The sequence below is a fragment of the Polyodon spathula genome, chromosome 2 (genome assembly GCF_017654505.1).
Source record: "Polyodon spathula isolate WHYD16114869_AA chromosome 2, ASM1765450v1, whole genome shotgun sequence".
NCBI classification, from domain to species: domain Eukaryota; kingdom Metazoa; phylum Chordata; class Actinopteri; order Acipenseriformes; family Polyodontidae; genus Polyodon; species Polyodon spathula.
This window is the reverse complement of record NC_054535.1, coordinates 67,348,275-67,492,453: the sequence shown is the minus strand read 5'-3', so window position 1 is coordinate 67,492,453 and position 144,179 is coordinate 67,348,275. Positions and strand designations below refer to the sequence as shown.

Here is a 144,179-nt window from a genome sequence, read left to right as displayed (position 1 = left end):
TATGATCTGTTATTTGCTCAAAATGATGTGGTGCTGTGTTTGTTAAAACATTTTAACATATACAATTAAATAAATAAATAAATGAGTTGTTTAGCTGATGGTAAATAGAACTTTGCTTAAAACACAAACATGTACCACAGGTTATTATTTAAGAGCAGAGATGAGTTGTTTATTTTCTTCAGTAGGGATTGGGAAGCTTGTCAGGAAACATGGGAGAATGGATGATGCAAAGTACAGGCGAATCTTTGAGGAAAACCTTTTTGAGTCAACCAACTGGGGAGGAAATTTACATTTCAGCAAACACTGGAGTGGTTGAACAAGAGAATTAATGTTCTTGAGTGGCCCAGTCAAAGTGTTGACTTGAATCCAACTGAAATTTATGGCGAGACTTGAAGATTGCAGTCCATCAACGTTCCCAGCAAACTTATCACAACTGGAGCAATTTTCCCATGAAGAATGGGCAAAAATGTCGCCATCTTACTGTGCAAAGCTGGTAGAGACCTATCCAAAAGGACTCATAGCAGTAATTGCTGCAAAATGTACTTCTATCAAGTATTGGCTTAAGGGGCTGAATACTTATGCAACCAGTAAAATTCACATTGTACATTTTCTTTGCAAGTTTTACTGATATTTAACCTCCTCCTCATGTAACAGTGCTTAGGTTCACCACTACAGCTTTGAATAAAAAAAGTTTGTTTGAAAAATTATGCTCATATTATTTCTAATTCAACAAAATGTGAAAACTTTGCAGGGGGGTGAATACTTCTGCAAACCACTGTGTGTATATATAGTGCCGTGAAAAAGTATTTGCCCCCTATCTGATTTCCTGCATTTTTGCATATTTCTGACACTGAATGTTATCAGATCTTCAATCAAAATCTAATATTACATAAAAGGGACCCTGAGTTAACAAATAACACCAAATTTTGGTACTTATTTAATTTATTTATTAAAGAAAGTTATGCAACACCCAATGCCGTCGTGTGAAAAAGTAATCACCCCCTTAGACTCAATAACTGGTTATGCCAACTTTAGCAGCAAGAACTGCTTCAACTCAGTGACATTTGTGGGTTTTCAAGCATAAACTGCTCGTTTCAGGTCCTGCCACAACATCTCAATGGGGTTTAGGTCTGGACTTTGACTAGACCATTCCAAAACTTTAAATTTCTTGTTCTTCAACCATTCTAATGTAGACTTGTTTGTTTGTTTTGGATCATTGTCTTGCTGTATGACCCAGCTGCGCTTCAGCTTCAGCTCACGAATGGATGGCCATAGAACATTGTTCCAGAACTCCAAACCAGGTAGTTTTTGGCAAACTTGAGACGGGCAATCATGTTCTTCTTAGTGAGGAGTAGTTTCCACCTTGCTACTCTTCCATGAATCCCATTTTTGTCTAGTGTCTTTCTGATGGTGGAGTCATGAACACTGACCTTAATTGAGGTGAGAGAGGCCTGCAGATCCCTGGATGTTGTTCTAGGGTTTTTTGTGACTTCCTGGACGATTTTACACCTTGCTCTTGGACAGATTTTGGCAGGATGGCCACACCTGGGAAGATTCACAAATGTGCCAAACTTTCTCCATTTGGACAATATGGCTCTAACTGTGGTTTGGTGGAGCCCCAGAGCCTTAGAAATGGCTTTGTGACCCTTTCCAGACTGATAGGCATCAACAACTTTTTTCCGGAGGTCTTCAGGAATTTCTTTTAATCATGGCATGATGTACCTCTAGAACCTGTGTGCTTACAACTTCACTCTGATGGTAAGGGCCAAAGTTAGTCAGATTTATATTGGGCAGGGCTGGCCCAAATCAGGCCTCATTGTTAACCAAAGTATTCAAACAGCTGACCCTAATTATCCTTTTAATTGGGTTGAGTTAACTAGGTAAATACGTGGTAAATACGTGCAGGTGAGTGCAGTACAGGACAGATAAATGACACAGATAATGATTTACAGGTGCAAAGGTGTTTATTAAATGATTGTAATGTCCAGTGCCTTATAGCAAACCTGTAAATAATAATAATGTTGGAAGTGGTTCAGCGGCGTGTATCACTTCTGATTTATAATCCCACGGGTTTGACCCCCAACCCAAAGTCTGATTCCTTCACCCACTCAAAACACGAAACATAGACACAATATGGACAGTGCATGATTTTAATGCTAGTGGTGCAAAAGACAGTTCCTGTAGGGGGAAGGTGAGTGGTGATATCCGGGTTTTTCGCTGGCCTGCGGCTGCAGCTCCGGATTATGCTCAATATTCTTAGTGAGAAAACGGCACACAAGACAAACAGTGTTATTATACAAACACTTACGGTTTTCGATACACAATACACGTTCCTTCTTGGTTATTTAGCTTAACCATTTGGAAAGGGACAGATCACTGAAGCTATGCCCCCCTATTTATACCCTCGCCCATGACCCCTAGGTTAACGAGGGCATCTGCTCCTTCAATCCTCAGATGCCACGCCTTCTACCGTCCGGGTCAGTGAGCTTGGGTGCCATAGTTCCGCCCCTTTCCTAAATGGCCAACTTCCACCTACCCTACGGAATAAATTGTCTTGCCATTTGCTTAAGGTTCCTCTGTTCCTTCTTTCTAGTGCCCTCACAGGTCGGGAAGGAGATCTAACACCAAGCGTCATTCGATCTCTGTCACACGGGGGCAATAACTTTTTCACACCTGAAGATTGCATGTTTCATTACCTTGCACACCAAACAAATGAAAGAAGCACCAAACTTTGGTGCCATTTTTTCTGTCAGACTCCCTCTATATACTACTACAACCCACAAAAAGATCGGACCAAATTCAATGTGCAAAAAATGCAGATAATCAGACAGGGGGGGCAAATACTTTTTCACAGCATTGTATAGTGAGACTTGAGCTCTGTTTAGGCTTTAAATAGGGTGAGAGACGGGACAGGAGGCAGGAGTTAATCTCAGAAAGGTTCACAATTTATTTACGGGGCTCAGATTCAAAGAACATAATCACTCTGCAAAAAATTTAAATAAAAACCTAGCCCACTCATCGTGGCCCTATGCTCACTTCTTCGGGGCCCTTACTAAGGAGTTTGAGCGGGGCTAATCCCAGCTCAAACTGTAATACTTTAGTCCATCCTCTCGGGTATGCTTTTCAAGGTCTCCTGCAGTGCTGCAAGGTCGCCATGTTTCCCCACCATAACCACTGGGAAACCTCAGGTAAGTACCTCTTCTCAGAGGCTTGTCAAATGTTATATTCCTGTTATTGGGTTTGTAATCCTTCTCTTTCTTTCCACAGGTTGACCAGGTAAGTATGGTTGCCCCCTTCAGGTAAGTTGCAGGACTGTCGGAGTGGTGCAAGACCAATACAGTGCAAAGTAAAAACAGGTTTGTCTACCAGCATCCTTTGCTGGTGCAATTAAATAATTTTGTGTCTTGACAACAACTAAAAATAGTGTTGAAAACAGACACCTTTTTGTCTTTTATTTATAACAGTCCCACTTATTTTTATAATTAACACGAGTCGTTCTTTGCAAATTGACCACATAGTCTGTGTTTTGCTGCACAGACTCTCAGTGAATTTTGAGCACAATTACTTTATGCTTGTTTCATTTTTTTAAAAGCTTTTTAAAAACAGAAGCAAGGTCTCCGATGTTTTGTAATGCACTGGCGAAGAAACCACACAGTCTCTGGGCATTTATCCGACTCACATGGACTAACCAGGGCTTGTTACATTACCACAAGGATTGTTTCCAGTTTCCACACAGCCTTGCTCCGTAAGTAAAAAAAAATGTCCAACTACCTTTTCCTTCATAGCAATGTTCCTCTGTCTATAAGTTGAAATGCTTGTTTCCGGACTGCGCTGTTGTTTTCTTTCAGTTCTCTCTTTGCATGTGTACCCACACACAAACACACAGTTGCAACAAAAAGTTTGTAGGTTGTACTGAACACAACTCAGATTATTTCAGTCTCCAGTTTTGATTTTCAGATACACACATTTTTCTGTTCTCGTCAGCTCAGTAATACTGGTGTCAACCATTAACTACACTCTATGTAGTGATTCTGTGCTTCCATCCCATACTCTGTGACTCACTTTGCTTGTCAGTACTAAACACCACCACTACCTTCTCTCTCTGCACCCACCTTTTTTATGTTGAATGTATGCACAACTGTACACATTTGTCACTATATATATATAATATATATATATATTATATATATATATATATATATATATATATATATATATATATAAATGTGTGTGTGTGCATATATATATATAAAATGTGTGTGTGTGTGCGCATGTAAGCAGCGTTCAGGAAAATGGCAACAAAAAAAAATAAATTTAAATCTGCTTATTCAGTTCAGTTCAATATAAACCTAGGGGCAGAGGCATTCACACTAGAACCGCTAAGCGAGCCAATTTGATCCATTTTGGATTTAAAATGTTAATTGCTCTTCCATTGTAAATCGTATGTGTATGTCTGTTTTTGACTTTTCCTAAATATTTGAATTAAACATCATGATGTCGTTTATAGCCAGAATCGCAAGAATGATAAAGTTATAGACAGTTCTACCAGAACCGCCACGTGGGTCAATTTAACCCATGCATTAAAATACATGGTTTTTTTTAATATAACGTAAGATATTCTATTTTTTTTGGAAATGCAGCAAACAAGACATGCCTCCTCCTCCTAGCACATGTGTTTTTTTATTTCAAGCCTTTCTTTGTTTGTAGACTGACTATGAGACAGAGATTGCCATTGCTGTGGATTTGTACAATTGCATCAAGATGCTAACTCAGTGAAAGCCTTATTTCTCAGTGCACCTGGGAAACATTGTTCGTTTTGTTACAGAAATGCAACTGGGAATATATCAGAAGGAAATATTTAATCTTGAAAGTAGTCATTTTGATTGGAATATGGCAGGCTGCACTCAGATTCACACAGGATAACAACTTATGTTCCTAATGTGAAACATATGTTACATATTCTTTTTTTTATATTACTTTTAGAAAAAAAAATATTTCGGTTTTACAGGTTTGTATGTACCAGTTTACACAACAGTGTTCAATGGAACTGCGTCTGTGTTTACAACACAGCTCCTGGATGCAGGCACAGTCAGCTGGCAGACGCGTACACACCTCAATAAAGCACAGTGCAGCCGTCATACCGGAAGTAGTGTTAAATTTTCTTTTCATGTAGTATTAGAAACAATGATTTCAGTTTTACAATTTTGTATGTACATATACCTGTTTATATCTGTAAACAAGTTTATGTATGTAACAGGGCGAGCACCCCTGTTCAGTTTGTTTCTTTTTAGAACGGGGTCTCCTCCTCCGCCCCGGTGTTATTTTGTCTATATATGACGGCGAAACTCTGTGTGTTTTGTTATTGTTTTGACGGCATAGTCGCGTTTTGTTTTGTTATTGTTTTGTTTTTATTTTGAAACGTGTTCTGGCAGAGGCGAAGGAGTAACTCGTCCTCTGCCAGGATTGATTAAAAACCTCATGCAGAAGGTGGCCATCTCCCGAATTAATTAAGTGATTAATTTGTTGCTAATCGGGAGATGGTCACCTGCATAAATACCTGCTGCTCTCTTCCCTCAAGGTGGGTGTATGGAGGTGCGTACGAGAGTGAGGAGTGGGAAAGGAATTTAAAAGATACAGGTTCAGTGATAGCAATCTGCCCAGCCTGTCCTGTGTGTGGTGTATTTTGTGCTTGAGGTTTGTTTTTGTTTACCTCTTTTATTTGTGCTCTGTGAGCAGTGTTTTTTGTTCAACCTTTTATTTTATTTTTGTATTCAAATAAACGGTGCGCTGCATCTTTTTCACTGCAGTACTACCTGACCTCTGTGTTTTTGTTCCTCCTTCTGGCCTGATGTCACCACTCAGCCATTTCCTGCTACATGTACATACCCATTTCTTTTGAAAATTTTTTCACTGTTTGCAGTCATGCTGTATATGTGCTCATTTTGAAAATAAAATCTTTTATATTTAATGTTCCATTTGAGTTGTATCCAATAGTATGTCTTTCATTTTCATAATGTACAGTTTAAAAATGTATAGGTCAAAATGATCCCTGTGGCGGTTCTAGTGTTAACGGGAAGTATGTCAGGTCCTCTCACAAAATGGTGGCCGCAGGAGGGACTACAGTTCACAAAATGGCCACCCGCAGACAATAAGATGCCCATAATCCCATGCAGGTACACAGGGTTTGGAAAAGCACATCTCCACGGAGATCACGGGTGTGGCCAGCCAAGATATAAGTAGGGTGGGCGGCGCTCTGCTCTCACCAGTCTGCCTATGGAGAGCTCTGCTCACAGCACTAAGAGCTACTTGTCAACTTTGCCGTTTGCAACTCACTGTAGAACTGAATAGGAATCAGTAAAGTACAATTTGTCTGCATGTTTTATAATGTTAAATACTCCTTTCAAATTTAATATGACTCACAATACACATACTCAAACGCAATCTTTCAAGTCAGCTCTCAATTTTGATTCATATTTGCATACTCAATAAGAAGACTTTCAGTCTGTGTGCGCCATTCATTGTGGGTCATTTAGAAATGTGAAAAAAAAACAACTTTTCTTAGTCACTCAGACATTTTTTTTTTTATCTAAACAAATCAGGGCCATCGTAGATTTAAATGATTTGTTGTTTTAGGTGTCAGTATCATTGTCATTAAATATTTCGGGTCATGTATTTTTTAAATATGATAGATAGTCTCGCTGACAGCTACTGGCATCACATGATATAGGCAGCGAACTCGAAGCACACCAATGAGCGCCTTTGACAGCAGCAGCACAGTGACCATGAATACAAGAACCACAACCGGGAATGGTAAGGGGAAGCTTGAAGTGCGTAGCTGTACAAAATTAGGAATATATTTAGTAATTTATTCCACTAGAAACAGAAATAATAAATTACATCTAAATAGTTTGACAAACGCCGCAATCTATACATTTGCCAGTCAAAAAGATGAACAGCTGAAATATGTGCTTTTTGAGATTTTAAATCATAACTTTAACATTAATTTAAAAAAAACCTAGAAGACAAACTTAATTTGAAACAAGTAATTGTACAGGAAGGGAAGCTTTTGACAAGCAACCTTTCTCTATGTCATCACTACCGCAAGAGAAAAATGCAGACAGGCAATGAGTAACAGGTGCAAGTGCATCGACTTCAGAAAGTGAAAGTGCAAGCACTAGCTTCGGCCGCAGCAGTGTTGAACTTGAATTGGGTCATTTTAAAATGTGGTACTGCATTTGTTGGTGGAATAGATAAACAATTAAAAACTTTAAGTGATCTAAATTCAGAATACAGCCACTTATCTGTAGAAAGACAAATTTAGATAGATTCGAATTATATGAGAACCAGGTTGAAATTAACAAAATAAAAAAAAACAGCTCACAAAAGCATGCGAAAAGCTAAGTGTTACAAATGCTAGGAACGTCACTAAAAGGACTGAGCGCAGGGATGACACAATTGAACACCTTAAAGTAAAAGTAAATTAAACTAAAAATGAATTAATTGAAATCAGCAAACAGAAAAATGAGTTTGAAGTTGAAAATAACAGACTAGAGTAATGTTTAGATGAACTGAATCAAAAATTTAAAGTGCTTAAATACAGCATAAAAAAAGGAAAGTAGAAAAGTAAAGTACTTTAAAAGAAAATGTGAAACTACAGGACATATGAAGGTAGAAGGTAAGTGAATTTTTAACACTTACAATGTATTTTTAAAAAATTGATACTGTATATATTTTTTAAATTAATAATATAATTTATTCTCTTTTATAAAAGCCATTAATTGTTTGGTTTCGATATATTTATTTAAGAGATCACGTGACTTTAAAAATGACCAAGCTACATTTTTGTTTTTGCATTGAGTACAGCCGCATCGGTGCCACCCCTCAGTACCCTCTCACCATATTAGGAGAGCTGTGTTTAAGATGACAGCATAAATGTATAAAACATCAACACCCCAGTTTAATACAGTTGTTTAACTAGGATTATATTTGTTTTTATTTAAATGCTATTATTTCTGTACAAATGCTTTACAAATTTTAATAAAGAAAGCTTGAAGTAGGCAGGGCTTTAAAAAAAAATCCAAGATGACTGCTATTTGGAAGGTAAAAAAACCCATTTTATATGTTTAAAAATATTTTTGGTATGTTTTTATTTCATACAGTGCCTTACAAAAGTATTCAGACCCCTGACCAATTCTCTCATATTACTGAATTACAAATGGTACATTGAAATTTCGTTCTGTTTGATATTTTATTTTAAAACACTTAAACTCAAAATCAATTATTGTAAGGTGACATTGGTTTTATGTTGGGAAATATTTTTAAGAAAAATAAAAAACTGAAATATCTTGCTTGCATAAGTATTCAACCCCCACGCATTAATATTTGGTAGAACCACCTTTCGCTGCAATAACAGCTTTAAGTTTTTTGGGATAAGTATGTACCAGCTTTGCATACAGTGTCGGAGTGATTTTGGCCCATTCTTCATGGCAGATTTGCTCCAGATTGTTCAGGTTGGTTGGACGACGCTTGTGGACTGCAATTTTCAAATAGTGCCACAGATTCTCAATGGGATTGAGATCAGGACTTTGACTGGGCCACTGTAGGACATTCACCTTTTTGTTCTTGAGCAACTCCAATGTAGCTTTGGCCTAGGATCATTGTCCTGCTGAAAGGTGAATTTCCTCCCAAGCTTCAGTTTTTTAGCGGACTAAAGCAGATTCTCTTGCAGTATTTTCCTGTATTTTGCTCCATCCTTTCTTCCTTCAATTGTAACAAGATGCCCAGTCCCTGCTGATGAGAAGCATCCTCACAGCATGATGCTGCCACCACCATACTTCACTGTAGGGATGGTGTGTCTTGAGGCATGGGCAGTGTTAGGTTTGTGCCACACATAGTCCTTTGAGTTTGGGCCAGAAAGCTCTATCTTGGGCTCATCTGACCACAAAACCTTTTCCCACATCGCAACTGGGTCACTCTCATTCTTTTTGGCAAACTCCAGACATGCTTTCAGATGGTACTTTTTGAGTAACGGCTTCTTTCTTGCCACCCTCCCATACAGGCCAGTGTTATGCAGAGCTCTTGGTATGGTTGACTGGTGCACCATTTCTCCACTCCCAGCCACTGAACTCTAACTCCTTCAAAGTGATTGTTGACTTCTCTGTGGCTTCTCTCACAAGTTTCCTTCTTGTTTGAGCACTGAGTTTTGAGGGACGGCCTTTTCTTGGCAGTGCCTGGGTGGTGTGATGCAGCTTCCACATCCTGATTATTGATCCAACTGTGCTCACTGGGATATCCAAATACTTGGATATTATTTTGTACCCTTTCCCTAATCTATGCATTTGTATTACTTTATCTCTAACTTCTGTAGAATGCTCTTTGGTCTTCATTTTCCTTCAGATTCACAGCCTTGCCAGTGATCCTTCAACAGTGGGGTTTTTATCCAGAAAATGTGACAGCAACTTTAATGGTTCACAGGTGAAGGCCAATGGTAAGGTAATTGTGTCCTCGTTAGGGCAATATCTTTCATTGGTGCAAACTGGGAGCTTCCACAGCACAGGGGTTGAATACTTATGCAAGCAAGATATTTCAGTTTTTTATTTTTCTTAAAAATATTTCCCAACATAAAACCAATGTCACCTTACAGTAATTGACTCTGAATTACAGTGTTTTAAAATAAAATATCAAACAGAACGAAATTTCAATGTACTGTTTGTAATTCGGTAATATGAAAGAATTGGTCAGGGGTCTGAATACTTTTGAAAGCCACTGTATATGATTAAGTTAAACTAATTACAAAAGTTTTTATTTTTTTATTTTATTTTTTTTTTATGTTGAAATCTAAAATTTTGTTTGACCACTCTAATATAAGGGGCAAGCTGACAAGAGCACAGTGATAGATGAGTAGAAGGAGGTAATGTTGTTGTGGTTGCTGAATTGCTAAATTTTGAATTACAGTGGCTTGCGAAAGTATTGACCCCCCTTGGCATTTTTCCTATTTTGTTGCCTTACAACCTGGAATTAAAATTGATTTTTATTTGGATTTCATGTAATAGACATACACAAAATGGTCCAGATTGGTGAAGTGAAATGAAAAATATCTTGTTTAAAAAAATTCTAAAAAATAAATAACAGAAAAGTGGTGCATGCTTATGTATTCACCCCCTTTGCTATTAAGCCTCTAAATAAGATCTGATGCAACCAATTACCTTCAGAAGTCAGATAATTAGTTAAATAAAGTCCACCTGTGTGCAATCTAAGTGTCACATGATCTGTCACATGATCTCAGTATATATACACCTGTTCTGAAAGGCCCCAGAGTCTGCAACACCACTAAGCAAGGGGCACTACCAAGCAAGCGGCACCATGAAGACCAAGGAGCTCTCCAAACAGGTCAGGGACAAAGTTGTGGAGAAGTACAGTTCAGGGATGGGTTATAAAAAAATATCCGAAACTTTGAACATCCCACAGAGCACCATTAAAGCCATTATTAAAAAATGGAAAGAATATGGCACCACAACAAACCTGGCAAGAGAGGGCCACCCACCAAAACTCATGGACCAGGCAAGGAGGGCACTAATCAGAGAGGCAACAAAGAGACCAAAAATAACCCTGAAGGAGCTGCAAAGCTCCACAGTGGAGATTGGAGTATCTGTCCATAGGACCACTTTAAGCCGTACTCTCCACAGAGCTGGGCTTTACGGAAGAGTGGCCAGAAAAAAGCCATTGCTTAAAGAAAAAAATAAGCAAACACGTTTCGTGTTCGCCAAAAGGCATGTGGGAGACTCCCCAAACATATGGAAGAAGTTACTCTGGTCAGATGAGACTAAAATTGAGCTTTTTGGCCATCAAGGAAAACGTTATGTCTGGCGCAAACCCAACACCTCTCATCATCCCGAGAACACCATCCCCACAGTGAAGCATGGTGGTGGCAGCATCATGCTGTGGGGATGTTTTTGGCAGGGACTGAGAAACTGGTCAGAATTGAGGGAATGATGGATGGCACTAAATAAAGGGAAATTCTTGAGGGAAACCTGTTTCAGTCTTCCAGAGATTTGAGACTGGGACAGAGGTTCACCTTCCAGCAGAACAATGACCCTAAGCATACTGCTAAAGCAACACTCGAGTAGTTTAAGGGGAAACATTTAAATGTCTTGGAATGGCCTAGTCAAAGCCCAGACCTCAATCCAATTGAGAATCTGTGGTATGACTTAAAGATTGCTGTACACCAGCGGAACCCATCCAACTTGAAGGAGCTGGAGCATTTTGCCTTGAAGAATGGGCAAAAATCCCAGTGGCTAGATGTGCCAAGCTTACAGATACATACCCCAAGAGACTTGCTTCTGTAATTGCTGCAAAAGGTGGCTCTACAAAGTATTGACTTTGGGGGGGTGAATACTTATGCACGCTCAAGTTTTCTGTTTTTTTGTCTTATTTCTCGTTTGTTTCACAATAAAAAATATTTTGCACCTTCAAAGTGGTAGGCATGTTGTGTAAATCAAATGATACAAACCCCCAAAAAATCAATTTTAATTCCAGGTTGTAAGGCAACAAAATAAGAAAAATGCCAAGGGGTGTCAATACTTTCGCAAGCCATTGTATATGAATTTATTTGTGTATGACCCTGAACTGGTCAGACTCCCCTGCTGGCTGTATAACCCTGGTTTGGATGAGTAAATGACTAATGTTTTGAACTTTGGACTGTCACGACAACACTGTATTGGATTCCCGACACACAATAAACATACAGGTGCCATCCTGTTCAAAAGAACTCACCGTCTGTTGTCCAGTGGGTTGTCTCCCACACCAATTTGTGATAAAATCATACTTATAAAGGTGAAGCTTTGTCACACAAGGTGGAGAATGTGGGCACTTGCCAGACAACACAAAAGGACCAGCGGAGGAAGAGATAATGGAGGCAGTCATACATGCACTGTTACAAGCCCTAATAGCGCAACAGGAGGCAACCAGGATCCAGCAGGTAGCTCATCAAGATGTGACGTGGATGCACCAAGCACTCCATGAACCAGTTGCTCCAAGAGCAACAAGGAAAGGTGACCAAAGAATTAAATGAAAGCATCCAAGAGCTCGCTTCCAAGATGGGAACTATGTACCAGGCAGCAACCCCACAGATATGCACAAGCCACTACCTGCAGAAAATGACTAAGCAGGATGATGTGGAAGCGTATCTAACCACATTTGAGAGATCGGCCAAAAGAGAAAAATGGCCAAAATAGGCAGGGCTCCTGGCAGCTTACCTAGCGGGAGAAATCCATAAAGCATACTTCAACCTGAAAGTAAACGATGCCTAGGATTACGACATTTTAAGATTATGCCTTTCAACCCAGACAACCACCCTGAACACAGATGTTTGACCTTATCCATCTAGTGAGGAAAGTTATACCCGGAGTCCAGCTCATCGGCAATGTCGTCGAGAGCATCATTCTCGATCATTATTAACGTTGTCTACCCAAAGATGTTTTGTGCTGGGTCGGTCAGAACCAGGCGATTCTGGCCAATAACCTCATTGCTCTTGTGGAGAGATTTTACACAGCAGAATCTGTTGAACAGTCACAGGAAGACAGACTCATATACATTTTCCAGTCCGGGTGGACCAACAAACACGGTAAGACTGTTCCTAAATACTTGGGGAAAGATGAACAATGAGGCACTGTGAAAAAAGATCTGGACTGAGAGTTTGAAAAGAAAGTACCGGCAAGAGCTGATAACACTATGTAACACAATTTTTGTTCCTGGGTAGTAAGTGTTATTTCCTAATTGCTTATGCCTCAAAAGTATAGAAAATGGCTATTATTCCCCACAAACTTTGCTTTTGTGACCAGGACAGTGATATTTCAAAATATCACTATTTCCAATGGGAAAATGGACAAATGTGTGTCTTTTCGTTCACATAAAGTTCACATAAAAAAACAACATATGAATCCAAATTAACATGTATTTATACTAAAGTAATACAAAGATGACTACAAAAGATTTAGAAGTGAGTAGTTTTTCGAGATTTACAATTATACTGTATTTACAAGAGCCAATGCAATACAATGTGTGTAATAAGAATGATGAAAACACAAACATATCTAAGCTTAAAATAGAAAAAAATTATTTAAACATGTAAAAATGCTTTTTTGTGCACCAAATCCTGCTACAGTTTCTTCCAGGCGGCCATCTTAGCTTTCCGAATTAAAAAAAAAACAAACAACAACAATAAAACACTTAAAAATTTTTGTTTATTTTGTATCAAAACATAACATATTATAGCATGTTTAAAAGTGTTTAAGTTTTGCAATATGTGTTATAGTATTTGTTTAGGGGTCAAAAGTCACCATAACAATATTTTACATGTTAGGAATTTGTAAAGAACATGATTGGCTAAGTGCATTTGCCACTGAAAAAGCAGGTAACGTGATTATTTATATATAATTTTATTTTTATTTTTTTTTTGCTTTTTAATTTATTAATATATTAATCTAATTTAAACTTGTGTAAATTGTTACACAAATACAGCTTTGTAATGATCTGTTTAACATAATATTTATAATTTGGTATCATGCTATCTTTTGCAGTTAAAAGAGTAGTTTAAAACAACAGTGGTTAAAATAAATAAAATAAATATTTAATTAAGTTTAGTTACATGTTAAAACTACCAAGTCTAAAAAGAAATATTCAACATACACAGGAAATATGAGCTCAAATGGCAATCTAATGACAAACAGACACACACACACACACACACACAAGTCATATCTATTGACTGTTTATTAACATATAACTAAACTTCAATGGTCAATTGCATATTAATTAAATACTTATTTATGACACTCAAAATAAAGCGTTCCCCATTATCTATACTTTTTAACTGTTTACCTATTCTACCAACTACTGTCCTAGCGTATTTTAAATGACCTAATTCTTGTTCATGTTCAGCATTGCTGGAGCTGAAGCTAGTGCCTGCACTTTCTAAGGAAGCACCTACACCTGAAAGGTCTGTCTGTACTGTTTTCCTGCCATGGTACAGCGAAAGGCAGATTGTCTAAGCTTCCTGCTTAATTTTACACATTTTATTCTATTTTCAATTAATTTCCTTACGTTCTGGACAATTCTTTGTTTAAAGTTAAGTTCTTATTGATTTATTTTTAACTAAGGATGAAGCTGTGATTTAAAATATCAGAAAACATATATTTCAGGGGTCTATCATTTGGTCTAGCAATGGCAAATACATATATTCCGTGCATAACTGGTCAAAATCTGTACATCTAATTTATCATTTACATTTTTAGTAGAATTAATAACTACTTCCTAATTCCGTACAATAACTACTGATCTGCTGCTGTCCCTTACTATTCTCTGTCAGAATGCTGGCATCTGACTTGAGTCTTTCTCTGCCACTCATCATTGCTGTATCACAGCTAACTGTTCAAAAATGACAAGTTTGTCACTTAGCGCGTATGATGTTAACGCCCTAATATCTAAAATGTCGGCCATGATTGGCTTTTGGTTTAAATGACGTTTTATTATAGACACCTTCAACAACCAATAATGTAAATCTTAGCTTGGCCCTTATTGGTTAAGGTTTTGAAATCTTTGAGTAAAGGAAATAAAATGAAAAATAAAACATCTTTCTGTATGTCACACATCTAAGGGCCTATGCTGACAGAAAGCTTATTCTGTCTACTTTTAATTTATTATACAAACATGAATCAAACTTAAGAAGGACTCATCAACTGTGAGTTTAAGAAAGTGTAAAAAAATAAAACTCAGTGCCGAGGACCTTTTTTGACATCAATATTGAAAAAACTACAAGCAAAAAGATATTACATTGCACATGATAGCTCTTCTTCAATTACTGTACTATACTTAAATGTGTGTTTTAGATTTTAATTTAATATTTTCTGGGTTTTTTTTACCAGTTTGAATATTCTTGAGGCAATGTTTTTTCTTCAGAAATGACAGTTTTTAAAGGGAGATAAAATAACAACTGTCAAAGTGTGAGTATTGCGATTGTTATTTATGTTTACCGGAGTATTTATACTTCTACAAAATAAGAAAGATAGTGCTTAACTCTTTTGTATTTAATTAAATGAAAACTCCAAAATTCATGAGTACCACACAGCGCTCTGAGCCGAATTCTCCATAGAGGCAGAATTGCCAGATGCCTGCTTCATCCAACCTAAAATTAAGAGGTCACCTGGGAATATAAAAAAAAACTAGGGCAAGAGTATTAAGGAGGTTTTGTTGGCCAGGGGTTTATGGAGAGGTTACCAAACATTGTATTGCTTGCCCCGAGTGCCAACAAGTCACTCCCAAACTGGTGTTTCTTAGCCCCCTTGTTCTCCTGCCCATAATAGAAACATTTTTTGATCTGATTTTAATGGACCTAGTAGGACCATTACCTAAATCCGCTAGAGGGCATCTGTATATTTTGGTAATACTATATTATGCCACTCGATACCCTGAAGCCATTCCCTTATGCACCATCGCTTCTAAAAACATTGAAAAAGAGCTTATGCTCATGTTTAGTTGAGTAGGCATCCCAAAAGAAAGCTTGATGGACCAGGGCATGCCTTTTATATCACGAGTTATGGCAGACCTGTGTTAACTCCTACAAATAAAACAGTTAAGAACCTTAGTATATCACCCTCACACATATGGCCTAGTAGAAAGATGTAATAGAACCCTGAAGTTAATGCTAAGACGGCAAGAATTGGAAATTTGTTTCCCTATCTAATGTACACTGTATGTGAGGTTCCCCAATCTTCACTAGGGATTTCACCATTTGAACTAGTGTATAGAAGGCACCCCCAGGGAATCTTAGATATAGCATGGGAATCTTGTGAACAAGAGTCCACCCTCTTTTGTAGCATTAACAAACAGATCATGGATATGCATGGTAGGAAAGCAACAGTCACCCCAATTGTGAGGGAGCACTTAAGGCAGGCACAAGATCACCAGCATTTTACCTACAACTGACAGGCCAATCTATGGATATTTCAGCCAGACGATTGGGTGTTGGTTTTAATTCCTACAGTGAAGTGCAAGCTACTAGTTACATGGAAGGGACTGTATGAGATGATTGAAAGGGTGAGTGGGGGGGGTTAATTATAGGGTCTTACAGCCAGGTCGTCGGCCACCGCAACAGGTATATCGCATAAACTGAAAAGCTTGGAAAGACCGAGAAGCATTGATGTCAATTATGACAACTCAACTACTAGCAACACCTGAGGTGAATATAGCATCTACTCTTTCCCCAGGGCAGACACACAAGGTGAGAAACTTTGTGGAGAAAATAAGGAAGTATTTTCAGTAATACCAGGTAGGACACAGGTGGCGGTGCATGATATCACAGCTCCAGGGAAAAAGGTATGCCAGAAGCAGGGGTGATAGAGGAATCTGCCAGTGAGTGGTCTAGCCCTATAGTTTTGGTTCCTAAACCTGACAGCTTGTGGAGATTCTGTAATGATTTCAGAAAAGTAAATGAGATTTCAGAATTTGTTGCCTACCCGATGCCCAGAGTAGATTAACTCGCAGAACGAATAAGAAAGGCCTGGTACATCTCCACCCTTGACTTTACCAAAGGATTTTGGCAGGTTCCCCTAACCCTGAGAGCTAGAGAAAACAGCCTTTGTGACCCCTGATGGGCTATTTCACTATACAGTGATGCCATTCTGTTTACAAGGTGCACCGGCCACCTTTCAGCACATGATGGATTAGATACTGCGATCCCATAGGGCGTACACAGCAGACTATCTGGACGATGTGGTAGTTCACAGTCCATGCTGAGATTTGCACTTACTTGCACTTACACTTGCTCAATGCCATTAAAGAGGCAGGGCTAACCCGTAACCCAGCAAAATGTAACCTGGCTTTAGAAGAAGCTAAATACATTGGTTATACAGTAGGGAGGAGAATAGTCAGACCCCAGGTATCCAAGGTAGAGGCCGTAAAGAGTTGGTCGAAACCCATTACTAAAAACAGGTAAGGGCATTCCTAGGCCTGACAGAGTACTACCGCAGGTTCATACTGAACTATGCCAAAATAGCCACCCCACTAATAGACATGACTAGGGCCAGTGGTTCTAGCGGTTAAATGGGCCCTAGAAAACCTGAAGTATTACTTAGCGGGCCGACACTTCACCTTGATCAGCTACCATGCCCCGTTCACCTGGATGCACAGGTCAAAGGACAAAATTGCCAAGGAGATCCAATGGTTCTTGTGCTTACAGCCATTTCATTTTATCCTCAAACATAGGTCTGGGAAAGCTAACGTGTGTACATGCCTTCTTTGCAGCTGTCACTTAACCCACGGAGTCGAATCTGGGGGGAGGATATGTAGTAAAGCTAGGAGCAATCATTAATGGGAAGTATGTGAGGGTGGAGGGTTTGCTGTGTCCTCTTGTGAAATGGCGGGTGCAGGATAGACTACAGTCCACAAAATGGCCGCCCGCAGAAACTAAGGTAACCAGAATCCCATGCAGGCAATATGCAAATATTTTGATACTTTTCTGTGACAAGGAGACCCTGTTGCTGGTTCTTGGGTGCATGTGTGCCTAAAGAAAGAAATAATTGAGTAGGTAGGCTCACATGGCCTGAGCTGATCAGGAGGTCAAAAAGGCTACTGCATAGCCATTGCCACATAGACATGCACTGAGAGAAAGAGTGCTGTGTTTTGTGTCATGTTGTGTTACAGACTAGTATCAACCAGGCATCTGAAGCAATGGAGCCAGCGTTAACCCCTGGAGCATCTACCCCTGCACACAACCACAACAATTAACTACTACAGGACCCCTCAACTGCAAGACAGTGCTCATGAAGGCATTAATCAGCTGAGGCCATGTGAAGAAGCAGGAGTCAATGTGAGATGGCCGGAACTCCGGGAGCCAAGAAGTAGGTTAGTTTAGGGAATGTTGATCCCAAATAGTGTATAGAGAGGGGTTTTTTTTTTAAGTAGAAGGTTCCTGCAATTGGACATTTTTTTATAGTGAGGCTAGCGCTCGCCTTGTGTGGCAAACTTTTTTTTTTACCTTTGTTTTCTTTTCTTTTCTTTATTAAATGTGACCGTTGCTGGCACCCTATTGTCAGCACTTGTGTTGTTGCTTGTGAGGCGTGTCAACACCAAATGCTCTGTGTCTGCTTCAGTGCAGTGATGACCCAAACACGTGACAGTACCCCCTGTTACACTTTTATACAACAGAAATATATACCATGCATAGATTTATCTAAATACATTTATTTATCAAAAATAATGACATTCAGAAGAAATCAAAAGCACAGGTCCAGAATGGCTTCATTTATTGCAGCTCAGAGACTGCATTTTTACCTATTTTACCTGGACAACTTGATTGTATTTCTGGAAGAAAAATCCACCCACTAATAAAAAAACTCTGTGTGGCTTTAATTCATGACGCTTCTTTTGTTTGGCCTCTCAGTCATGCGTGGCAAGGCCAAACAGGGAGATGGTCGTCTTTAGAGCCTAGAGGAAGGGCTACCCTCAGCCATTGATTCCCTAAGGTTTCTTCCTACCAGCAAGTAGGGTTTTTTTTCCTGACCTAAGTGCTGAGCAGTTCATATTTACTTTCTGCAGGGTGGTGGCAGGCTGGAGAGGCCAGGCTCTGCTTCAGTGCATTTCATGCTCTGGGGAGGGTTGGGCCCGTGTCTCAGCTGTTTACTTAACATTCATCCTTTTCCTATTTTTTGGGAGAAGATTGCATTGCTCCACTGCAGTTGTTGCGTTAACCATTTATCATACTCATTTTATCCAGTCATGGTTTGCAGCTTTGTCTTTTGGGGGGAGGTGGCCCTACACGCCGCTTCCTATATGCGGCATGAGACTAGAGAGGTAGAGCCATACTGAAAAAAGATCTGTGGGAAGTAGTTGTGGGGAGGGGGAGGCAGTGGAGGTAAGATGATACTGTGCCTTAAGAGGCAAGCTGATACAAACTCCTATGATCTGCAACTGGTCTAGTCTTGAATAATCAACTATACTTTAAGTTCTATACTTGTCATATTTAGTGCATATAGATAACTGCTGTGCTGTGCTTATGCAAAGAAATGAAACCCTGGCTAGAATCAGAACACTAAAATCTCTACTACCGACTCCTTACTAGGAGTGTAAATCTGAATGGAAAAAGACATACCAGACAATCTAATAGTGGCACCAGTAAATCTGTGTGGAAAAAGACACCTCACGCAATCAGCCAGTTTGAATTAAGTGTGTTGGTTTCTAGTCTCTGTCAGTGGGGAGTGGTATTAGGATGTCCTGCCTTGAGGTAGAGTATGAGGATGAGAAATGGATTAGCAAAGCTGATGAATGTAAAAGAATGCAGAAGTTAAACAGTAAAATAATCTATTAAGTACAGATGTCTTGCTAAGTAAATATTTAATATTGTTTGAAAGCAACACAAACAGTAATGTTGTAATTAATTAACATGAAAATACCTTTAATAACTCCTTCCCAGAAAAAAAAAAAAATTACCCCAAATGCTGCTTTAGAGTGGTTTGAGGGTAATTCAAATAGGTCAGATCAGCTTGTTTAATTACTCATCATACACAAAATTCAAGCCAAGTCATTACCGAGCTATCCAGCAAAGCAATAAAGAGCATTCACTGTGTTAATTATGTGTGCCATATGGTAGGTGTATATTTTTTTTACACATCAGACTGGTAGATCCAGCACACACACACTTTGGCATTTGAAATGGGAGCCCAGTAAGTAGACAGTGTGTCCACGTCCCCTGTGAAGGTCAAGCAAACCTAAATTGAGGTTGACAATGCAGTTCCTCCCAGGAACCTGTATTGACCATTGGAATTGGAATATGGTGTTAAGAGAACAAAAAGGCCCTAGTAGATCTAGAAGCTAGGAAGTATGCCCCTAATAATTACAACTGAAGTCAGATGATCAAGGGCACTGAGGTCTCTATTCTCACAGCTTCCAAGAGGGTTTTTAGCTTTTGGAAGGAGGGTTCGATTTTGTTTGGGAATCCACAAACATATTCACAAAGATGTCTTCACTTTTTACAGTCCTGCATTTGTCCCTTACAAAAAACTGTAGTAACTAGACCGTACTATTGCTCCAGTGCTTCTATTGTAGTCAGAATCCCTTTGCATCACTGCATTGCACAGACCTCCATTGTACAGTATCATTAAAGCAAGTTTTTTATTACAAATATGATGCTTTTCAACCTGCACAGCTCAATCACACACACATGTAGTCCAGTCCTGTTTGCAACAACGCTTCTGTGATAGGGGCTTATGGGTAATGCACTGATAGGCAAGTGCTGAGGATTTATTAGGCAGCAAATGAAATATAAGACAAGTATTCCAGCAATGACATATCACGGGTGATCATACATCCAGTGTACAAAAAGGGGAAAACAAAACGGCAAAACGAATTAACCATTTTAACCTGACTTACAAATATAATTGTTTTTAACTATTTTATTTGCTTATTTTTGTAATTTATGTATTAAATAATAATAATAATAATAATAATAATAATAATAATATTATTATGTAATTTTACTGTTTATTGATACTGCATTCTTCTTTACTGTTATTTGAGGTACTGTGGTATAAAAGGCGCTATATAAATGAAATAAATTAAAATTGAAATTGAAATTAAAATACAGACATTTTATCCAGATATCTGTGTTATTTATACACTTCCCCTTTGAAACATTTATTAAACATAATGTTACTTTTAGGTTTCTATCCTATTGAAGTAATAGTCTCAGTGATAATGTTTTTTGAATTCTTGCTTTATCTAGGATGGTATACAAGCATTTCCAGTTTGTAATAATGCAATAAAATCCACTACACTGGCAGACATGTTGTTTGATGAGGTGCATCAGCAATGCACTCATTAAAACGACAAACAGTCCATAGATCAACATGATTGTATAGAAAAAATAATCTGAGTGTTGTATCTGATTAGCTTTCACCCAGAAGACTTGGTCAGCACTCCCTTGAACCTCTCTATCAATCTGTTGGTTGGTGAAGTCAAATGCACATCTCGCCTTTGAAGCATTGCTCTCCCTATAATTAAATGGAAAATAGTTAGTTGCAGGACTCTTCGCAAATTACTGCCTAGACATATACTGTGCCATTTGTAAAGGGATTGAGGTAGATTTGATTAGTTCTATTTTAGCCGCGATCCCAGGGAGAAAGCTTGTAGGTCACAGCAAGATTAAAGTAGGCAGAGAATGAACCACCAGTGCTGAAACAAGGCTGGGAGCATCTATTCATTCATCAGAATTGTGAAAAGAATTTGGTGCATCTATCTTTCTCTCACTGAGGGAGTCTTTATTTTGGGATCTGCAGTTCCAGTACTTTCTTGTCTGATACCTGTGAGCGTTTGAGAGAATGTTTTTTTTGGAATGTGATCACCAGAATGCACAAGGGTATGTGCAGGTGCTGCAGCGGGGGGAGAGGGGGGGGGGAGAGCACAGGTGTTGTTGTGATTCATTGGCATAGTCTGTCTCATTTACTAAATTCCAGTAGCTTTCATCTACACTAATTCTAACATGACAGCTTTATCATACAACATGTTTTGTGTTGCAAAACTGATCCCAGTTAAGTCCGGGGGTTGCATATTAAACTTTATCACTGCTCAAATACAGAGAATGAGCTGTTGCCTTGTAATAAAGCACTGTTGCACCCAGTACTCCAGACAAGGTTTTGGGTCATTGAGCAATGTGCACTCCAATTTAGACACTATGCGAGTAAAATTTATTTTGGGTGAGTAAAATGCATCGTTACCTTAAATTCATGACTACTACCAGTAAATACATTAACTCCAGCTTTACATTTTGCCTGTAATTTTATTTTGAACTACTATACAAAAACAACAGTTATTCCTTTTTGTTTTATTCAATACACAAAAATGACTGTGAAGGAAATACACAGAAAAAGCTTTTTTTTATTCCAAAGCTGCAGATGGAATATACTTCACGAAAGGCCTGCATGCACATAGTATATATTCATAAAGAGACATTAATCTCGTATTTCAATATAAAGTGCACCGACTCTCTCCAAACACAGAATATTGTATTTATTATATAGATCCAATATAGATTTATTATATAGATCCAAAATCAAGAATCCAGTTGCTTATTTGCCAGCCAGAAATATGCATTGCAAGTGAGTGGATTCAACTGTAGGTTTTTAAAAAAAAATTGTTATGGAAAACCTGGACTTATAGGTCACTTGTTTGTGTCAATTCCCAGGCACTCTACAATTACCTGTAACTGTCCCAGCATTTCTATGATTCCTTCTGTAGCTATTGCATGCTTTATGTTCACAATTGACAGTTGAAACACCGGGAATCATCGAAGTACAAGAAGCTTGATAACATGCGAAATCAAGCTATGCAGCAAAATTGCAGCAAATATAATGCGTAATTCTCTTTTTTTTATGCGTAAAACACCCAGTACATAGCATAGTGTTTAGTAGTTTATTTCAAATATATACATATTCTCTTAGATTCTTGTCTTTTCTACTGTATATAATATTAACGGGGGAGTCTTGAACATAGGTGCCGTAGAAGGTTTTTGCTGTAAATTTTTTAGATTTCTTTACACAATTTTCTGTAGTTCTGTGTTGGTAGGGTGAAAAGTCAGGAACAGAGGAAATGCATGGAAATGAAGGGGGCTCACTCAGGAGTGGCAGGTTCTGAAGTTCATGGTTTATTAAGCTGGGACTCTACACTGGACAGGTTAAGCATGCAGCTTTACCAGCCAGTGGTATGTGTCCAGCTGAGCAGCGTTGTGCTATTCAGACTGTGACAGATAAGAAAAGAAAAGAAAAGAAAAGAACTGCCAAAGCACACTGTTTTGACCGTGTGCTACATCCAGCTACGTGCAATCTCTGGTTCCTTTTGAGTCCCACTTCTCTTTGGCTCTCCTTGGCTGTTTCTTCTGCTCTTTTCTGTCTCTTTTCTTACTCCAGCAGCAGTAGCAGCCTGCACCCCCCGGTGCACCAGCCACCAATCCCAAGCTGACACGGTTTGTGCCAACAATGTTGCAACTGGGTACTGCTCACACAGCAAGCCAATTGGTGGTGATTCTCCTGTCGCTGATCTTCCTGAACTGTTGACCCAGGGTCATAGAACCTTCCTGAACACATTTACAGCAGACCCAGGATTGTTACACAGCTCACCACTTAAAGTCCTGAGTGGACCAATAAAGTCCTGAAAACCATGTGGGGTCTGTTGTGGCATTGGGGTGACCAAGGGCTCACTGCATCCACTGGTGGTGTACTGTCAAGTCCAGGTGGAGGAGGGGACTATCCAGCAGGGCAGGCCCAGGTCAGAGCAGGACTGTCAGGTAAAGGGGAGGCAGGTGCTGCCATGATGGGCTGTACAAGGTTGCATCCCTGGTAGGTGGCAAGCTGATCACAGTGGAGCACTACCCGTCATCCTCTGGATGGCAACTGAATCCTGTATACTACCCTAATTCATTCGAAGGCAAGGTCCTAGCCAGTGGCTGTCCAGCTTGGGGCAGTGGCACCGCTTCAGTCGGGTGCTACACCCAGACCAGCTCTCTCACTGTGAAGTGCCTCCCTCGTGCTCTGGTGTCATATTTCTACCGGCAGCCTGCAGCCTGCACTGTCCCCATTCGCACCCGGCGCAAGGTTTTTGTGACCCCAAAGTGCTGGTGCCAGGGGTGCCATGGTGGGCTTCAGCACATCCTTCTGCTTTGCCTGAAGGGCCACCATCATTCACCTCACATCTCCTGTAGCTGGCTCCTTCCATTGGCACTGCAGAACCCCAGCGTGAATGTCCAGTCCAGCCCACTGCGACCACGGGCCTTTGTCGCTGGGGACTGCAGTGCCACCTCTTCTCAGGGGGGCCACCGCTGGTCCATTAGCCACTGAGGATGGGCCGAAGGTCAGGATCCTCTCCTTGCTTTCTCCTCAATTCTTCAGCCCTGACCATGGTCACCTCCTGGCAAGGACTGCCCCAGCCCCACTCACCGATGCCTCCCGGCTCGGTTCTTGGTCATGGCCCTCTAATGTCTTGGCCATCATCAGCTCATTCTCCCGGGCCTTCCACTTTGAGCAGTAGTTGCATTCCTCTCTGACGCAGTGGTGGCGGGACAGGGCACTGCATTGGTGTGGCAAGCCCTAGCCCAGTGCTGGATCTTGAAGTGGAAGGGCTGGAGTTGCTCAATCCAGTGGGTGGACTGCCCCTCCGGCTCCTTGAAGGTTGGGAGCCACTGCAGCGATGCATGGTCTGTCAGTATGGTGAAGGGAAGGCTACACAAGTAGTACCGGAAGTGTCAGAGAACTGCAACCACCACTAGTAGCTCCCTCGAGGTCACGCAGTACTACCGCCCTGCCTTGTTGAGGGACCAGCTGTAGTAGGCCGCCACATTTCCACCGTTGGGCCCTTCCTGGGACAGCACAGCTCTGATCCCCTCATTGCTGGCATCCGTGACCAGGAGGAATGGTAGGCTGGGGTCTGGTGTGGAGAACACAGAGGACTGTCTCAGCGCCTTCTGAGCGCTGCTAGAGAAGTCCCAGACAAAGCAAAGATAGTAGGAGGCCAGGTCCAGGCCCAGGCAGTCGCCGTTGGTTGGTGGAGGTGGGCCACACTGAGCTTATCTCAGCTTATCCCAGTTGTCAAGGAAAGTGACCTCCCTCCTCATGAAGTCGCAGTTGTCCAGGTGCAGCTTGTGTCCAGCCACAGCCACTCACCATAGCACTCTCAGTAGGGCATTGAGGAAGACCTAGAAGGATGCTATGTAGATGATGAATTCCTGTGATGCCCTCGGGTGGGCTTATGAAACCTTGGTGGAAGGGGGTGGTGGTTTCAGGCGCATTGGTTGGGGTCCAAGTTGGGCTGGTGGGTCCCGGTCTTGCTGCCTTCGGCTTGGGGTGGGGCCTGGGTGGTTCTTTCTCAAGCTCTGGGATTTTGTGTTAGTGGTTGTTTGGCGGGTCCGTCCTCGGGGGTGTGTTGATTTCCCAAGCCGGTCCTCCACAGGAGCTGGGCTTGGTCGCTCCCCTAGTTGGCAGTTGCGGTAGCAGCGGTGCTGTGTAAGACGATGTGGCACTGTCAGCTACTTCTGGGGAAAGCCCCACTCCCCCGGATGTACTGTCAGCTCCCCTGGCTGGCAGTGCCAGTAGCAGTGGCGCTGTGTGGGCGATATGACGCTGACAACTACTTTTGGGGGAGTGGAGCCTACTCCCCTGTCTATACTGTTCATCTCCCCTGGCGGGCAGTGGCTGTCGAAGCGATGCTTTGTAGGTTAAGGCGGTGGCGGTTGCCAGGAACTGGTGCTGCAGATGTCCTGCTAGCCCATAGCCCTAACACAGGCGAGTACAGGCTGACTAAACGTCCTGTGTGGACGTGGCCTGAAGCAAGACGACAAGTTCTGGGAGCCAGATGGGGGTGGACTAGCTGTCCTTGTTCTCCCCTTCTTCCATCTCGGTGTATCGGTCCACTGGTCCGCCCTCTCTTTACTTCCTCGATCTCACATGGGTCCAAACACCTTCCTTCTCGGTCGCCAGCTTAAGTGCTTCCTGCAACGTGCGTGGCTGGGCCAGCTGGACCTGCACACATAGCTCCCTGGGCCCCAGGGCTTCCAAAAACTGGACCTGAGCCAGCTGGATCACTAATGGCGTGTGGGCATAGGCCCTCTTGGTTAGTCCCTCTACTGCTGCCACATGTACCCTCAGTGGCTCACTCCCCCAGTTTCCTGCTTCGGCTGTGGACCTTGATGCAGTCGGTCTTGCTGTTGAATTTGGGCGGCTTTACATGGGTGCCCCCTCCTCTCCTTCCGGTTGCTCCCCCACTTGCCAGCGGTACTCCAGGCTTACTCTCTCTTACCCCGCTGCATGCATATGGGGCCAAAGTCAGGTCTGGGCTCAAATGTAAATGGGAAGGTCAAATGATAAGATTTTTTAAATCTGATCTGCTCTGAGCCAAGTCAGGTCTGAGTTGTAAGTGTAAATACACTAACAGAGTCAAGAACCTTCTCTGCCTAAAGAAGGCAACATCGCATTTCAAGCACAGCATGCCTTGCTATAAAAGGGAAAAAGATATAAATAATAAGCTCATTGCTGAAAAACAAGGACGGTTACTATTTACAGTGCTCTCTTGTTATAATGTGTCTCTTTCTGGATACAGAACTGGTAATACAATGTTATGGCTCCTATTTCTCCATAATGTAATTTCATTTGCACTTGCATTCTCATTATAAGTAGAACACATTCCTTAGATCACTGTCTCTTAGCAATGGCTTCAAAATAATGTGAGATTCTTATCATAGTCATCCTGGCACTACACTGACTAGTATGAAAAAGGACATTTGCTCGACCATTACTTCACAGAAATAAAAAAGATGCTTCCTTCTCAAGTTCTACAATCTTTCAAAAAATGTGGATTTTTACTCAATTCTTCTGTTATAATGTCACTTCTCCCTTCTAAGTACCTTTTTCTGAAGTGCTGAAAAAATCAAATATAATGTCTTCTCATAAAACTGTTGGTGATTACATTTATAAATAACAACATTTGCTGTGACGTTAGGGTCTTCACAGGACAGTACTGTACACGCACAGTGTGCAGGATTTGTATAGAGGAGCTGTGAAGCCAGACCATATTGGTTAATGGCTATATTTCTATTTCAGTGAACCAGGGTTATGATAATAATTTACATAATTTAACCATTACCGTATGGGTATTTACCTCCTAAATACCTGAAGCCTGAATATTGTGTACCAAAGCTGGTGTCTGAACCAGTGACGCAGTTATGGCTCGCCCCCGAGGGCACAAAACTCCTTGCTCACATATCTCAGATCTTCCTTTCAAGACTGACCTGACCAGAGCCTTGTTCAGATAAATATATTGTTTCTTCTCATTTATTGTGTTTTTGCACAAATTGTATGTGATATTTTAACTAATCGTTGTAATAGTTTGTACTAATTACGCATTGTGTGCGCACAACAGCCTGTTGCTTGTTATATCCCGCTGCTGCCTTGTGCCCCATGTGAAGCCAGTGGCTCATGTCACTCCTGCCCAGAGATCCAGCAACATAAGTTGGTTGACTTTGTGCTCTCTCCCAGACTCCCAGTGCATGATGCGGAGAAAGTGGCCTGGCCCATTTTCACTCTCCTATTGCCGTCTTGGTCCAGGCAGCTAATTCAGTGTTCCTTTCTAAGGACGCTGCCTGCGCTAACAAGTAGTGCTGGTTCTCCTTAAGACAGCTTATTCAGCCAGTGCATTCACTACATGGCTAGGCAATTACACCGTGTAACAATTTTTTTTTTTTTTTTTTTTTTGTTCCTGGGTAGTTAGTGTTATTTCCTAATTGCTTATGCCTCAAAAGTATAGAAAATGGCTATTATTCCCCACAAACTTTGCTTTTGTGACCAGGACAGTGATATTTCAAAATATCACTATTTCCAATGGGAAAATGGGCAAATGTGTGTCTTTTCGTTCACAAAGTCAGAAAAAAACAACATATGAATCCAAATTAACATGTATTTATACTAAAGTAATACAAAAATGACTACAAAAGATTTAGAAGTGAGTAGTTTTTTGAGATTTATGATTATACTGTATTTACAGTATAACTAACGTTGCAGGAAACACAACTCAAGACAACCTGTACACCTCAACCTCCTCCACCTAGGGACCTCCACACTAGTCCAGACAGTATCTGTGGCAACAGACTCTATGCTTACGGCATGCTTTGTATGGTCGTGCAAGTTACTCCCTTTAATGCCTCCACCTGTCGGGAGGCCAGATTTCACTTCTTTTACTATCCTTCTATCTGCCACAGTATCTGTTTTGAACTATTAAATTTAAAAAAAAAAATGATATTGTTATTTATATACATATTATGACATTGGATGAGTAGTTATGTTATAACTTCATACCTATTTTTATAAATGTTATTGACAAGATCAAAATGTATTTATTAATCTGGATAGCATTGGTACATCATGCGATAAAGCAATTTCTGTCAGTTTGCTACTACAAGATCATCTTTAAAAAAACAATGACGTAGCCGACTGTGTATCCAAGTCATGTTCTCAACCTGGGGCAGCAGAGTTTCTAGGGGACATAGCGAGTAAAAGTTTTACACATCATTCTGAATGTGGATCTTACCATTGGGTTCTTTATTGCTCTTATTTTTTGTAACAATATTAATTCTCCACATGTTTGACAATTAATACATTAAAATCACAACAATTATGTTTCATTGCATTGAGATGGAAAAACTCAGATCTCTGTTTAACTGGTGGGGCTATGGATAACAACTGAACTTGGCATATTCAGCCTATTTGATAGCCTCGTGTTGCAAAGGCAAGCAAGCTGAATACAAGAGGCAAGGTAGAATTGATCTGCTGTTGAAAGCATCCTTTATTCAGTTGAGTTTCCATATGTCTGATTAGTAGCACAACAAATCAGTTGCAATTGTTGTGCTGTTCTGCTGTGCTTCTCCGAACCTTTGCTCTACCTTTTCTAACTGCAAATAAACTCCAGCTAATTTTTCAAAACTGTTTAAGTGGAATATGTATATATATATATATATATATATATATATATATATATATATATATATATATATATATATTTTTTTTTTCCATACCTGTGTTGTCTCTTGCTAGATATGCAACTTTAAACTTTTACTATTACTTTCAGAAAATCAGTAGCAAATTTTGCTCTGGAGCAAAAGCTTTGAAAATCACCCTGTTACTGTATGAGTTAAACTTACAGGTTTATGAACTGTTTAATTAAGAACTAAGAGTCAGATTAATAGCAATCATTTACAACATAAAGAAGGGGTAATAACAAATAAAACCGAAAGGGGCTGGGGGCAAAAATTCATTGCAGCTTAGGGCCCCAATCAGCTAGCGTCGCCACTGTACATATTCAATTGTTGTTGTTTTTTGATTCTGCTTTGTTTTATGGTTAATTAGCAATACAACCATCAGAAAAGCTTCACTGTAATACGAACTTCATAAAACAAAATGTGTCTGGTAAAAGATGTACAAGCCTTAACTACTAATTCATTTTCAAAGAAAGACTGTAACTACTAAAATTATTATAATAAAAGTATTTTGTATTAAAATACTTTTCAACAGTGGGATTCAAGGCTATGATCTTTAGAATCACAAGATAATGCTTTATTGATTGAGCTGCACAGGGGGAGTTCAACATTTCAGTGGTTTTATAAGCAACAGCCTTGAGGTGTGTATATTTTGATATTATGCTGTGCAATATATGTCATTTATATCCATAAAAAGACCAGTAAAATAGCAGACTAACCTGTTTTGAGATTATTCAGAGTATACCCTAAATTAAAACTCACAAATATATAAGGATCAATTCTGATGGTCGAAGTCTAAGTACAAATACTATGGTGTAAAAGCACAAACTATATCAGATACAGTTTCACACATAGAGAATTAGAAACCAGGTTATACTGGTGCTGTAAAATTAATTAAGTTTAATTATATTCTAGAAGAAAACAGTACACAAAAACAGTATACAAAACATTATACAAAATTCTACCGATTTTTTTTTTTTTTTTTTTTTTTTTTTTTTTTTAAGAATTTGAAAAAAAAAAGCAACTACAAAAATGACAACCTGCATGCAGTGTGAAGAAAAAAAACTATCAAGTATGTGGCACAAGCTGCAACATTTGTCGTTTTGATTAAAAGTACAAAGTTCAACCTTATAATTTATGATTGGGTGTGAAGTTGTTGGAAAAAAAAAATAAAAATAATAATTTTATTAGAAAGGTATTTTTGTCAACAACATAAAATTCTCCCATGACTATAAATACATTATATTTCAATGTTTCCATGATAAAGCAGGCTATCGTCAAGTAATTTATGTCAGACTTTTATATTTTTGTTGACGTATTTTATTTAAACGTATATTACTGAGTGACGTTTGGGTTTAGTTTTATCTTGACTCTGGTTGTTACTTTAGTTGCCGGTCACCTAGGAAACACAGATCTCAGTTGTAATAGTAAATACAGATGGCTGAAGGGACGGTCCTGGTTGAATGGCTCATTTAAGTGCTTCCTTCCTCATGAAATGTGTTCCGCACATCTTCTTAAAAAGAAAAAAAAAACAGTTCTCATGATGTTGAACATAAGAAATGGTCTTTTCATCACTTTAGGACTGCAGTGGTAATTTACAGATAAGCTTCCGGCTAAAATTCATCAAGAATGAGACAAACCTGATATACACCTGAATGTCATGCTATTTTGTTTACATTCTTTTAAGCCAACTAGAGCCAAGCTGAACACCTGGAAAACATGTGCGGTGTTTCTTGGAATGTGCTTTCTAAAATCAGACAACTACACTAGTGTTTGGAAAAGCTAGTTGGATTTTTGAAACGGTCATGTGAAAAACTGGTTACTTACGGGTGCAGGTGATCGTTTTTTTATTAAAGCACCAAACAAATGGATAACTGTAAAAGCGATGAGGGTCAAGGTTGCCCCAATTGTATCTACTAACTTAGCTTGTGTTTTTCAGGCACAATAAAAGCAGATCGAACTTGCATCAAAAACACAAGCCAAGTTAGTAGAAACAATTGGGGCAACCTTGACCCCCAATGTGTTTCAGATATCAATTAATGGATAACAACACACACATTACGGGAATAGAAAAATTGTTCCATCTATCTTGAGGCAATGTATTGCCGTTTGGATAGGGTAAATGTAAATTGTAGCCTAGTCTGTTGAAAGGGTTAAGATTATGGTTAAGGTTATGTAGTTGGAGTGAAAGTATGACTAGTTAGGGTTCAAATCCTATCTCATCAACCAGTATCGAGAGGAAACCGTGCACCAATAGGGACCACAATGAGTTTTACACTGACAGGAAACCAAAGTTTTTCAGAGATCAAGATCGGAATCTCAGAATGATGAGATGACTGGGGAAAATTTTTAAAAAAAAAAATAAAAAAGTGTCCCAAGAATTCTCAGCTGGCTGGCTAACTTTATTCTTTCAGCTTGGTTTCTCAACTAATTGTGTAGCACTGATAGTAACACAACGTGCTTCCAAACGTAAGGTTATAGTTACAAATTCCACATATGCTAAAACTTTTTTTTATATTTATATTATATTAAAAATATATATTTTTTGCAGTCAAATGTTCAGTTTAAAACAGAAATAAATCATTTAATATAAATTATATAGATGTCACAATAAAAGCGTTCCTTAGTATATTTCTATTTAACTAAAATGTCCTGTATTATACATATGTGTGGACAAAGGTGCCTCAGGTCTGCAAAAATCTACAAACAAAAAACATTGGAAGAAAAAAGACATTTTTATCTTACTTTGGTGATTTATTTTTCTTACTATATGATAGGTATTGACTTTTTTTATACATTTCACCTAAGATTGTTGGGAACTTACAAATTAAAAGTGAAATGGTGCTTTTGGCTGATTTACATTTGCTGCACAAATACCCTGAAAACACTATCCTTGCTTTTATTAAGAGTCTCTGGCAGTTCTTGCTGATAACTTGGCACAAGGAACTATTGTTCCTCTCAATATTAAATGGGGAAAGCACAACACTTAAAAATGGGTTATTAGACAAGATAACAAAGGAAGGCAAATTCCATGTTAGACAGGGAAGAATATATATTGATAAGAAGCTGGCCAAATAAGAAGCCAATTTTAGCATTGTCACATTTGCGGCTACCCTGAAGAATAATTCAAATTAGTCTCACTGTGACACAAAGGGATGGTCCGATCTTCTTCAGATCAGCTTGAGGTAAAGACATTGTTGTTCAGCTTGGAATTAGTGAATCAAACTAGCAGATAGAGTCCCACCATGTTTTCCACATCTTTCACCTCACACAGCAATCAATATCAGAATTATAGGAGGAGGTGAGGACTGAATTGGAATTTGCTACCAGATGATCACATGCAATATCTGTTGAGGTTAATGTTTTATCAGCAGGTTTAAGTAGTAGTTACAGTACTGTATTTTCTGTAATTCTGTCACTTTTTTTTAATAGCATATATTATTTCATATTACAATTATTATAATTATTAAGAGTCATGCACCAAAATACTTCACGTTCCTATAGAGCAACCACCAAGAAAAGGTGTTAAAACCAAGCCTCACCCAGGACAACTGGAAGCTGCTAGAGACTGGAAAATGCTGGCAGATGTTGGTCAACTGCTTATTTTTCCACCTGAGATTGCCACCACTGACCTTCAACCAGACTTTCAACCAGTGGAGGTGGGTTGTCGAAGATTTGTGGCACACTCTACAACCCGGTTTCTCAGAGATGTCAGGTTCAGTGGCCAAAGGCTGCGTCGCACAGTGAAGAACTTATCTGAAGCAGCAGAAAGGAGCAGCAACTGGCTGTGATTGAGATGGAAAGAGTCTGGCTGGGAATCTCAAGCACAAGAGAAAGAAAGCAACGCTGATGTACAGGTAAGTAAGCTGGCTGAGTTGAGTGGGGGACGGAGGGGGGTGATGCTGGGATGCCAAAATCACTTTCGAGTCTTCTTGAGGTGTTGTGGGCTAGTCGACAAAACACCGAGGATGGAAGATGACCACTTTAAGACCCCAGAGACGTACTCTACTTAACTCAATCCAGATGGTTGTCATGCTGATGCTCTGGGGAAACCTTACTATGGTTGATCCCCAGAGCCAGCACCACAACCGTTGTGTGTGCTGATGCGTTGGGGAGGCAAAATGAGCTGATCCCTGGAGCCAGCATTACACTTTAGCCAACAACATCAGGCAGAAGGATATCTACATCATCAGATGGAAAGAAACGCAAATTGATGGAGATGCAGATGGATCACATTAGTTTACTGCAAAGCTACGTCTTAGTTGGTGCTTAATTTGGCAAAAGCCGAGTTAAAATCAGCATGAAGTTTTAACACCTACTCTCATGTAATGGAAATCATAAGAATTTCCAGTAGGAATCTGGCAGATAGTTTTTTATAACCGAAAGAAACTGACCTGATATAACTGTTTAGCCTGGATGTGAGATCAGCCTATCACATAAATGTTTATGTTGGAGTTAATTTGGTAATGTTTGAAACAATGACCAGTTCATGAATTTGTTAATTAGATTGTTAAAGAGTAACGGGATTCCGAAAAATATAGCATTACATGTCCCCACGTTTAAATAACGTACCTGTAGTCTGTTTCAAATCTTTTTTCAAAATGGCCGCTCTAGTGCACTGATAGTGTAAGGATTATTGCCCACATTGTCAAACAGGTAACACAGTAATAACTGTCCATGACGTGGTATGGAACAGAAAAGCCAGATCACCTGTTGCTATGGTTTTTTTTGTTTTTAATCACTCTTTTCCAGCCTTTAATATACAGCTTTTGCCAAAAATGTTGCATCACCTACTATTTTAGGATTGAGAACTATAGAAATATAATTTAGATATTTTCTTTAACATCATGTAATCAAAGATGTTTGACTTTATGAAACAAAATTTGTAAATTCTATAGGGTAATGCAAAACTTTTGGCCATAGCTGTAGGCCTATATACTAGTGCACTGTCCAAGCAGTTTTGCATTGCTTCCAAGCACTTCCATTAAAACACATCTACAGCGGAAATGTGTTTTTTTTTTTTTTTTTTTTTGATTGATTGATTGATTGATTGACTGATTGAAGAGATTATTAGTGACTATAAAATAATATTTGGAAATCAAGTAACCAAACATCACCAATCAAGGAGAAACATCATTTGGAAATCAGTATTGGAGAACATTAAATGCTGTCAGTGAAAACAATATAACTAAAAAAGACAGACTGACTTAAAACAAGAAACTAAAGTAATCTAAAGTAATCATAAGTTTGTGTTATGAAAGCCCCTGCCAAAATTAGATCTGCTGTCTTGTTTTTCATCATGGCTAAAACTGACTGACAGGGAGATGTGGTTTCAGTATGTCAGTGATGTCATTTCCATTACAAGTTAAGTTATGTGAGGGGCAGCCTCACACAAAAGTCAGTTCCAACTTTTATAATTGCTGCATGCATTAAAAAAAATTCACTAGACATTGCTTATTGTAAGACATTATACCTTTATTAAATACACTGTATTACAAGACACTTCCATTTCAGTTTGAGAAGCTGGTCACATGATACACAAACAATATTGTACTGATACTCAGGCATTGGGTACAAATCAGCCAAGATGCAATGGATTGTTTAGAGAAATGAATGCCTGTAACACACTGCAAGATCTACTAAACTGTAGCACAGAGACATCACATATCAAAGTACATCATCTGTAACCATCTATGAATGGAAATAGTAATGCCTTTTAGAGTTTTTTTTTTGTTGGTGGTTTAATTAAAAAAGAAGAAAATTAATTGAAGAACACATAATACAGATATTCAAAGAAGAGATTGTTCGTTATGCCAAGTCACAGTTTTTCATAAAAAAAAAAAAAAAAAATCAAGATTAATATAGGGCTGGGGCAAGGTCACTGCTCTTACAGCTTGTAAAACTCCTTCCAATATGTAGAATATTGGTGTTGGGTTTATAAAAGGCAGTAAAAGCCGAGGAATTGCCTTATTTTCAAGACATAAAACAGACACTATAGAACAAAGATAAAGTGTTCATTTACATCAAGAAAAAAAAAAACGTTGATCCTGCTGTCCAAGATAATAACAATAAATAATAATAATAATAAAAATACTGCTATTTCAGCAAGTACAAAGTTATGTACTTATCCATATTGCCAATTTCTATGTTAATACTAATTTTACTGTAATGCTTTAAGCAAAGATGTCAAGATTACATTGTCTCAAATACAAATGGGCTAAACTCTGTCACTGCCACTAAGTCAGTGTAGCAGGTATCTCTTTACTGCACAGATAAAACATTCAATAGATAATTTCAGTTACAAAGTTCCTTTGTCACAGATATTACTTTGGCCTAACAGGAATGGTGACTAACTTAAGATGCCAAGAAATTGCTTAATATACTGCTGCCATGCCATGAGAAATATTTCTATATTATCACCCACTTTGTATTGCCGTAGAGCTGTAAAAGTTTTTTTTTGAAAGAATATACTTTTAAGGCTTGAAGACCTGACCTTTAAACTTTCATGTCTGCCGTGGTCAACCAAAGAGTAAATACTGACAAAAATATAACATCGTCATATTGCCATAACATAATCTTTTCTGGGAGAGAGTAATCTGTTAAAATATAAAAATAATAATAATAATAATATAATAATAATAATAATAATAATAATAATAATAATAATCCTGAAAGCTGCAGAATGCTTTAAAAAAATCTACGTGGCTTTCAATCAAGTGTGTGTGTGTGTGTGTGTGTGTGTGTGTGCATTTCAGCAGGTTGTTGTCTTGTTTTCTCCATAAAACAGAATTTAGTTTTATTATTGGGAAAAAAGCTAAACAAGAATTAAAAAAAAAAATAATTGTCAGTTTTTATAATTAAATGTTTACACTTAGAATACAAAATCTAAGATGAGAACTTATTTGCAACATTATACAAATACAATTGCAAATGTGTTTACATCTGGGTCCAGCAGCATCTAAGCCACCATCAGTCAGCAACATTGCTTGTCAAGGGACACATATTTATGTCTGGTTGACTTGTTCAGTGCAGTTACAGCAGTCATATACCTCTTCAAAAACATATTTCACAAAGATTTACCTACATTCTAAATTCCAGTTCAGCGCAATATACTTGCAACAAAAATAGCAATCATTTCTTTTTAACCAGGTGATTTGGCAATGTCCCCAGTTTTGATTTAAGATGGGCATATCGAAACAGCATGTTTCTGCATTTGTTAAAACTAAAGCTTTCAATAAGCATTGTATAATTAGAAAAAAAAACTGTACCTAGATCATATTTCTTTATAAGAAAATTCACAAATAATTCAGTTACGTACATTGTATGCCAAAGTAAAGTCAGATTGTCTCATCAGCTTAATGGAAAGGTTCCTGCTGATGATTGCTTTAATGCAACCCCCCATAAAACAAACTAGAAATGCATTGTTACAGCTATTCACCTATTCTCAGTAACTACATTTTCAGAAATACTTCTTCTGAATACTCACTTTCTAAAGAATGTCTATATAATGTATGTATACATTATGTGCTTTCATTTAGTAAAGGCAGCAGCTGTTATGGTCTTATTTTATGATATCAATTGATAGCTACTGCTTATTATCTTTGACTTTTGTGATTAATCAATAATTATGTGTTGGATAATAATCATAGGTCCTACATTTGTTTGAATCAGGAAATTAACCAGTGTAAGAAAAAAGTGCTTCAGTAAAAATAAATTACGTATCAAAATATAATTTGAAAAAAACAAACAAACAAAAAAAGCTTTAAAACAAGACTAATAATAAATTACCATCTGCTCTTTCAATAATAAAGAACAGATAAACGTAATATATTATGAATGCAATATATAGACCAGTTTGACTGTCAACAAATTTATGGTATTTTCTCCCAGAAGGAGTAAGCTTTCTGACAGAAAATGACTATCCCAAATAGATCTTACTGTTTGAGCTGAAATTCCTACGTGTCCATATGCAAGAGATTTATGTGGTAAAAGAGCTAAACTTCAGCAACACAACCATGCATCTTGTGCAGCACTGTATTCATGCACAGTCTGTCAGAAACAAATTACTGACAGAAGGATTCTGGGATAAGAAAACCATAGCAACTAGAGTGTGGTGTTAAGATCTTGCGTCTATAGAATAAGAGATCAAATGTTAATTATAAAACCGGTTTCTACATCCCCAGGGGCTCAGCTCTGTCATCACTTCCAACTGAACCTGGAATCTCCATTTTTCAGAATTTCTATCTGCACAATCAGATTTTAACAATGTAAAGCCATTTGTCCGCAAACTAATGACTGCCATTAGTTTTCTTAATTAAATATATGTTACACCAATATGGATAGCTAGATTTGTTTTTTCTGTAAGGAAATATGAGACTCAAGCAATAATTTGCACTAAAGGTATTTAACTATGAAGACCATGCAAAATTCAATTTTGCTCCACAAAATAAGGGGCATTAACACAAAAAAAAAGACACATCACGACAAGAACATATTTAGATAATTTGTCAGGGCATTTACAAGTGCTGTATTATAGAAGTCCAGCGCCTGCAGTGGCTGACCCTGAAATGAATACTATGCATTAGTCCAAGCTGAAGTTTCTAATGATTGTCTGGAGATTGTGGTCATAATTGCAGTCAAATGGTGTTTCAGCTTCCAGTGAATCTAACTGTACATCAGTTCTACTTTTCATATCTGTGTTAATTATTTTGGGTAAACAGTTTCCAAATGGTTTTGCCAAAAATTCAAACTCCTTTTTAAAGGAAAGAGAATATGTAATGAATTTCAAAGGAAAAAAAAGATGAAACAAGTTGCTGTTGCAGATTTCTTGGGTGTATTACTCTTTCAGAGACTGCCAGTTGGACAATAGCCTGTCAGAACAATTCCATACAGCTGAGAGTATATTTTCCTTTCTTTTTCTGTCTCCAGGTGAAAAAAAAAAAACTTCCTTTTAACTTTATACAGTATACCACAAAAAGTCATGTCATGAATCAAAACCAAAAGCCAAGGTTAAGATGAATCCATGTAAGTGGGGAATATTTACAACACATTCTGATAGTCAGTTTTCCCTTTTTTCATCCCAGTCAAAGGCAAGAATGCGAGAAGGCAATTTTCATTACTGAGGACGATTAGGAGGGTCTTCGGAGAAAAGAAAAACAAGCACACAATCAGATATAAGGCTTTTTGTCTATGCAGAGTTATGATGAAGCAGAAGCAAGGGGCAATAAGAGAAACAGAAAGATAACACTGGTCAATAACGCGTCTGCACATGGAGAATTTATGAAGGTTGCCCTTTGAAAAAGATTCTCCTGGTCTTCTTCATTAATGCCATTGGAGATAAGAGCTGAGATTCAGCCACGCACTCTCACACACATATATCCACACATACTCCACACAGGTCAGGGAGGGGGGCTGTCTTGAGAGTTTAGCCTAGTATGTCCAGGTATACAGGTGAAGCCTTAGCCAGATTTTGAAGGAGGCTGTGTATTTCCTTAATATTCAGCCTCATGTGGGGTTCACGCTGCCAGCAGCCCAACATTAGGTCATACACTTCTTTCGGGCTGTTGCGAGGACGCTGTAGGACGCGTCCCTGAGTGATGCATTCAATCACCTGTTGGAGGAAATAAGAAAGCGTTATTTTTAATACCAAATGAAAAAAAGATAATAACCGATTCTTTATTTTGTATGACACAGTTTGTTTTGTTTGATATGAAATATTTCAACACTGCCAAGATAAGCAGTCTTCATTGTATACTCTGTTGATCCATTTCAAATGGTAAACCCCTTACATACAATTTTCATACAACACTGAATTGTTCACTTGCGTATTATTAATAAATAAATGGACTATTCTAGGTTCACTTAAAGTAAAAGATCACATTTTCTACCGGGTCATTTTAAATATGTGAAGTGGAACTAAACAAAGTCCACTGAAACTGAAGTTGAAAAGCTATACTGCATCAAGCCATGCAAGGTTAATTAAGAACCAGTTGCCAACTAACAAGCGTTGCAGAGAATGAAGATCTTGTTAGTTTATTCGACTTATACAAAAGTGCCTGGAGAGACATGCTTTTTAATATACAAGTATGTCTTTTTTTTCCAGTCCCCATGCAAACATTTTATTGACAATAACAGTATTTTTATGAGAGTTTTTAAAGTAAAAATAGTTTGCTTTTGTATTCTCTGTTGCTACAAGAAACTGTACCAAAATAAAGATTTCACACGTGGCAGTATTTACTTGCGGAGTCCTGAAATTTGATTACACCTCTCACTATTTGCATGCATTCATGTACAGTATGGACAAGTTCCATATGATATAATTTTCTGAAAAAAATCAGTATCTCCTCTGGACCAAATGAGAATTCCGCTCAGTAATAGTTCAAACCCAGTGCTGTGCCCTTGTCTTTATGGTACAGTAAACTGCATATTGATTTGGTAAATTTCACTACTGATGGGTGGCATTTACTGGTAGTTGCAAAACACATAGGAAGTGATTCATTCGTTTTGCACCATTTTGTAGAACTGTGCTTTATCTGCTAGGGCGATCAACAAACTACAAACAGCTAATCATCATATGGGTAATTTATCACAACTGCAATAGAAATTTAGATTTGAATCTGCCTCTAAATCAGTTAGACTACTTGTTTCTTATAGTTTTACATTAAAGTTGAAGAAAGCTTTACTTGTCTACCACTAACCTCATTGTTTGAAAGCTGGTACCATGGTTGCTTGCCATAGGTGAAGATTTCCCATAATACTACACCCAGGCTCCAGACATCACTCTCTGTAGTGAACTTCCTGTACATAATGCTCTCTGGAGGCATCCAGCGAATCGGCAACATGGTGTGACCCCCAACCTTAACAAAGGAAAAAGAAGACATTGTCAAATGAGGAAGATTTATAATGGACTAATAACAAGAACTACTGGGCAGGCCATGTTCCGTAGTATCAAAACATTGTTAGGGTGAACTTTTTGGATTTCATAATTGAAAGATTTCCAGAAATCTCCCTATTGTAACAGGATGCTACCTTATCCTCATAAAATACAGTCGTATGCTACAGAAAGAAAATCTCTGAATCTGGGAAAATGAGCAGTTCCCATTAGTATTAAGATGTGCGTGGAGAAACTTACTGTGACTCAAAATACAGATTTTGTTGCCAAATGTAGGTTATTGTAACAGCTGTTGTAAATGTTGGCATGCCATTATTCTAAAATCTAACATCCTATGTAAACAGTATTTTAAATACATTTCAGATGAAGAGAAACATCGCCTGAAACCCGTCAAAAATCAGGAAAATGATTCCTTCCTCTTGTTCATCTTCTACAGTACTTCTCCTTTTTGAAGAAGCAAAACATATAAGAAATTAAGGTTTGTTTTCATGAAACAGCATAAATGTGGAGATTGATGTGAACTAGGGAATGAAATTTAAAAGCAATTTCGTAATATTTTTACGAGTTTAAACTGATCAAATTATTTACTAAACATATATTTGGAATGTTTCAGAATGACACTACTTTGATAAATTAGGATAATAATAGAAAATAAAAGACATAATGAAAAGGGGAGATAATAGAGGAACTGATTTTAAAAACATAAACCAGGGTCTCTCATACCAAACGAAAAGACAATTCACAAACTATACCCCGAGAAGAGGAAAGGGGACTATTCTAGAAATCATTTTACCTTGTGAGTCCTACTGAACTGGAAATATGGGAGGCTGCAGAATTAAATCACAAGCTCAAAAATCATTTTAAAACAAATATACAAATACTGACCTTTTCCTTACTGCATATTAATTAATGTCTGACTAAGTCTCTAAACAGCTGCCACTAACTGAAGACTTGTGGCTTAAAACCATGAAACAAATTAACCCCTTTTTACGCAATTAGCTTTAAATATTGATGGTTCCATTTCAGGCCAAGGCTTTACTCATTTTAAAAAATATGAAGGGCAAGAGCCATTAGAAGATGATTAATTGTTATCAGTCTTTGGTCTCATAAAATATTAAGAAATAGAGCTCTTAGGCTTGTTGTTGTAATATGTATGAATGTATGATAGCCAGATCTTTTGTTTATTAAACATGCCAGTAGTAACAGCAGACAAACTGGAACTCATGGGGATGGCTCTAAGGGTGCATATAAATAAAATACTGTCTACCCACAAACCCGCCCTCATTAAAACTGTGAACTATGTGGTGTGACCTCTTGATTGTGGTAACCCACATAAGTACATTAGCCTTCCAAATATAAATTGGGTTTTCAGTTATTCGGAAAGTGGCAGGGAAAATGGAGAAGACATATTTTAATGTCAGAATGTTATCCACATCCTAGTTAGAAAAAAGCAACCTTGTTCCATATTGCATTCTACTGCTCTTTGTTTCTATAGAAACACTGTTTCTGTGAAGGATTACAGAACCTACATTGAAATGGGCAATTTAAAAATGACAGTGCATTAGCTTTAGGTGCCAAATGTCTAATGGATCTGCACACTACTACACTTGTAATCACAATATTTGATCAAAGATTTGACTTCCTTTTGGTTTACCAGGCCACAGATAGGTAATACTGCTTTTGTCTACCAAAACACAACAGTACTGTACTTTTAATCCTTGGTTGTAAAGAAAGGTGGATCTGAAGAAAACCATAGCATTGCTATAGATTCTGGGCTGAACAAAATTAATTGTTGTGGAACTTTTTAAATATTAACTGATTAACTGAATTCTGATTTGGATGCCTGAGAGGACAGTGAAGAGGATAGTGGAATCACAAGTCTGTTCCAGAGGCCCTAGCAGGATCAGAGACAGTCATGCTTCATATTAGACAAAGCACAGCTAGTGGACACCATGTTACCTATATTATTTAGACAAAGGGATAGCAGCCCTCAAGACAAATGGTGGTCAGGCTGTATTTGGCAGATGCAATACCCCCTATAAGTCATAATAGTAGTCCTAGAATGTGCCAGGATCCCCTATAAAAAAACATGGAATGCTGGATTTTTTTTTTCTGTATTAAATGTTGTTAAGAAATCTGCAGCCGATGCATTGCATTGTCCCTAATGATGATTTATTTTAATTTAAATTCTACTCTAGATTGCACAATTTTGTCTGCGTTCTTTTGCATCGCCCACGTGCAAAAGGCATTTGCCATGCTCTGGTTGCTAGGAGATTAGGGGAATGTAAATCAGAAGAGTCTCAGGCTATAGATGTTATCCCTGCTTGCTTTGGTAGACATATGTGACAGGGGAGATATGTGCTGGCTATCGGGTGCATGCATGATCCTGCGGGGCAGGGGGGGTCATAAACCCTGTTTAACATGCCTGTCAATCATAGTGATGACACAAAGAGGTTGAGTGAGGGTGTGTTGTGGGACCTCTTTGATTGGTGAAGGGGCGAGTCTTGGGGGGACGCTCTCCTATTCCTTTGGTTGGCCCTTGCAGGATACAAACCAGTGGAACCTTTGGCCAGAGAAAAAGAAAAGGCAACAGAGACGGCTGAAGAAGACAACTGATCTATATTCGTGATTTACGTAACCATACTTATTTGATTTAGCTTACGGGGATCTGGGCAACCCCACTACAATAGTGAGGGAATAGAAGAACGTCATTGAATCTTGTGCCTGGCAGACTAGCGAAGGCTGTGAGACCCTGCATAAAGCAGCACTTTTATTTCTAGTTTTATTAACAGTGTTTAAGTGCTCTTTTGTTTTCGCCTTTTGTTTTTGACTGTTATATTGCAGCACCAGTGAGTCTGCTAAGAACTGTGTCCCTGAATACCATTGTTGGTAAACCCCCTTGGAACTGTGTACAGATGCATACTTACTGTTGACGGTACTACAGCCACGGCCCAAGAGTGCCCCCTTGTGGAGAAATAAAGCTTGTGCGCCTGTGCTGCGTTTTCAAAGAAACCCTCAGACCTTGCCTCAGGGGAGGCGCAGGCTGCAGCAAGAACCCTGTCCCCTGCAGCCATGATGGACTACCTCAATCTCTAAGTGGCCATCCTAAATCGGGTGGGGGCCACGCTGGAGGGCAACCGGAAGAAATTCAGGGAGGAAGTCTTCGCCAACGATGAACATCCTGGGTGATTTCTCATCGACTCTAGGACTACGCGGGGGGCTGGCTGACCTGGATGCAACTACCAAAGACAGAATGGTGGAGCAGTTCCTGGAATGCATGTCTCTGGGACTTCGCCTCTGGGTTCAATGGAAGGAACCTGAAACTCTGGACTGAGCGGTCCAGTTGGCGGAACCAGAGCCCACCAAGCCGCTTGGAAAATCTAGTACTCCAGCATCACCCCCGTGAGTTGCCCAAGAGAAGGTGATGGGACTGGGAGGAAGGGAAACCAGCACTGTGGCAGTGGGAGCTCCCTGTCCGAGAACAGGGGCAAGGTGGGGCTACCCACTGACTGCAGCGGTGTTGGACCAAGGTGGTGGCCACCCTACCGTCAAGCCCCATTGCTGGCTCCGGTGTTCGGACCTCCACTGGAATCTTCATGGCAGGAACAAGGTCCATGGAAGTGTTAAACATGCCAGGAGGTGGGCCACATTTCTTGGGATTATGACCTCATCAGTCCAGGTAAGAATGTCCTTCCTGTGATAGTGGATGGTACACAAACCCAGGCTCTCTTGGATTCAGGGTGTGGTTAGTCCCTAATACAATAAGGGTTAATCTCACCGGGGAACAAACAATTAATGGGATGGGTTACTATTAAATGCATTCATGGGGATATGCATACCTATCCAAAGGTCTCAGTGGATTTTAAAATTGGGCTGACGGTGATGCGGTACAAGTGCAGTTGTGCCATCGCTTGCCACTGTGAGTCATTCTGGGGCAGGACTGTGAGCAGTTCAAAAATTGGTTGGCTGCTGTGACTGCCCCACTCCCTCCATTAGCTAAGAAGGAGGAATTAATTGGAGCCATTTTCCCCTTCCGCGACCTGACTTGGTTTTGCCATAGATTCAAGCCTGACCCCGAGTTGGAAGCATTGGGAGCTGATTTGTTAGCTCGATCCCGTGACTTCTGACTCGAGTAAGGATGTGATGAAGTGCTGGGCCGGCTCTTTGACCAAGCATCTGTGGTCAGTGGTGTAGCCAGGATTTTGTTTCGGTGGTGGATGGAGATTTTTTGCTGATGGATAATAACAGTGGCGTTGAGGTGCTAGATAGCCAGGATTTTGTTTCGCAGGGGATCGGGATGCTGGTGATGGATCGAGATTTTTGTACTTGGCTGATATTATTTATTGTTCCATGTAGTTGAATTAATTAATGAGCTGTGTCAGAGGGCCTTTCTCTCTCTGAAGAGGACTGTGTAGCAAGTAAGTGCTGTACAGTCTGGATTTCAGTAGGAGGTTCACCCTGTAGATGGATGCATCAGAGACAGGTCTCGGGGCAGTGTTGTCTCAAGAGTTGCGGGGAAGCGAGCACCCGGTCCTATACAGTGCCTATAGAAAGTCTTCACCTCCTTGAACTTTTTTCACATTTTGTTGTGTCAGTGTCTCAGTATTTCATACATTTAAATTAGCATTTTTTTTCCACTTATCTACACACCATACTCAACACTGTTAATGGGAAAAAAGTTTTTATTGAGAAAAAAAAAATATATATATATATATATATATATATATATATATATATATATATATATATATATATATATATATATATATATACAAAACTGAAAGACTTTCTATAGGCACTGTATGTCAGCAGGAAGTGCCTTCTCCACAAGAAAAATAATAGTACCATCGAGAAGGAGTACTTGGCAGTACAGTGGGCAGTTGAGGCACTCTGGTACTACCTCTTGGGACGACATGTCCCCATTGTTACAGATCATGCCCCCTTAGCATGGCTCCACTAAATGATAAATAACAATTCTTATGGGATCGACCGTCGCCCCGAGACCCGGTGACACACCCTTGCTCAACCTTTGCTGGATCATGCATGTGCCCGATAGCCAGCACAGCTCTCCACTGTCACACATATAATTTAAGTAATAATGCCATGACGATTTTTCATTTTTTAAAACAAATTGTGGTCAGCATTTGCACTCACAATCTATATAATTAAGTCGTATTTTAAACTCTGGTACTCATGTGGACCACTTATTTGAATCCTTGTTTCTAAGTAACATCACCCCATAGCCATCTGAGTCATAATTTCGACAGCCTTTGGATCATGTCTAAAGCAGTGCTTCTTTTGACAGCACTATGAAACAAAGATTTTGACTCAGTTAAAAGAACTTACATTCTGTCAGTGCCTGATTATCTGAAGCGTGCAAGACCCCCCTTCTCCCCCCCCGGTCCACTATAAAAAGCTAGCTTAACAAATACATCTTGGCTTGGTTTCAGTTTGGCATTAATGTTTTTTTTTTACTAAAAAACACTTTTTATGCTTTCTAGCAATAGGATTTCTATCAATAGTAATATATCTATTATCTGTGGTCATTGCAATGGCCTTTTCACATTTTTCACATACTGTACATCTAAAAATACCATGTCACAGATGTATAAAGTGGGCTGGTTTACAGTGCGTCTGTTATGTACCATTACGCACTCATTAATAATGATGTGTGTCTCTTTTATGACCTAATCCTATATACTGTATGAAATGTGTGTCATTTCCTTTATAGTTTTCCATATTATATATAGGTATATATATATATTATATATATCTATATATTATATATTATATATATATATATATATATATATCTATATATCGATGAGATGAGAGAGAGAGAGAGAGAGAGAGAGAGAGAGAGAGAGAGAGAGAGAGGGGGGGGGGATTTAAATAATTGTATAATGTACTGTATTTGTTCCCATAATGCAATCATATTAATATTGTATGATGCTTGTATATCTGCTTTTTCATCCAGACATTCGTCTTTTAGAAAATACCTCAAGATACATTAAGATTTAAAGTAAAAAATAATAAGACCAGTGGATCCACAATAGATTTCTGTAGGTTGTGGGTAGTCATGGCTCATTATGCTGCTTTCCTTCCCACAATTGCAGAAGACTATAAAACACAAACTACCCTTGCAGAGCACACCGCTATGCAGCTATGGCACTGCATACTAATCAGAGGGCTTTAATGACTTTTTTCTCTGAATTGTCTGATATATCCCTGCTCCTAGCAGACAAGGTTTGCTGCCATGGAAACGAGGCCTCCAAATGCAGAAAACTCCCATATCAACATTTACAGTGTATTCCACTGGTGAATTTCAGAGAGAAGGGAGGGTCACAAGCTGGAAGACTGCTGTTTAGAGATAAAATATCCAATAGCGCTGCAATAGAAGGAATTTGTCTTTAATTTTAATGAATAAGAAATCACTGCCTTGTGTAAGTGTGTGATGAATGTAAGTGTATTGTGATTATCACTGGTATTTTCCCAGTTTTGTTCCAAGAAAACCAAATCTAAAAAAAAGAAGAAAAAAAATCCATTTGTACTTTTTATTTCTAAAAACAACTTTGTCAACTGTGAGATGAAGTAAACTTTTATAAATAACAACTAACATGGGAAATTGCACTTACCATTATATAGGGCTCAGGTAACCAGAAATGGATCAGGAGCTTTGAATGTAGTTTATTATTTCATTCAAATCATCATTTAGGTTTGGATAATTGTATTTCAAATTCATTAGCAGCACTGAGCACTGAACCACAATAATGTTAATAATAATAATGCAATAATATACAAAATAATGTACACCCAAATGTGCAAAATATATCTGTCACCAGAAACCTGAGATAGGATTATAGCCTTAAGGCTGTTGCCCACTGGGCCCATTCCGTCATCCGTAAAAGCAGTGTCTCAATCCGTTGCACACTAGAGTCGTTAATATTGTACTTGTAATATATTCAAAATGGCTGAACCTGTAAATATGAATAACTCTGGCAGTGATGAAAAAGACATACTCATTTTATATATTAGAAGCAAACGCAAAACAACTTCTATTCTCTGTATATGGAGGCTGAAATTCCACCACTCTTTTCTGACTGTTAAGTCCTGACCGTTCTTGCCCTGTCATGCTTCTTTGTCTGATATGTGTTTCCAGGTTAGGCCATTGTTTCTTTACTTCCTCGACTACAATTGAAATAAAAAGTATATGCTTGTTATAACCTATACTGTACAAAATCCACAAAAATTCTGCATCAGCACGAAAATTCAGTGTAAATAAAATGTCTTTTAGATGCTGTGCGCTTGCTAAAGCATGCCTGGAACTGTGTCAGTCAGCAGAGAGTGCAACGTTGCTTAAAAAAAGCTGGGTTTTCTGTAGTTGAGAACAAGAGTGCTGATGAAAATACAATTACAAATACATCTTTCTTCAATAGTGTATTAAAGATTTAACCCAATATACGCTTGTTTGTTTTGATTACTGTACTGGTGATTGGGGGACATTCAGAATGTCAGGTTATTGTGTAGGAATTTATATGGTCCATCGCTTATTGAGGTTAATCACTTTAGCACAAACGTGCCCGTTCTGAGCGGTGGGTGACATCAAGTAGTTCATGGGGAGTGGGGGGTGGGGGGACGGGGGGGTTTTGTGAACATTATAAACAACCTAATTTAGTATTGCATCACAAATTTGTTTGGCCATACACACAATTAGTTTTTTCCATTTTTTTCAGGGAACTGCAAGAAACCATGTGTCTTCCCAAGTGATTATCATTGGTCAATGTCATTTTTAACGCACATCAAAAAGGATAAACCCAAACTTGTTTTGATTCCAAAACTGACGCATCACCATCGTGCGTACAATTATGGACTCAGTGTGCAAGGTGCAATAGGGAATGTACATGCTCGTCAAATTAACTGGCACATCACAATTACGCATTTTAAAAATGCGTGATACAGTGGGCAAAGCCCTTTATATGTACAGTTTGGTGTATATTATTTGTTACTATGCATGGTGACATTACAGACATTTTAGAAATTGCAGAACTAGCAGTGTTTGTTTTTTATTTTTGAGAATAATATTGGAAAAAATGTAAAACAATAACAATTAATTTTAAACTGCAGTTGGTTTTTAATTTATTAACATTTTTTTGGGCAAGGGTGGAGCAGCGTGAAAACTACATGTATTACTACTAAGAATTTTCTGGAAGGTGGAGGGATGATTTCTTCATCACACAAGCCTTTACATTCTGAAGGCCATCAGTCTACACTGCCTAACATGTCACAGAGGGCCTGCGGCTGAGGTAATTACTTACTAAATTCATGTAGCTTATCATTTTTCTAAGAGTACTTGCCTTATTCTGCTCTTCCACAAATTTCTCCCTGTCTAGTGCGGATAAAACTTAAAATCTGCAAGCCGCTATTGCTTGCTTTGGTATTGATAGTGTTCTGTTGTGTTCATCTGTGGGTGGGTTTTTTCATCAACCTTATTTTCACAGGCTATCTTATTATACATAGGGAAATTAATATTCACCATGTAAAATTATAATAATAATAATAATAATAATAATAATAATAATAATAATAATAATAATAATAATAATAATAATGTCAAGTCAAGTTCTTAATAAAATTCAGAGAGATGCGCATATATATATATATATATATATATATATCTATATATATATATATATATATATATATATATATATATATTCCTTTCCAAATTTGAAGAAAATGTAGCAATTACTCAGAAGATACCGGTACTTACACTGTTTGTGTGTGAAATATGAGATTACGGTTGTCGGTTAAATCCGATTGAATATTAGTCAGTCCAGAATATGTCTGCTATTGGAGTACCAGAGCACTAACAGTAGGCATTGTGAGGAACTCAATGAAAATAATTCAGAAAGCATCAAATAAGACCATTGCAAAAGAAACAACCTACAATGCAAAACAGCCCACTGATAGACAGTGCTATTCTCTGTAGATATCTGTTTTTACCCATCTTTTGTCTGTATGTCTTTTCATCTGGCTGTCTTTCTGTCTAGTGACACAGAGAGACAGCTAAATTTGTACATTTGTGTTGTGTGTCTATAATGTATAAATGTCATCCTTTATCAAAACTTGTGTAAATGAAATGTCCTTCCGTTATCTTAATTATCATTCTCTGGGGTTAAGCAGAATTTTAATTGCATTTTAATTATACAGACCATACTATGTAAACTTACCAGTATGGTGTTTGCCTAACACAGCAAATCACACTAACATGCACAAATGATTATGATCATAGATCTTTTAATAGGGTTTTGGGGGGAAAGTTTTGTAATTAAAAGCTGCAATTGTGCGTATTCCATTTTCCTACTATTATAAAGGGTTATACACATTTTCAAATAAATCTAACAAGTCTTTCACAAGTTACACAAGCTTCTATAGCGACATACAACCACACAAGAAATATATATATTTTTAAATTGTGTGTGCTGCAAGCTTGCACACTTAATAACAGTTTTTCTTTTTTTGTGATCAACTTTTTTATTTTGTATTTGAAATAAAAAAAAAATGTTGGTATATGACTCCAATAGCAGAACAGATAATAAAGAAGAGATAGTAAAGACAATGCCTAGAACAAACATTATCCAAAATACAGTACATTCAACCTTGCACTGTGCCATATCCCATATTCTGAAACAAAATTTACACACTCGCTTTTGGAAGCGGGTGGTCCAAAAACAAACAATAACTGTAAGTGTTGACAAGAAAGGAACCAAACTCCTTTCAGCATACACAAAGACTTCTCAACATTACAAAAAAAAAAAAATCAAAATGACAAGTTCAACTACACAAGAAAAAGCAGAGAAGTGCTAACAACACTGAAAGAAAATGGATTTAAAATCTTAGACAGCACACCTTTATTGTGCTAATTTATTTTCATTTGTATTCATAAAAAGAGACTGAAAACAGATTATGTAAAAAAAAAAAAAAAAAAACATTTTCTCAACTAGATGATTTGCTCTAAAATAAATGTACAAGTCAAAAAGGTATGTTGGCATGGAACAAACTACAAAGCTGTGTTTTACCTTTCAGATATCCAAGTACGTTAAAAAGAAAATTGTAAGCCAGCACTTTAGGATGTATAGCATGTACAAGATTCATAATCTGAAGGGAAAAAACACATCTTTAAACAGTGTAACAACTGCTATACAATCTGCATCAAATGAATGACTATAATTACTTTAAAACACCCACTATGATAAACTGACAAGTGGCCATTAAATCTTCTGATGCAGAAGAAAATGTTGGGACTGAGATTTCTCTATGATTCCCTTATTCAACTTCTGGGAAGATGCTGCTAATAATACTTTTGTATAAATAAACATCTTCCTAACTAAATATTATATCTTGATTAATTTTACTGAGATTTTACTGAAAAAGGGAACATATATTTAGTTGACCTGTCTTGTTGGTAAGTGTGTATTTTCAAAATGAATACACAAATCCCTGTCCCTTTATTAATAACTCCTGCTAGGATGACTAGCAATCCAGACTGACAGCACTCAAATCAATCTATATTTATCCTGGGCGGGTATGAACAACAGTGGGTACAATCTGTGTGAGTGTGTCTGAGTGAGAGAAAGCAGGTGGAAGGTGGGCAGGTGCTGTTTCAGGTTTAGGTGAGGAGTGATTCTTAATATAAATATATCATGAAAGAGTATGCTTTTCATACAAAATGACAATTGATTGCAGAGGGATGACAAGTATCCACACACCCACCGAGGTCAGATATTTTTCTAACCCATTTGAGGTGCAGTATCTGAAGCATATTTAACATTGTTGGTTGGTTTCAAAGACTGAATAGTCAAGGTAGCTAATCAAGACATAAGACTCCAAGAATAAGGAAATGGTAACATTTTCATTATTTCATTTCCTAAACACTGAAACCAGTCCAAGGTTCAAAGTGAAATACAATACATTTGACTACAATGTACCAGAGCAAAGCTGCTTCTCCTTCAAAATGCAGCTTGGATAATTGAGGTTAATAATCTGCTGACTGGAGCCTAACATCTCTTATTATGGCAATGTGATATTCTATAAATAACTTATCTGGCAACGGGATTCAGCAGTCTTAATGATCATTTAACACAATCTGAAACTTCTTAGGTGCATTAGAAGATTTATGTACATATTCTGCATAGATAAACCTCAGCATTCTTTTTTTTTCTCTCATTGTCTCCCACTGTGGGCTGTTGAACTGAAGCTTCTTGGTAATGTAACCCATTACCTTATGCATTTTGTACATCTGTAATGGGATATTTCATGGTTTATCTCAGGGGTGAAATTCTCAACAAAAAAGTGCAGGTACTTATATGCACAACCAGGTGTAAACATCTTAAAAAATGAGACAATCTGAGTGCCAATTAATAAATAATTAAAAAAATGTATACAATTGGTACAAAATAGGCCTTAAAAAATAACTGATCAATTATAACCAATTCACCATAAACAAAGACGTTGAAAATACTGAAAACTTTGTACACTCTGTATCACTCAGTCATGTACTGTAATATAACACTTAAGTTAAACCTTAAATGATGAGTAGTAAGAAATATTACACTGCAGTATCTGCTGTAGAGAGGGAGTTTTGTTTCAAGATATCCTAAAAAAGGATGACATTATAAAAAATGGTATAAAAAAAACAACTGTGCTACGAAAAAATTATACAAAAATGTCTAAGTCAAGCTTAGACCTCAAGTTTATTATGTAACAGGCACTACGACTACTAATTGGTACTTGGCCATTTTAATCTCCATAGTATTCTCTGAAATTATCCCCATACTTTCCAGACCCTGGGTACTCACATACAACAGGACCTGGCCATGCTACAATAACAGCCTTGGATTAGAACATACCTATCTTTGTTTCTTTTATTAATTGTGTACTTATTATTTCCAATAATATGTTATGAGTGCTTATCTGTTGTGTTTCTGTGTAGAATAATTACCATGATCTATTCCAGAAAAAAAAGATTTTCAGGCAGAAACCGTATAAGAAGACTTTTTATTTTTTTATTTTATCCCTGGTATTGTGGTTGCTGCAAAAGAAACAAAGTGGCAAAAGACACATGTTCATAAAGTAATATCATTACTGTGGTTTAATTCTGCCTTTTGTTTCAATGTGCACACAAGTGAAAACTCACTTTTAAGTTAAATAAACTCTTCAAAATGTTTCAGAAAGGGGGGCATTGTACAAATTAAAAACACCTCTCCATTTGGGTTTTCGTTTATTACAGTCCTCGTAACAGAAAATACTAGGATCACAACAAAACAAAACGTTGATCACTATGGTTAACACGTACCTTGCAAGTTGGGCCCGTGTTTGAAAAGCGTGAAGCACACCTGCATCTGTATCCCGATTCTGACTCACTTACCAGATCTGAAGCAGCACTTTGAACCTGTTTTATTATGCTATTATTAATCCCTACTGTCCCACATATCACTTGCCATTTTACAAAATTTGTATGGAGCAGTGTAACACAGATGATAACTTGTCAGGAGGACTACCCATCTAGTCCAGACTGATTTGATTTATTTTAACTAAATAGTTCAGAATACTTACACCACATAAATTTGTCCATGCACTGTACATAAAATAAATATGTTTTTCTTTTTCTTAACCTGGAAAAATACAAACATTTGAAAGAAAGCACTGCTATTGATTGCATCTTTGCAGAATGTCAGCAGAGCTGTTTGGAACAAGAAACAACTAATTACCAGTCAGTCATTCAGTGATGGCCGGAGGTAGGCGGCAATGTTGTGAAAAGCCATTATAATTTCATAGTGTCTTTGGCCTGACACGCCTGTGCTTGGAACGATATTACCATTTCATTGTATTTTAGTATCCAGGCTGTATTAACCAGAGACAATTCCAACTGTCTAATAACAAAGCTTTTTATTTATTTTTTTATTTTTGGTGGGTGATTTTGTTTCATGGTTTGTGTCATTAGCACTGGAAATCTACCATCTGTACCACCCACTAAAAATAAATTGCTGTTGTATCAAAAGATAAAGGGGCGAAAGAAACACAACCATGTGTATATATAGTTCATTTTTAAACAGTTGTTGGTCATCAATCAAACTTCATTATTTTAGATCAAATGTTCACAAACCTGTTTTGTCTGATCACCACACATATAAAGCCTGCTATTGGAGAAGATATAACATACAGAGGTAGACACTACAGATTTTTTTTTTTTTGCAAATAGACCACAGCAATATTTTTCAGCTTCAGCCTTCCTCTAAAGCCAGAGCATCTTATCGTCATGCCCTTAAACAGTAGATCTCATTTTTAACAGTTATGATTATACTGGATTCACTCTTGTCAAAGCTATCATGTCATAGACCCCCAAAATTTCATACGTTTCTTTCAATTGCATTAACCCTTCTTTTTATTATGGCCAAATTTGACCAAAATCAAATATATGGCTCAAATGACATTGATGAGAGTGGATCTAGTTCAAAAACATTTCTGATTGCCACATGTATACAGGGTTTAGCATGAGACTATTTTATTTTCATTTTCTTCTGAGTACTGGGTGTTTAAAAAAGCTACATTTTGATTGACTCTTGTGATTGTCAAAAGTTTCTTTCCACAAGGCCTCATTACAAATGTGTAAGATTTTGTCACCCAAATATTAAAACAGAAACAAAATGGAAGACGTTATAAACATTCACCTCATAAGAAAACCAGTCAAGGCTGGGGTGGGTTGTTATAACACAATGCAGTTTCCAATAATCTAAATGTATTTAAACTTTGGTTTAGCTTTACTGTTTAATTTATTCAAGGGTGCTTATTTAAGACTTCATCAAATGAGTTGCATATTGTCCCCCAACCCTGTACATTTGGCAATAACAGGTAATAAAATGGATGTATAATAAAAAAGGACACGACACCTACACTTACCCGGTAGTAGTCAGTGCTGTACACATCCCTTGACATCCCAAAGTCGCCAATCTTCACCAGCAGGTTTTCACCGACGAGGCAGTTCCTGGTTGCGAGGTCTCGGTGTACAAAGTGTTGAGATGCCAGGTACATCATGCCCGCTGCAATCTGCTGGGCGATGTGCAGCATCTGAGACGCAGTCAACTCAGCAAGGTGATTATTCTGACCGTCTGCCATTAACACGGCATCGGGACCATGAGCCCTGTAGCACAAGAACAAGGACTTCTAAACTGCCTATAGTTTGATAGTTTTTTTTTTGCTATAGCTTGCTTAACAAAACTTCAAGAATAATATTGCATAGAGCTATAATGTTTTGCCTATTTATTTGTATTGATTAACTGGATAAGGTCACATTTTATTAAATGTCTATTTTTACTTTTTAATAGTAATATAAAATATGGATATTTGATCTTGTTTGAAGTGTATTTAGGTTCATGGGTGGAACATGCATTCTTGCTCATGTTAGAATATTAACTTACTTCTTTCAACAATACCAACCGCAAAAATAATTAAATAACAAGGTAAGCTGATAACAAAGTGCATTTGCATACCTGAGGAACTTATTAAGATCTCCATGCATCATGTACTCAAAGACCATGATGAGAGGATCCCCCTCCACACAAACACCGTAGAACTTCACAATGTGCTCATGCTGCAGGTTGGTCAGTAACTCAGCTTCACGGTGAAAGTCCTTACGGGCATTTTCACTGGCCTCCTTCAGTGCCTAAGGAAAAATAAAACATTTGCATAATTAAGGTACAGATATTGGGTTCTATATATCATTGATTTTTCTTTCGTATCTTGACTTTTCATGGTCTTTGTGACTTAGTAAACATACCCGTGATATACTAAAGTCATTTTCACTCCCATAACTAAATTTCATTCCTGTTGCAGCAGTTTAGTTACAGCTCTTAGTTTCAAACTAATTTTGTATGCAAATGTACAAATCTCATTATAATACCAAAGATTCATGCTTACCCTCAATGTATTATAATTTTTTCCTGATTTACCACTTTGGTTTATATGGGGTGCCAGGTGTAAAAAAAAACTTAAAAAAACTATTTCAGTTTGTGTTTAATTAAAGAACTCTGCAATTATTTATTTCTGTGTTTCCCTTCCATTATTAATGTGAAGTTTAAAATAAAGCCCTTTAAAATATAAAATAAACCAAAACAAAATGTATGTATTGACATTGTTATTTAATATAGACTATTAATATATCTATATCTATATATGTGTAAAATAACAGGCACAAACCTATGGGATGCCATGTGTAAAAAGAAGCGCTAATATTTTAACATGTCTTTTTTTCCTAGATTTAACTTAAATCTTGTATTTTTTCCCCAGATTTATAAATGTTGTGAAAATAAATAAATATTTTTTTAAATGTGTATATTCAGATATAATTTATAAATCTTAAAATATTTAGCAACTTTTCAACATTTAAATGCTAAATCTTTATTTTAATTTTATATATATATATACACACACACTATCGGTCAAAAGTTTTAGAACATCTCCATTTTTCCAGTTTTTATTGAAATTTACGCAGTTTAATGTCTCAATGTACTCTGAAATTAAAGCATAGAACAAATAAACAACTGGAGATAAAAAATAAATCATGGAATCGTTTTGTTTAACAAAATTTATTCTAAATTTTTGACTCATCAAAGTAGCCACCTTTTGCAGATATAACAGCCCAACACACTTGTGGCATTCTTTCTACAATGGAAATCAAATACTGTTCGGAAAGTTCTTCCCAACACTGTTGCAGAAGTTCCCACAAATGTGTTGCACTTGTAGGTTGCTTTGCTTTCACCCTTCTGTCCTGTTCATCCCAAACCAGCTCGATGGGGTTTAAGTTTGGAGACTGTGCTGGCCATTCCATGATTTGAAGCCTACCGTCTTGTTCTTCTCTTCTAAGGTAGTTCTGACATAGCCTGGAGGTATATTTTGGGTCATTATCTTGCTGTAGGATGAACCCATGACCAACTAGAGTATACCAGTATTGCATGGCGCTGCAAAACGATGTGGTAGCCGTTTTGGTTCAGGGTGCCACTCACTCTGTGCAAGTCGTCGACTCTGGATCCAGCAAAAGAGCCCCAGACCATCACGCTTCCTCCTCCATGTTTGACAGTTGGTGTCACACACCGAGGAACCATCCTTTCGCCTACTCGACGGTGTACAAAAACCCTGCGTGATGAACCGAAGATTTCAAATTTTGATTCATCAGTCCATAAGACCTTCTTCCAGTCTTCAGTAGTCCACTGGCGGTGCTTCATGGCCCAGGCAAGCCTCTTTTTCTTATTTTGCCATCTTAGCAATGGCTTTCTTACTGCCACTCGACCTGTCAAACCTGCAGCTCGAAGTCTTCTCTTCACCGTGAAACTGAGACTTGCTTACTTTGACCAGTGTTAAGCTGTGCTTGAAGCTGTTGTCCTGTGAGCCGCCTATCACGCAAGCTGTTGACTCTCAGAAACTTGTCTTCTGATTCTGTTGTGGCTTTGGGTCTGCCAGACCTCTTCCTGTCAGAGTTTCCTCCAGTTTCCAAGTGCCTTTTGATGGTGTAGGAAACTGTACTCACTGACACCTTGGCTTTCTTTGCAATTTCTCTAAAGGAAAGACCTACACTTTTAAGGGTTATAATGGTCTGTCTGTCTTCCTTTGTTAATTGCCTTTTTCTCGCCATTATGATAGCAATATACTACTTCCTGCAGTACAATACTGTCCAAATAATGCTTAAGAGGGTGTAGTAACACAGTCTGTTCCAACACTGCTTTTATACAGACAGAGGGTTTGTAAGTAATCAACAAAAGTTGGGACACCTGTAGGAATTGTTAGCATCAACTTTCAAGGCTTAATTTACTTCCATTGCTGCAGAACAGCTGTAAGTTGTTAACCCATTACTTGTTCCCTGAAAAAGGCCTTTTTGTATAACTCTGAAATGTACATTATTTTTCAGTTTTTGGTAACCTAAACTTTTTTTTTTTTAACCTCTGGCAGTTTACCGCTTACCTTTGTACCATTTCAGGTTATTCACTGGACTTGAACTGCTTAAATTTCAATAAAAACTGGAAAAATGGGTGTGTTCTAAAACTTTTGACCGGTAGTGTGTGTGTGTGTGTGTGTGTGTGTGTGTGTGTGTGTGTGTGTGTGTGTGTGTGTGTGTGTATATATATATATATATATATATATATATATATATATATATATATATATATATATATATATAAATATTTATTTTGAGAGTCAAGATGTAGCTGTTTGCAAATAAATCTGGATTTTGTGAACTCTGTAAAAAGATTTAACATTTAGCTAAATATTTAACTGGCCAGCTAAATCTGGAGTTTGTATGCAAATGCATCCTGTTTGCTTTGTGCTTTCAAACGATATGATTGGCTCTTGTAATACTACAATTTGCATATTTCATGATTAGCCAATCAATAACAATAGCCAATCAAATCACGTGAAAGCCCAAGCAGCCGGCGTTCATTTACATACAAATTCCAGATTTAGCTGGACAGTTAAATATTTACCTAAATGTTAAATCTTTTTTGAGATTTAAGATTTAGTTAAATATGTAAGCTCACAAAATCCAGATTTATTTGCAAACAGCTAAATTCTGATTTTAAAAATAAATAATCTGGGGAAATAAATACAAGATCTAAGTTAAATCTGGAAAAAAAAAATTTTTACACATGAAATACGACGAAATGTATTTACTTCCGTAGCTTACTCTATGTACTTTTTTCCTTTACACAATTAAAATAAACATAGACTCAAGCAAAAGTTTTCTGCAATATTCTTAAATAAAGCACTGAAAGCATCAGGAAGCATGGTTAAGATACAGACTAGTACAAACATGTTAAACTGCTGAATTACCATTCAAATGTACCATGGTAAACTTCCATATATGGAAACAAGCTTAGTTTTATTTCTGCTTTCCGTTTTTGGGGACCGTTTCTTTTAGATCTATGTTTTGGTTAGTTTTCCCTGTGCCCGAGGTCTGTGCTATGTTTAACACATCACATTCAGACTGTCCTCTTTGTTTTTTTTTATTTTCTGCTGCTTTCTTTTTTTGTAATCCTAAGGTTATGCCATTTTTTATGTCAAGTGTTTGACGCTTACAGTGTCCCAGTGAATATATTATGTTAATTATTTCTTCCCATGTTTCTTTTCTTAATGTTTTTTGGTCCTGCGAAGTGTTAAATAATATTTCTTGCTTTTTTTCCATGTCATTCACTAACAGGTCAAATACATCTTTGTGGAAGTTTGTTTTCCCTTTCTTTTTGAACAGTGTCATAGTTGCATCAAGGTCAGAGTCTGCAGAAGCCATAGCTCAATCCTATTATATTTGCCTACTATACCACTCATTTATCTTTCAGAAGGACATTCTAAATCTTGTCTTGACGTTGCAAATCTATTTATAATGAGATGCAAATTATAATCTCTCCTGCATAATGAGCAGTAATTTATACTGTTCATAAACTTGCTAGGATATTATGGTAGTTGATCATGAAAAAGAGCTGTGTAGTAAATTGCACGCAGAAAATTCTACGAAGGACAGAGGCTACGAATTCACAGTACTTACAAACACGTAAGTAATATTAGTACACACAGCCCAATAAGTCTGTGTTCTTTCCTTTAAAGTGCAGCCAAGTTTTTTCTTTGCAATCTGAAAAAGAACTATTGCAGTTTTGGGAATAAAATTCCTAAAATTATGCTCTGATAAAGCAGGATCACTGCAGGGCTTACTTTTGCATACAGTATACGTGAGATGGATGATACAGTGCTGTGAAAAAGTATTTGCACCCTGTCTGATTTTCTGCATTTTTGCACATTTTTCACATTGGATTTGGTCAAATCTTTTTGTGGGTTGTAGTAGTATATAGAGGGAGTCTGAGAGAAAAAGTTACACCAAAGTTTGGTGCTTCTTTCATTTGTTTGGTGTGCAAGGTAATCAAACATGCAGTCTTCAGATGTGAAAAAGTTATTGCCCTTCCCTAGTTAACTCAAACCAATTAAAGGGATAATTAGGGTCCGCTGTTTGAATACTTTGGTTAACAATCAGGACTGATTTGGGCCAGCCCTGTCCAATATAAATCTGACTAACTTTGGCCCTTACCATCAGAGTGAAGTTGTCAGCACACAGGTTCTAGAGGCACATCATGCCACGATCAAAAGAAATTCCTGAAGACTTCTGGAAAAAAAGTTGTTGATGCCTATCAGTCTGGAAAGGGTTACAAAGCAATTTTTAAGGATCAGGGGCTCCACCAAACCACAGTCAGAGCCATATTGTCCAAATGGAGAAAGTTTGGGACAGTAGTGAATCTTCCCAGGAGTGGCCGTCCTGACGAAATCTCTCCAAGAGCAAGGCGTAAAATCATCCACGAAGTCACGAAGAATCCTAGACCAACATCCAGGAATCTGCAGGCGGAAATCACTGCTCACTAAGAAGAACATGAACGCTCATCTCAAATTTGCCAAAAACCACCTCAACAGTTCTGGAACAATGTTATATGGACAGATGAGTCAAAAGTGGGACTTTTTCGCCAACATGGGCCCCGTTATTTGTGGTGAACACCAAACACTGCATTCCACAGTAAGAACCCAATACCAACGATCAAGCATGGTGGTGGTAGTGTCACAATTTGGGGATGCTTTGCTGCATCAGGACCTGGACGACTTGCCATCACTGACGGAACCATGAATTCTGCTCTGTATCAGAGAATTCTACAGGAGAATGTCAGGCCATCTGTCCATGAGCTGAAGCTGAAGCACAGCTGGGTCGTGCAGTTAGACAGTGACCCGAAACAAACAAGCAAGTCTACATTAGAATGGTTTAGAATTTAAAGTTTTGGAATGGTCTAGTCAAAGTCCAGACCTAAACCCCATCGAGATGTTGTGGCAGGAACTGAAATGAGCAGTTTATGCTTGAAAACCCACAAATGTCATTGGGTTGAAGCAGTTCTGCATGAAGGAGTGGTCCAAAATTCCTCCACGGCGCTGTAAGAGACTGATCAATAACTACAGGAAGCGTTTGGTTGCAGTTATTGCTGCTAAAGGTGGAGTAACCAGTTATTGAGTCTAAGGGGGCGATTACTTTTTCACACAGGGGCATTGGGTGTTGCATAACTTTAACAAATAAATGAAATGCGTATCAACCTTTTGTGTTATTTGTTCACTCAGGGTCCCTGTTATCTAATATTAGATTTTGGTTGAAGATCTGATAACATTCAGTGTCAAAAATATGCAAAAATGCAGAAAATCAGACAGGAGTCAAATACTTTTTCACAGTACTGTAAATAAAGACTTTTCTCTTGAAGCGTTTGAACCTACATGACAGCAACATACTGAGGCACAAAGGCCACATGTAAATGGCAGGTTAATGTTCCAGTCAACATCAACTAGATTTATATGAGATAAGAGTAATTGCAGACTGTAACTGCCATGAGGGTAATTTAAAAAAAAATGTTATAAATAGAAGCATGTCTACCTTTTTAGCCTTACAATTGCTTTTGGTTTTACTTGCATAAGAGATGACAGATTTTGGCTTTAGTCAGGGAACCAACAAATGTATAGTTAGTGCCCAAAGAGAGCTAGGTTTTGTTTTGTTTATTTTGTAATAAAATTAAAGTGTGCATCAAAGTTGTGTGTTGGGTCATGTTTAGACGGGAAAAGAACCTGAGCGAGCCTGTGTGGTGAGCTGCTGTGTTACAATAAATAAACTCAACATGATTAGAAGTAGCCACCACACACTTACAGTGCTATAGGAACAATTTATATGCATACAGACGCGTGACGGTGACAGTGTACATTGTACATAAAGTCTGGGGGAAGTCTGAAAACATTACAAATACGTTTAGGCAAAATCCATGTCAATGATCTCGATCACATTCCTAGTGGATCTGTGTGCCTGTGTATGCCTGTTTTTCGTTCTTGTGTGGATTACATAGCATTTCAAATCCGCAATCACCTAAGGAAACTTTATTGTAATATCTAATAGGCTGTGTTTTATACCAAGATTTCAGTTGCATAATTGAAATAAAATGTACAGTAGAGATCAGCTGTCATATAATATACATATACAGAGTTCAAATAGGTTACAGTTGCATTGATCATTTCTTGGTAGTAACATTACACTGGGTACAAATAACGGTATATCATTATAGGAATATAACAAATGGTCTGTAAGGTTATAAATGGTTAAAATAAGTGAATACATGTCATTCATAACCACAAGTATAGAAAAGGCTAAAATATTTGTATATGTTACAGATATTTAATTATCTAGGTAGTCTGTAATAAATGAACTCTGGTCCTGTGCACTTTCTCTGTATCATTGGCGTCACAGCCACGGTCTGTTACATTTCTGTTTCAAGGTGTTACATACTCTTTTCTTAATTAAAATCTTAATTTTCCATGTGCAAATTAACTCCTGATAAATTATCACAATTAACATGGATTTGCTTTTAAATTCCAAAGCAAAGAAAATAGTCACAAGAAGCACTGTTCGTTAAGATATTAGCATTATTTCGTAAATCAACATAATCTGGGAATCACATTAGGACAATTATTTAATAACAAAATAGGCATAACAACTGCTTGAAAATGCCAAAAAATCAATGCCATATATTGATTTCCTGATTAACAGTGGAGTTATCATTTACGATCTTTTGAAAATCCTGCCCAAAAATCAAAAACCGTCAGTGATTTTCTGAGAAACTGAATGGGCTGAAAGGGATAAAATGATCAAGCAAAACCATGTGTACATGGAGCACTTGACAGATTTCTTTCTATTTTATTTTAGAATCACAGTCAATATCTGAACAACTTCAAGTTAAATACAAAAAACCAATTGTATGGCATGGCTAAAAAAACGTTTGTAATTCTTTAGAACCTGTCTCCAGAAATTGAAAGTATGCACTGAAAGGAAAGAAAGAAGTTTAAGGAAATACAGTTTCGGTGTTTAGCTTGGGGGTAGGGGTATTAAATCACAAGCCAGATGCAATGTTCTCCCTTGAGCCCTATAGTTGCAGCCATACGAATTCAATTCAGTGACCTCTGGTGTCACAACCCTAAACCCAACCACAAGGTTCCACAGTCCTTGGCAAGACTGTCCCATGAGAGGCAGAAATACGCTCAAAATCTATTGAAGCAAAAAATGCACCCAGTCTTAAATGAGTGATAACCAAGACTTTCAAACCTATTTCCTTGCTTCTTATTAGCGTAAGCAACTTCATCACTGGCCTCCCTTTCACTGTTACGAAAAAAAAAAAACCTGGTATCAATGCCTGTGCTGAAATATCTGCGTATCCCAGAATAAAGTAACTACCAAAACAACAACAAAAAAACAATTCAAGAAGAGGGTACCAGGGATAAGGAGCTGTTAGGTTAAATTTCCAAAGCTGTTTACTCCAAATCATCATTTGCATATATTTTTCAGTGAGGAAAAATACACTCAATAAAGTTCCTAAACCAGATATAAACAAGTAAGACTTTTAACTTAGGAACTTGAATTATATATATAGTGTAAACGATCCTTGCAACTCTCTTCGTTCATTGCCCCTTTAAAATAGACCCAGGACACAAAAATAGATTTTTTTACTGCGCTGACGCGCATTTTTAATAAACACAAATGAACACAAACAAAAATTAACCAAACAGAAATAAACACCTAGCTGTCCTTTAGACCTCTGACTAAACACCACCGGGAACCTAACTAATACTCAGGACGGCTAAGCCGTTTACCTGACAAACACCAAACTCACACGGGCTTCACTCAATAGCTTTCTCTTTGATACAACTGGTCGGTCACTCTCACTCTCACTCTCACTCTCACACACACACACACACACACACACACACACACACACACACACACACACACACACACACACACAGTCGGGCTCTTTACTCAGCAGCCTAAAACAGACTGGCTGCCTCTCTTAAATACCTGCAGGGGATTAACTAAACAATAAAAACAATTAACACAATTCAAAAACCCTTAGCCCATTCACCCACAGTGCATTTTCACATGTTACATATATATATTATATATATATATATATATATATATATATATATATATATATATATATATATATATATATTAGATTATCTATATAAACGGAAAAATTTATTCTAATTATGATTTTGAGTACTGAATTGAGTAAAAGCTTTGAGAATCTAACCCAATGTTTTTTGTTTTGTTTTGTTTTTTTTATGTGCTTTTAGTACAATTTAAAAAAAATAAAAATACTGGGTCTGTGTACTGTTGTCTATTAAATAAGTCATGTATTTGTATCACAAACAAATAACAAAAAAAATGGGTGGTTAACTGGAGGACAAGTACAGGTAACCAATTATTTCAAGTCACAATAAAGGTCTTACTGTCAATAAATAAACAGCATCCACTTATACACATTGCAGCCACAATCCCACTAAGCACTGAAGGACAACAGTCCTTTGCTGACAGTCTATCAGCTGCTGGTTTTGAGGGACAGTAAAGAATGAAGTTGGTCCACTTTAGACACGGTAATGTACTAATCCAATGTGAGTAGATTCAATACAAGGATATCATGCAGAATAACTTTTATAACAGGAATAAAGAATCAAAGGGAAAGAGAAATTAACAGCAAAGTCATATGATATGCTTAACCCACATTTATTAATATAAATCCAGGGAAATTTAGCATTCTCAATTTTCTTGTAAAGGGAATAATGATTTCCACATACTAGTGATACAGGAGTAATGATCTCTCTGAGTTAAATACAAGTGAAGATCTTGTTATGGTTTTTAATGACTACTGCCAGTCATAAATTAGATTTGTATCCAGGCTTAAATTCACTCTCTTAATTTTCAAACTACAAATTTGATTAGATTTTGTGTTTTAACTTAAGGTTGTATTCTATTTTGTAAATAGTAAATGTGATTTGCTTTTAATAGTTTCAAACATAATAACTCATTAACAGCATAAGAAAGTTTGAAAATATGCCCCTATATATACATTGACTTGGCTGTGCATTGAAGTCTGTATACTGTACTTTAATTTAAAATACAGCAAATAATGATAATTGTAAGTCATGTGGGAGAGACTCAACACACTCTAGGGTAGGCACCAATTCAATTTGATAAACTTGTTCACATAAAATGAATGATCAATTATCATTTACCCTGGTAGTGGTAAAGTGCATGTAAGCAATACTATCACCTTGTACAGATCCTGACCCACATTACGGCACTGATGGATCAATCAAATACCCCAGGAATACAGGGACGGAGCTACCAATCTGCTGTGGCATGTATTTTTAATGTACATTACGTCTTTAATGTGATCATATTTCTAGACAGCCATGGAATATTGTGACCCTTTAAGCTTTTGTCATATCTGTAAGAAAGCTGTCTATACTTCCTATAGTCCACAGTGATACCAGATAGCATGGTCTCATGACATTCCATTAGTCTTCAACCAATCATGTGTAATATATATATATATATATATATATATATATATATATATATATATATATATATATATATATATATATATATATAAATATGATTTATCAAAAAGAACCTCAGCCTCAGCATTGAATTAATAATGGGAAGTCTAGAGCTGAATACCTTGACAGCCACCAGGATTTTATCTTGATCCGGACAGAGGTTGTAGCACTCTGCCAGGAACACCTTCCCAAAGGCCCCTTCTCCTAGCTCCCTCTTCAGGACAATGTTGTGACGCTTGATGTGTTGGACAACTGTGGACAAGGCAGAAACATGTGGATCAACCACTACTGTTGGACATCAGAAAACACACACACAATGAAATATTATATTATTAATATTTACATGGCTTATTGGCTAAAAAAAATAGTCATCACTGATAATTGACCAGACTAAATCATTGTGAAATAGAAATACATATCCAAAGAGCATGTTCAGTGTTTTCATTGACCTATAAATGCAGCAATACCCTTGCTCAGGCTCAGTACTACAAAAAAGAAAATCCCATAAGCTCTGTTAATGCCCTCCGACATCACTGGTTAATTATATCTGATGTCTGTACTCTTCTATACTATAAATACTTCTACAAATTCATCCAGAAAGGTAAAAATCCTGTTCATTTTAAGTAGCTTTCGTTCTTTTTTTTCTTTTTGCCTGTATCAACTAAATAATACAATACAGAGAGGATGTTTGTTTAATAATCAAGCATTGGGAACATGTGTTAGTATCTTTGTGAAGCTGTAGGTTGTTCCATAGGACCCTGGCTTCTGGAAATATCAAAGTATTCTTATTTGACAGATTCAGCAGATATATCTGTATTTGAATGCTTCTCATTCTTACATCTGCAGCATTACAGTTTTTTTTTTTTTTTTTTTATTATTTACTTTTTACGGTCGTCTTTAAAAATGTGAGCCCTTATGCACTGATCGTGTCTGGTGAACACAATATCTATCTTAAGTTACTTTTATCATTTTAATCTATGTATCATTTTTTTATAAACATATAGATTCATATAGATTCAAGAAACATAGAGATTCAAGTGCTGGCAGGTTAATCAGTCAACAGGAGCTCTCACACTACTGAATATTTTTGATCAAGGACATTTCATTGCTGACAAAATCTGAAACAGGCGTGAATATCTTTCACATTGTGTTGTTAATTATAGTGTTCAATGTCAAGCAGTTGTCAAAAATGGGGCCTCAGCAAATAATTCAATTTATGGTTCTGTTACAATGGAAGCTGTAACCCATGTAATATTTGTTTTTTTAACACATGGATTTTACACTATAAAAGGAGCATACAGCAAGTGCTAAATCAATTATGATTTTATAATTGAAAGCTTTCTCAATGTCTTCAAAATCACACAAAAATACTGTACTTAACATTACAGTGGGGAACAAAAATGAAACACACTTAGCGCCAAAAGTTCAATATACCCACTTGGCTACATCATGAATTAACCAGTATTGCACATTTCGCACTATGGTGTGCACATAACACTGCCACAGTGTCGCTGGTGAAAGGTGTAGTTAATATACCTGTACTTTGAATTGTATGATATCCCAGCTACTGGTTTTGGGTTTTATTCCCAGTACCCAAACTTGTTTACACACTGTACACCCAATTTAGAAAACTGTTTTAAAAGAATTGGCCAGTACAGTTTGCTTGATTTATATCTTGCAATGCAAGTCAACTGTCTAACTATAGTAAGACCATTTCAACTCACCTGTGTGGGATACCCCAGTAAGATTTAAAAGTTGAATTACAGGTCTCCGTTTAATAACCAGACTACAAAGAGACAATTGAGATACTACAGATGCCCAGTATTTAGCTGAAAGCTGTTAGGTAAATTAATGGAATGTGTGTCTTTAAAGAGATTTTCTCTTTAAGACTTTTCTGTTGCTATGGAAACTAACTAGCACATACATGGATTTCTGTTTTGTGCTGACAGCCGATAGAATACACAATGTGAGTTTTTGAAAGCAAGGCCACATCTTGTCGAAAAAGACGTTTCACTTCAATAAGATTCAGAGAGAGAAAGAAAAATAGGCTAATCACATACCCCAGACAATAAGAATTACCAGCACAATCTTTGGAAATGCATTCATGCATCATTTAAACCCTGCTGCAAATTCCAAACACTTGGAGATGTTGAGAAGCGGATACCCTAATCTATGTGATACAGTGCATGCCATAAACCACACCACATGGACAATTGCTAAAAGGCATTTTTGCAACCTGGAGACACTTTTGGGGGGGTAAATGATTAATCAAGGTTAGGCCTTCATTATGTGCCTCACTATTTAAAGTGTGGGTGCTTCTTTTTTTTTTTTCTTTTATTTGACAGCTGGGCTGACTATTATATACAGAGGTGAAGTGGTCTGACCTAGGGTCACACAGCAAGTGGTTGAGTTGCGATTTGAATACAGACTCTCTGGACAACCAGATCACACAAGGTAGCTGCTTGTTAGCCCATTAGTTTGTCACATAATCTCACTCACACTTTCAGTTACGTTCAGCTGTCAAGAAAAAAGTTGTACCAGTGCTTACCTTATTCCTTATTTTTTATAGTAGTAGTAAACTGACTATGACTGTTAATCCTATTTGTAGTGTTAGTAAACACATATATATTGGGTAGGAATAGTTATTAATATTGTGACTACAACTAATTAAACTTTCCCAAGTTTACTGTATATTTCATTTGTAATCAATGTATCTTTTTGGACAATTAGAATATATATATGACATTGCTTGTATGACTATGGAATTATGCTTCTTAAAAGCAGAACTAGTTTACAGTTGTTGTACAATCGATCTGCAAAATGTACCCTTTTAAACTTGTACAGGTCTGTCTAGACTGATAAATTAATGTAAAAAAATATTTTAATTGTAGAAAGCAAATTAGGCACCAATCCCTCCAACCACAGCTGAGATATACTGTACCAGCATTTGTAACCAGAGTAAAGGTAACTATAATACAAACATATCCTTGATGAAGAACCATTTTCTCAAACATTTCTCATTGATTTTTATCCCCTCCCCAAAGACCAGTGCAATTTTGTAATTATGACATTAATTGAGTGCCTCTGGACCTAGGCCTTAGATTTTTATTATTTAAAGGGGCAATAAACACCATTTTAAAGGCACTAAAGCCATATCAACAAGCAGTTTAGATGGGTGCTACACTGCTTACTAGATTTGACCTGCAATTCCCTTAATTACGGTCAGAATTCTGGCTCAGCATTAAATTTGGCAGAGATTCTTCAAAGCCACCCTGACACTTTAAATTAATTACATGTCAAAGTTAAATGTATTACATAAGTAGAGAAACAGACAGCAGCTTTTCTTTATTAGCCATACTGTATCGTGTGATTAGAAATAGCTACAGTCATTTCTCAAGATAAAGCACCCACTTTGAAAATTAAGTAACATATAATCCTTTATGACATTTTCATTGGTGCTTTGGCTGTCAGGTCACGTTTAGCGAAACTAGGATGCAAAATGAAAACAATGCACAGCTTTGTACTCACCCTTTGGTATCAGGGGCTAATCTAAAATAAACAGACACACATGGTAATACCACAAGAAGGAAAAAAGCTGTTATTTCCCTCTTTAACAATAGCTCTCCCTAGATTGCCAATACTAACTCATTTTAAAAGGTGAACACTTGATCATCATTATTTACATCCAGTATGATTTATAAAAGGAATACTCTACTTATGCCTTTAGTATCTGTTTATTTTCTATGGGCTAAGTGAGTTTGGACTACTTAAAAATACAGCCTTCTTCCCTAATGGAAATAATTGATTTTGTTTTAAAATATTACAGTGTCACTAGGGCTTTTAATAGTGCCATCACATTGCTACTGAAGACTTAATTTATGTTCTGTATTTGTCTTCTCATCATCGATATCTGCAAATGCTGTAAAAAAAAAAAAAAAAAGAAAAACTTCTAATCTATTGCATGGGATGAAAATGTCTAGCTCACCCGAGGATGGTTTAAAGATTTCAAAATGGTAGACCTTTTGAAATAAAGGAACATCACATACGCCACTTAATAAGGACAATCTTAGTTCTTATCTGCACCCTCAGCAAAAATACATCCCTGTCTGTATAGTACAGTGCTCACTTGTTATAATGCGCCCGTTATAGTGCGGAATCGGTTATAACACGGTAGAGTCATGGCGCCCATTTGCTTCATAATGCCATTACAGTAGCCCTTTTATACTTGTTATAAGGCGGAACACAAATAACACAGCCTTGTAACTATGGCTCCCCTCTATAGCATTATAAAGGGTGAGCGACAAATTAAATCCCTGTGCAGTCCAACTACATCCAATTCAAGAAAATATTTAAAAATAAAATATTCTGAATAACATGTATAAACTGAGCAATATGCAACAAACATTTTATTTAGATCTGAAATCCACAAGCCATTTTTCACAACTAGATCTGCATAAACCTAATATTGGGATTGAGGTCTCCACAACAAGCAGGTGCTGCCACCAAGGTGCAGGTCAATGGTGTTGATTGGGATAATTTACGTTTCCAATTCAAAGAAACAACTGCTTGAATTCGTGTTGATTGCTGCTCTCCACAGAGGCTAAGAAAATCAGTGTATATATCCAGGGAGGATGAATAGTGTGAAATGTATTTCTTGCTTTTTATTTTAGTTTTGTAGTTCACAAAACATTGTGCCCAAACAGGTGAAAACAGGTGTGCCCAAACAGTGCTGAAAGTGACTTTAGAAATGTAGAATATACGACTGAAAAAATATGTAGGATTGATCAGCTTCAGAGCAGAGTTCTGATTTCTGGTAGTTATTTTTTACAAACATCCAAGAGACTGTAGGTGGATTTGTTGGTCAATGAAGCCATATATTCGAGGGTGGAGAAGTCTCTAAGATAATTCTGTTTTCCATTATTGTAGTGGATCACATGACATATCATGTGCCACATTCTATCGCAACCAAAGACACCTTCACTGTTCGATAAGATAATGGGACCTTTCTACAAATGTTGATGTAAAGAATGGTGTCAGTTTTTATGAATAAAATTGAATTTGATATTCATGTTGTTAAAGAAGCTAGCAAAATCTTGATTATAGTTCAGCTAAAATGGCATATTCTTTTGAATCAATATATCACCTTTTGTTTCAATCACTGCAAAATACCTCACAAGACTAATAGCAAATTTAAAATGCCTATGGAGACAGACTACTTGTAAAATGTGTCATAATTTAATATCTTGACAACCTGTTCAGGAAGGAAGCAAAACCTAGTTCCTGAACCTGTTTATGAAACTGAATTACCAAAAAAGGAATAAAATTAAGAGTCAGCACTTCAGGAGACATGAGCTTCCTACAGACAGCAGTAAGTACATCTGGCATCTAGTGATTCATTTTAATGCATTGCAGTTGTCTTCCTGAAAGGTAAAGAAAATTAACATAAAATACTTCTATTATAAAACAGCAGGATTTTAAGTGCACATTTAAGGTCATGTAATCCTGAGTAAATCCTAAGGTATTTTAGGATTTAAGGTACCCAAACTACTAATTCTGGTGGTAACAATGCTTCTTATTCAAAAGGGTTTTAGGTGTCTACTCTTAGGTGTCAACATCACAGCTGGATTTTTTTTGTTGTTTGTTTTGTTTTTTTATAGCATTCTATACCAATCTGGTTCTCTCTGGAATACCATACAAATAAGTGGTTCATGCAATCTGGTGGATTCTCTTGTGCTATAAAATGCTCTAAAAAAAAGATTTATCCCACTCGAATATACGTTGATTAAGAAAACCTCTATATTACATAATCATGTAAAAGGTAAGCCAGTCATTCATAGGCGCCGACTTTAGTTTATAAGAACATAAGAACATAAGAAAGTTTACAAATGAGAGGAGGCCATTCGGCCCATCTTGCTCGTTTGGTTGTTAGTAGCTTATTGATCCCAAAATCTCATCAAGCAGCTTCTTGAAGGATCCCAGGGTGTCAGCTTCAACAACATTACTGGGGAGTTGATTCCAGACCCTCACAATTCTCTGTGTAAAAAAGTGCCTCCTATTTTCTGTTCTGAATGCCCCTTTGTCTAATCTCCATTTGTGACCCCTGGTCCTTGTTTCTTTTTTCAGACTGAAAAAGTCCCTTGGGTCGACACTGTCAATACCTTTTAGAATTTTGAATGCTTGAATTAGGGCGCCACGTAGTCTTCTTTGTTCAAGACTGAACAGATTCAATTATTTTAGCCTGTCTGCATATGACATGCCTTTTAAGCCCGGAATAATTCTGGTCGCTCTTCTTTGCACTCTTTCTAGAGCAGCAATATCTTTTTTATAGCGAGGTGACCAGAACTGCACACAATATTCAAGATGAGGTCTTACAAGTGCATTGTACAGTTTTAACATTACTTCCCTTGATTTAAATTCAACACTTTTCACAATGTATCCGAGCATCTTGTTAGCCTTTTTTATAGCTTCCCCACATTGTCTAGATGAAGACATTTCTGAGTCAACAAAAACTCCTAGGTCTTTTTCATAGATTCCTTCTCCAATTTCAATATCTCCCATATGATATTTATAATGTACATTTTTATTTCCTGCGTGCAGTACCTTACACTTTTCTCTATTAAATGTCATTTGCCATGTATCTGCCCAGTTCTGAATCTTGTCTAGATCATTTTGAATGACCTTTGCTGCTGCAACAGTGTTTGCCACTCCTCCTACTTTTGTGTCGTCTGCAAATTTAACAAGTTTGCTTACTATACCAGAATCTAAATCATTAATGTAGATTAGGAATAGCAGAGGACCTAATACTGATCCCTGTGGTACACCGCTCGTTACCACACTCCATTCTGAGGTTTTTCCTCTAATCAGTACTTTCTGTTTTCTACATGTTAACCACTCCCTAATCCATGTACATGTGTTTCCTTGAATCCCAACTGCGTTCAGTTTGAGAATTAATCTTTTGTGCGGGACTTTGTCAAAAGCTTTCTGGAAATCTAAATAAACCATGTCATATGCTTTGCAATTATCCATTATCGATGTTGCATCCTCAAAAAAATCAAGCAAGTTAGTTAGACACGATCTCCCTTTCCTAAAACCATGTTGACTGTCTCCCAGGACCCTGTTACCATATAGGTAATTTTCCATTTTGGATCTTATTATAGTTTCCATAAGTTTGCATATAATAGAAGTCAGGCTTACTGGTCTGTAGTTACCTGGTTCAGTTTTGTTTCCCTTTTTGTGGATCGGTATTACGTTTGCAATTTTCCAGTCTGTCGGTACCACCCCTGTGTCAAGAGACTGCTGCATGATCTTGGTTAGCGGTTTGTAAGTTACTTCTTTCATTTCTTTGAGTACTACTGGGAGGATCTCATCCGGCCCAGGGGATTTGTTTATTTTAAGAGCTCCTAGTCCCTTTAACACTTCTGCCTCAGTTATGCTAAAGTTATTTAAAACTGGATAGGAACTGGATGACATGTGGGGCATGTCATCCATCCATTATGCCAGTGGGTGCATTGAAATGTGCCAGTGGGGGTGCCTTGATTAAATAACTATGAATTTCTATAACAATTAATTACACACACAGTCTTCACTAATGTCCTAATTTAAAGACAGCACTTGTTTACATCTATATTTCTGGTAAGGTCTCAGTGAATATTTAGGACAGCAACATAATTCAGCCTCGTCTGTCCCACTAATGACCGAAGATAGTTGTTAAGTCTTCTGAGGCTGGAGAATGAACGTTCTACAACGCAGAATAAAAACGGGAGCAGTCACTGACAAATTTGCATTAGTCAGGCAGCATATTCCGCAAGTATTCATTCCCTTTAGTTTTTGAAATGCGATGACATCATGAACACTGAATATTGGAACATTTTTCTGTTGGAACATATCCAAAAACACGTCTCGATGAAGTTTTAATCTCTGCACATCAAAGACATTTGCATAACATTCCATTACTTGCTCGACTTTAACAATTGACTTTTAAACAGCTACACTAGTTCTGATTGTGACACATCTGCACTACTGTTTGGTGGGACTGTGCCGATATGGAATGAGAAATGTATTTGCACTATGCAGGACCTTTACATTTCAACCATTTTGTAAAGTTTGAATTCAGGGCAACGTTTTTAACATGACAGATCATTAATCACTTTTATCACAAAAAACAATAACTGTTGTGAGGTGGGTGGGTGCTCATTGTTCCCCATGGGTGCTTGAGACCTGGAGCACCCACAGTCTGTGCCTATGCAATCATTATTTGATCTAAATTTACATAGAGTAATTTAAACAGCACAGATCACTTATGGTAGAGGATTTCATTTCCTTAGCTAAATACAATGTTCATATTACTCAAATTCAGCAATTTCCATTAATACATTTGTTTGATCTGTTATGAAAGAATCAGATTTAAAAGAAACCTTTGTTTTCTCAGCTGATTGCCATTATGCAAATATATCTGTTCTCTCAGAGTACTGTATTGACCCCAGCAATCTTGTTTTTTAACCTTGTCTGCAAACTGGCAGTTCAGTGATTTATCTACAGTATCAAGAATGAAGACAGAACAATTCCTACATCAAATTAAGGGAAGATCTGTTAGATGGTTAGAGCACAAAAACAAAAATATATATATATATATATATATATATATATATATATATATATATATATATATATATATATATATATATATATATATATATATATATATATATATATATATATATATATATATATATATAAATATATATATATATATATATATATATATATATATATATATATATATATATATATATATATATATATATATATATATATATATATTAATTATAATGAGCTTGCAATCTCAGCCTACAATGCATTGTTGTATGTTAGGATTTTACCAATGCCCTTGCCATGTTTATCATGTTGCACAGCTATCAAACTTTAGACATTACAAGGCACTTTAATACCTTAATAGCATGGAGGGTGCAAAACATATACCTTTTTATTTGTATGCATACTGATGTATGCTGGGTGACTCTAGGGTTTGAACATGTGTGTGTGGAAGATGTCTTTTAGCACCTTTGAAGAACTAGCCCTGGTCACTGGAATCAAAACAAATCAAACAATATAAAATGCAGCGTACTGCATGCTGATTCGTTGATAACAGAATGCAATCCAGGTTATGCCCAGGGCAAAATGCTAACCTTAAAACATATATACACACAAACACACCAGCAAGATAAATATGTAAATTAATTCCATGCGTTGGTAGGAATTTGTTAAACAAATGTTTACTCACATGTGTCAGACTTGAGCATGCTGTTAGTGCTCCTGAAATACTGGGGGTTTTCAATGACTGGAATCTTCGTCATTCCAATGATGACGGCATCAGAACCCATTTCTGATGAAGAGGGGGTGTTACTGCCATTGGACACATGATGCAGAGGGCTGGCTGAGTCATCATCGTGGCTGATCACTGAAGAGGTTCCTGAAATAATTATAAAACAAAGCTATCTATTAGATAAGGCTTTAGTTGCAGTATTTTGCCATATCCACACATTTGAAGTCAATAGAGCACGTTTTGTTCCTTAACCATTAAGAAGACATAAACTAACAGTGCCCTGTACCTAAACACCTTGTACAATAATGTGTACAGATATTTTAAATACATTTCCTGTTATATACCACATTCCTCTTCTTGAGAACTACAGTAATTAATAAATGTTGTTTTTGGAGATTGATTACATAATATACAGTGTGTCATTTAAAACTTCGGTTTTTTTTTTATTAGATTGAGATTTGAAGCCAAACCAAATGAAATAAGGTCCAATGAGGTCCATAGCCCATGCCCAGAAAAAACACATTTTAGGACTTAGATGAGTTATAAATAGGGCTACTGTTTTTTTTGTTTTGTTTTTATTAATTTTATTCTTCAGTGCTTATTTTTAGTTATTGTCAAGTTATATGTAAATGGTTTTTTTCAGGGCTTTCATTTTTATAACTGTATGAAATTGTTTTTGGTTATTTTCGTTTTTTTCTGTCACAATATGTGTAGTAACTTGAATTGTACATTTTTCCTTTACTGTCTTCCACAATGAAATCTTTATGGTCATGGGCATATTCTTATGGGGTTTTTGTGTGCTTAGGCATTTTTTTACATTTTGCCACAATTTGCTATTCTGTTATAAATTCCATGCGCGTGTAAATACTATGTAAGGTACTGTAATATAGCTTTAAATCTTGCGAGCAAGAACATCTTGTTTTAAGTCTCGCAAGCGTGTTTCACTAGAAATGTAGGAATTTGCCACCAAAGTAGTTGGGGTGGGTTTAAAATATTCCGAACGAATCAATGTCAGGAAGAATGGACATTGCCCACCTGCACTGGCAAAATAGGTCAAGTCAACATGAATTGAGTAACCATTTCCAGTGTTTTTCCGGTGTTTATTGGATATACCCCAATATACATTTTTTTGTTTGACAACACAAGCCTAGTCATGCAATAGAATTGTGTTCCCTAGCAGTGATGGCGTACCAAAATATATTGTATATATTGAGCAAATAAAGGTGATTTGATATTCCTACTGTAAACTGCGTACAGCGTATTGTAACGATCTCGGTTAAAGCAGGCAGGCGCATCATACAGGGCGAGGCAATCCACACACAGGCGGAGGGCGGGTGCGAACCTGGGACCTCTCGTACTAAAGCATAGTGCTTCAGCAGGGCTGGTAGGTGACATAATCCCACACAAACACATAAGCCTGATATACGCTCCTTGCAAAGGAGCCGGCTCTTTGGTACAGTGGTATGTGGATTGCCTCACCCTGTGTGATGCGCATGCCTGCATTAACCGAGATCGATACATTGGTGTCAGGAAGTGGACACAGGTACCCTGGCACGCGTTCTTTGGACTGTAGCCTGGTGAGCAAGTCCAGGGCAGACTTGAGGCTGGCAGGGGAGATCTAGAGGAGGCACTGAATAGTGCATGTCAGCTCATGTCATGACATCAGACCAGGAACTGAATGACACAGAGTTGTGCAATGAATGCGCTGCTTGCTCCAGTTAAATGAACAAATAAAACGTTTAAACAAAACACCAAATAAATAGACAGACAAAACACACAGTGGATGAACCTGAAACAAGTATTGTGCTTGTCCTTCCAGCACGAGTGTACTTGTTATTTTAATTCCCTTCATTTTTATTTATCCTTTCTCTCTCTCCCGTGCTTCACTGCAAACACACTAACCTTGTGTGTGTGAAGCACTCACTCTTCTATGCAGCTATGCCGAGACTCAATTGCTAATCAATCATTCACTTGAATCTCTGCCCAGTCTGCACGTGAAGTGATTGTGCAATCCCTGTGCCTAATTACAAACATGCATTTCAAATCACCTGTGCTACATAACCCACACTCCGTGCACCAATACATATACACAACATAAAACACAAAACACAACAATACACACAGGGGCGGGGCACCATGCCACACCCCTGTTCAACACCCTCTGCTGCAACTGCATTACAGTACTTCTGTCTTTGCTTTTCCTTATTTATAAGACTTAGAGCTGTGTCTGCTGAATAAGATGTCATTTTATGGCTAATGTGATAGTGTTTCAGCTCCACAGAGTGTACTTGTGCCAGGAGGAATTATACTGCAGGGCAGGCTACACTCAATCAAATAAGGTCAGCACCATTATCAGAAAGAACTAAATCAAGATTAGCATTGTGTTATTTTATACCTGTCTTGCGAGATGGGCATGAAAATTAAATGCCATTACTGTAAAGAATCAGTTGTAATGATTAAAATGGTAAAAACGGTTCAGATACGTGACTGGATTCAGAACAATAGCCAATAATTAAGTTTTCAAGAGGATATAGGAAATGCATTATGTGTGTTCAACATAGAGATACCTGTTTTACTTCCTGGCACTGTTGGGTTTAATGAAATATCATTACACATCGGATACCGTTATCCAAGCTGGCCTATTTAAACCCCAGCACGAACCTTAATAAAACAAGGTTCATTGATCCTTAAATCACCCAGGTCATTCATCATGCCAGTCAAAGCATTAAAAAATTATCTTTATATGTAGGCTGGCTAAAGTGTGTGGGGGGGGGGGGGGATTTGTAAATTAGACAACATAAAGTTACAGATTATAGAGATGCAAAAAAAATAAACTAGCTACATTCTGTAATAAACATTTATATTAGAAGTCCCTAGAAATGTCAAAGTGTGTTTATGTAGTTTAGCAGGAGTTGCATGAATTAGAGATTGGGGGCCTGCATTATTTTAATAAAAGTCATATTAGGGATGTTTTTGGTCTATATTAAAGGATCCAATATTCACAGGTTTGCCCAACAGCGGTGGCCCAGGTTTGCACAAGCTGTCTAAACCTTTGTGCAGTTTGTTTATTGTAGTTTGTAGTTGTTTCCTGAGAAAGGTCAGATTTACTAACTTTCTTCTCATGTCTATTTCAGCAATAGAAAGTCATACAGAAATAGTTTAGTCATAGGTAAACAAGATAGATATATAATGTACAACCATATCTACAAATGTGGGGTTTAATTGGGTTAGTCGGGTCCAGTGATTAATTTGGTTTTCATTTAAAAGTGGATTAGTTTTTCCCCTAGAACATAGTGTTTTTGTTGAATTCAAGAACTCACAAAATATCCTTTGTTTACATTCATTTCAAAAACCTGATTTTCCAGTAATAGTATTTTGTTGCACAAAGTACTCTTACATATAAGCTGTTATGCTTGATAACTGTTTTTTGTTTTTTATTATTTCAACACACTAATGATGTGAGGCATAACTTAATTTGCCTCCTGCCTTGAGCAAAAACAATAATCATAATTAACATGTTTATTAACTGACTTGCTTTTTAAGATGTTGTTAACAGAATACTTTTTTTTTAATGTATTAAATAATATATTCCTCCATGGCATTCCTTAAAATTATTAGCTGTCTATTAATAAAAATATGTAAAAGATACACACACGCGCATTTAAAAAGACTTTCAGAAATTCTGAATGGCTTATCAAATGCAATGTGAAAATTGCTGCTTAATGACAAGATACTGTACCTTCTCTTCATGAATAATGTAGGAATGCATGACTCCAAAGTTAATTTCTTAAAGAGTATCTAAAGTACTATGTCATTCTGATTAAGTGAGGTCATCTAATTGCTTATCAAAGTCAGAATGAAAGGAGGTGACTGTTCGCCATCAAATACTATTGATTTTCCTACACAAAACTGATTGTATTGGAAGGAGATGACGGTTTTACAAATAGCACTCTAAAGTTTTAAGCTACTGAATCAAGGATCTTTGAAACAAGAGGTTAAGAAAAGGGCTATCCATGTTTTATATGGTCAATAATGCATTGCTTACTGCTACTGTTTGTGAAGACAAGATTTAAGAATGTATATCGAGTTGGTAATATCCAAGACAGGCTGTCGTCTCCAAGTATGCTTCATGCATTCTCTAGTTATAGCTATTATGGGTTTTGTTCTTTTGTTGTCTAAGGTTATGGATTTTAATAAAGTAATTTAAGTACTTATTCATCTCTGTTTAACTTCAACATTTCAGTCATTCAGCTCTGTGACAGACTGCAGTTGCTACGCTGTCAATTTATCCAAAGTTGTTTTATCACAGGGCAACAGGCTTTGGAATCCCCAGTAAAAGTGAATGGCAGAGAGATTCCACTGTGTATATAATTAAGTGTTAAGTAGCTGACCCTGCAGGCCAGTAACTGCCAGTAAGCAACCAATACAGGGGTCATTACCACTATTATAAAACCTATTCTTTCAGTATTAAAGGTGCTTGGTGCTCCATTTTTCAAGATACTGGATCAGCTCATATTTCTTGCCAGTGCTAGCATATCTAGCTGTACTGCAGACATCTATAAATATTGTAAAAGGAGCCCACATGCCCATCTGCATCAGGACTACACAGAAAAGAAAGCACATTATTGATGTGTTTAACCAAAAAAAAAAAATGTTGTTGAAGGTGTCTCTTAACTAGGACTCTTGGTAGACTGGCAGTGTACAGGTGATGAGGCTTTTTGTTTACCGTAGCAGTCTTTAACAGTGAGTTACAGACCAGCAATCCTGCATGCTGATTGGCTGAGTCAGTATCAAACATTCCATCGGTTTAGAAATTTCCCATTTTTTTCAGATACTAATTCAAAGCTAATTCAAGTGACTGTGAGAACATTTTGAAAGCCTAAGCCAACAAGCATATGACTGCAGTCCAGAGCTTCTCAGTCCTTGAAACAGACACCTCTGAAAGTGCTTATAGTTTTAACATATGTAGGCTTGAATCATTAAGTCATTAAGTACCTTTTAGTGCCTTGTCAATAATTAGTAACACGGAGAGAACACATGCAAACACTGAAATTATTATGTTCCTGGTCTAACTTATATAATGGTCTGCAGCCAATGTGAAATTATTCCTTGAGCACACACTCATTCCAACCAAACTGTCACACAGTAATATAAAACAGTTTATACTGTATACACAATAGTCATTTTTAAAGAAGAAAGGATACAGGGGAGTCACGTGATGTCACTGGCGTGAGTGTCTCTGATTTGCCTTTTAATAGGGTACCATGAGATTTGAAATACGTAGGTATTATATTGAAAAATGATAGCAGAGATCTCCTCGTTTAACAGTCTTTATTTAAGAATATTTTCAACTATCTTGGCAGGTGGAATGACTCCCCCTTTCTTTGTGGGCCAGAGTTGATACTGTGGAACCGAATGTTCTCCTCAGGCTGACATGTTTGTTTTTGGCAATCCACTTACACTTCCAGGAAGACTGGTTTAAGAAAATAGATAGATCTTTGAGTACAGTTATATGGGCCAATAACAAACCCAGAATTAGTGGGAGCATATAGGAAAGGGCGAGAAACAGTGGGGATCTGGGACTTCCTAATATTTACAAAGATCAGGGGGAGCTGGACTAACTTCAATGGCAAATAATAGAACAAGATATAGTAGATATAATGGAGAATCAAGAAACTTTGGAGTCTCTTTGGTTTTGCCAAAAAAAAAAAAAACCCTCATATCTAAATAACCCGATGATGAGATTCTCCTGTACTATAGTTAAATCATTACACAAGTTGACAGGGTTTGATGAGAGATTGTTACCAGCTGCTACAATCTGGGGAAACTAGTGTGGCGGAAAGCCTATATATAGTTCTGCATGGATGGACAAGGGGATAACAAAACTTAAACACTGATTCAATAATGATATACTGTCTTTAGAACAAAAGTAAAACATGGTATATCTAGAAAAGATGTATGTATACTTCAAAGTCATAAATAATATAGGGCCCTAGGTAAAACTGCTACCTGTGGATTGTACCGTTACAAAAAGAATATTGGTAACAATATGACTGGATAAAGCTTTTTTGGAAACTCTTGTTCTGGAATGGACAGCTTTAAATATCTGTGATGTAGCTGTAACAGAAAACAGGATATGGAGAGACATTTAGCGACACATAGTTCATATAACCTGCTTCCCAAGAATTCACTGGGACCCTTCATTAACAAAAATTGACAGCCAGAAACTCAGGAAACTATAACTATTTTTTTTGTTTGTTTGTTTTACTGATGGACTTTGTGTTACACACATGTTTTTTGCATGTCTTTGTTTTGATTTATGGAGGTTTTTTTGTGTTTTTTATTTTAAATTTTGTGCTTTATTTTTATGCTGTATAAAACTAAACAACAATAAAAATATGAATCCAAAAAGAGAGGCTTGGTTTTGTTTTTTTAAAGAGTAACTACTTTTGAGCACTAAAAAGAGCACTGCAAGCAGCAAGTTACAGAAAACAGAATGACCGATGTGACACAGGGTTTCAAACTATCTAAGTAATTATTTCTAAGCTTTACAGGTACAGTGCAATTTCATAAATATGACAGCATGACTTCAACCGAGTTCATCTTGGACGAAGAGTGACATTATACTTCATCTTTAAACTTAAAAATGCTGACTCAAAATATAAGGTAACATTAGGGTTGCCAACTTTACATTTCTTTAAAACCAGATATCAGCACCATCAAACCCCCCCCCCACCATGACAGTATACAAATTCCCTTAAAACAGGATGTCCCATCTGAAACTGGACAATTGGCATCACTATTACAACACAGGCACCACCTCCTTCTCTGGATGGCTCCTAGCAACATCTTTACAGTGATTTGCTAAAAATAACTGAATAGCAGCATATATTAAATGATGTACATATCAAAAGCTGAAATTGCGCTGCACATCATAGTGACATCAATGTGTCCAGCTCTTTTGTTGTTGTAGCAACAGCCATTGATAATTAAAGGCACAGCAGTCTGTCACAATTTTGCGCCACTGGCACACAGCCGGTGGTCACTGCATGTCTGGTTATCAGTGTACTACAAAACCGGACTGTCCGGTCTAAAACTGGTCAGTTGGCAACCCTAGGTAATATATATATATATATAAGGTTTTACTGATTATAGCACTAACCAAAATGTTTATCTTCTTGAATTATTTACAGTAGCATAAAATACCACATTTATTCTGTATGGTATTTTTACTGATGTTTTATGCATATCCACAAGGGAAACAGTGTTTAGAGAATTTAGAGAGAAGACATGTACTTTTTTGCCAGTTGCAAGGCATAGTCAAAGTTGCCTGGGATTTATATTAACTTTGACAGACGTGAACCTGTCAGACTTGAATATATTTGGTGTACTTATTACATTTGGTGTGCATGAGTCATTCATTTAAATATATGGCTTTACAACACATATGGTTAGCCTGTAGTATAGCTTATAATTTTAAAAACCTGTTGTTTTGCTTGATCATTAGTGTGGAGAAACTGTTTTACAGCCCTATAAGATGAAAACAAAGAATACATTTTCAAATCAGGTACCAAGTCTTATGTTTAAAGTAAGTATATCTTAAATATTCTGCTTATGTGAAAATGTATAAAAAATATGCTTTTAGTTAATACATGTTTTGTTTGTAAATAAAGTCATAACATACTGAAGATACTGAGTTTTCCCATGTATTCTCTGCAGAACGAAAAAATATCATCACACGCTTGTTACTCTTGTAAGTATCTTATTTGTTCTGGTAAGTACTAACACTCTGACATGTGCCCTGTCAGTTGTTTCTACTCCTAGAAAAATTTACTTTTGAACCCTTAGACAGTTACGATCACATCCATGTATCTGGGATTCCCCTGTGAATTCTAGTCTAACATGCAACTCACAGAACACCAAAAGCACAGTGAACAACATCACCTTGCTTTGCACTTGGTGAATAATGATTGTACTGCAGCAGTGAGGAGGTCTTAACATGTAATGTCTACATTCCAGCTGCATTGCTTTCATTCGACCATGCAATAATTATGTGCTTCCCATTATTTCTAGTAATGTCATTAAATGCATTTCCAATTACTTAGACTTAGAAAAATCCTGGAAGAGCTGCATAAATTTTTGCTGTTTGATAGGCACATTATACCAGCAGCAGTAGGTGTCATGACCTACATGGCTTGATGATAAATTTATTGGCTATCATTACTGGCAGTCAAATGAAACACATGAGAGTTAGCAAAACACTGTAGAGGCTATATTCATTGATCCAGGTGCATGAGTCAAAAAAAATCAGAACAGAACACATTCTGTACAGATGTTGAACAAAAAATATGGAACACTTGCTATAACATGTTAATGGGATGTAAGACCACTGTGGGCAGCCATTATGGTGCTGATTCAATGCCTGCAGGGTGCTTATAATTTTTAAGCAATGATAACTTTCTAATTCCTTCAGAATTCGTTTTAGGTAGAATTTGCTGTAAAGTCTGTTCTCACTTTTTCCTTCTGAAATGGTAATAAGTAGAGCCGAGAAAAAGTTACTGGGCTTTTCAATTCCTATTGGTTTTAAAAGCTACACATTTAACATAAACATAAAGAATAATTACATTACTACCTCTCCATACGCTTACTTTGTGGGGAAGCAACTATGTCTCCTAGATAGGACTGGCTGCCAACACTAATCTATATCAGGAGAAGACCTTGGAGGTGAAGGACTCTAGTATCTGTTGTAATTTGTCGTTCTCATCCAGAGGAAAACCTATCACCACATTACCAGGAAGTGAACGTTAGTCAAGGCTCTGCTTGGCATGACTGAGATCTGGAAACGTCTGTCATCACCAAGAGATATAAGATCCTGGCCCAAGATAAGGCTTTTGTGTCTCAGTTCAAAGATTGTGTCACTATTCTTAATGGAATCAAACACTAACCAGAAACAAACAAGGGCCAGGTCTTGAAGACAAAGACACAAAAAACTCAGAATTTAGAACTTTGCAATAGGCATTAAAGTGGTCAAGCAAGCACTGCTTTATCTTTGACAGATCTAAAGTATCTTGTTAAGCATGCTGTAATGAATTGTAATTGCCTTGATTTCTGCAGATGCACTGATAGTTCTCATCCCATCAGTGTCATTGCCCTGGTGGAAAGAAAAGTGGCAAACAAATGTACTATTTCCAGACACCAGCTAGTTAATAGAGATAAAGACTAACCCCATAGGGGCAGGAAACAAACAGATACACAGGAGCCAGATGGGTTTATCTCTCATGCACCTGACTTGTCAGATGCACCAGAGTCCCTGAATACTTCCACAGTATGCATAACAGTTGTCTAAAACTACACAAATAGGTAAAGAAACTTTTAAATATCATATATTTTATTTCTTATTATTATGAGGTACACTACTGCTACATGTAAATATTCACTTTATTATACTTATTGTCAATACTATTTGTAAAAAGCAAATTCTAAACAGTAATGTAAAAATATGCATCAAACGGACAGATGTCCTAGGATTCTTTATACTATCACTCACTTTAATACCGGAATTTGAACTAGATTTTTGTCCCCATTTCGTTTCGGCTACAGTTCCGAACAGCTGATTTCATTCCATTCCGGTTCGAACTAAATGAAATACTGTTAATACCAGTGTCGCGGGAAATAACTTAGCCGTGAAATAAGTTAGCGTTTGCCTTTTGAGCCTTTCTGCGCACGCGCCAATTTTAGAATTTAAAAGCAAGGTTAAGCCGTCTCCATTTTCTGTCTGTAAACTTTAATTCAGAAAATTGTTTTACTTTTAAAACAGTTGTCAAGATCTTTATTAAAGCTACGTTATATGTGGTTAAAATCGAAAAAACATTGTTAGAATATTAATAACACTTTTTAGTGCATCATGTTGTATTTTATTTAATAATAACGGTTAACTTTAAGCTGCTACAAAGTCGTGGTCGTGCGATGTGCGATTTATTTTTATGTGCAATTATTGTTGTGTAAAATCGTTATAATAACACTTTTAAATAATATGACAATATATATTATTTAACATTCCCAGTTTAAACCATCATCAGAGTTGTCATTTTACGTTTGTAATCGCCGGATATTTACATTATAGGTTATTTGTACAAATATTACCGAAAGAGAAATGTATACGATATTCTGTATATTATCAGAAACAATTCATCATTAAGATGTATTTTTATGTGCAATTAGATTATTACAGCTGTCAAGTCACAAATCTAAAAGCAATGTTGAATTTCATTAGCTGGCTATGATGTAATGTATGGAGCGCCATTTGTGCCAGAACTATCCAGCCATTAATCTGTCAACTTGTTTGTCAATTTCTTTGTCAATTTGTGAATTAGTCAGTTTGTCCAGCAATTTATCCATAAATTTGTCAATTCATACAGTAATTCATAAATGTATTTGTCAATTAATCTAATAATTAATTAATTTGTCAATTCATTAATACAAAATTCTGTACGGACATGCAAATTTACAATCAACCTGACAAACTTCCAACTACCAATCTTACACTTTGTAGAAAACACTGCAACCTTGTTAGCCAATGAGAACACACACTAATATTTTAACCAATGAAAATCCAGCCCCACTCAAAACTGCTTTAGTCAATAATATTGCAGTTTATTAAAAGGGTATTTCAAAAATATTCTATTTAGCAAGATACCTGACTCCCCTGATTTTCATTGGAGACTTGTGTCTCACTGCGTGCAAAGCACTGTGGTTTATAGAGTTTGACTGAAAAAAATATTCTATGGAGAGTCAGTGGAGGCATAAGAAATGTTGTTGGTTTTCACCATGTTAAAAAAAAAAATGCATCACACTTTTGAAGTAGATTTCAAATTTGCCCAACGCCTTTTGAAGAAAACAGCAACATTAGCAAATTATGACAATACGTAGTTATTATGAAAAATGCTATTCGTTGGCGCATGCGCAGAAACATCGCTCTAAAGAAGCGTATTGATTAAATCATTTAACAGTCTGGTAACACTGGTTACTTCAGAAATACATAACATTACAACATTAAATATTATCAAGACACAGCAATATAGTACAGTAAACAAACTACCGGTAGCTACTAGGACAAAGTAGGTAAAAAAAGGGTAATGTTCATCCTTATATTTGTTATAAAATAATTTCACAAATAATTAACATACACAAAAATAGTAATAAAATATATCTGATATGATGTAGCTTTTAAATTTCCCATTACCCGCATCCGAAAGCTGTCAAATGATATTATTATCAATGACGTATGCGATCAGCAGTAACTGTATTTACTGCACATGCGCCGCGGAACAGGACAGTGCTCAGAAAATAGCATTTTTCATAATAATTACGTATTGTCATAATTTGCTAATGTTGCCGTTTTCCGCGGAGTCGAGTATCTTGTTAAATAGAATATCTTTTGAAACGCCCTTCTAATAAACTGCAATATTATTGGCTGAAGTAGTTTTGAGTATTAAAATTTTAGTGTGTGGTCCCATTGGCAAGAAAGGTTGCAGGGTTTTCGGCACAGCGCGAGATTAGCAGTTGGAAGTTTGTCTTGAGTATCGTTTTCATTCCAGAATGTAATAAAATTAATTTGGTTTTGTTTTTTGTTTCCGTTCTATAAGAAATGTTGGAATGTAAGAATGGGTTGCATCGAAAGGATTAATTACATTTGGAATCATTTAGTTGCAGCTACTGAACAGGTACACTAAATGTGCCTACTTGATTAAAACAGCCATCTGTTTTTCTCTGCTGTTTTTTAGCATTCAAAAGAATAAATTACATGCCAATTATTTTTATTCATAATATAGTGTAGTGTGCACGGGAGAAGGCAGCAGCAGGGCTGGTAGGTGACATAATCACATACAAAGACATTATAGCTGGCTCTTTTGTACAGAATCCCAGGTTTGCGCCCACCCTCAGCCTGTATGTGGATTGCCTCACCCTGTGTGATGCGCCTGCCTGCGGGAGCCAGGATCGCTACAATATCATCAGTTATTGAGGGTTTGTGGGGTTTTTTGATGGTCAGTCTGATCTTTTAAATATCGAATAAGAGATTTTAAATTGAAACATTAGAAATCAATTTACCTAAAATGCATATATAAATCAAATGCCTGAACATGTTCACCAATCTTAACCACTGCCCCAGTTCTCTTGTTTCTAATTGATTGCCCAGTCCCTAAGAGACAAACCTTGTGACACATAACAAATTAAAATGAGAGCTAGGAAAACATTCATTAGGGAGCTGAAAGTCTGGGACTCAAAATTGCAAACGTTAAGGTTGTAAAGTGATGACTGAAAGTTATAAAAAAAAAAAAAAAGAGCGCATAAGATATGACATAAAAAAAAACAGAAAAATTTATTAATTTTCATATTGAGACAGAAACTGTGGAAACCTTATCTCCTATACTGTTTCCCAAGGCAGGGACTAGGAATTTCCCATGGACTAATGCCAACACTGGACCAAATAATAAGAAGATATTATTGTTAATACTGTTATTCTCTACAACACATTTTTCTATTGGGCAAAATTACATTTTAATTACAAATGACAACACACCATATTTAGTATTAATCTATAATTTCTAGCAGAAGAAATATTTTATAATCTATGGTAACAGCAGTTAGAATATTGTTACGAGGCACAGAGCTTGTTTGTTTAGATGCTGTCTGTCAAAACAAAAGATTTGAATACAAAATGTATACTGCATATAGATTACTCCCAAGGGCCGGTTCAAGACATCACACATTGTTAAGGGTTGAACTAGTGAAAGATCAGATATTCAGGTACTGGAATCGTTTCAAATTTGATTTCTTTAACTGGTAGTAGATAGTTCTATACAATAATTTCTCTATATGAAGACTGTCCAGTGATAGCACTTAGAAATAGCAGATTCATGGTTTGGGTGTGTGGTTCTAAAAGGCAAAATCAACAGTAAACCTAGCTATCTTATCCAGTTGCCATAGTAATCTAATGCATTTGGTTTCAGAAAGGTAAGAAGCAAATTACAGAACACTCATTTTAATGAAAGCCACACACATACTAAAACAGAAATGACACAACACAATGATAATATGTAGGTATTTTATTTTATTAGCTTATTTAAAAAAAAGGTTTACAATCCTTGCAATTTCAACTATGTGTGTGTATAAAAAATTATAAAACTATACAATATCATTAAATATTATCACTCAGTATAAAAAGATATTAAAAAAAAAAATGTTTTCACCCATTATGAGTAACATATTATTAAAAAGTCACAGTTTTAAAAAAAACACTCCTAACATGAAATACTGTACTAATATTATGGCTTCCGGTTGACTTTTGTGATATCATTTTGTAGTTTCTTTGATTAGATTTTAAGTAATGCAAAACATTTGGCCATAGTTGTACAGTGTATGTTATACCTCAATAGTTAAGGGATATTGTAAATGGATATTCTGCATGTTGAATAATAATATGATGTGTACATGCTGGATCAGACTTATTGCGTGTTATCGATAGTCCACTTATATTTAGGCATATAATATTCAAGATGGTTTTCCTAACTATAAACACCACTGACTTTGTGGAATGCACACACACACACACACACACACACACATTACCAGCATATATTAATCATTTTCAAAGTAAAAACTTATATTTAAGGGCTTCTTGATATGAAAACTGTCTTGTATCTGGGTTTTGGGTAGAAGTTGATATGAATTATTATGGACACCATAGAAGTTAAAGTATTCAAGTCGTTCCACAGGAATTAAAGGGTTTTATATCAAGTACATTTTTAAAACATTTAATTTCTTACATGTTTAATATACTATTAAGTGTGTTGTACATGATTAATTAGTAACCATGAGTATTAGTAACCACGATAATGATATAAACAGAAACAACAATATCATGCAAAACACACATAATCACATAATATATAATTGGTGTACATAGTATAATATGTATTAGTATATATTATATATAGTATATATATATATATATATATATATATATATAAGGATATATATATATATATATATATATATTTAAGATGCAATAGTGATGCCATCCTAACCTACCTGTGGTATTTGCTTCCCATTGTGTCTTGGTAATGATCACATCATCTTTTGCCATGAACACTTCCGATATTACAGTTTACTGTCCTAATTTACTTCTGAATCACCCAGCAGACATGTCTATGCATTCCTTTAAACTCTGTGGTATACTAAACATACTGCAAGCCTTGGATTACAAGATGAATGGTCTTTTATAGTGAAAGCATGTGTGATGAAATGAGTTGTGGTACACATCTATATCAATTCTCTGTGAATTTAAAAACTCTACTGTTACCTCCTTAGTAAGTGTCAAGAAGCAGTGGTCTCTGTGAGAAACCAGTAGTGACATTATCACTATATATTCAAAAACACAGACTTACACATTCTGGATCATATGTAGCGTAGCTTGGTAGATATATCTTAATGCCTTGTGTTATTTTACTATATATATATATATATATATATATATATATATATATATAATTTATATTATAACAATTTTTAGTTAATGTAAGTTGTGTTCAACACAATGTTAGACATAATATTTAAGCATAAAAGCAGAGGGATCACACGTCGAATGTCCAGGTTTGTGAGTCAGGCTATCTCGGGAGAGTAACGAATAAAGTAGTTGGTAGGTGACCTCACAATAACTTTAGTTTGTTTTGGATTTTCTTGTGCTGACAACAAAAATAAATAAATAAATAAATAAATAAAATGATTTACATTTAAAAATAAGATGCTGAAATAAAAAAAAGTGGTAAAAGAAACATCTCACAAATGAAATGGTGTTTATAATGTCAAAACAACTGAAAATAACAAAACCAGTGTTTACCTTTCATTTCTTCTAAAATACAGTAGTCTCATTAGAGCATTGACTATTTTACCACAAACTAATCTGAACTAAGAGCAGTGATGTATAAGAGCTTGGTGTGAGCTCTGCAATGTCTTTACCGTGTTCCATCAGGATGAGCCATATTCATTGTGTTACAGCTGGGAGTGTACCCACTTCCTAGTTCAACATAAATATAAACCAGTGCAGACACATACAGTACAGGGGGTCTTCATAGTCCCATGATAAGTGCATAGTAAGGGAAAGGTTATACTAGAATAACATATTGGTGAAGATTGGTGCAAAATCAAGGCTTATCCTGCTCCAGCTGTGCTCTATTACATGTAATGTCAAAAGGAAAATACCAAATAAAGCATTCATGTTCCGTCAGTCTTTTGTCAAGCTGCATTTGGAAGCTATAGCCAAACCACCTGGAAGTCTGATCTTGTGAGGTCTCCAAAGCTGAGCCAGGCAGGTTATGGTCAGTACTTGGATGTAGGACACTGCTGTAGGAAGTGCAGCTGTTAAACCACAGTCCTATTTACTTGTGGTCTACATAATGTATTGCTCTTCTTATCACAAAAACAAGTCCACTCTTCCCCAAATCACCACCTTAAATGAGTCTGTGCTGTTAGCAGCTGAATGAATGGGAAAGGTGAAGGGAATGTTCACGTCTGGATTGCTTGGTTTGATCTAGCTTCAATAATTTCAAGGTTGTATGTAGAATTATTCTGGTTCCTACTGGAGTAGCTGTACTACCTTTATAACAATGTTACCATAGTAACAGCATAGCAAAGTATAATAAAGCATAATGAAATCATGTTAAAGCACAGATAAGCATTGTAAGCCCAGAGAGGTATGGTAAAGCATATTAAAGAAAGATGTTGAACCAGGGTAAACTATGATTAATGCATAGTATAGCCATGGGAAAATCAAGGTAAAGCTGCAAGTAATATACACAGTAGCAACTTCATTGAACCATATACAGGGTATGTAATCAAGCATTTTGGTTGCAGTTATAAACTGGAGTTTTTCGCTTCCCGCAATCAAAACTAATTCACAAATTGGAATGTGTCTACATCTGGCAGTAATGAGTGTTTGACTGTGGTCAGACATGATTAAGGTAAAACAGTATACAGCTACAGTAGAAAGGAAACAGATGTGGAAATGGACATTAGGGGTATAATGATATACTATAGTCACAATGCAATACATATCACAATGTCCAGGTGACTGTATAAAACATAATGTATGTGATGGTTCTGATGGACTACTTTCTGTAATAAACTAGAAATGATGGACTGTTTTGTCAAAAGTCATATATTCATACCAACTATAAACAACTTTTATTTATCATTAGAATCACATTTAGTAGACTACAAGTAGATTTGTAGTGCTTTTTGTTATGTTTCAAAGGAAATAATCGAAGGACGTATCACTTTAACAATTCAACTGAATCCTATATCTCTACCACAGGTCTCCTGAGTTAATAACTTTAGACCCAAAAGTATATAAATAATTAATACCATACACTATTCCCAAACTGACACTGGAGGCTGTGCTTCCTGAATAGCAGCTGTTTAATATATAACAAAACTGAACAAAGATATAAGAAATCCAAGAATATTCCAAAAATGAAATCAAGTCATTTTTTTTTTTTTTTCACCTTCACCTAAGAAACCTTTAAGTGAACTAAATATAAAATCTGACATTCGAGTAGCTGCGGTGCCCATTGCAGGGGTTTGATCAGTTGAAATATAGTCAGGAAATACAGTCCTATTCAATTATTTCAAATATTGTAAATTAAATGTAGATGAATACAACCAGTAATCACATGTTTAGGCAACAGTTGCCATATGCCAAGTTCTGTTGTGTAATTTTGATTGTCAGTGTATTAATCAACCTTTAGATTTTCACATACTTACCATTACAGAAAACAATGTTACCTTTCTAACCTTTTTGTATGCCATATCTTTTACTATCTATATTAGTAGTCCAAAATACATCCTTCTTAAATAAATAATAATAATGAGGCTTTGAGTTACGAGCCAACAACAACACAAAACACACTTGGGTAATTAAAGTAAAACGGTACGGCATTTCCGTCAAAGTATTTTCATAAATTCTGAATTGTCAGTCTGTTTTACTTCCTACATGGTTCAGATGTATTTTTTTAAGTTAAAAGCATGATAGAAATCTTCATAGGCATCCAAAAAGAAAAAAGAAATGGCAACACAAACTATCTTATATGTTACCATATAGAGAAATCTTCTCTACAACCATTTTGTAACATCAATGTTCACATTTCTATGCATCCTCTCAATGAAGCTGAAAACCATAGTGTAGCAGGGCAGGGGCCGTGCACATGAAGAGGGTTTTTTGTATAAATGTATATTGTAAATACTGTGAATTATTGTAACTGTTGTAATTAATAAATTAGGTGCCTGACACTCCTGGGAGAGCCTGCCTGCTGTGTGCGATTGCTAGCTGTGGATTATTAATCTGCAGGTAGGTGTGGGGTAAGCGGGGCGGCAGGTATGAAAAGGTCCTGCTTATTTACCTCAGGGCTGCTGCAAAGCCAAAGGGCTGAACATTGCCCATGCTACCCAGACAAAGAGAGCGAAACATCTTGCTGAAAGCCTCCGATCGGCGTGAGGGGAAACCAGGCTCGGAGCCAAAAGAAGAAACCGCCGACCGTCGGGCGAGTGGCCAGAGTCGGGTTTTGTTTATTGAACAGAGAAGATTAGTTCAGGGATTTCAGACCTCTCCAAAGTATGTGAATGCGAGATGAATAAGTGGGATTTCCATGTATTAGGAGCAGCACATGTCGTTTTCACAGCTCCTTTTATTTTAGCATTTTATTTTTGTTTATGTACAATCCCCTGTATGTCTGCCATTGCTGGTAGTATCATGTGAGCTGTAGTCTGTGTCTCTGTAAATATGTTAAGGTCCAGCATATGCATCTTCATGTAAACATGTAAAGCCAAGGCCTTGTCTGGTTTGTGCATTTCAAAGACCCTGTGAATCTTGCTAATGGAAGTAGGTTTCCAACCTAGTGAAGGGTTTAATCAGGTTTACTTTTAACTGCTCCATCAATGACAGGTCCCTTTTAATGACATAATTGGAAAAAGGAAGTTACTGTATGTACCTCATAGAAATCTACACTGAGTGTACAAAACATTAGGAACACCTTCCAAATATTGAGTTGCACCCACTTTTGCCGTGGAACAGCCTCAATTCATCGGGGCATGGACTCTACAAGGTGTCGAAAGCGTTCCACAGGGATGCTGGCCCATGTTGACTCCAATGCTTCCCACAGTTGTGTCAAGTTGGCTGGTAGTGGATCTCTACTCCGAATAGCTCATTCCATCTCATCTTACAGATGCTTAATTGGATTGAGATCTAGTGACTGGGCAGGCCACTGCAGTAAACTGAATTCACTGTCATGTTCGTGGAACCATTCCTGGACAATCCTAGCCTTGTGGCATGGGACATTATCCTGCTGAAAAAATCCATTAGCAGATGGATACACTGCTGCCATGAAGGGATGCACCTGATTGGCAATGATGCTCAGATATCCTGTGGCATTCAAACGTTGCTCCACTTTTATCAAGGGCCCAATGTGTGCCATGAAAACCCCACACCATCACACCACCACCACCAGCCTGCAATGTTGACATGCAGCTTGATGGATGCATGTACTCATGTGGTTTTCTCCATACCCTAGTCCTCCCATCAGCATGAAACAGCAGGAACTGGGATTCATCAGACCAGGCAATGTTTTTCCAATCCATCAGTGTCCAGTGTTTTTGTTCCTTAGCCCACTGCAACCGCAGTTTCTTGTGTTTTGCTGAAAGAAGTGGAACTCTGTTAGGTCGTCGACTGCAATACCCCATTCATGGCAAGGTATGACGAGTTGTGCATTCTTTTATGGGTCTTTTGGCACCAATGTTGTACTGGACTGTCAGTTGACTAACTATAGCCCATCTGTTGCTCTGCACAGTTCGTGTCAGCCTCCTTTGGCCTCTTTCATCAATGAGCCATTTTCGACCACTGGCCTGCCATTGGCTGGATGTCCTTTGGGTGGTGGACCATCCTTGATACACATGGGAAACTGCTGAGCGAGAAAAACCCAGCAGCATTGCAGTTCTTGACACACTCAAACCAGCGTGCCTGGCACTTACTACCATATCCCGTTCAAAGGCACTTAAACCTTTTGTCTTGCCCATTTACCCGCTGAATGGCACACATAAATAATCCATGTCTCAATTGTGTCAAAGCTTAAAAATCCTTCTTTAACCCGTCTCCCCTTCATCTACACTGATTGATTTAACAGGTTACATCAATAAGGGATCATAGCTTTCACCTTGATTCACCCTGTCAGTCTATTTCATGGAAAGAGCAGGTGTTCCTAATGTTTTGTACACAGTGTAGTATTCCTCTGTTTTCCGCAAGAATGTTCAATAGCCATTTCCTCCAAGTAAGTCTGCTTTGCTTGTTGCTTTTTATATTGATTAGCATTGCATAAGGACAAACAGAAGTACACACCTTGCTTCAAATATCTGGTGTTTTCCTACAAAAGTCATCCACATCGCACAAACTCTGTAAATTATTCTAAAAATGGAGCTGTGAACTTTTTATGGGTTATCTGACCTGATCTTCTTCAAAATAACTGACTTGGCAGCAATTAATTAAATATGGTAAACACCTCTTGTCAGTTTCTGTCATAAAGTTGACAGAACAAAATGTGTTCCTCCTTTATGTTAAAGTACAATTCATTAAAGGACTAAAATTTAACATGATCAGTTTTAATCTCAATATAATCTTGTATCCAATTAATGTTGACACAATCAAGTTAAAAACATTGATCAAGCAGTAAAATATTGGGATAGCACTGTCAATTTTCCAGGAATATTCAGTCAATCCCTATGAAAGTTTAATAAGAGTGATAATGTACAGTTAAAGCATGTTGAAGCATAGATAAACACTGTAAAGCCCAGATAGGTATGGCAAGGCCTATTAAAAAACTTTGAAAACCATGGTAAACTAAGTAAATGAATCGTATAACCATGGGAAAAGAATAGGAAACCTGTAAACTTACTGCACACGACTTTTATAAGGGTTGTTCCAGGAAAGGTTGTGGCAGGTACCCATGAACAAAAAGCTTTTTGTTATCTACAGCTATGGCCAAAAGTGTAGCATCACCTAGAATTTTAGGATTGAGACAAAAAAATAACTATATGAACATAATTTAGATCTTTTATTTAACATCATGTATCTATGAGTACCACACATAAGTCAAAGTTAGCCTGGTATAACAGACTGTAATACATGAGTTGCATGGCTATGGAAAGAATTTAGGGTCAGATTTTAAAGGTCTTAGGTCTAGTAATAAATCCCACATTTGTTTATCTTACGACACAAGAATTAAGTACATAAAATTCAGATTTTCTATTACTAGATTTATTTTATCTTACTGTAGAAAAGCAAATATTTGTGGAAAAAAAATCCAAAATCATTAGCTCCTTCCAAAAAAAAAAACCTTTAAAGAACCATTTATGATTGGTACCTTCTAATAACCAGTTTATGTCACTAGAAATTGGTTCTATTTTCAGGACCAGTTATCACTTACAGTATAATTTACCACAGTTTACCAATCATTAAGACATTTACTAATTATCAACAATATACCTTTAACACTGGCAATAAAATAAAAAATGTGCAATGGTTTAAGTTAATAAAGTAGTAAATAAAGTAGTAAAGCATTTTAACATCGACTTTTAAAACACCTCTACTCTTTACTGTTATGTAAGCCTAATTTGATGTTTCCATGAAACAAACAAAAAAAGGAATAAAACGTAACCATCTCTTGTGCATTCTGACGATGTTAGCACCAGCACTGCCCTGCTAGAATACTATGACTAAGACTGAGTCAAACATTTCAGTAATGTGAAATGTAATGGTGCTTCCGGTAAGTCCTTGAGAATTCAATCTATTAAGGAAGATGCTGTCAGTTAATTACATTGTGAGATCTGTGTAGAACAAAATGTGCTTACAACATAACCACAGTTAAGCACATGACTTCATAAAATCTGCTGAGCTGGGATCAATGTGCAGTATGCCAAACTTAGTCTAGCAGAGGCTTCTAAATGCCATCACGCACAATGAACTGTCACTAAGCCTTAAACCAGCAGGTAGTTTGTATAAACCAGGGTTCACGAGGTGAGTTTTATGACGTTTTAAAGTAGGCTGCACTACCCAGCATGTCAGAAACATTCACCCTTGCCACTTCTTTGATGATGTCGATTGCCATGACCTATATCTACAGTATGTACGTGTAAAAATGTAATTTTGACATACACACGGACAGAAAGGCAACTACATATACTACATGCTTCACCATGACGGAATAAGCGCTTCTCTAGTATACTGTAGTAACTGTATACACCTCAGATTATGATACACTCAACAATGTATATGCAAAACTCTAAGTGTGAGAAACGTATGACCACCTCTAATATACATCCCTCAGTGGAGGATTAGACACATTAAAAAAGGTAATAACATTATTGCTTGTAATGAAATAATTATTACTTGCCCATTTACCACACTTTAGATGCTACACTTAATATTTTATTACATAATGGTTAGTGTTTTATTGTGCAAAGATCAATGTTAAAATTTGAATAAGTAATGCATTACTGGAGCATCAAAAGCAATTGTATCTATTGCTTTTTAATAAGCATATTCCATCTACAGTGCTGTGAAAAAGTATTTGCCCCCTATCTGATTTTCTGCATTTTTGCATATTTTTGATCTTCAATAAAAATCTAATATTACATAAAAGGGACGGTGAGTGAACAAATAACATAAAATTTTGATACTTATTCCATTTATTTATTAAAGAAAGTTATGCAACACCCAATGCCTCTGTGTGAAAAAGTAATCACCCCCTTAGACTCAATAACTGGTTACTCCACCTTTAGCAGCAATAACTGCAACCAAACGCTTCCTGTAGTTATTGATCAGTCTCTCACAACGCCGTGGAGGAATTTTGGACCACTCCTTCATGCAGAACTGCTTCAACTCAGTGACATTTGTGGGTTTTCAAGCATAAACTGCTCATTTCAGTTCCTGCCACAACATCTCAATGGGGTTTAGGTCTGGACTTTGACTAGACCATTCCAAAACTTTAAATTTCTTGTTCTTCAACCATTCTGTGTAGACTTGCTTGTTTGTTTTGGATCATTGTCTTGATGTATGACCCAGCTGCGCATCAGCTTCAGCTCACGGATGGATGGTCTCACATTCTCCTATAGAATTCTCTGATACAGAGCAGAATTCATGGTTTCGTCAATGATGGCAAGTCGTCCAGGTCCTGATGCAGCAAAGCATCCCCAAATCATGACACTACCACCACCATGCTTGACAGTTGGTATAAGGTTCTTACTGTGGAATGCAGTGTTCGGTTTTCGCCAGATATAACGGGGCCCACGTTGGCCAAAAAGTTCCACTTTTGACTCATCTATCCATAGAACATTGTTCCAGAACTCTTGAGGATCATCCAGGTTCTTTTTGGCAAACTTAAGCATTCATGTTCTTCTTAGTGAGCAGTGGTTTCCGCCTTGCTACTCTGCCATGAATCCCATTTTTGCCCTTTCTGATGGTGGAGTCATGAACACTGACATTAACCAAGGTGAGAGAGGCCTGCAGATCCCTGGATATTGTTCTACGGTTCTTTGTGACTTCCTGGACAAAATTACACCTTGCACAATATGGCTCTGACTGTGGTTTGGTGGAGCTCCAGAGCCTTAAAAATGGCTTTGTAACCCTTTCCAGACTGATAGACATTAACTTTTTTCCGGAGGTCTTCAGGAATTTCTTTTGATCGGGGCATGATGTGCCTCTAGAACCTGTGTGCTGACAACTTCACTCTGATGGTAAGGGCCAAAGTTAGTCAGATTTATATTTGGCACAGCTGGCCCAAATCAGGCCTGATTGTTAACCAAAGTATTCAAACAGCTGACCCTAATTATCCCTTAATTGGGTTGAGTTAACTAGGGGGCAAGAACTTTTTCACACCTGAAGATTGCATGTTTGATTACCTTGCACACCAAACAAATGAAAGAAGCACCAAACTTTGGTGTCACTTTTTCTCTCAGACTCCCTCTATATACTAATTCAACCAACAAAAAGATCTGACCAAATTCAATGTGAATAATGTGCAAAAATGCAGAAAATCAGACGGGGGGGACGGGGGGGGGGGGGGGGGGGATACTTTTTTCACAGCACTGATATCTATATATATATATATAGGGATGGGCTAAATACAGCGGTTCCCAATAATTTTTATTTAAGGTCTCACTGAACTGACACTTCAATCAGGTTGTGCTGTGTGTATAATATCCAAAGTTCTTTCAATTAAAAATCTAATTGTCACCTTTTAATCTGCAGACAGGTGAGTTTCACATGGCCAATGCAGATCCACATTATAAACACACAAGCATAACAATAGTGTATAATGTCTTCATTTACGGTTAAAAAAAACAAAAACAAATGGAACCGACATTTAATTTGAATATGGTGATGCTCTTAAATTATGTCATTAGGTTCTGCAGAGTGCTTTCAATTCAAAAGGAATTGTCGGCTTTTAACTGGACAATTATCACCATGTATGTTTTGCCTCATCTCAATTTAAAACTTTTAAAGCTCACCATCAATAGATCGAAGAATTGTAATGAGAGGGATTTTTTTAAAACCCTACCTAAAAACATTACACACTATTTTTATGCTTGTGTGTTTATAATGTGGATCTGCATTAGCCATGTGAAACTCACCTGTTTACAGATTAAAAGGCGGCAGTTTGTTTATAATTGAAAGCACTTTGGAGATTATACACACAGCACAACCCGACTGTGTGATTTAAAAGTTTAACTGGCTTTGAATAGAAATGTGTCAGTTCAGTGAGACATTAAAGGAAAATTATTCGGAACCTCTGTATTCATCAGATCCCTAATATACAGTGCCTATAGAAAGTCTACACCCCCTTTCAAAATTTTCACCTTTTGCTGCCTTATAGCCAAGAACTAAAATGCATTTATCTACACATCCTACCCAAGTGAAAAAGATATTCTAGAAATGTGTAGAAAATTAATTAAAAATGAAAAAACTGAAATAGCTTGGTTGGATAAGTGTCCACCCCCCCTTGTAATATCAATCCTGAATTAGCTCAGGTGTAACCAATCACCTTCAAAATCACACATCAAGTTAAGTGGCCTCCACCTGTGTTAAATTGTAGTGATTCACATGATTTCAGGATAAAGTCAACAGTTCCTGTAGGTTCCCTGTGCTGGGTAGTACATTTCAAAGCAAAGACTCAACCATGAGCATGAAGGCGCTTTCAAAAGAACTCTGGGACAAAGTTGTTGATAGGCACAGATCAGGGGATGGGTATAAAAGGCCTTGAATATTCCTGAGAGTACAGTCAAAATGATTATTAAGAAGTGGAAGGTGTATGGCACCACCAAGACCCTCCCTGGATCAGGTCGTCCCTCCAAACTGAATGACCGAGCAAGAAGGAGACTAATCAGGGAGGCTACCAAGAGACCAATGGCAACTTTGCAAGAGCTACAGGCTTTTATGGCCAAGACTGGTAAAAGTGTGCATGTGACAACGATATCCCAAACACTTCACAAATCTGGCCTGTATGGTAGGGTGGCAAGAAGGAAGCCATAACTCAAGAAAACCCACCTTGCATCCTGTTTGGAGTATGCAAAAAAACACTCAGGAGATTCTGTAGCCATGTGGCAAAATTGAACTTTTTGGTCTAAATGCAACGTGTTATGTTTGGCACAAACCCAACACAGCGCAAAACCCATAGAACACCATCCCTATTGTGAAGCATGGTGGTGGCAGCATCATGTTAAGGGGATGTTTCTCATCGGCAGGGACTAGGGTCCTTATCAGGATAGAAGGGAAAATGAATGGAGCAAAGAGAAGTCAGGACAGGACAGAGTTTCTGCAAGTAAGCTGAAACTGGGACAGAAGTACACTATATACACTATATATATATATATATATATATATATATATATATATTATATATATATATATATATATATATATATATGCAGAAGTATTCACCTCCCTGCAAAGTTTTCACATTTTGTTGGGACCTGAGCGTACTCCACAACACTTTCAAATTAGACTTTACATCTAGAATCTACACAAACTACTCCACATTGATAAAGTTAAAAAATGCATATAGAATATAAATAAGTAAGATTTACAGAGAAAAAAATGATTAATCTCAGTTGCATAAGTATTCAACCTCTTTGCTACTGCAGCCCCAAATCAGCTCAGGTACAAATGGTTTGTTTGAAAGGTCACAAAAATGAGTGAAATAGTTTCAGCCTGTGTGTATTCAAAGTGGTTTAACTTGTAGATAATTTCCCTCAGGTATATAAACACTTTCAATCTGCAACTCATATAGTGATCCAAGAAAGCAACCACGAAGACGAAGGAGCTTTAGAAACAAGTCAGGAATAAAGTGGTAGAGAGGCACAAAGCAGGAGAAGGGTACAAGAGGCGTTGATTATCCCTCTCAGCACAGTGAAGTCCATAATTAAGAAGGCGAAGATGCATCATACCACCCAGACACTATGATCAGGTTGCCCTCCCAAACTGAGCAGCCGGGCAAGCAGGAAACTGGTTCAGGATGTAACTCTGAAGCCAACAATGACCTCGAGAGATCTGCAAAGTTCTGTGTCTGAGATGGGAGTCAGTTTTCACACATCAACAATAAGCCAGTCCCTACACAAAGCTGGCCTGTATGGATAGATGGCAAGAAAAAAGCCATTACTCAAAAAGCCTCATCTTAAAGCACATACAGAGTTTGCGAAAAAGCATGTAGATGATACTCCAGACATGTGGAAAAAGGTTTAGTGGTCAGATGAAACAAAAATGTAACTTTTCAGTCTAAATTCCAAGCGTTACGTCTGGCGCAAGTCCAAAACTGCACATCACCCAGTCAACACCATCCCAACTCTCAAGCAAGGTGGTGGCAGCATCATGTTATGAGGATGCTCCTCTTCAGCAGGGGCTGGGAAGCTTGTTAGGATAGAGAGGAGAATGGATGGTGCAAAGTACAGGCGAATCCTTGAGGAAAACCAGTTTGAGTCAGCCAAGACTCGGAAACTGGGGAGGAAATTCACATTTCAGCAGGGCAATGACCCAAAACAGAAAGCCAAAGCCACACTGGAGTGGTTGAGCAAGAAGAGCCTTCATGTTCTTGAGTGGCCCAGACCAAGTCTTGACTTGAATCCAATCAAAAATTTATGGTGAGATTTGAAGATTGCAGTCCATCGACGATTTCTAACAAACTTATCAGAACTAGAGCAATTTTCCCATGACAATGGGCAAAAGTTTCACCATCCTACTGTGCAAAGCTAGTAGAGACCTATGCAACTTTGAATAAAAAAAAAATAAAGGTTTGTTTGAAAACCTGTGCATACTTTATTTGCAATTCAACAAAACGTGACATTATTGGTAGGGAGTGAATACTTCTGCAAACCACTGTTTATATATATATATATATATATATATATATATATATATATATTATATATATATATATATATATATATATATATATATATATATATATAGTGCCTATAGAAAGTCTATACCCCTTTGAACTTTTTTCACATTTTCTTGTGTCAATGTCTCAGAGTTTCATGCATTTAAATGAGGATTTTTTTCCACTTATCTACACACCATACTCCACACTGTTAAGGGGAAAAAAGTTTTTAATGAGAAAAAATTTAATATTAAAAATACAAAACTGAAAGATCATATTTGGATAAGTCTCCACCCCTCCTGAGTTAATACTTGGTGGAAGCACCTTTGGCAGCAATTACAGCTGTGAGTCTGTTAGGATAGGTCTCTACCAACTTTGCACACCTACATTTGGCAATATTTGACCATTCTTCTTTACAAAACTGTTCAAGCACTGTCAAGTTCCTTGGGGAGCGCTGATGGACAGCAATCTTCAAGTCATGCCACATATTTTTGATTGGATTTAGGTCGGGGCTCTGACTGGGCCACTCAAGAACATTTACCTTTTTCGTTTCTTAGCCACTCTAGTGTAGCTTTGGCTGTGTGCTTTGGGTTGTTGTCATGCTGAAAGGTGAACTTCCATCTCAGTTTCAGCTTTCTTGCAGAGGGCAGCAGGTTTTCCTCAAGGACTTATCTGTACTTTGCTCCATTCATTTTCCTTTCTATCCTGATTAGTGCCCCAGTCCCTGCCAATGAGAAACATCCCCATAGCATGATGCAGCCACCACCATGCTTCACAGTAGGGATGGTGTTCTTTGGGTGATGCGGTGTGTTGGGTTTGCACCAAAAATAAAGATTTGCATTTAGGCCAAAAAGTTGCCTTTTAGTTTTTCAGACCACAAAACTTTTTGCTACACCGCTACAGAATCTCCTGATTTTTTGCATACTTCAAATGGGATTCAAGGTAAAATACAGGCCAGATTTGTGGAGTGCTTGGGATATTGTTGTCACATGCAATATTTGACCAGTCTTGGCCATAAAAGTTTGTCACTCTTGTAAAGTTGTCATTGGCCTCTTGGTTGCCTCTCTGATCAGTATCCTTCTTGCTCGGTCAACCAGACTGTAGGGACAGTCTGTTCTAGGCAGGGTCTTGGTAGTGCCATACACCTTCCACATCTTAATAATCGTCTTGACCGTGCTCCAAGGGATATTCAAGGCTTTTTCAAGGCCCCTGATCTGTGCCTTTCAACAACTTTGTCCCGGAGATCTTTTGAAAGCTCCTTGGTGTTCATGGTTGAGTCTTTGCTTTGAAATGCACTGCCCAGCAATGGGAACCTATAGGAACTGTTGAATTTATCCTGAAATCATGTGAATCACTACAATTTAACATAGGTGGAGGTCACTTAACTTGGTGTGTGATTTTTAAGGTGATTGGATACACCTGTGCCAATTTAGGATTGCTATTACAAGGGGGGAGGGTGGAAACTTAACCAACCAAGCTATTTCAGTTTTTATTTTTAAATAGTTTTCTATAAATTTCTAGAATATTTTTTTCACTTTGAAGTTGTGGGGTAGGAAGGGTAGATAAATGAAAAAAAAAAATTGAATGCATTTTATATCCATGCTATAAGGCAACAAAAGGTGAACATTTTGAAAGGGGGTGTGGGCTTTCTATAGGCACTGTATATATAGTATATATATATTATATATATATATATATATATATATATATATATATATATATATATATATATATATATTACACACACCACACACACACACACACACACACACACACACACAGTGGCTTGCAAAAGTATTCAGACCCCTGACCAATTCTCTCATATTACTGAATTACAAATGGTACATTGAAATTTCGTTCTGTTTGATATTTTATTTTTAAACACTGAAACTCAGAATCAATTATTGTAAGGTGACATTGGTTTTATGTTGGGAAATATTTTTAAGAAAAATAAAAAACTGAAATATCTTGCTTGCATAAGTATTCAACCCCTGTGCTGTGGAAGCTCCCAGTTTGCACCGATGAAAGAAATTGCCCTAACGAGGACACAATTACCTTACCATTGGCCTCCACCTGTGAACCATTAAAGTTGCTGTCACATTTTCTGGATAAAAACCCCACTGTTGAAGGATCATTGGTAAGGCTGTGAATCTGAAGGAAAATAAAGACCAAAGAGCATTCTACAGAAGTTAGAGATAAAGTAATACAAATGCATAGATTACGGAAAGGGTACAAAATAATATCCAAGTGTTTGGATATCCCAGTGAGCACAGTTGGATCAATAATCAGGAAGTGGAAGCTGCATCACACCACCCAGGCACTGCCAAGAAAAGGCCGTCCCTCAAAACTCAGCGCTCAAACAAGAAGGAGACTTGTGAGAGAAGCCTCAGAGAGGCCAACAATCACTTTGAAGGAGCTGCAGAGTTCAGTGGCTGGGAGTGGTGTAATGGTGCACCAGTCAACCATAACAAGAGCTCTGCATAACACTGGCCTGTATGGGAGGGTGGCAAGAAAGAAGCCGTTACTCAAAAAGTACCATCTGAAAGCACGTCTGGAGTTTGCCAGAAAGCATGAGAGTGACCCAGATGCGATGTGGGAAAAGGTTTTGTGGTCAGATGAGACCAAGATAGAGCTTTTTGGCCAAAACTCAAAGCGCTATGTGTGGCGCAAACCTAACACTGCCCATGCCTCAAGACACACCATCCCTACAGTGAAGTATGGTGGTGGCAGCATCATGCTGTGGGGATGCTTCTCATCAGCAGGGACTGGGTATCTTGTTACAATTGAAGGAAGAATGGATGGCGCAAAATACAGGAAAATACTGCAAGAGAATCTGCTTCAGTCTGTTAAAAAACTGAAGCTTGGGAGGAAATTTACCTTTCAGCAGGACAATGATCCCAAGCACAAGGCCAAAGCAACACTGGAGTGGCTCAAGAACAAAAAGGTGAATGTCCTACAGTGGCCCAGTCAAAGTCCTGATCTCAATCCCATTGAGAATCTGTGGCACTATTTGAAAATTGAGATCCACAAGCGTCGTCCAACCAACCTGAACAACCTGGAGCAAATCTGCCAAGCAGAATTTGCCAAAATCACTCCGACACTGTGTGCAAAGCTGGTACATACTTACCCCAAAAGATTTAAAGCTGTTATTGCAGCGAAAGGTGGCTCTACCAAATATTAATGTGTGGGGTTGATTACTTATGTAAACAAGATATTTCAGTTTTTTATTTTTCTTAAAAATATTTCCCAACATAAAAGCAATGTCACCTGATTCTGAATTTCAGTGTTTTAAATTAAAATATCAAACAGAATGAAATTTCAATGTACCATTTGTAATTCAGTAATATGAGAGAATTGGTCAGGGGTCTGAATACTTTTGCATATGTATGTATATACACACACACACACACACACACACACACACAAGCTAATTCCATTCCACCTAAGAGCAAACATTGGTTCTGAAGTGCTACAGATACAACAGAACAAATAGATCACACCACAGAAATGATAACTCTGGGAAATGTCAATCAAATTGTATCCTATGTAGATTCTCTCCCATGCTCCCATGTCAGAAATATCATACTGTAGAGAAGTGGCTACTGTGTCTGTGACTGACTGTAAAAGCATGTAACAGGAAAGCTCTTGCAGCAGTGAGTTCAACAAAAAACAGGACACCGTTTTTGTGCATTGCCTCATGACTTTAAGAAAATATTCTAAAAACATTCCTGAAGCTTCCTTAGGATCTGAAGATATATCAACTTGATAAAATATGACTGCAGTTTTTGTTCGACATCAAACAATATCTTTAAGACTGTAAATCATAGCGGCGCCAAGAAAACATGCCACCATAGATTATTTTTTGCAATCACATACTAGATAAGGGCAAATATATACCTAATAAACTGCAGTGATTGTGCTGCCCTAGAAGCAACATAATCCAAAATATTACCCATGTTAAGTACCAATGTGCTCTAGAAGATATTGCGGGACATTGGGATGGTAGAGTCATTTGTGACCTTGAGAGTGATTTATTGATTAGCCAGCACTCCTTCGAACGGAGAGAAAGCTGAAACCGGTCCTCCTGAATCATTAATGAATTGGTATGCTTCTACTTCACTCCAGTGTACCTCCAGTACCCTTTCTAAGGGCTTACTCCCACACACCTTGCCTAACAGAGAAAACACAGGCTGCATCCAAGAGCATGGAAAAGTAATGTGCTAATGCACTAAAGAGAGTCAGTGCCCTTCTTCTGACCAATTGTTGTGTGTTCAAAAGACAACTAAATGCCTCAGTAAGGTCAAGTTTCAACAACTATAGTAAGTAAGTTTTCAAGGTTCAACAACTATATTGTAAGTTTCAAGTTGGAGTCAACCTTCAACGTATAATATATATATATATATATATATATAGATATCGTATTATATATATACTTATATATTATTTACATCTATTATACACACACACACACACACACACACACACACACACACACACACACACACACACACTTTACTATAAGAAGGACAGGCTTGTTTTTTGCACTAAATGTCCTTTCTATTATATTGTTCAATAATGTATACTGTCTCCCAGTAAACACATTTAGAGGGAGTTAATCCACTAGTTCAAGGTGAAAGTTTCTTAGCACAGGTGAAATCTAATCCAGATTGCTTTTACACAGCCTCAACAAAAGGAGTGCTTTGCTCTAATAAGATTGTGGGCTTCTGCTGACACAATTGATAAGTGGCCTGTTTAGACATGCATTTAAAAATAGAACCTGATGCCCCATTAAAATCTCATTTTTCTGTTCCATATTTAGCATAGTCAATCTATAAATCTAACGCCAGCAAAAATAAATAAATAGTAAATACAGAGAAATCAGCAGAAAATAAAATGATATTAATCACAAATGATCATTTGGCCTGATAAAAATATCAAGGGCTTGCTTTTTAAATAATACACACTTTAATTAATCTTGTAAACCTCTGGTTGTTCCTGCTAGGTGGCTACCTTAACAATACATGAAACAAATGAAACTGCTATTTTGTCTACAGTATAGAATTGAGCAAGTTCTTAAATCTCAATACAACAAAGGGACACAGTAGACTACGTAAAACAATAATGATTGAAAACGAAGACCTTCCATTCTATTTCATAGGCTTGGATGATTCAACGTGTAAAGTTTTCCAAAAGCAATAGGTCCGAATTATCCACACTGTCCTTGATGGGTTGGGCTCCAAGGGGAAATTAGTATATTGCCCATTGACCCATGTAAAGAAGTGAACTTCCTTGTTACATCGAACATGCACTAAAAGATGTACTTGTTTCTTAGAAAGAGTATTAAATTAACACTTCAGGATCATGCTGTATGTAAAAAGTTGGTGCAACTCAGAAATATAGGGCAAGTATTTAAATATAGCAATAATACAAACACATGTTTACAACATAATTAACAAATCAACTTTTTTTTCTATTTTTCCAGGATCCTCTTCTCTTATAGGAATTTTAGAAGTGCTGTAACTACAGCATTGAAGCTGCTGCCCACCTGCATGCTTTTATATTAAGAAAAGCAAATCCTTGTGAACATAAGATGTATTACTTTAAATATACAGCACATTTCTATGCAAGCAATTACCCAGCAGGCTCAATGCAAAGAGTTGTATTGCATCATAGCTGTGAAAGCTTGTACTGATACTGTGCATACCAATAGCCTATGCAACAGCCCAAGGGCACACATATAAAATGCTTTGGTCCACACCAGTCAAGAATCAAGGCAAATCAGTGGAGGTAACTTGCAATTACCATATAATTAATTACCGAGATCTCAGAAGTATCCCTGCCCCCCTGCCCCCACCCACACCCCCTTCTCCCCCGATCGTGATGTTATTAAGGTCTACCAAACATACCTTTGGAACTCATAGAAAAAATCCAGTGTTAAAGACAAATAATGTGGTCAACAGTACAAAGACATGTAAGGATCACAATGCTACTATGTGCATCAGTTAACCCCCAACCAATATCAGATATTCTCTTCGAATGCAGATAACGAAATCCAACTATACCAAAATAGCCATCCAAGATTAGGCATTTTGCCATCAGATGCACTTTTTAAGATAAAAAAAAAAAAAATAACACACCTCTTTATAACAACATATATCACATTATTTTACAAGTATCTAGGGTTATAGCTAGATATTTGTCCTGATTAGCTTAAATTAAGTGGTGCTCAGTTCTGTATTTTCAGGTTGGCCAATGGTGAACACATTACGATAGCCATTCCAGCCTGTACTTTCTTGCTGCACTGAGTATTCACATCACAAACTGAACTTGTTAAGAACATTGTTTTTCATTTTAAATGCTTATCCCTGGTAAAAATCATTCTACATTGCTAATTGAGAATTATCATTACATAAATAAACCTGGCTGTTAAATGAAGCACTGCGGAAAGATTATCTGAAGCGATACAGTCACACAGGAATAAAATGAGACAGTTTCCGTAAACATTTCTGTTAACTTTCCACAGCTGTTCCATTTTCAGTTATTTATAGTTAAATACTAATCACTGTAAAAATGGCATATCCTACCTTTAATTCCAAATTTGGAGTTCCTTCCAAATTTCAGGACGATCAACATCAACACAAATCCTATGAACGCCACAGCAGCAACGCCTACCACTACATACACCTGAAAACAGCATGAGTGAGTTCATGAGTGAATATACTTTATTGTAATCTTATCCTCCGGCCTGAACACTAATCATTTTTTTAGTGTTTTAATAAAATGTTGGTTTTATGTGCAAGTACAATTTACACTATTGTTGCATGAGCTAGCATTAGGATTAATCTAGGTAGTGCCGACATATACTATATCTAGTTTGCCATATTGAGTCAGTTGTTTAAGTCTGATACTTATTTCAGAACTTTTACTTTTCACTTGCTTTAAAAATGGGCCCCTATCTGATGAATCTGTTGAGGAAAGCTACAATAGTGACCTGACCTGCGTTCCATCTTTAACTAAAAAGAGAATCAGTTACATTATCAGGGCATGTTATAAAGATTACATTTTGTTATAGTAAAATTATGGTATTGAAAATATGTACAGAATCATGTAGCGTTCCAATTGATAAGATTAAACAGTGCGGATATTAACCTAGTTAATTATTATGTTATTTTTTATTGTGTGAGCAATTGAATAAAGGTGTACGTTAAAAAAACAGCCAACTAGGCAGGTCCTTTCAGGTATAGTCTCTTTGTATAAGTCGGTGTTCTTCCATCTAGGAACACTGCTAAATAATAGAGGCTTTCTGCGCAGTACTACATACCAAATGCCTTAGCTTACAAATACTTACAGCAATGCTGTCTGGTTCCACATCTGGAACACTGGTGGGTGCAGGATCAGAGGTATAGTCTGTATAAGAGAAACAAATCCAGGTTCAGACTTTCTGCAGTTATAAATATATATATATATATATATCTATATATATATATATATATATATATATATATATATATATATATATAATATATATACTATATATATATATTAAAGAAAAACATCACTATCAATGTTCCTGAAGAAATGAAAACAAATGAAAACATATTTATGTATATAAAATAACAGTCCACAATATGGACATTGAGGGGCAAACACACTGTTTTCAATATTGATGTTGCCAGGTAACAAACCATGATGATTTATTTTGACAACCTCTGAGACAACCTTTTTTTATTTACTTGTTTCTGCTCTACAAAACTACCTGCGCGAAGAGACTTCTGAGAGCTCTTTCCAGCTATGCAACTGAATACAGCCGTTATTTCTGAGGGGTGCACTCCAAGCTAAATTAGATGGATCTTGACTGAAGAAGGCACTTAGGAGTATCACATTTCTGCTATGCTCCTTTTTTGTGCACCATATTGACAGCTTATGAATATATATTTTTCTGTGCTAGCTGAAGCCATTTAACATTTTTTGTCTTGATTAGTTGAAGTGTTAGATTCCTGAGCATTCCTGTACATCTTATTTTACCCTAAATGTTGCATCAACAATGCTAGGTTTGCTATACTTGAAGCAAATCTATTTATTTCTGTATTCTTTATTTGATTAAAAAAAAAAAAAAGTAAAACAGCTACTTATTTCTATATTCTACATTTCAGGTAGTTCTGGAAGTAATATTAATGTGTATGCATACACTTGCCAAATTGGTTGGGATATAAGGATAATGATCCAAACCATTTTTGGGGGACATTTTGCATTTTTCAATTGATTTTTTAAAATGTTGTTATGCCCAACCAAACTTACCATAATAAGGAGGTTCTGTGGAATCTACAAAACAAAAATAAAAAAATAAAAATGTTAGACTGAGCCTAGAGCTAACTGTGATAAACACTTACATATTTCCTATTTTTGAAGACATCAACAAAAAAGTCTGCATACAAAAATGTTTTTGTAACATATGATATATCACACAATAATCCATTGTGTGGTCAAAACAATAAATAGTTTTGGTTGAATATATCTAGAATATTAAAATCAAATACATTGAAAAATAATTTTACCTGTAATAACCTATACCCTTTCATACAAGTAGTATTTGTATTTTTTCTGCAAACCACAAAAATGGTGTTCAGCGGTGGTGATCACTATGTTGTGTAATACTCGTCAAAATATGTGAAGACCAACTTGGACTTCAGGCAGATATTGTATACTCTGTCACAGTTTGCACTAAGACGATGTGTCTGGTTTCAACCAGGCCAGTGTTCTTATCAGTTTTGGCCAGGCCAGTGCTTCAAGTATAGACTTGCAGCACCTCTTTCTCTTCTGGGACAAAAAGCTCTGGCATTTGGAATCTGATGAGCAGCCAAAAATGAGAGAACAGTGGCCTGGTAAATTCTAGCAGGTGTATAGTTTCAACCTCCCAACACAGCAGCCAGGCTATTTACAACAGCACCATTCAGGCAGAGGACAATTGGCTAAATACCATTTGCTAGAAAAAGGTTTTAGTTAACTTCAGTATGTGAACTTGGAAGCATGCTTTCTTCAGGTGACCATCTTGCATAGTTTCATTGATTCTGATGTTCTGACACTGAAAGTGTCAACAATCCCCTGGCTATTTGGTGGTTCAAAGCCAACAACAATTTTTGCGTGATTGAAGTTTCAAGAGTGAGTCCTTCTGGTTGCTCGTCTCGTACAACTTGGATTTCATGCAATAACCTCCTTGATTGCAGAGGCACCAGAAATAGAGGCTAAACCATCTTGACTTTTTGCTTCAGGTGTGGTAAACATGAGTTCACATTGGATGACTCCACCCTCAAATGTGTCATAAAACTATTGTACAGATAATAATAATATTGAATGGTAGCAAGTAGACGTGAAGAAGCTAGCTACATATGTCAAAGCCACTGGAGCACCTGCTAAATACTATACTATAACCATAAGCTTTAAACTATTGTACCTCAAAAATGAACCAGGAAAAATCATCTGTTTACTGTAGTAGCCTTTAGGCCTGTCCTTTTACCTGCAAAGTATCATATTCACAACTCATATAACTCTACAGTTATGAAATACTTTCTGTCCTTTTGTCTACAATGTGGTTACTTCCTGAAACCACCTTTGCCAAAGTCGTGTGTTGCTGTAAACTCAAATTATATTACACCTGTAATGTCAGGCCCACAGTTGTACCTTCCTAAAACCAAATTCATTCTTCCAATCATAAAATAGTGTGGGAGGGCATCAAACTTGGGTTATTTTGTGTATCATATATCATATGTTAGTCATTCATTCCAATATATAAAATATATATATATGTATATTTATATTATATATATATACTATTTATTATATATATATAATATATATATATATATAGATATAGATATAGAGATAGATACTATAGATATATAGATAGATAGATAGATAGGTAGATAGGTTAGATAGATAGATAGATAGATAAACATGGCTTTAAGGCAATAATTCATATCTATAACTATTCAGACTGTTACAGTATTTACTGTTTTTGAGACTTTTTCTATTCAAAATAAATAACTAATAATAATAGTAAAAATAACTGAAATGGTTAATTTCATTGATACTAATATGTATATAAGTAGAAAGTGTCACTGGCTTGGTTTACATTGAGAATAAAAATGTAAAATCCTTTATCCATTGTCATGACAATATGATGTAGCACACACATTCCTCAAGCTGTAGAAAGTGCGTGACAAAAATATGGTGCAGCTAAAAAGGGTGGGCAAACCGCCTTCTCACACTAAAAAGGGTGGGTAGATCACCTTCTCACACTACAAAGGGTGGGTAAATCGGTAAATCGCACTGGATTAAAGTGATATTTTACAATGTGATACTTTGTACTGTGATTTTGTAACAATTGTCTGCTAAGAAAATAATAATAATAATAATAATAATAATAATAATAATAATAATAATAATAATAATAATAATAATTTCTACATGGCCAAACAAAGGGCCTCATTCACTAAACAGTGGTAATGTGTTTTGCAGGCAGTAAGCCCCTTTACTGTGTGCTTTGTACACCTGCTGTATTCACTAACAAGTGGCAGGCAACCTAACACGTGGAAAAAAAAGTGTGTGGAAAAGGTAGTGTCTGAGTCATTTAAATATAATGAATAATGTTAATGTGTGGAAATGTATGCAAATCACGTCACAAAATACAGCGAAGGAAGCCACTTGATATGCAAACCATATTCACTTAAGGAGGAGGTATTAACTAGATACAGATTGAGCACAGCACAGATCATACTAGCCTTATGGGGCCCCGGAAAATTCACATGATTCGCTATTTGATGTGCGTTAGCCCACACGATACCTGACTTCTAAACCACGTTCTCGTGCGCTATCGTTGCGGTTCGCTAACGCTGTCATTTTTGCCCGAGCCATAGCGGCAGAGCACATAGTTGCTAAATAGGGCCCAATATATCTTCCCATATTTTAATATTATTTTGGTCATTTGAACTTGGACTATCTCTCCCCTAAGAAAAACAAATGTACTGCCCAAATAGCATGAAAACAACATAATACTTTTTGTTTTGTTCTTGCATGTAAACCAAGCCATTGACACATGCAGTACAGATTTGAAAGTAAAAAATGATTCAAGAGGGGAAGCAAATTCAAAGAATCCACACTGACAATAGGAGCCAGTGCATCATGTCATATTGAGCTCTGTCCAGGTTATATAGTGTTGCCACAGAGCATTTCCATTTACTCACTGTACTATTTACTGATAACACTGTGCGTGTGAGACACTGCAGCAACCAAATGCATAAAGTTTCATTTGTTTCATTTAAAAAAATTATTGTAAATATAAAGTAAATACAAAGATGTGTCTCAGAATTTTCAACTTTATCTCTGGGGTTTACCAATCCTGAAATTCTGTGGATTTAATAATTATTATAGTGCTGTGTGAGAAATACAAGTCCTCTTGTGAATGAACTGCAATGCAGATCCAGAAAAAAAATAAAATGGTCTTAATATATACTGTAAATCCAGTCATAAATCCTGAACTGGTACAATTAAAATAAATGTGGTTTAGTTTTACTTACCAAGCCATGGATCTGGCATAAAATGAGCAGAAACAGTGCGTTCATCTGTCCCATATTCATTCTTTGCCAGCAGAGTGTATTGGCCATTGTTGAGATGAGTGGGGCTATCTAGTTGCAGGCAGCCGTGGTGTTCACTGTCATAGGCGAGGTGAATACTAGTCCAGATGAAGTCGGTCTCATTTAAAACAGCCCCTTCATAGAACCAAATTAGCTTTGGCTTTGGGTTCCCTCTTGCACTGAATGGAATGCACCAGTGGTGGTCCAGTACTGCCTGGCCTAAAAATGTTATTTTTGGTGGAACTAAACAGGAGGAGAAAAACAGATTGTTATCACTATGAAACCTTAAAAAATACAAAGATATATGTGTTTGAAACAAACACATTCAGGTAGTGCTGCTCAAAGAAATCTTATGTATGCTTTAGTTTGAAAGTTACTACTTTGTTTCATTATGTAACATAAGCCATTTTTTAACAATTAAACGTTTATCTGTATTCTAATCATGAAAAAAAAAAACATAAATCTTTACTCTACAAAATACCAAAAACACTGTAACGGTTGGCTATACCCCTGAGCTAGCTGTAGAATGCTTAGTAATAACAGGTATGTCACTAAAATACACACCCCACCATGCTGTAAATTCAAAATCAGAGCTATCAGTAGAATTAACCATGACATATATCAACAGTATTACAGAATAGTATAGAGTAAGAATTAGCAGCAAAATCACAATTCTCCAGATGAATCCAAAAATGTGCTATACAGGTGGATGGATGAACGGCTATATCCCCGGAATTTGATATTCTCAATAACTTATGTTACTAGCAAGTCTCATGTGACATAAGTACATACAGTCACATACAAAAGTATTGGCATAAGATAATTCAAGAAAACGTGATAAACACAAACATTTAATGAACATTACCACTATTAATATGACAAAGACCAAAATACACAATTTCAAGGTAGTTTAACAAACAATCTTTGTAAAATAACATTTTAAAAAAAATCTCTTTCAAATAATTGTTCATGACAAAAGTATTGGTACCTTTTCATTAAAAGTCTGTAAAAATGTAATAGAACAAATAAAAAATATATTAATTGATTGAAAGCCTTTATACAATCACTAAGCTGCATTATAAAGTCAATAGCCAGAAAAAAGGGTCATTATTTCCAACATCTGTTGAAGAATGTTTTGGCAACACAGCAGATGATGGTCAAGATAAAGGAATTGGATTCACGTTTAAGAAAAGCACTCGTAGCACACAACAACAAAGGGAATGGCTACAGAACAGCATCAGAGAAAATCCACACTCAAGAACAAATTCAACTGTAACGCCTGAAAGACGTAGAAGTCCAAAGAAAACTAAGGGAATTGTCAGAGAAGGTAAAAAAAAAACAAGATTAACAGCCAAGGACTTCAAGAAGCATCAGGCTTAATAGTGCATGATCTGTAGAAAGATACATGAACACAGAAGAATTTTGTGCACAAACCATCTAAAAGTTGCCAAGAAATACAAACAGGAATCTGAAGCATTCATCAACAAAATTTTCGGGTCCAATGAGACTGAAATATAACTTTTCACCAAAAATGAGTCACAGTATGTTTGGAGAAAAGCCTTCAGTGAAGAAAACCTTGTACCAACAGTTAATCACATAGGTGGTCCGGTCATGATATGGTGGTGTTTTAGCAGTTCAAGGACTGGAGACATTCGTGTGATTGAAGACAGATTGAATGCAGCCATGTATCAAAACATTCTACAAAATACAATGATACCATCTGCTCATAGGCAGATTGGCAGACAGTTTATCTTCCAACTCAACAATGAGACAAAGCATATGATAAAGTTTCTGGAATGGCCTTCACAATCACCAGACCTCAATCCAATAGAAATGCTTTTGTGTCTAGCTGAAGGAAATATCCAAAACAGAATTGGCCCAGACTTCATCAACAAGATGTAAAATACTGGTTAGAATTATCAGAAATGTCTGAAAGCCATAATAAAAGCCAAAGGAGAATATATGAACTACAATAGCAGGTTGCCAATACTTTTGTGATGCACATATACTTTAAATGAAAAAAGTGTGCTTGTTTTTTGAAAAAAAAAAAAATTGTTAAATTACTATAAATTGTATATTTTGCTTTTTGATTCATGAAAAAGTGGTTAACCTTAATCTGTTAATTTAAATTAAGGTATAATACGCATAGGATGCTGTAACAGAGTTAAGATGGAAGGTGGAAAAACTGGCTTAGACAGAGGCGCTAGGTTGACAGACAGATGTGACTTCAACAAGATGGCGCATGCAGTAGGTATAGAGTCCGGTTGCAACAGCCATCTTGGGAAGGTCGGCAATACAGGTGTACTGAGTTTCCTGCTAGTTAAGACCGAGGTTTCAGCAGAAGTTGTATCGAGTAGTGATTGGCTCTAGCGGATTAATGGGGCGGGGCTTGGTACTTATAAGGGAACTGTTTAGATGAGTCTGGTGGTTCATTTGGTGGAATTTGGTTTGGGAGTGAGTTGGAGTGGACCAAATATAAACAAACCATGGTTGTCTTGCCAGGAGGACTAACACTGCTAAGTATCATTGAACCAAGGTGGTTCGAAGCATGGCCGAGGAGTGAAACCTGGAACTGGACAGGCAAGAGAAGACGACACTGTGGCATTTTTGCAAATACTTGTGTGCACTGTTTGGTTGTAAATATTTTGTGTTATACAGAAACCCAGGACTCGGTCTAAGGTCATTATACACACACCACACCCCACCACAGGTGCCAATCCTTTTGTCTGCAATGGTATGTACACCTCCACCTCCACTATATTATCTTTGCAGGGGATTGCATATCAAATCAACAGAATCAGTACAACACATTTGCTGTTTTTTTTACTTACAATGCACAACCAGAATAACTGAAGATTCACTTTCCCCCACAATATTTTCTGCTGTGCACAATATTGTTTTTCCAGTATCATTGGAAGAAACATTTATCATCTTGAGTGTTGTATAGTGTTGCTTCAGGTTGTACTGCTGTTAGGGGAAAAAAAATAGAATGTATTATATTTTAAATGTGACTTACTGTGTTTGTGAAAGAATCTGAGAAGACATATGATGAGACACTCTTAACTTAAGCCAAGGGGACACTAGTCTGCATGTAGCTAGAAAATGTAGAATGAAATCTGTTGCTTCTACATTGATGTCAGTGGACACTAATCTACAGTATGCAGACATTGTAGATAAAATGTTGATGGACAATACATAGATGATATTTCCTATCAAAGTTTTAGTGTTTTTAGTGTCTGCATAATTTTCACCAGAATTTAATATAATAAAATACTTCACTCTTAAATATGTGTATTAGGATTGCATTGGTAATAGTGACCATTAAACTCAGCATTTTTGTTCTGAATTTGTCATTTTTAGCTTGAATGTTTTGCTTGAATGTTTTGCAGTTATTTGTGTAAATAAAACTAATTGTAAACGAGAGTAACTGTGTGCAACAATATTTGCAAGTTGTGTCTGCTGAACTGCATGTTCAAATAGCTTTAAACAAAGTAGGACTCGCTTTATCAATTACTATTAAGTCCAAATGAAAGCCTTTATTTGAAACAATTACCAATGAAAACACAACTTGGTGACTTAAACGTAACACCATTAACACCTTCAACATACCATTCACACACAGTTAACACACAATTGCAGTTTAACAAGAATAATCTAATGCTTCACATCGGTACCAAACCGATGTTTCTGTAATTTCTAATAAAGACTATAATGATAACAAAACATGATGTTTTAAATGGTTCATAATAGTAAATCATTTTTTTCTAGGAATATGTTGACTTTAATGGTGCTCCACTACATATTGTAGAAGAAAAAAATCTGTCACCCTGAAAAAAATAGATAAGGAGAGCCTCCCTCACAATAACCCTGTGACAGAGATCGAACGATTCTTGGTGTTAGATCTCCTTCCCAACCTGTGAGAGCACCATGTAAAAGGAATGGAGTACACGACAAATTATTCCTTAGGGTAGGTGGAAGTCGGTCATTTAGGAAGGGGGCTGAGCTACGGCACCCAAGTTCAACAAGTTTCGGACGGGAGACGGCGTGGCATCCGAGGATTGGAGGAGCGGATGCGTTCGTTAACCTAGGGGTCATGAGCGAGGGTAGAAATAGGGGGCGTAGTGAAAGTGATATTTTCCTTTGTATATGGTTAGCAACAACCTAGGAGGAGTCCCTGTTATTTGTGAAAGAAACCGTGGGTGTTTGTTTGTATTGTCTGTTTCAAGATTACTAACATGACCCAGAGCTGCAGCCGCAGGCCAGCATCAAACCCGGATATCAACACTCACTTTTCACTGAGGGACTGTCTTTGCACCACAAGCACTTAATTCCCATACTGTAGGAACTGTGTATGTGTTTAGTGTTTTGTGTGGGTGAGAAAAGGCTGGACTTTTGGTTTCGGGTCAAACCCGTTGGATTTACAAACAGAAGTGACACACGCTGCTGTACTACTTACATCATTATTATTTTTCACAGGTTTTGCCATGAGGCTATGTACATTATAATCATTAGTAAACACCCTTGCACCTGTGAATCATTGTCTGTGTGATTAATTCGTTCTGCACTGCACTCACCTGCACGTACTCACTACTTTGCCACAATCCCACACCGGCTTCGCATTCGTTTTCTGTGGCATTTTTCTTAGTTTTTTTCATCAGTGAAGAAGCTAATCACATGACTTTTTACATCACTTTCATTGGCAAATGTATTCTATGATGTAATGTTGCTGCTACAAAATCAACAGTCCTTTGATACAGTTGCTTGAAACTTGCAGCTTTCACTGCACTTTCTACAAAAAAAAGTAACCCTTTCTACATTTTTCTAGCAACATGTAGACAAGTGTCCCCTCAGCTTTATTTTGAAGTACAAAGTCTACCCTGGTTCAAAAATATTCTTGCATGCACACTATAAGTCATTAAGGATGTTCTATTAATAAATTAACACCATTCTAAAATGTTGCAGTGTATCAAATAATTCATGCAATTGATTGTCCTGTTCCTGCAACATGAGTGCAATACTACATAACGTACATGTTGTATATCTGTTAATTAGCTGGTAAATGGCTTACCTGATAACTTGTGACCAAGTTGCCTAGATCCCAGCTTACGTCTGGAGAAGGTGTTCCAGAGGTTCTACACTCAAGATTGATGTCACTTCCTTCCATTAAGGTAACACTGGAAGGGCTTATACTAGCTGTAGGCATCACTGTTCATTAAGAAACAAAAGAAACAAAAAAAAATGATGCTTTTACGCATGCCAAAATTAGAAATCTCATATCTGCTCAGCTAGTCGGATTCCAAGCAGAGCTGTCATTATTCTACAGTAGATGCCCTTTAAAGCTAACAGGACTTTAGAATGTTGAATCTCTTAAACAACATTTCAAGCCAGCCTATCTAATACAAAATATACCCTAAAAACACGTTTTAGAAATAGTTATTATACATTAACTTTGCCTTTCAACTGTCTCTGAGGTCAGCCTAGCAGCTGCTAATTATTGCATTGCTGTGTTGGGCATGCTTATAAAACAAGTTAAATAATAAGATATGTTATAAGATATATAATTATGCTTTTAAAAGAAAAATGTTTAAATGTCTTTCAACACTAAAAGATATGACCTATTCCCTATAATACCTTCTTGAAAGGCAAACCCCATAGGTTTGGTGTTAAGGTTTTACAGGAGTCAAAGTTTGGGTACATTTAAGCCTGTTGAAATACAAATACAAAAATCTAAAACATGCTATCATTCTTAATCACCACCCCCTTTCTCTCGATTCCCACTTCACATAACGGATTTAAACCCTAATGTTTTTATCCATCAACACCACTTTAAATGTTTGAGCTGCTGCCAATAGCATTTGTCGACAGTAGGGCATCTAACAAAAAAAAACACTCTCCAAAACCAACGCTATAAAAATAGATTGAAATTGAATCGGAAAAATACCTTTCTGTTCCGAAGATCAGTCTCAGTAAGTTGTCGTAAAGACAAATCACAGTTTTTAAATCTATTAAATCCAATGTGTAACTTCCTATTTAAATATATATATATATATATATATATATATATATATATATATATATATATATATATATATATATATATATATATATATATATATATATATATATATATGTCATATCATAAAACATGCACCACCAGGATCAAGCTTCTATATGAAAAACATATTTCTGAGTAAAATGTAAAACATTACCAGCTTTTCAGTTTTGCATATCAATATTAAGCCATTTTGGAAAATACCTATCAACCGGTATCTTAGTGTGTATCTTAGCAACTTTTGACTACTTGTTGTACCCAATGTTGACGTAATACTCATGACTAGAGTTTTGGGTCACCCATACTAACACGTAGAATTTCACATATTATTCAACACGTCTATTGCATGCCTTCCTTTCACTTTTTGGTCACACTTTAACTAACAACCTCCCAGGTTTGTACTGTACATCCCCTTTAAATTTTGAATGCAAAAATAACCCAAATGTAGATAATTAGGTATATTGGGGTGTGAACTATCAGTTCATCATTCATTTATGACAGTCTCTCCGTCTAGGACAGAAGAGGTTACTCAACTGTGGTGGGTTGATGATGCTGAAGCTGTTATCAGGATACTAAAAGCATCATAGAATAAAGATATAAACCTCTTTGGCTCAAGAACCTTAAATTCCAAGTACAGGCCTGTCACAGCTGACCTTGATTAAGCAAGCATAATTTATAGTCTTATGTTGGGCAAGATTTTCAGAGACAGTCTACTGTTATGCAGGGAGCAATTTCCACCTGCATTTTAATTAGGTCCCTATTATTTTCAGTCTAAAGGACATTTGAGGCACACTGAATGAAACAATCACTACAGAACCCCAATGTGAAGAACTTTTCTTAAATTAATCCTCTAAGTGCCACCTTGAATGTTAATGTAATAACATTTTGGTACACATGTTAATATAATATAGGCATCCTTTTTGCATGCAGGTTCCTCCAGAAAGCTGCACTAAAGCTGCAGTCTCTCACAATCATGCTTTACATAAAAATATATATATATAATTTCCATTGGTTAACCATCTGTGCACTTGAAGAAATAATTAAAAACCTACTAGATGTTACATTCCTTTTTGTGTATTCCATAAATTTAGAATAAAGTAATATACAGTGGTTTGCAGAAATACTCACACCCCTGCAAAGTTTTCACATTTTGCTGGCACCTGAGCGTTCTCCACTACGATTTCAAATTAGACTTTACGTGTAAAATCTACACAAACTACTCCACATTAATAAAGTTAAAAAAACTCATATAGAATATAAATAAGATTTACAGAGAAAAACAGATTAATCTCAGTTGCATAAGTATTCAACACCTTTGCTACTGCAGCCCTAAATCAACTCAGGTGCAAATGATTTGTTTGAAAGGTCAAGTTTTTCTGACATTTAACCTCCTCCTCATATAACAGTTTTCCATTTAACCACTACAGCTTGGAATAAAAAGAAGTTTGTTTGAAAAACTGTGCATACGTTATTTGTAATTCAACAAAAAGTGAATACTTCTGCAAACCACTGTGTGTGTGTGTGTGTGTGTGTGTGTGTGTGTATATGTATATATATATATATATATATATATATATATATATATATATATATATATATATTCAATTATATATATAGCAGGAAGTGGTATTATAGTATGCATCAGTGGGAAATAAAAAGTCCCGTCACAACGTTCGTTAGATCGTTCCGACTATCAAGGCATCAATGACCATTAGCATCAGTATATCAATGCATCAATTTACCATTGTATAATCAAGTATATATTTTTATTAAATGTTTTACAACTTTGTAGACTTCATATCTTTTGCACATCTTTTTCACCAACACAAGCACAGCAAACGTCTGATTTAATTACTGTGCCCTATTACTTATTACTGTTTATTCATCGGGGGGGGGGTAACATCTTACATAAAAAGGTCATCCCACGAACTGGAATCAAGCCAATATGACACTGATGTAAAGATGCTTAACACATGACCACAAAACTAATTTAGGAGCATTTTTTAAATACCAGACGAGCAAACATGCATAGTCAGCATTTCTACCGTCTATCACCTGAACCAATCACTAAGAGATACTGTTCATTTTCATAAAAGAAAATTTAAATTAAGATACAACATTGATACAGAATTAATGGTCCCTGTTTAAGAAACAATGTGCCAAATTATTAACTCACTAAATTGTTGTTGTATGTTATGAGTCAAAATGCTTCTTTATGTCTATTGGATGGTTCTAGTGTATGTTTCCAAAATTATGTTTTTTTTCCCATATTGTGGCCAATCAGGAGAGGTTCTTTGAGCATGAGACTCATTGATCATGTGACTATTCACAATGACACATTCTAGACAGGTGCAAAAAATGATAACGATATTAATATGTATGCATTTAAAGATGTCTCTATTATGACAGTGGCATCACACAATGCAATAAGAATGCTTTCCTTAATATTCAATCTGTATAGCTAGAATGATCACCTGTGTATTGAAAACACTTCCATAAATAAATTTCTTGTATGCTGGGTTTACAGCAATTGTTTGAGTCTGAAGCATGTGTTGTAAAACAACGTCAATGTCTCATTGGTGACTGCATGTATAATAGGTTTCCCTTTAAAGACAACAGGATTTGCTTAACCCCTGTGCATAGGAACTTGACTTCTTTTTCCGAAGGTCTTTGTAAATATCTGTGGCTAAAGTTAAAAGATTGAAACAAAAAGCAAGTCACACTAAAAACATACATTGTTGAACTATAACAATGTCTTTGCTTAAAAAATAAGAATAATTACCACAATCCGGAATGTGCATTTCGGGTAGTAAGAACTTCTTATTGCTGTGATCCTTGCACATCAGATTCTGAGTTTCCAGACTGGCCGTTTCATTCTCCTGCCACAGTTTGATCCATTGAATATTACAAGAGCACTGGAATGGATTTCCTGTAAGTAGCCTGAAATATAGATCGTGTGTGTGTGTATTTGTACCGAGAACTGGTATTGGTACATGTATGCAGCCATGCACATCAGCTACATTAACTTTCATAGGAGGGTTACTTTCAATATTAAACTCAAGATGAACATTCTGTCATGATGGTACAATGTATTTTGTCAATTTGTTATTGGGTTATTTTTTGTTAATTTTGTTAATTTGTTATTACAATTTTCTGACAAAATGAAACCCATTAACATTTCTTGTTAAAGCTCAGTAGAAAGCAATCAGATCATGAGTCTGCCAAATTTGAAACGCAATATTTCTACGCATCATGTTTACAGTTTTAAAAAGACCAGGGGTTAACTGAAACTCAAGCAATATGTACATTTAAAACACACGTACATTGGCTACAAAAACAATTCTTTGTAAGGGTTAATGTAATTAATGTAATAATGCTATTCTCTTGTTCAGATGCATGTAATAATCATAACAAAATATAACAGGGCAGCAAAACAGTAAATTAATTTGTGCAAGGAGAATTAAAAAATGTGCAGAAGCCTACCCCTTTGATCCATTTGAATCGTAATATAGATCCAACTCATTATGCAAAACATGTAAAAAACATTGTTTGTACATTTGTTAAAACAGTTTAGAAATGTTAAAATGCTTTTACTGAGTACTACTTACAGATATGCCAAGTTTACGTGCCTGAAGGTCTTCCAAGATAAAGTAGATAATTTATTGTTTTTTAGGTTGCTGCAATAAAAAATAAAAGATGATAAACTGTGGTGTAACATTCCAGGTGATGCAAAGTACTAGCACTATTTGCTACTGCACTAGTGTGTCAACACCTACATGCTGTATAGTAAAAAACAAAGGTGAAGGGTATGTGATGATTTTGTCAAACTACATAAAAGCAGCCATCATTTAGAAGATGCTCTTTACTTCACACATGTACATGGAGGCATGTATTATTCATTTATTTAGTAGAGGTGAAAATATGAAAAAAGCAGAGATTCATTTCTCATCAGCTTTTCTTACAATCTGCCTAGAAGCAGCCAATATGTAAAATAAGTGTATGTGAAATTGTAGGCATTTACATACATCATTAATATCTTTAGACCAGTTTGTTTTAAACATTTGTTGTACTATTAAAGGGCCCAAAATCACATACTCACGGATTTATTTCAGAATTTTTATTTATGTATTTTTATGGGAAGAATCACAAAATATATTACTTTTTTTACCATTAAAAATAATCAATTTAGGAAACCAACATCTCCCCTTTAATAATGTATTTCTCAGAGGAAATACTAGAATAGACATTGTACCCTATACTTAAGCAAATTCGAAGTTAAAGATAACGGTGTGACAAACACCCGGTATATTTCTACGCATGCTGCACACCCAAGCAGTATAAAGGCTTGCTGTCACGGAACACCACAAAAATATTTTCACTTACACATATTGGAGATTGGGAGTCTTCTGAAATGACCGACGGGACACGTAAGACAGTCCAGAATTTGTCACAGTTCTTTGTAAGAAAACAAAATGATTATTATTATTATTATTATTATTATTATTATTATTATTATTATTATTATTATTATTAAATAGGCTACTTACAAATTCCTCAGGCTCAAGTACGCCTCCACGTCAATGTCATTGATGGCGCGCAACTGGCTTTGGTTTGCAATGTATCTGTTTATCAATGATAAATGAACAAAAATATATATTTAAGAAAACCCACCTACAAAACTTTAATGAGAAATTAGTAAAGATATCTGGGCACAAATCTTCCTTTATTGTTTTTAATGAATTTGTAAAAATTCATCGGTTTAGTCATAGCATTGTATTACATTTTCTCTCCAGTAAGTCGTGCTTGATCCTAGGTAGGCATACATACTTTACAGTGTTGTGTATGTGTTCTTCATGAAAACTCTGTTACAGCGTTACAGTTAAATCATGGACCGTGGATGGACTTTTTAATAGTTAAATACCCTTAAGACCCAATACAAATAAGTAACACGTTTCACGTTTGCGCAATTGATCAGTGCTGCATATTCTCGTCAAACTTAGTGGTGTGTTGGGCTAAAAAATAAATATAATCACTGTTACTGTACTTTGTGCCATTGTAAAACGTGCAGGGTTAGCTGTTCAACTAACCAAGGTTTTTTTGTTTGTTTGTTTGTTTGTTTTTATTGTTTGTTTTTTATTATTATTATTATTATCTAGAGAATTTGAAAGAAAATATTGTTTTAATAAACAAAGCAGATGTAGCACAATATTTATAGTATTTGGATCAGTTAGCACATCACACGGGATGTGTTAAACCAGCGTTCGCAACTGTTCCACAGCAACACCATTTATTGAATACATTTTAATATCATATTTTTCACATTTGGTAACACACGATGTAGCCTACAATTTTAAAAGGTTCATAAAAATCCCTAGACATCGATTGACCAGGGAAAGTAACGCCTACTGAATGTTTTCTTTAGTATGTTCCCTTCAGGGTGTCCAGATCATCAATGGATACCACAAATAAAGCAAGTAATCCCTAGAATAATGTCCTATTGCAAATATGTTAGCAAGGGATGCTACAACAAAAAAAAAAGAAAAAAAAAACTTCTTCTGCGTGTATACATAGGTATATTTTTACATAATGATATAGTAGTATATGCAATTTCCCCATTAACTGATAAAATAATATGACTTTATTTGCTATTACTTTCTAAACATACAGTACCTCCAAGTGGTGTTTAACTTGCAAACGCTTTACCTTGAATATGCTGTAGCGAGGATCTAATTGGATCAAAGATAGCGTGAAATTGTAAAACGATAATACAGGCTTATTTAAAAACATGCACTGTGCTCGTTTCTGTGTATTATTTAATACATCTCAGTGATTTAATTGTTGCAACCTATGGTCACCGAGATGATGATGATGAGTATTATTATTATTATTATTATTATTATTATTATTATTGGGGAATTTAGAGCTGATATGCAATTCAGCATTTCAACACTTACTCGCCAACACCATCAGTATAGGTTTTCTGAAATGGTGCAATAAGCAGATGTTACAAATGCTGATTATAAATTTAATTAGTCGATTACGCGGTTAAGGAAGGCAGCCTGTTATCGTGATTTTACCTTTATTCTTGCAATTACGGCCCGTAATCTTAAAATCTGTTTTAATTTAAATAATCAAAATGCAATTATAAAACAGTTACAGTTTTAATGGCTAAAATTCCATAAGGCATGTTTAAATTAAATCATACAAAGCTTTCAGACACGAATCCATCCACTTTGAGCCAGTGCATTTCAACACGCAGAAGTTCTCCTATATCATCTTATTTTAAAGCATCTTGCCAAGCATCTGCCAAGATAATCCACTACTTCTCGTTGTAATCAATTACTGTTATCTCCACCTGAACTCTATACATTTTCCATGGTTTACATAGACCCCTTTTCATCTTTTCTAATCTATTAGCATTCATATAATCCAGATACCTTTTAAAGCATGCTTATTTTCTGGTATTAAATTTAATCATGACATTTGTCATTTATAACCTACATTTGTGATTACTCCGTATTTCTTATGTTACACCGCACAATATCTGTTTTAGTTTGCTGCTCTTAGTTACCTCTCGATACAGCACTTCATTGCGTGTGATCCTTATATAAATACCGAATCTGATGATACTCACATTTCGGTAATATTTTCCATTTCTATAGCAGAACTTAATACTGGGAAAGCCACGATCCCTTGATCCTGCTCGATACATGAGATCCTGCTGCTGCTGCATGTACAAGAAGAAGGACAAGCGGCGGTGAGCCTCCAAAGCCCCAGCAAAAACCAACAAAATACCCAAAGAGACATTACAGCGGCTCCATGACACCTCCAAAAAGCGATCATATTGGATCCCTCAGTGCCAAATCCAGATTCTGGGAAAACAAAGTATCCTTCTTCCTTATACCTTCCCGGCGGTACGGTCAAAAATACAGACAAACACCATGAGATAATCCTTTTGACAAAGGTGAGGCTATGATAGAATGGTCATGTGTGTGTCTTGGCAACAAGTCACATACGGATATTTTTAAAGGTTCCTATGTGTGGGCTCTCTGTCTCTATCTATTTATCTCTCTACCTCACTCTATTTCTCTCTCCTTCAGTACCAAAGCTGGTTTGGTTGATTTCAGTGGTGCATACGCTACAGAAAAATGCTGCTGCTGCTGCTGCTGCTGCTGGTGCTGCTCCTGCTCCTGCTTCTTGGCTGGTGCAGGGCTGGGGGGGGGAACAACATGCAGAGATGATAGATGCACTCTCGTGTGAGTCTGTGTGATGCTGTAGTGAAAGAGTGAGCGAGTGCGTGCGTGTGCGGTCTGGAGGTACGGCTAAGTGCCAACAGTAGCCTATAGACAACTATCACACATCAAAAAGCTCTAATACATATTAATTATAATAACACAATGACACTGACGTGGTCAGAGAGAAATTAACACACATCTTAACTACTAATGCTCTGGAGATTACATCCCATTGAATAACTGAAAGCGGGTACATTTCACGCTCATTACTGACTGAAAATGATTTCTTTAAAATAATAAAAGGCTAGCATGCAATCGGGAACAATATGTGTACAATAACAATTAACAGCAGGATCAAATACAGAGAGCTGTGCTGTTGTCACTCAGACAAAATAAAGCAGTAGCGTGACACAAGCAAGACATTTCAGTACTATTGATATAAATGTATTTTATAACGAGAATTCATTATTAAAGCAAATACGTATTTTACAACGGTAAAATTTTACGTGTACAATATCGTTATGCATTAAAACAATACAGTAGCTACATAAGCAACCAATGTTGTTCGTTTTCAAAAACAGAACAACTATTTAAATTAAATTGAGTCGTTTGCTTTTTCTTGGTGGCTATCCCCGTTTATAATACCCTCAATGTAAGACAATGCAAGTAGTCCACCGCCGGGAAATGGAAAACTTGTAAACCAAGCACTGTAACGACTACAAAATAAACCGTACTTCTTGTTAACAGCTCTAGGGGTTGCCAAATGACATTTCTGGGAATCCACCGTTTCATTTGCGGCTCCAGCGCCCAGTTTTTACCGCGGTAATTTAGTAGAGGGAGATAGCACTGCAGTATTGGGATATAAAGAGCTGTGCTGACACCTAGCGGCAATTCGGTATTTGTAAGTTAACGCGCTTCGTTCTTTATGTTATTTTATTTGAATGTTTTGACACTAGCTATGCTATTATACTCTTTCATTGTCTTATATTCTAGGGTGCTTTGGCTGCTGGCTGAGGGTGTCACCACTTCAGGGTCTGTCTCCTATCTAAGAAAATTTGCTGACATAAAGCATTGTATCTGACGAACTGCGTTAAATAGTTATATAATAACTCATTCACATAGCAGACCTTTCACTTACTAGGTTTTTACTCTGCAGAATAACCTTTAGAATAAACGGGATTGTTGTATATATGATACAGCAAATTCTGTTTAAGTAGGACATTAAATAGTTTTGTCAAAAGAAACTGAAGTCAACAAGATACCCCTGCTTGTCAAATAAACAAATAAGCAAACAGACAGCAGAATATTACAGATAATGGGATGGTTTGGAAAGTCACTACATTCTGTCATTTATGGATTTTTTTAAAGGACTAAGCATCCCCTGCGTAATGTTCAAAGCACCTTTTAATACTGTCTGTCAAAGAACGTAAGCTATAGTATCCCATTTTCAAATCTCATTGCATACTGTACTTAAGATGATCTACAATTTTAATGAACATAACCTCACTTAGACTACTTGCTCACTAAACATCTTGGTATCTTTGAATAGATAACCATCTCCTCTTTAAAAATATGCAACGAACAGTCCATCTCACAAGTTCAGTGCTACCCTAAATATGATTTTCTATCAATGCTGAATGACTGGGTGGAGCATTTGTTCTCTAATTTACACCCCAAAAAATGATTTTCTTGAGGGGTGCCTGTCAAGCCTGGTGCCATATTCAATGTAGTGTTGTCCTTAGAAGTCCTGAGCCAGAAACTTATATTTGAGGGTACAATGAAGGTAAGTTGTCAGTCCGCACTGGTAGTAAGTGGATCATACTTGAGGTACCACTGCACTTGTGGAGCAGACTGCTCATTGAAATCTTTTGTATATTTTTAAAAAGGAGACGATTGTCTCTTCAAAGATAATAAGATATTTAGTAAGTAAGTAGTCTGAGTGAGGTCACCCGGCAACACACTCCCCATATTCAGTCTTACTGTCTTCCTTGAAAAAGGAGAACATTTCGGGGTGTCATCTAACTTGTATTGCTCATTACAATCATATGCACAAGAGATTACAGTTATATTTAAACGTGCATGCATAAAACTTTTTTTTTTTTTTTTAATAGCTTCTTAATAGTTTGTCAAGAGAAGAAAGTGTGTCCTTTCATTTTAATATGTTTCAGTAAATCATTTTAAGCAGTCTTTGAAAGTCCAGTTTTATTTTTGTTATTACAGTATTAATTTTGTTACAAGAGGAATAATAATTCATTTTTTAAACCGTGACCAACTGGACTGTAATTGTTAACAATACTTCTTTCTTTGACAAGACACTATAGTTGGAAAGACTGACACATTTTCAAGCCATTGACTCCTAAGTAGCAGAAACAGTCCACTTCTTTTAATACTATTATTATTATTATTATTATATTATTATTATTATTATTATTATTATTATTATTATTATTATTATATATCATATTAATAATATATATATAATAATAATAATCAATAATAATAATAATAATAATAATAATAATAATAATATACTTGTGTGGCCCTGTGGCTTTCTTCCTAACCTCAATGTGTGTAGATTGTATGTACCATCCTTGTTTACTGTTTGTAGCATTTTAGCGCAATGTTTTGTGCTGTAGGTAAATGACATACATTTCTGAACACTGATTGACCCTCAAGGATGAGATGGGAATGGTGCTGCCCATGTAATTCAGAGAACATGGCACAAGGGATTGTTTCCCATCAATGTGGTCATTCAACCCTAATACAACTTTTCCCTTCTAGACCTACTCAGACTTGTCCCATAATTTGACAGTGTTTATAGAAAGGCTGTTGGCAAATGTGATCCAATGCTCTGACCTTTGTTTTCTGGGAAGGGGGTATTGACAACACTGAAGTGTGCAATATATTGTCTACAATTATTAAATGGATTTTCAGTGGGATGTATCTCTGTATGATTCAATGACTAACTCATGCTTTTTGATTAAATCAAATAAACAGCAGTGTTATTGTGGAAATACAAGCCATCACCAGGTTAATCTAATCATTGCAGTAATAAAAACATCTTTCTGTTTTCCACTGAAGTTTCAAAGGAACCTTTTTTTTTTTTTAACATGACAGCTACTGTGTAACACCTTGCATGTGGCATAACATGTTGAACAAGCCTGCATATATAACCTATTGTGAGTGTAATATTTAATTTCAGTGTCTTATGTTTTTTAACAGTACCTTGATTTTTCCTAATATTTAATTTCTTAATTGTTTAAACAATGGAGAAGGATCTCAACTCTGCTGTTGTGAGTGGTGTCATCATTCCTAGACCTGTAAAAAGTTTTTGTGTTGAAAGAGTTAAGTTTGTGTCTTTCTCTTTGCTGACAAATGACATTAATATACCTATAGCACAGCAACTAATATCCATAGGAATTTGGCCAAAAGCTACTGTAACCAAACAGGAAAGGAAATGCCAGGCATTTTGTCACTTATTATCTGCTTACAAAACCAAAAATATATCTCATAGCATTTTACAAAGAAGTACTAGAAAAGAAAAACAACATAATCTAAATGCAGTGGAAACCAGTTACTATATTGATGTTGCTGTTGATTATGCTCTGTAATTAATCCCCTGCTGCGGTTGCTTATCCCTGGCACAATAAAAAAAAAAATAACCCTTATACAATTGTGCCACAAGTTATATCATGTTGTAGAAAATGTGTGCCTATTGTGGATGAAGGTCAATGTGATCCATGATGCTGGTAGCTCTTATTTAGCATTTATAGCTGTAGCGATAGCTGGGGATGTTACTTACTTATGTTACTTTTTTTTCAAACTTGTTTTACAAAGGGTTGTGGCAAAGTGGTGAGTGACTACAGGTGAGTGCAGTGTAGAGTGGATATGAATCAGACAGACAATTACTTTCAGGTTCAAGGGTGTTTATTGAAATGATTTAACAATGTCCAGAGCCTTATGACAGACTCCTGGAAATAATAAATGTTGGAGTGATACAGCGGCGTGTATCACTTGTAATTGTAATCCCCAGATTTGACCCACAAAACCAAAAGTCCAAGTTTTACACACACCCACACTAAACACACAACACAAACAGTTAATAGTGAGTGATATTAGGTGCTAGTGTTGTAAATACAGTTCTGCGTGAAATGCAGGGGTGAAAGTGATGTCCTGGTTGATGTTGGCTTGCGATACAGCTCCAGATCGTGATACTAGTAGTCTATAGAGACAAACAACAGTTACAGCCAACATTAACAAACACAAAACAAACACTCATGGTTTTTCAGCAATATGGTATTCCTTCAAGGTCAAAACCAAACATTAACAAAGGAACAGATTACTTTGCTATGACCCCTATTTATGCCCTTGCTCATGACCCCTTGGTTAATGAGCACATCCGCTTCTCCAATCCGCGGATGCCACGTCGTCATTGAGTTCGGGTACCATAGCTCCGCCCCTTTTTTAGCCGGCTGACTTCCACCCATCCACGGGAATAAATTGTCATGCCTTTTAGTCCCGTACTCTGTTTCCTTCAAATGGTGCCCTCACAGGTCAGGAGGGAGATCTAACACCAAGCGTCATTCGATCTCTGTCACAAGGGTTAACAGGAAAAATAGCCTTGCAGGATTAATGTAGTAGTGTTTCCTTAAAAAACCCTCTGAGATTTTCCAAGGTAGGTGCCATGCATTATGAAAAAATTAAAAAAAACACGTGTGTAACCCATGTTGAGAATGATGAATGTTGAACCAGTCATGGCAAATAATAAAAAAAAATATTACTTATTACTCTTTTGAATTGGTAGAAAAAAAATAACATGCAGGGTGCCACTTCACTAATGGCACTCCTTACTTATTGAAATATTTTTAAGCTGGGTTAGATTTCTGTGACGTGAGATATTTAGTAAACAAGGGTCTGAGTGTAATATGTAATAAACTCTCTACTTCTCATGGTTCTGTATTACAAGAACATTCATAACATTTTGGGGAATGACTGCATTTAAGAGAGATGTTCTCTCAGTAAAATATTTTGCGATTATCTGTTTAGTGATACCAAGAGCTTTAGTAAGTAAGTATGAGGTAAAGGGCAAAAGCCCTGTTTCAAGGTTTCATTCCCAATAAACAAGACCTTTTCAGATTAATACAGAATACAAAAAAACAAAAATCTGAAAATCTGAACAGGGTCTTGTCCCAACAGGTTCAGATTAGTGAGAGTCTACAATATTCAAAAGTGGATGTATATGTACTTTTAAATTTGAGCTTTTAGACTATATAGTTACATTATAAAAAGCATGCACTTACATCACCATGTGTGGGATATATATAGTTTATCACTATTAAACTGAGTATAATATGTTATTAGACTACATATCTACAAATCTGGGATTGTCTCCAGTTTAATGAGTGCTTAAATTCATTTTAAGTGCACTATATTATAGCATTATGATCCATGAGCTATTATATCATACTCCAATAAAACCTTTAAATCACTTCATATGGACATCAGATTCCAAGCAGATCTTTAAAAGCACATTAAAAAAAAAACTTTACTTGTAATGCATGGGGGCTTTTAAAAAAAGTTTAACACTGCACCGGACACAGACCACTTAAACCTTTATGAAACAATTTTAATCCACATTGAATTTATTTTAAAAGACCATACTGGAGGAACCTTAGGACTAAACCTATACCAGGGGACTGTTAAGATCCCACAGCACACTATATCTGCAGTCAAATTCCAGCAGTCGTGGAGTGAAATCACTCTTTTTAAAACCAGTCTTTTTTTTTTTTTTAAATGAGCAGTTTTCATAGGCTAAAACACATTCATTTTTAGTAAATATTTATTAAAAATGTTTCAATTAATCTGGATTTTATCTTTAACAGTCCTATATACAAAATATTTTATTATTATTATTATTATTATTATTATTATTATTTTATTATTATTATATGGACATTATTTTTTCCTGTAACAGATCAGAGCCGCCTTCTTCTTCTTCTTCTTCTTCTTCTTCTTCTTCTTCTTCTTCTTCTTCTTTGCAGTCAATTGTAGAATGACTTGTATAACAAAATACTGAACTTATCCCATGGACAGAGTTTGAGATATCTAGCATTGTCTAACACCAATCCTTTAATGTACAAGAGTGATGCAAATATTAGACTTTTAAATTGTAAATAGCAGACTGTAGCCAATCTATTATTAATTGAAGGCTAACAGCATCTGCACTTGTGTCTTTCTTTACTGTCTGCATAACTGGTCCAGAGTACATCTAAAAGTAATTGCTCATGAACATTTTAACCAAAAGAAAACTGTCATTTAAATTATGTATGCTCTGAGTTATTTAATCAATACACATAATAAAATACACTGTTATAAAAAAAATAGGTACAAGTAGATGTCTCCAGTGCCTTTGTTGACAAAAAGTTATATTATTTAAGATACTGTCCTCTGAAAGCAAAGGGTAACTTTGATTTATTTGCTTTCTAGCACAATATTCAAGCTTATCCATACATAGGCTGTTATTGTACATTTTATATATGTATTTTAATTAGTTTCAGAATCTGGGGTTATCAGGTACATTTATCTATACGTGCATATATGTACAGAACCACACAACCAATTGTAATTTGTTTTATTTTTCTTATGGAGATTATAGATGCTTTTTTAAAACGTTAAAGAACATATATTAGATATTAAATATTTTAGCTGAGGCAGTGATACATTTTTTTAAGTAATTTTAGAGTAATGGATGCTATGGCATAGGTTTCTGGATCAATTGATAACTATTCCATCAGTTTGTTGCAAGAGAGAATTTGCAACGTTGAAATATCTCTATATATATATACATTATATAATATATATATATATATATGATCTATATATTATTGCGTCCATATGTGTGACGTGGATGGGTGCACACAGAGAAAACAAACAGTGGTTTCCAAAATAAAGCAAGTTTTTATTAAAGTTCACAAGGCATTCAATAAGGCTCGCTCTTATACTGAAATGCCAGCGGTATTGGCAAGACGTATCCAGAAAGAAAATAAACAGTTGATACAAGATTTCAAACAAAACAAAACCAAAAGAATGATGATGTAAACCAACTAGACCGATAACCACGTCCAGTTGGTGAATAAGTAATTCAGCCGTGGGGTTGGGGTTATTCTAACTTGCTTGGCTTCTTTAGGAAACCCTTCTCCTACCCTTGTTCGGCAGTCCAGTCCTTTGTTAGTTCCAGCAGCGGACAGGTCATTCCTCGTAGCCCCTGTAGAGAACAGGGAAATTGCAGACACAAAGAACCACAGCGTTGTCCAACACAGATTCCAGTTATTCCATTCTGGCTCTTCTATAGATAAATCCAGGATGTTCTCAGGTCGGAAAACAAAACAAACAACCCCCCAGACTAGTGGTACCTGCTTTCTTTTACCAGCCAGGCATTGGGCTGTTACAGGCTACAGGTGTGGGCCAATTAAGGCTAATGATAATCTAACAATGGTGAAACCATAATCGCCTACCTAACCACACCTTCAGCTTGTCAGCCCGTTAACTCCTTAATGTTATGGCAGGCATGTATTCTGCCCACAGGTCTATCGGATCATTACTGGCAACACCTGTGGGCTCGTATCAAGACTGCTGTGAATGCCTCCTGGTGGTGAACTTGTGAGCTTGCTTGCATTCCATCCCCCTTTGCAGCTGCATATCCCTGGAAAAGAAAACAGAGTCATCATGCAGCCATGATAGCTCATCAGCATTTACATGTTCCTTACCAGTCTGGTGTTTTACATCGAAACAGTAAGGCTGGAGGGTCAAGAACCAGCTTGTAAGATGTGGGTTGCTATTCTTCCGGCTATACAGCCACTTAATAGGGGAATGGTAGGTGATGAGTGTGAAACGGCGGCCCCACAAGTAATACCTAAGACTTTCCACGGCCCATCTTATAGCCAAGCACTCTTTTTCAATAGTGGCGTAATTACGCTCATGGGGAAGGAGCTTCCTACTTAAGTACATAATCGGATACTCCTCACCCCCAACCTCTTGCGCTAAAACTGCGCCCAAGCCAACATCTGACGCATCAGTCTGTAAAACAAATGGTTTAGAAAAATCTGGGTTATGCAACATGGGGCGAGAGGACAAAGCCTGTTTTAGGTCCTGAAATGCCGCTTCACACAGGTTAATTCCTTCTCCCTTTTGTGAGCTCTGTGAGGGATGTAGTATGAGTGGATAAATCTCCTATAATACCTCGACAGTCCCAAAAATGCCCTAACCTGTTTCTGGATTTTTGGACGAGGGTAATTATGAAGGACCTCCACCTTTTTTTTCCTGGGGTTTCAACCACACCTGCCCCATAGTATACCCTAGATACTGCGTCTCGGAAAAGGTTAACCAGCATTTCTTTGGGTTTGCTATTAAACCTGCCTCCCTGATCGAGTCTAGCAGTGCCTGCAGCCTTTGTAAGTTGGTCAGGCAGTCATCACTAAATAACGACATCATCCAAATACGCCCCAACAAACTACACCAACCAGTGAATTGAGCTCGGGGTGAAGCCACTTCTTCGCCAGGTGTAGCAGGTCAAATAGTTGGGAACGCCCCGGCCGCTCAGGGTTGTATTGCTAGTCATAGAACCGCCGAGCTCGAACTACTGTAGTCACCCCCAGTCAGGCCAGGATCTCTGCTTTTAACTTTGGGTAGTTGCAAGCCGATTCTTGATGTAGGTCGACATAGGCTTTCTGTGCCTCCCCGCACAGGAACGGCGCTAGTATGATCACCCACTCTGCCGGGGGCCATTTTTCACTCTCGGAGGTACACTCAAAGACCCTTAAGTAGTCTTCTATGTTGTCGTCGGGGGTCATCTTGGACAACACCTGGCTGGGTCCCGTTTGTCGATGAATCCCCAGGGTTTTCAGGACAAGCTCCTGGAACTGTAGCTGTTGATGCTGCATGGCTGTCAGCAAATGCTGCATTGTAGCAGTGAGCTCCACGGCGACTCCTGCTGCAGCTCCATTGGCTCCCACTGGCCAGGCAGCATCTTCCTTATCATGTGGGCTCACTGAAAACATTGTGACACAGAGAAAACAGACAGTGGTTTCCAAAATAAAGCAAGTTTTTATTAGAGTTCACAAGGCATTCAATAAGGCTCACTCTTATACTGAAATGCCAGCTGTGTTTGCGAGACGTATCCAAAAAGAAACTAAACAGTTCAAACAAGATTTCAAACAAAACAAAACAACCAGAAGAATGCCGATGTAAACCAACTGGACCGATAACCACGTCCAGTTGGTGAATAGCACCTGTGGGGTCGTACCAAACTTGTCATGAACGCCTCCTGGTGGTGAACTTGTGAGCTGGTTCACTATATATATATATATATATATATATATATATATATATATATAATAATGTATATATAATATATATTTATGACAGTCAATTGACGAATTATTGATAAATGTATTAGTATATAATTATTGTATATAAATAACTATATAATATATATATATATATATATATATATATTATATATTATATATATATATATATATATATATATATGTGTGTGTGTGTGTATATAATGTATTTAAATATAAATATATATAAAATAATACTTGACAGTATTTAAAACTTCCAGCAGATGTCAGTCATATCATTGTTACAACCAAATGTTGCTGCAATTGCCTCTTACAACAGGTGTAAAGGGTACTGCTAGTTCAGTTTACCATTTGGCACCTCAGTGTTGTGACGGTGCTTTTGTAGACCCATTTAACATTCTTTTCCCTGAGTTTGTTTTTTGTTACAACAATTAACCTCAACTGGACCCCAATAACAACTCGTATTAAAAATATTTACACTCGCTTACAAAACAGTACATTTCCTATTGAATAATTGAATAGAAATAATAAACAGCCTCTCATGAAAGGTACTAGTATTCACATGAATCTGCAAACCAGAAGGCTAAATGAGTCAATGGATGGAGAATATTTCACAGTCGGTAATGTACAGGAGCAGGTTCATTAAAGAACATATAGCTGCATGTATCATTTCTATCCTTTAAACCTCCTCCCCGCTACGAGGTCGCTTTATTACTGATGTTATCCCATTTTTTTTAAATGTAGCAAATTACAAGAAGGTATGTGTTCCATGCGTTATTTTCCATTACCACACAATACAATACCCTGTCTTTTCTTATAAAGAGAGCCATCTACTGTGTTAACCCATGTTTCTCATCAATGCCTTTCCTCCCTATATAGTAAAAGCATACCAAAGTATACGAATGTAAAATCATAGTGAATGCAAGGTAGAGCACATGTAAGCGTGGTCAGTGATAATTATGATAAAGTCGCACAAAAACATAGTTAACTATAGAAAAGCAGAGTAAATGTAAATATAAAAAAAGTGCAAAATTGGAAATCTATAGTGGTAACTGTTTATAATATTGTAATGCTGGCCACAAGTGGGCTTATTGGCTGCTCTGACTTTGAAAGGGTTAAGAATGAGCTTATAAACCACATTCTAAATTACAGTTGTTGTGTCCTATGTTGTTATGGTAATACTGCATAATGATTTACTGCAAGAAATAGTGCAAAAACTTTATTCCTGTAAAATAGGCCTTTCTATGTCACAACCCTTTCCTGCAAATCTTAGAAACATGATAGGCATTTTATGGCTCTTAGTGCAAGCACAATATGTTGTTAATGGACATCAAAATTCAGCTAATGAATGTCAGGAACTCACAAAACAACAAGGTTCATAGAATTGGTTTTAAAAACAGGAAAGCAGGTCACTAAGGTCACTAGAGTTCGAGGGTTTAGATTTCTTAAGGTGGTTTACAATGAAATCCATAAACATTTTTCTAAAATAAAATACATAATTTATTAAAGTGACCATGCATTTGAAAAACTTGTTCTTTTAGCAATTTAGGGTTACTAGTCAAAGTGACTTGTTATATATTTGGTCAATTTACTTGTGAAAACAGTTTTGTTATTCAGCTGCAATTTCTAGAACATAAATCATGAGAAATACAGTGAAAAGGTCTTCTGTAAATGAGGAGTATTTTCATCATTTAATAGATTGATTGCTAGAGTTCAACGATATATAGATATAATATATATGTATATATATATTACTATATATATATATATATATATATATATATATATATATTATATATACTTAAATATAACTAAATGAAATGTTTTATTTTTGCTAGTTTTTCGTTTTCTGGTACATTTTGAGATTTATGTGGGTATTTTGTTGGTTACAATTACTTTAACAACATACACATAGTTGAATATTTCTCCTTAAACCTCCTTAAAAGGCCATTTGTACTGAGCATTATTGATAACCTCCAATACAGCTTTTAGGAAATGTCACTGCTAAAGTTGTCATGCCTTGTAACACGGCTCTCCAGTATGACATATTAATTTCATAGCTTCATAAACTTTAGTGCTGGTCTGAAAAGCATAGGTTTCAGTCAGGACAATCATGCTTTAAATAACCACCTTTTACTGAAATACAAAATCTTACAGATTTACAAAAACTCTGAAGCCAAACAATGGTTAAAGAAATAAGAAAAATTTGAATAAAAATAATTGGAGCACAGCCTCGTCCTTCGGAGCATCCTGGTGCCACCTGCTAATAAACAAGCAATAAAATAATAAATCTATGCACCGTGTTCATCCCGGTGAACAAAAAATATTAGGCAGAGGAGCATCGTATACTCCCTCCTCCGGACAAGGCTAGTGAGGTGGTGGGTGGTGATTGGGGAGGAGGTGGTAATTCGAATGCATTGCAGGACTATTGGCAAATTATATTTATATACTTTATAGGCTGATGAGAACTTGCTGGTAATTGGCTTATAGGATGACCAAGGCTCTTGTATTAATGATACTATAGATTTCCTGCCTCAAAACCTCACACGCTTTATATTCGATCAAATAAAACAGTTTTTAAACAATATATAAACCATATATCTGTGTGAAGTTATTAATTGCTTAATGTGTATTAAATGTATTGCACACTTTATAATGAATAACTTTCAATAATTATGGCAAGAAAACAAAACCTTTTTTTTTTATCAAGATCACAGCAAGGACAATTGCTAGTACTGCAGTTGTTTTCTAAAGCTGTGTCAGTTGCTTTTTTATTGCCACCCACTTTTTCTTAATTGGCCAGCACTAACGGATTCTCATTGTGTAATTTCATTATATAAAACCGTAGTTTCTGCTTCATTTTCACTGCTTAATTCTAAAATAATTTTCTTTTTCTCTCAACTTTAGTCATATTGAAGAAAAGTAACTTTACCAGTCATTCACTGCAGTTAACTTTGAAACAAAAAAAGTGTTGATGGTAAAATGGGCGTGGCAAATAATTGTATCATACTGAAAACGTGCACCAGTGGATCAAGCCTATTCAATCCACATTTAATTGTTCCCAGTAGATAACATGATTATTTTGAAGTGAAATGTTGCTTTTACTGTAATAGCTACAGAAATGTAACGTTGTGCACGGGCAGGCAGGGAAGAAGGGAGACAACACGTTGAAATCAGTTCCAAAGCTTTTATTTTGGGGCGCTAATCTCTAGCACCCACTCTGAGAGCACTGCTCTGACTGCTTCACTGCTTGCTGGAACACAACCAAAGCAGGACAGCAACAACAACCCATAATTGGCGGTGCTACCCCATTTTATATCATAGCTCTGCCCCTTTATGGGAGCCATTGGTCCTCAACCAGTTACAGGGGAGACATAGGTAGTACAACATGTGCAGGTTACATAAGAAGCCTTGTATGCCAAAAATTAAATTTTTTCTCAGTTTAAATGTTATCAGTCAAATCATTGCGTCCTGTGACTTGAACACTACCTTTAATTCCTTATTTCCAGTGCTCTGCACATTTAGGTAACTCCAAAGTTATGATCAGTTCTTGTTTTACCTCTTTGCACTAATAAGATTGACTTGGAATTTAAATGTGTGTGGTTGGAGGTGGGGAGGTACTTTGTTTCTGTGTATTGTAAATATTACACATTAAACTAATTGCAAACCATTTAGCAGTTTTAATTTGTACATAGTTTATTTTAAAGTCAGACATTTGAATTATCTCTGTTGTAATATTTGAACAGACATTTAACACTGTCTTTTACAGAAAAACTATAAAAATACTAAAAATAACACTTTATTTAAAACAGAGACCAATATTCTTCCATAGCTAACCTAACTATAATGCTTTGTTTCTGTTCCTCAGCATCCATGGATCCAGTAAGGAAAGGTGATATAGCCAGCTGTTCAATTAGAGCTCTTATCACTGGAACTGTAGCCTGATTCATGACAGCCTTTACTGCAGGTAAGGCAGCATTTAGTAAGACATTGAAAAAATCTTCTTGTTAAAGCCTTGTTTAAATGTATTATTTATGTATTTATGACCAGTGAATTTACTGTACTCGCAACTGTAATTTACAACTGTTTTTTGAACAAAAATCATCTGTTCCTTTTATTCAACCAAACTAGAGCCAAACAACTAACAAGTTCAATAGTTAAATATTCATTTTGCCTCTATCTTATGAGTGTGTGTTTTTTTTTTTGTTTTGTTTAATAAGAAAATGTAATTGTGGGCTAAGTATAAATGTATATTAGTGTGACGGAAAGATGAGTTCTGGTGATGAATCTTCCTCCCAACCTGTGAGGGCGCTAAAGAACGAGAGGAGAAGTATCTGGAAGGGCTGGCCTGACAGTTCGTTTCCGGGTCAGGGAAGTGGGTCAGCCTGGAGGGAAGCGCGACTCTGTTGTAAGACCGTATTGATTTGAGAGGTAAATGAGAGGCAGCTGCAAGTAATAAGGCAGCTGCAACCGTTTATCTCGATATCATGCGGGATTACATATAGGGGCCAGGGTAACGCTGATCTTCTCCTTCGTTTGGGTTAACGCTTGGAGAGAGAAGGATCGAGAGAGGAGCTCTCGTTGTAAAGAGGAATTACGTGTTGTGTTTGTTTGTAATTGTCTGCGTTTTGCACCACCAGACAGTTAACTCACCTATCCGGAGCTGTCGACCAGGGTCAGCACAATCCGGATCACCACTGCACGGAACCGTCACAAAATACAGTGTCTTCACCCACCACAAGCACGTCTGCACTCACCCAGGACTGGTGACCGTGTGTTCGTTTTGTTCGGGACTGTGTCCTATTATTGCTATCCCCGTGCTTTACACATTGTTGTGTATAGCCGGGGATTTATTATTTAACGGTCACCAGACCTGGATTATAAATAAAAGCACCTTTTCACTGGAAACTGTTGTCTGCCTGTCACTCCTGCATCGCATCACCGCTATACCTGTTCCCCTCCACTAGCCACTTTGCCACACGTGGTGTCAGAAGTGGGATTATGGACCGCAACGCGCTGGCGGAGCTGCTGCAGGCACTGGAGACCAGACGGGATGCAGAGGAGAGACGGAGGGAGGAGCGCTATACGGCGCTCATTGAACGGGTAGGGCTGATCGTTGCTGCAGGAGCGACCCCTACCGGAACATCATTGATGTCGGCCCCGAAGGCACGGGCCATGAAAATGACGGCGGAGGATGATCCGGAGGCATTTTTGGTGGCGTTCGAGCGGCTGGCAACCGCGGCGGGATGGCCTCGGGAGTTCTGGGCAAGCCAGCTAGGACCTTGCCTGGTCGGGGAAGCGCAGGCAGCTTACCAAGCCCTGAGCGACCAGTACGCCACTGACTATGACCTAGTCAAGCAGGCTATCCTCCGTCGTCTCAACATCACCGCGGAGACCCACCGGACGCGGTTCCGCGAGTACCGGAGAGCCCCGGAGACACGCCCCAGGATGGTGGCACAGCGGTTGTGCGACCACATGATCCATTGGCTGACCCCAGAGAAGAAGACCGCTCAACAAATGGGTGAAGCCATTGTGGTGGAACAATTCTGCCATGTGGTCGGCGCTGAAACTCAGGCGTGGGTACGGCGCCACAACCCTGACACCCTGGAGGAGGCGGTCAAATTGGCAGAAGATTTGTCAGCCCGGGTCGGGATCCTGTCAGCCCCTGCCCTGCTCAGGAACCAACCTCTCCCTCCCTCTCCTCCAACACCACCACCATCACCCTCGGTCCCGGCACCCAGACCTCCCAGACCGCCGACCCCGTTGGGCCCCCTTGCCTCCCCCCCATGGAGACCAAGGATGGCCCCCAGCTGGGGTAGAGGTGTTGCCCCTGCCCCGTTGCCCTACCAGCAGCGGGACAGATATTTAACCTATGCCCCCTCTGTCCCTCCACTCTGTTTTAGGTGTAACCAGCCAGGACATAGGGCCAGGTCATGCCCCGCTGCTATGGAGTGTGACGTGGCTGCATGCAACTGGATACCTGGAACGGGTAAGCAGGGGGAAAACGGTTGGGAGGGGCCCTGTCTGATTGACGTGGTTTTAGGGAATGTGAAAACCCACTCGTTAATGGACACAGGGTGTGAGTAAACCTTGATCAGGACAGCTCTCTTGGGCGGTATGTCGTGGCGGCCACAAGGTCAGGTGGCCATCTCCTGTATCCATGGAGACACGGCGGCATACCCCACCCTAAAAGTATATTTATCGGTAGGACCGATAAAACGTCACCTTGTAGTCGGGGTGGCGGAAAGGTTGCCGCACCCAGTTATTCTGGGCCCATTAAATGTATTTATCTAAATGCTAGAAGTATCAGAAACAAAATTCTAGAACTTGAAGCTACTGCACTAACAGGTAACTATGATGTGATAGGTGTTACAGAAACTTGGTTGTCTGAGAGTGATGGGGACGAATATAATATTTGTGGGTATACACTGTATAGGAAAGACAGGCAGGACAGAAGAGGAGGAGGGGTAGCGCTATACATAAGAAACAGTCTTGAAGCCCAGGTGTTAAACCTGGACAAAGAAAATAAAACCGAATCAATATGGGTCAGAATAACAGACAAAAATTCAAAAGGCATAATAATAGGAGCATGCTATAGACCGCCAGATTCAGACGGTGAGCACAATAATCTGTTATACAATGACATTAGAAATGTGTGTAGCAAAGGAGAAGCCATACTAATGGGGGATTTCAACTTCCCCCAAATAAAATGGGAAAACCCGGTGGGTAGCGCGAAGGATGAAATAGAAATGGTGGAAATGACAAATGACTGCTTCCTAACACAATTTGTGAAGGCACCCACTAGAGGGGAGGCATGCCTTGATTTAGTCTTTTCAAATAACGAAGATAGAATAACTAAAACAGAGGTCAGAGAACCACTGGCAAACTCAGACCACAACATGGTCTCATTTGAAGTGTTTTTTAAATCCCCAAAAGTAAAGACTAAAGCTAAGGTTTACAATTTTAGAAAAGCAAACTATGAAGGTATGAAACAGAGACTAACAGAAGTAGATTGGAGTAAAATAGAGAAAACACCCACAGAAGAAGGATGGTTGTTCTTCAAAAACGTAGTACTAGAGGCGCAAAACAATTATATCCCTAAAGTAGACAAATCTAAATGTAAAACTAAATTGCCAAAATGGTTTAATAGATCAATTAAAAAAATATTCAGCGAAAAAAGGCACTTTACAGAGCATTAAAAAAGGACCAAAAAGAAAGTACACAGAAAGAGTACACAGAACTGCAAATGCAAGTCAAAAAGGAAGTTAGAAAGGCCAAGAGAGAAATAGAAATGAACATTGCTAAGGGAGCTAAAACCAATTCCAAAATGTTTTTCCAATATTACAACAGCAAGAGAACATTCAAAGAGGAGATTAAATGTTTAAGAGATACAAATGGCAAAATCGTAGAGGAAGAAAAAAAAATAGCAAATATGTTAAATGATTACTTTTCACAAGTTTTTACAAAGGAAGATACTGACAACATGCCCCACATGTCATCCAGTTCCTATCCAGTTTTAAATAACTTTAGCATAACTGAGGCAGAAGTGTTAAAGGGACTAGGAGCTCTTAAAATAAACAAATCCCCTGGGCCGGATGAGATCCTCCCAGTAGTACTCAAAGAAATGAAAGAAGTAATTTACAAACCGCTAACCAAGATCATGCAGCAGTCTCTTGACACAGGGGTGGTACCGACAGACTGGAAAATTGCAAACGTAATACCGATCCACAAAAAGGGAAACAAAACTGAACCAGGTAACTACAGACCAGTAAGCCTGACTTCTATTATATGCAAACTTATGGAAACTATAATAAGATCCAAAATGGAAAATTACCTATATGGTAACAGGGTACTGGGAGACAGTCAACATGGTTTTAGGAAAGGGAGATCGTGCCTAACTAACTTGCTTGATTTTTTTGAGGATGCAACATCGATAATGGATAATTGCAAAGCATATGACATGGTTTATTTAGATTTCCAGAAAGCTTTTGACAAAGTCCCGCACAAAAGATTAATTCTCAAACTGAACGCAGTTGGGATTCAGGGAAACACATGTACATGGATTAGGGAGTGGTTAACATGTAGAAAACAGAAAGTACTGATTAGAGGAAAAACCTCAGAATGGAGTGTGGTAACCAGTGGTGTACCACAGGGATCAGTATTAGGTCCTCTGCTATTCCTAATCTACATTAATGATTTAGATTCTGGTATAGTAAGCAAACTTGTTAAATTTGCAGACGACACAAAAGTAGGAGGAGTGGCAAACACTGTTGCAGCAGCAAAGGTCATTCAAAATGATCTAGACAAGATTCAGAACTGGGCAGACACATGGCAAATGACATTTAATAGAGAAAAGTGTAAGGTACTGCACGCAGGAAATAAAAATGTACATTATAAATATCATATGGGAGATATTGAAATTGGAGAAGGAATCTATGAAAAAGACCTAGGAGTTTTTGTTGACTCAGAAATGTCTTCATCTAGGCAATGTGGGGAAGCTATAAAAAAGGCTAACAAGATACTCGGATACATTGTGAAAAGTGTTGAATTTAAATCAAGGGAAGTAATGTTAAAACTGTACAATGCACTTGTAAGACCTCATCTTGAATATTGTGTGCAGTTCTGGTCACCTCGCTATAAAAAAGATATTGCTGCTCTAGAAAGAGTGCAAAGAAGAGCGACCAGAATTATTCCGGGCTTAAAAGGCATGTCATATGCAGACAGGCTAAAAGAATTGAATCTGTTCAGTCTTGAACAAAGAAGACTACGTGGCGACCTAATTCAAGCATTCAAAATTCTAAAAGGTATTGACAGTGTCGACGCAAGGGACTTTTTCAGCCTGAAAAAAAGAAACAAGGACCAGGGGTCACAAATGGAGTTTAGAAAAAGGGGCATTCAGAACAGAAAATAGGAGACACTTTTTTACACAGAGAATTGTGAGGGTCTGGAATCAACTCCCCAGTAATGTTGTTGAAGCTGACACCCTGGGATCCTTCAAGAAGCTGCTTGATGAGATTCTGGGATCAATAAGCTACTAACAACCAAACGAGCAAGATGGGCCGAATGGCCTCCTCTCGTTTGTAAACTTTCTTATGTTCTTATGTTCTTATGAGACTGGCCAAAATTCAAAGAATTGGTGCAAATAATGGCAGTCTCAGCCACACACGTAAACGTGGCAGAAAAAGGGAAAAAGGAACGGATTGGTGATGTGTTTCCTTTTCATACTGAAATGTTTTCCCCTCTGTTCCGTCCTAGAAAAACAAATAAGGAGAGACGGACCGCGAAATGGGAGGGAGCGTCTTTGAGACAAGGCTGGGGTCTGGTGGGAGAGTGCTGTAATGGTAACAAACGCCAGTCGAAGGGAGTGGGAACGCAGTGTGACCGAGAGAGCGAGGTTACTGGGCCGACTAGGGCAGAGGTTATTCCAGCCCCTCTCAATATACCGGACCCGTGGTACTCAAGCGCGGACCTAGTGTGGGGCCAAAAGAACGACCCGTCACTGGTGCACGCTTGGGGGCAGGTCCGGTCCATTGAAGGTAAGGATGTTGATGGCGCTGGGCCGCTAGTATATCCACATTTCAGTATAAAGGGGCAATTACTATATAGGGTAAACCTAGCCGCGGGCACAGGACAGCCTGTAACACAATTATTGGTTCCCCCGTCTTGTCGGACCGAGGTCATGAGGCTGGCGCATGATATCCCTTTTGCGGGGCACCTCGGAGCCGAGAAGACGAGGGAGCGAATATTGGCTCGATTCTATTGGCTCGGTCTTCATACTGATGTGTCGAAATATGTAGCCACATGCCCAGACTGCCAGCGAGTAGCGCCAGGTCGAGTGCGCCCCGCTCCTTTGGTCCCACTGCCGATTATTTCCACTCCTTTCGAGCGCATTGCAATGGACATAATGGGCCCTTTGCTACCTTCTGACTCTGGGTATACGCATATATTAGTAGTGGTGGATTATGCAACGCGATACCCAGAGGCAGTTCCATTGAGGTCCACTAGTGCAGCTGCAATAGCCACCGAGTTAGCGCAGATTATGGCTAGAGTAGGGATCCCCAAGGAGATTTTGACTGATCACGGAACCAATTTTTTGTCCAATACGTTACAGCAGGTGTACAAAATATTAAAAATACGTCCCATCA

The 144,179-nt window shown here is 37.1% G+C and overlaps 1 protein-coding gene across 2 annotated transcripts; it reads right to left on the bottom strand.

The window, feature by feature from the left end:
- Positions 1 to 35,272: 35,272 nt before the first annotated feature.
- Positions 35,273 to 124,834, bottom strand: ntrk2a (neurotrophic tyrosine kinase, receptor, type 2a). 2 transcript variants are annotated; one of them, XM_041227107.1, is made up of 17 exons: positions 124,069 to 124,834; positions 121,982 to 122,056; positions 121,818 to 121,889; positions 121,043 to 121,111; positions 120,217 to 120,374; positions 116,451 to 116,587; positions 114,214 to 114,349; positions 111,326 to 111,625; positions 108,051 to 108,074; positions 107,101 to 107,159; positions 106,337 to 106,436; positions 73,237 to 73,425; positions 64,078 to 64,208; positions 54,002 to 54,174; positions 53,406 to 53,652; positions 39,259 to 39,417; positions 35,273 to 38,171 (listed from the first exon to the last, which is right to left on the bottom strand). In XM_041227107.1, the coding sequence occupies exons 1-17, from the start codon at positions 124,275 to 124,277 to the stop codon at positions 37,986 to 37,988; spliced, it is 2,424 nt and encodes an 807-aa protein (XP_041083041.1). In that variant the 5' UTR covers positions 124,278 to 124,834; the 3' UTR covers positions 35,273 to 37,985. The 2 variants fall into 2 exon arrangements, with proteins under 2 accessions (XP_041083041.1, XP_041083042.1); XM_041227108.1 differs by having other exon boundaries at positions 53,412 to 53,652.
- Positions 124,835 to 144,179: the final 19,345 nt, after the last annotated feature.

Excerpts from the sequence above, each read along its gene's own strand:
- ntrk2a (XM_041227107.1), bottom strand. The coding sequence starts at position 124,277 with ATGATCGCTTTTTGGAGGTGTCATGGAGCCGCTGTAATGTCTCTTTGG. Across the intron at positions 107,160-108,050 it reads CACAGAACCTCCTTATTATG|ACTATACCTCTGATCCTGCA; the intron begins GTAAGTTTGGTT and ends TCTCTTATACAG. Across the intron at positions 106,437-107,100 it reads TGGAACCAGACAGCATTGCT|GTGTATGTAGTGGTAGGCGT; the intron begins GTAAGTATTTGT and ends TGCTGTTTTCAG.